A 128,917-nucleotide genomic window follows, 5' to 3' on the forward strand; every position below is an offset into this window, starting at 1 on the left:
ATATTCTTATGTTCTGCTGCCGACACAGCTTTAAAATTGCAGTTCTTTGCTAAATTTTCTAAATGGTGCCGGAACTTATGTAAGGTTTGATCTGAGTGCTGCTTTGCAGATGCCAGCACATGTCGCGCATATATTTCGTTTGGTTTCTTGATATAAATTTGTTCCAAAAGCTGCATGGCTCCTTCATAAGTCTCGCACTCATCAATGTATTCAAAACTTGGGGCGAAATCATGCTGATCAATGCTCTTAATTTAAGACTTAAACGGTTGGCTTCGCCTGCTTCGTTTTCGGCAGGTCCCTGTTGTAAGTGCTCCTGAATATAGCTCTCAAAGACTTGTCGCCAGTGTCTAAATTCTCTGGCCGCTTGTACATTGCCAGGCTCAATGTCTAATCGCTGAGGTTTTAACAACCTCTCCATCTTTTGCGAATTTTAGTTGAAAATTTTAAGTTGGTTAAACTGTCATGAAACTGAAAACGATTTATTCATAAGGTTTTAACCAACTTAAAATGCGGCCACCCCAACTCAAAACATACCAAGAATGAAGGCAGGTAGCTCACAACAACAAGCAACACAAAATAGAGAACAGCCAGAAGGACAAAACACGTCAACGAAGTAATCAATAGAACAAAGAGCAGTACAGAAACAAAGTACGTAGAAATAACGTAAAACAATATATTATAACATGAACATTGTCTTGTTTTTCTTTTTTTATTTATCTAAATTGTTAAAAATGAAAAATTCACTTGCATTTTTTTTTTCTCTTTCTTTTTCTTGTAAATTTTTTAAAATTCTATGAAGGTGTTGCGACTGTACCATATTTTAAACTGATTGTTCTGCTTTGGTATCATGCACGTTATAACGTTCGCGTTTTGTCGCTTCTACCTTTTTCTAGACCTCTGCTATGTTTAGCATAATTGTTTTTTGTTGTGATGGTCAGAAATAAAAACAAACTGAACTGAACTGATGTGCTACAGACTGAAATGTTTTCTTTGTGCCTGCTACAAGTGTTGCTATGCTGGTCTTTTATGGTTTGTTCAAAATAAGCTAAATTACAAAGTTATTAGTCACCGTAGTTATTCTGATGCAGGCTTTATAGCATATACTGGTTTGGTTTTTGATTCTGTGTCTTCAGACTAACAAAGCCTTGATAGGTTATTCCTGCTAGTTTCACATATTTGTAGGGGCTCTTGACTCAGGTCCGGTTACCTAGATTCAAACAGTGAAGTTTTCCGATTGTTGAAATATTGTTGCCATGAAAGTACTCCATTCACTAGGTGTCGCTGAATGGAGAGCAGTCCTGAAATGCGTTGCTCAAGCGCACACCCAGGGAGTCGAACTAGCGCCGAGTGATCTTGAGCCAGGCGCGTATCCACTGAGCTAACGAGGCAGAAAACTCAAAATTTGTTGCCCAGTGTTATATAACCTAAGTTATGTTAGGGTTAGATAGCTTTTTGTAAATAAATATTACCACAAGAAAACTTGATCATTTTACTTCAATCTTAGCCAGCTTTAAGTTCAAGTTCTCATCCATCGCACTATTGTAAGTTATATTCAGTGCAGACAAAAGATGAACAATCAATTATGGGTTTTATTTCTCTAATATGTGAAAAGTTCTGTTGCTATTTGCAGAGGTGGGCAATGGGCATCCTCTACTTTGATAGTAGCGTGATAGTGCTACAGCTACTTGGACTAAAAGTAGCGCGCGCTCCTGCTACTTGGACCATTCCTATTCCCACCTCTTACTTTATTAGGCTCATTTCAACTATTGCACATCACAAAAATTAAAAGTCATACATAATTTCTATCCAAACAAGTTGGTACTACTGGTACCGCTATGCTACGGGTTTGAAAAGAACTGTTTTTTAGTAACATTTAATAAATATAAATAATGTGAAGAAGTGGCGTTCTTCCCGGCGATCAGCACAAGGTTGAGCACTCGCTAGCACAGCGAGCAATTGCGATTCGCTAACCATGACGGTGTAGCTTCCATGCTAGCATTCTTTCTGCAAAAATAAGAGGTAAACTGACTGGTAAAGCGGCGGTCGATTACCCTTGTGGCAAGAATAAGGTGCGATTCGGATGATCCCAGCCTCATGGGCGAAACACGTGTCTATCGCTGTCAATTCTTGCTACAAATCGGCTGCCGAAAAACTTAAAAATATGAATAATGTTAACAAATCTAAAATCAAGAGATAACCAGAAAAACCAAATGCTTACAGTTTAATTTTTACCGCCTTGCATTCTTTTCTTGTTATTGTGCATTCGATAAAATGCTATCACTAGAAACAGGTTCTATCTTCAGCTTTCATCATGACAACTTTTCACAAAATCTGAGATCATTCCAATATTCCTCTCAGCGCTGCGTCACCGACTGGAAAGTTCTCAAGGAGATCACGAAACTGTCTGAAGGAGCCAACCAGCGGTCAGTTTTCTGGAGCTATTCTATCTTTTGTTTGTTACATTTCAATATGTGGAAGATAAACCAATGTTTTCTACAGCTTCTATGAAACATAAATAGATGTTTGTCTTTTTGTAAATCCAAACCCGTACAATCAGTAGGCTACAGATGAGATACCAGACTACAAATCGAGAAACAACGTTCTTGTTAATATAGGCCTACCATATTTTCATCGCCTAAAAAGAGGACACGTTTCGCCAGCAAGTACATTGAAGAAACTTTTACATGCTTTTAAATCATTACAGTATAGCCCTACGCAGCAAAAGTTATCAAAATAAAACAAGAAAACAGATTGACTGAACGTTCAATTTATTTTTTCTCATTTCTAGTGCTTCCTTAAGACAACAAATGATTTTATTTTTAAGAGTAAGCAAAAAGTGAAAAAATTACCTAATTTTTGGACAGTTTCAGTCAAACAGCAATGATCGCAAAAACCTGCAAAATGTGACAAATCAGGCACGACCTCCAGGTCAAGCCTTAACCTTTTTCAACAAGAAATGGTCACTGGTCAGCTATAACGAAATTGTTAAATTATTCGCAAGAAATATGACTAAAACAGTAGGCTGCACATAATCGTTAAGATGCTAAAAACGGCGTGAACTAAAAATTTGTTCCTTTCCTTGCAAAGCTCTATTGGCCTATCCATGCCACGATTTCTTTTGCTGGAGGTTAGGTGTTACACACATTGCACTTTTAAACATTCGTTTCGATTTGTTCAAGTACCAAACTGAGTTGGTAATCAACAACGTCTACCAGCGTGGTATGGTATCAAAATAAAACATATGTAGGTAAAAGAATAATTTTTTGTGAAAGTGTGAGCAATGAGCATGGCCTTTCAAATGCCATTTAATATCTTAAAGTGAACCAGGCAATGAACGTTCAACAACGGTTCCATAAAATGTGCCAATTTCTTGTAGAATTTATAAATCAGCATGTTACATTGGTATACAAATTGTTTAGAAAACAAATAGCCTACAAGCCGTCGTTGAAACGTCATCAAGCAATATAATCCCGTTGAAAATATTAGCATGAAAACCCAAATTGTCAAAAAAGAGGACATTTGAGCATTTTTTTAGTGTCCTCGGAGGACAATTCATTTTTCTTGAAAAAAGAGGACAAATCCTCTTAAAAGAGGACGTATGGTAGCCCTAGTTAATAGCATAACAATGAAGAAGTGACGTAACAACTGTCAATGATTCTTTTTCGGCTATTGACTGCACTCAGCCTCTTGTTTAACTAACTAGCCTACTTGGTGTGTGAATGCGATACGATGATATAAAAATTTAGGAGCACAGAGCATTATATTGAAGCAAGAAATCAATTTTCTTAAAAAACTAGGAAATCTTGCGAAACCCATTTAAACTCACAAAACATGAAACACGAAGCACGAATAGTCCGGGAGCCCGCTACGTCCACCTTAGGTGAAAAAGTTACCAATTTATATCCATACGACAATGTGCGGTGGTATGTGGGTAGGCCTACTCATAATCTGGAAGTCTGCCGGGCCGCAAGTGGTGGGTGTGGGAATGAGGGGCATTTTTCATGTTCCCAAAAATGTGCTAGGTCAGTTGAAAAAGTTACCGCTTGAAACTTAGTTGGTTGTAAAGTAAATTGTTTCTAGATGATTGTCTGATATGTGACAGACATTTTCGGTGGTGAGGGGCTCTGACAGACAAGCTTTATACCCCTCAAAACTTGCGCTTGGTCAGCTGAAAAAGTTACCGGATAAAATCAACTGATTATTATTAATCTGTGGGTGCTAAGCTTTACAAAAATATATGTGACAGACAAATTTGATGGTGGGTATCTCCTGTCAGACGACCTGAAGTAGGCCGAGGTAACCCCCAGGGTTGCACTACAAGTCAATTGATAGGAGCTATTTGTTAGCTGTGCGTTTGAAGTATGGTATACAAAACTAAGTAACACAACGTGATTTATTTACTTCATTTGTCCACACAAATAAAAATAGTTTCAATGCAAGGAACTATATCAAGCGTTTTTGCTTCTGCTTGTCTCACTACAATTTTAGCTAGTAAATTAACCGTTTTCTACATTGATTTAACTTCTGCAGACGTTGAATCAATTTAAAAAAGGCTAGATTTGCTGTTTGGAACATAGAGAAATCCAGTTGTCTTGCTTTTAGCGAGTTTGGTGATTGCAACGTCAGGCCTTAGTGCAAGCTTTTAAATTAGTTTGAAAGGGATCATTTGCTGTTGTGCCACAGTAGAGACACATTATTAACAATTCACTCCTTAAAGCGCTTGATCATCTGACTACCCCAACTATTAACTATGTGATAACAGTTTTTTCGAAACTTCCTACAACAGGCCACTATTTGACATCACGATGATAAATAATCATGCACTGTACGTTTTTTATTCCTTTAAACCGTTATTGCAATGAACAATACTTTTCAAAAAGGCAGTCAGTGACAATTCAGTTTAGGCTACGCAACAAATCAGCGAGCTATCGAGTATGGATAATAATTAGCAGGCTAAGTTGAAGACTATATGTTACAAAAAAAGTTAGTGAAAAGCATCATTTCTAAAAAACAGTGGCAACAAATCAACCGTTTTTTACATCAATTCAACGTCTGCAGACGTTCAATCAATTTAAAAACTGTTGATTTGCTGTCTGGGTTAGTGTTCGTTATTGGTCTATGGATACAACAGCCACTTTTTTAGTTTTGATTTACGTACTGGTAATGCAATACGTACTCATAACTTTGCAAGAGTTATCAGGTGGCTACCTTATTATTTTCAAGCCAGTAATATTTCGCCTATCACATCAAGGTTTTATTTATCCAAGTGATTTTTTGGAGTTAGCTTAATCAAAAGATAGGCAAGGTTTTTTGTAACAAGCATGTGTGAAAAGCAGCAGTAACTTAACTGGACAGACTTCAAAAGAGTGTCCGAATTTCGGATATTTTACAGACAAACAACTACCAAATGTAAGAGGATGTCATTGATCAGTTGCCTACAATCATCGTAACTCCGCCAACCGATGAGGATGCGGCTAAAGCAGTGGTTCTCAACCAGGGTGCCGCGGCACCACTAGGGTGACGTTTACATTTAGCAAGGGTGCCGCGAGCTATTGCATATTATTCACTAGTCCAGTAGTTTCTTTACGAAGATGCGAACAAGAACTAAGAACAAGCCGAAGATGCGCGAAACAGTTACGCAACCAAAGAATTGATAAGGATAACCAGCAAATGTCACTACTCAATAGCCTACAAAAGTTGATGAAGCTTGCAATTCATTCTCCGATGAATCTGTGAACGCTATAGTGACCTGTTAAATATTGTCACTGGTAGAGCGGCATCAGCTGAGACTGCAAATACCTATTAACAACACTGAGCAGAGGAAAACACGGTCAAGAAAAGTTTGAGTTGAGTGGAAAGAAAGCCCAGAACGTTTTCAAGAAAGGCTGAAACGAACACATGTAGAGAATTTTGCAGCTGAAAATATTAAAAAAAGCAGACTATCATCATCACAAATGGGTAAGAGAAGTGCTGAAAGCTTACGAGACACATTTATACGCATAATAGTTATATCGTAGCAGAGAAAACATCATTTGATTTAAAACACATTTTAAGCTATATGATAACTCAGTATCCACTTTCACTTGCTCACTAAGATGTGAATCATGGTATCATGATGACAACAAACAAAGCACTGCTACCACACAAATTGGAAACATTCCAGGGAGATACCACGCCACATAGACCGCTGTTACAAATCGATGAGGAAATATTTGATGGTGGACATCTCATTCATTCTGTGTTGTCTCAAGTTAATCCCGGCGCTACTTATTCGTCCATTTCCAGAGTCATTTTTCAGAACGCCTGCATTCCTTGCATTGAAACTATTTTTATTTGTGTGGACAAATGAAGTAAATAAATCACGTTGTATTACTTAGTTTTGTATACCGTACTTCAAAAGCATAGCTAACAAATAGCTCCTATCAATTGACTTAGTACAAACCTGGGGGTTACCTTGGCCTACTTCAGGTCGTCTATCAGGGGACCTCTCCCCTTGCGGTAACAGGCGTGATATATATTTGTGGTGGTTGATGAAGTTGCCATTTGAAATAGCGCATTCAATGTGAATAAGCTACGGACATGGTCCCACGATTCACATCAAACCTCTAGTGAAGTTTGCAGAACTTGTCTCCCAAAGTCAGTGAGTTGCTGGGTTGTCTAGTGGTCGTTCTCGCATAATCCCCGACACCACTATCAAACATCTTGTCCCTAAACTGCATACCATGAGCTTGGCGAGTACGTGGGTTCCTTGCGAGCTTTACACTGAGAAAATATTGACCTTTCATTAGGAGCTCATTGTCTTCGGTGCAAGAATTTTTACTTGTTAGCATTTAGCTTTCTGGACTTCATTGTAGGAAATACTTTCAATAGAGCTTCATTTTAGTTGCTGTATTAAAATTGACTTTACAAAATGCTTGACTGTATTTATCACTACACAAATTTGAAGCAACGAAATTATTTGTCAATGCGCTTCTATCCTTCAATAGAAAACTTTTCCTATTCGGAATGACGAAGTTGTCTCATACGTCATGTTGTCCGGAAATATCTTCCAGTATGAACCAAACTTCCCAATCATCCTCATCTGGTTTCTTACCAGTGATGTCGGTTTTACGAAGCTTCGTTCATTTAACAGACCGAAAATCATAATTGCTGACAGACGCAAATGTTCTTTCAAAATATACGTTCAATTGCAAATATATTGTGTGTAGGTTCATAACCAGGCGAAGAAACTGATATTTTGAAGCGTGATCTTACGCTGTGGACGTCGGTCATTGAAGGTAGTTCAAGTTTATTTGGTGTTTTCGATCATGTGCAATTTATAAGTGCGTTTAAATAAAAGAAACGTCTCATTTACCTCTAGAAAGTTGTCGTAGATTCCTTTGTAATTGAAAGAGTCTGTATCGGGCGAAGTAGCCTCATCAAATGAGCATAGTTTACATCCATTATAGCAACATCTAGTCCAACGTTATTATAGATGCAATGACAGATGAAAGGAATTCATGACACCAAGCAGTCCTCCAGTCAATTGCTCACATGTTTGCCATTTCGACACAGTCGCGTGTTATTGAAAGGTGTTTATGAGATTGTTATACTTTATCTCTGGTAGAAACGACTTGAGGCATTTGGAAATAGGCTAGTGCTTACCAATTGGCTATTGACCTTCACTTTTATGATGTGCGACTGATAGGTTGCGGATAATGTAATGCATTTATGTAAAACCTAGATAGGTTTATTATAACACCTGCGGCTGTGGATTTTTCACTGATAGATCCGGCATGCAGAAAGTGTTTTCGGGCCTGAAAAAAACTGCACGCTGCCGCATGCGGCCCGAAAATCACGGCTTGGACCGGCCTGAGTTAGATTATGCAAATGCAAGCATTTAATGAATGCAAATAGTAGTAGCCTAATCGTAATTGGATGTTATTAATTGCACATTTTTATGTCAGCTAATTCTAACAATAATTGTAACTGAGATTTGTGTTGATGTGTAATTGTGATTTTACAAAATTTTGCACCAGATTACAGTTACATTTAATAAGTTGAACGCATGGTATCAATACTTTTGTTGAGCCGCTAGTTAGGGTTCAAAAAGGACTTCTACATTTGCAACCTACTCTTCAATCAAACTATTGATGAAAACAAATTGTGAAAAATCATCGATGACAATAAATATTGAAACATTTAAATTTTACAATTGAAACGTGTAGTTTATAACATTTGGAAGTAATTGTAATTTATTACATTTCGAAGTGATTGTAATTTGAAAATTTCTGAACAATGGGATTGACATAGTAATGTAATTAAACACTTTGTTAGTGCAATTGTAATTTAATTGAATTAAAAACAGTGTAATTCCTCAAAATTTTTCACCTATATGGGCTGCGTATATGTGAAACCCACTGTTGGACGGCACCATAAGGCGGAATTGACCAATCACAAAGCAGCAAACGATTCGCACTTCTCACAGGAGGAAAAAATTTCTCATTAGGAGAGTCCTGTAATTATATATTAATCACCTCTCTTTTAGTTCTATTTGTGTTTGACATATTCCTCCAAACTCAATCAAAGAAGCGTCTACATCAGCGCTTCTCAAAGTGGGCGAAATCTCCCCCCTGGGGGCGATTTTGAACGCTAGGAAGGCGAAAAAATCAAAAGGGGCGATCGGGGGGCGAAAGCACTCTAAAGGGGCGAATTTATCAAACCACCAATAACAGTCCAACGCGCTAACAACAGTCCAACGCGCCAACCATTTACTGCAAATAGATGATTCCACCTTGACCGACAATGTATCGGTGCTGCTTGGATATGTGCGTTTTGTTCATAATATGACAACAAGAAGAAATAATTTTTGCGCTCAGACTTCCTACAGATATTCGGGCATCAAGCATTTTTAATGCAGTGGAAAACTTCTGCGATGAGAAGGGGATTCCACTGAAGAATATTCTACAATGCGCAACTGATGATGCTCTGGCAATGGTTGGAAAGCATCGAGGGTTCATTGCACTGATGAAAAGAGCAATTCCTGGACTTATTGCAATACATTGTGTAATTCACCGTCAGCATTTGGTTGCCCGTAATCTCAGTCCTGAACTGCATGAATCACTAAATATTATAATAAAATGCGTCAACATAAGATAAAAGCGCAGGTCAAAATGTCTTAACTCAGTTTCCCAATCGAGAATGTTATTACAGAAGAACAACGTCAAAAATACTGCTCACATTTAGACATGCTTTATAAAGACATGAAACTTCGCTTTCCAGATTTCGTGGACCTCCATGTCCCAAACTGGGTTCAGTTCATTTTTGTTTTGTTGGCGAAAAAGAAAGAAAAAAGAAAAAATATACACAAACACAATAAACACAAATAATTCGCACAACAAGGATGGCAGCGAAAGACCAAAAGGTCACCAAAGTCAGCTGCCACCCAAACCTGGATGGTACACTCTGGGTGGTACAACCATTTTCTACCGAACCTACAGACATACCGTAGAAGTGGAATTTCAAGAGCAGTTCATTGATACGCAAACAGATGATGAGTCAAGAGTGAAATTCAGAAATGATCGATCCGATTTGTTTTGGTGCCAGGCTGCTAGCAAATATGAGCTTCTCTGGAAAGAAGCTAGAATGTGGATTTTGTCGTTTCCTACTTCATGTATGGTTGAAAAGGGGTTTTCTGTGGCATTGATGCTTTCAAAGCAAAGAAATCGCTTGCTAGTTCGTAAACGGGATGATCTTCGACTCTATCTTACGAAGATGTCGCCAAACATTTAAAAACTTTGTAAAAGTCACCAAAGCTCATCCATCCCATTGAACATTGAACATTATCATGTATTCATGTTACTGTCAATTTCGTTGATTAAATTACCAAAACTATAAATTTGTTTATCACTCTATTATGAATGTTTATCTTACTTGACAGAATTAGGGGGCGAAATTTTATTTTAATAACGAAAAGAAGGCGATAGACTAAAAAAGTTTGAGAAACACTGGTCTACATCAATGGCGCTCAAATGAGATATGCTTCTCATTCAACGACTTCATCTGCTGGAGGAAGGAAACTAGTTCTTGGACAAACTCACAATTAAAAATGGAGGTGGCTTTTTGCAAAGAACAGCTTTTGGTACAGAAGTATTTAACCTAATCGTGATCAAGGAGTTTTATTTTTAACAAAAATTACTTCTAAACTTTAACGTTTTTACAAGGGAAACATGACAAACTTCATGATTTGGCCACGTGTTCTTACTGGACAAGAAATCAGCAACATCGCGCGCAACTGCGATTGTCCGAGTGACTTCGCTATAGCGATGACGTTGGACAGAGTGGAGCATTTTGGTGAAGCGTACTACAGTATCCCGGATGTATGTCCGACAGTGTGAAGGAAGATGGATGAAGATTCATAAAAACTAAAACTTGTTTATTTTAAACAGATTGTTGTGATTTGTGTTTTGTGGTTTTAATCATTCATCATGAAATTGTAAAGTTGTACATTTTGATAAGTAAATTGACATTGCGATGTAGACAAAGTTGCTTGGTAACTGTAGTTTCATTTAATAACAGCCACTGGATTGTTTCTTGCAATTGAGGTGACAATCGGGAAGTAGGTTCAACCTCAAATTTATCAAACAATATTGTGACATGCCCGGCTGCAGCAAGGCCGTTGAGAAGATAATTTAGGGTCTGAGACCAATAAGGTTCTCGGTCCCCAATCCAAGAAACTTCTAATGAAGATACACTCCATCTGATTGGTTTGTTTGGAATCTTCATCCTCGGACTGACAAAGCCTTGATAGGTTATTCCTGGTAGTTTCGCATACTTGTAGAGGCTGTTGACGCAAGGCCGGTCACCGAGATCGACAGAGTGAAGTTTCCGATTGTTGAAGTCTTGTTGCCGGGGAATTATTCCATTCATTAGGTGCCGCTGGATGGGGAGCAGTCCTAAAATGCGTTTCTCAAGCGCACACCTCGAGAGTCGAACTTGCTCCGGGTGATCTTGAGCTGGGTGCGTAACCACTGAGCTAACGGGGCAGCTATACTTAACAGAACTTACGTTTAAAAATGAAAATCAGGTTTTCAAAGATTTTCATGGTTTTCGATTTCAGTTGAAGAATTTTGATGTGTTTTTGTGGTCGCACATTGTTCATTTGGAGTAAATTCTAGAAAAAAACACTTATTGCGGCTTGCTCCGTTGATATAATCATCCGCCAGTGGGCGATAAGCTTCTATACTGCTAGGCTCGACAGTTGCTTAAATATGCACGTCACGTATATGCTCTGGTTGGTTTGGTTTGGTTTTAAATCTTTATCTTCGGACTGACAAAGCCTTGATTGGTTATTCCTAATAGTTTCGCATACTTGTAGAGGCTCTTGATACAGGGCCGGTTACCGAGATTGGCAGGGTGAAGTTTTCGGATTGGTGAATTGTTATTGCCAGGGAATTATTCCATCCATTAAGTGCCGCTGAATGGAGAGCAGTCCTGAAATGCGTTGCTCAAGCGCATACCAAGAGACTCAAGATTATCAACCAATATTCAGTTCAGTTCAGTTCAGTTGTTTTTTTATTTCTGACCATCATATCAAAACAATACACATCAACATAGCAAAGGTCAAGAAAAAGGTAGAAGCGACAAAACGCAAACGTTAAAACGTGCTTGTGACCGAAGTAAGTTATTGAGTTGAAAAAAATTTGGCACGGTCGCAACACCTTCAGAAAAATTTAAGATATAAAGGGAAAATAAAAAAAAATGTTACAAAACAAATAAACATATATAGGCTATAACTTTATTAGCCTACATAACTGTGATATAATATTGTGACTATAATATTGTGACATGGCGGCAGCATCAAGGGCCGTTGAGATGATAATTTGGGCCAGGTACTAATAAGATCAAGACACTTCTAAAGAAGATGCACTCCATCTAAAAATTACGAGGTATAGTTTCTCGTTCTCTTGCCTCTTGGGAATGTTACAGACCCTTGAAATCATCTCTGGCCGGTTCGAAGACAGAGATATCTATAACTACGGGATTGGAAACTCTGTGAAACTGAAACCACCTTTATATACACCAGTAGGGTCATTGTTGTTTGCAGCAGCTGTGATAAAGGTTTACATAAAAGGACCTCAAAGGATAGCAAGTAGTAAGCGGACAAGAAAAAGTGTAACAATAACTTCACCTGCCGTAAACTGTAGAGTCTACGCTTGTCTTGTTTGTTTATTTTGTTAGTAATCCATTTGTGCAGTCTTGTGGTGGCCTATTTGGTTTGCTGCCAAAAAAAGTGCAAAAACAACTATTGATTTTAGTTCTGATGATATCTTAAACATATTGAATTTTTACTGGGTTGGTTTTTGAACAAGTTCATCATGATACAACAGCACATTTTACTGATTGTTGAACACTCATCGTTTACTTTTGATCCAGCTTGCAATACGCAAAATGCTACAGAACAACAGCAGTCGATTTTAGTATTCTTTGCCTAAATTCACTCTTTGATCCTTTGGATTCGTCGTTTTAAACCTTTACAGGCCACATCAAATAGCTTTGGATGTGAGTATAAATTTTATATTGTTACTGTTCTGTAAAGTTGACTTTTATGCATTCTTTAGTTGATACAAACTGTAGTCTATATTGTTAACCTATAGATGGTCATTGTAATGTGATGACCCTACTGATGTATAACACTGAAAAGAGTTTCTAATCCGGTAGTTGCAGATATCACTGGTTCAAGAGTACACCCTGGATCTCCCTTTGCCAACGGCACTGGCTATACTGTAGTGTAGGCTTATACCTTGTTTGTGTGGATCACGATCTCTTAAACTGTGTTGTCAGACAGGTTTGTCTAACGTTACTTCAATACATTCATCATTTCAGAAAGCTATAAAAGAAAACTATATTTGAATGGTATAAAGTTTAATTGCGACACTTTAACAAGCCGGCATGACATCAGCATTATTACAATGTTCTTAGACAAAGTAATTATTGTTTTTACGACCAAAATACGTATCTGGACGCTTTCTCAATGTAGGATTAACAAAAGGAGGAAAGTAAAAACTTTAAATTCAGAACGTAGGTGTCTTGAGGAAGTGAGAAAAAGAGGAGGTGCACCTACTAACATCTGTCGGATGTGGCCTGTGATGTCAGAGTTGTTTGTTTGATGTAGGTTGCCTTAAAAGTTTATGCCTTCTAAGTCCTAAATAACAACCGGAAAATATCTGGAAAGCACCAATGTAGAGCTGTTGTGTAGAAGTAGAGATGTGCTGTGAGAGTTTTGTTGCAGTGTTTACCAAGTCAATTGGTAAAAGTACTTGCGATGTTATAGTGATCTCAAGTGAATACAAATGTTCATATGATATGAATACCCAAAAGCGCAAGCAGTTTTGTTGATAAATAATTTCTTTGCAGTTGTAAATAGCAGCTACAAAAGTTGTTGTTTTATGTTCATTGTTCATGTCAAAGTTAAAACAGCCTTACAGACCAAACAGTACAGCAGCATACTTTACTATTTAAAAATTAAGTCATTCGAGCCCAGCATCATTTTAAAATGTGTCTTGGTAATGAGAGACACAAAGTTTTGTATATTATCTATAAATTTATTGTTCGCTTGCAAAATGAATGTAGCTTAATAATAAAGGGGGGAGGAGAGAGTTTTTATCGGATTTTTAAATTCAACTTTATCCCTTACAACAATAATATACAACAGGACATTTTAAGGCCTCTAGAAAAAAAAAAAGAAATTTCCTTCCAAATCTCCTCTCCCCCTACCCCGAAAATTACTTTTTACATTTATTCGTTTAATATTGTAAGGGACGCCACTTTTTATTTATGGCATTTAAAGTTCAAGTATTATTTGTTATTGTACTATAACACATTAAACATCAGCAGTAAACATTTTTCTAGTCTTGGTTTCATCAGAAAACACGGGAAAGTAATCATTTTGACTTGTGCGCATGACTACGCGCATGCACAAAAGCGTGACATTCATACAAACAGCTTGTATGAAACTGTTTGTAGTTGAGCCGCTGTAAATTGAACAAAATCGATCTCCAAAAACTGCTTTTTAAAAAATGAAGTCGACTTCAGCTTTTTTTATTATGTGAACTGATAAAATGTCTTTGGCTTTTGTCTGCAACAATTTACTTTGACTTGCTAGGGGTGGGTTAAATTCCCATTCGACTCCTTCCTGTCGAAGATAATGGTCAATTTGTTTTTTGTTCCAATTTGAAGTTCTCTTTTCAGCGTTCTGTGGCAACCGACGAAGTTACTTACATTGTCGGAAAAGATCTTGGTAATTGGTCCGCGGCGAGCAATGAATCGTCGCAAAGCGTTCATGAATGAGTTTGTAGTTAAGTCTGGCGCCAACTCTAGATATATATATAGCTCTAGTAGTTAAGCAAATAAACAGGCAGCCGTATCTTTTCACGTCACTTCTCCTTTGGCGGACGACTATTGGTCCAAAGTAGTCAACGCCAGTACTGCTGCGAAATGGAGGCTCTGAAATTTGAAGACGTGCTTCCGGATGTTCCGCCATCAACTACACTCCTGGCTTTGCAGCTTTGCAGAACACCTGTTCAGTATTTTTCAAACAGCAACTTGTCCATTCAGAAACCAGTATTTATGAGCCAGCAGGTTGATTGTGTGAGATGCACCAAAATGTTTCGACTTTTCAGCGTGGAAGTAGTCGATGATCAAATCGATTAGATGTCGACCCGGAGCAAGGATTGCTGGGTGTTTCGTTTCATAAGGGAGGTTTGCTTTGTCGAGCCTACCTCCGACTCGAAGAGAGTTACCGTCCAGGATTGACTTTAACTTCTCCATCGGCGCGAGCTGAGTCTTTGTTTGTTTTGGTCGTTGACCTTTTGGCAGTGACAAGAACCATGTCGGAAAGGCTTGGCGTTGTTCGTAACGCACCAACTCGTTTTCAGCGAACTAGAGTTCAGACACTTGGATCGGATTTTGGATGAGGTTTGAAGTGATTTCGTCGCCACGTATTCGAGCAAGCAGGTAGGCCTAAGCCTTGACTCGTAGTAACCACGCTGTAGCAAGCTTTAGGTGGTGCAGTGACGAAAAGTAGGACATCAGTGCATCAGTTCCTGTTGAAGATTTGTTATTTGTACCAATAGTGAACGAAGTTACCTTCTGGCGCCGTTCAGGTTGAAACTTGGTGTAGATATCGTCGTGTTGGGGCTTAACGGATTGTTGAGGCCAATCGGTTGGCGGCTTCTTTAAAAAGTCTGGCCCATTAAGCCAATGACCAGATTGCAGTAGAGCTTCAGCGTCATACCTCGAGATGCCTGATCTGCTGGATTGACCTAGAATTTTCGGCAAGCGATTGTGACTGAAGGTTGGAAAACGTTTCGTGTCAGAGTACAAGCTTTGCAGGACAATCATGGAATCTGTTCAAAAAATGCATGGACAATCACTTAGCTCGAGCTCTTGTTTAAACGTCCGATCCAGATTGACAGTGTCCAAAGCACCTTCTAATTTTAAGCACGGGATCGTGTGTCTTCCAGCGCCGGGTAGAAGAGATTTTCTTGTAACAAGACTGCTAAAAAACGGTTGAATTAGGTAATATTGAACGTAGATAGCACACGGAACCCCTAGCTAATGTTGAAGCGTCTGAGAAGAAGTGAAGTTGAACTTCCGGGGTCGCAGTGGTGGACTTCAGCTTGTAGCAGCGAGCTATACAAATCTCTTTTAGACGTTCTAAAGTGTTTTCCCATGATCTCCACCTTTTCATAGTGTTTGGTTCAGCAAAGTCGTCCCACCCTACCTTTACTAGACAAAGTTCACTGTATATGAATCTAGCTTTAAGAACTACTGGCGCTACTAATCTCAATAGATCAAACAATGCATTTGTAACTGATAGCACTTGTGTTTTAGTCAATGGTTTTGTAGACGGCTCTACGTTGAATCGAAATTCGTCGGTTGGTACGTTTCATTCCATGCCCAGGACGCGTTGCTTTGGTCCTTCTCGAGGCAGCTGGTTCTTTATCGATTTGGATTTTTCGTTAACAGGGAAAGAATTCATTACCTTATCGCTGGTGATTAACCATTTTGTTAGCTTGAAACCAGACATGCCAAGGATTGCTCGTATGTATTTCACGAGCTTACATGCACTCTCATCGTTTTCAGCTGTAAATAGTGCATCGTCGACATAGAATGACGTTAGTAACGTTTGAGCGACATGTAGTTCAAACAACTTTCCGTGCTCTCGAGCAGTTTCACGCAAGCAGAATGTTGCTACAGAAGGCGAGCATTTTGCTCCAAACAAGTGTACCTTTGTTCTGCACAAGGTAGGTTTAATTGCTTCTCACGTGCTTCTTGTTCCAGCTCAAATTGCCTCTCAGGGTCTTCTTCATGACGACGCTGCTCATTATGTTGCACCGCTAGTCGTGCAAATTCTAATTTAGCTTGCAGCGCTTTCTGTTTAGAACTTCTGTTGGAGCTTGTTGTCGTCGTTCTGCGGCTTCCAACTTTGGAGCCTGTTTTCGAATGATGGGAGACATTAAGAAAGTGCAAGGAGTGAGACTGACTACTCTCGGGGTCGTCCTGTTCTTTTAGCCAGCTGTCGACTTGGGTCATGAACTCGTCTTTACCTTGAATGTACAGCCTTTGTAAGAGTGGAAGATTCGAGCAAGGGCGTGTCATCAGGCATGTCAGTGCAGAGATCCATAAGGGCTCCGAATAGCTTGTCTAGGTCACGAAGCCGGGCACGCACTGTTGTTGCACAATTAGCACAGTTGGACAATTAGTTACCGGGACTCACCACGAGGAGGTTGACAACATGAGTCCCTCGTCTATGCTGTCACAAGTAAACAAACGTTCGCTTTGCTAAACTATTATGCTGATGTAGCAAAACATAGAGAAGGTGCGTTATGTAAAGACAAAGTGAAGAAAAAATGAGTTCAAATAATAATCCTTGGTAGCGCTACACCAAATATTTACAGTAACATACAGACAAATGTCATTTAAACGTTGAATTAACGTTGGCCATGCTATGCCAACGTTTAAATGGATGATAAAAAACGCCGATTAATTTTCAACCCACAAGATGACATAAAATTGTTTTTTATAGAAGTAAAAGTTGAAAATAGCGTTTCTGAAGCAACAAACTACAGATTCTGGCGCCATATTATGAGTCAGGCCTTTGCAAACCCAGTTTCTTATCTAACAACTGATAGCAATTATTTTAACATGTTTTAGGAAAGAATGAAGAATTGCTACAACGTAATTGTTCTTTTACAATGTGATAGACCACCAAAGAGGGATATGAATTCAAATAAACGCAAGCTTTGTGTCTGTAAAAGTAACGTAATAATCTATCAACGCGAAGACACGTTTGACATGTTAGAGGTTTTCTTAGAACAACAAGCATTGCTTGCTCGGCTGATACTTGACATGATATTCAAGGCGATTATAAAATTAACACACTTCATTAATTTTGTTTGATTTTATTTATCAAGGTTAAAAGTCGATGCTTACAGTTGCAAAGAGTTGACAAAGTAATTTTACGCTTGTCCCAATCCAATCTGATTCTTTAGTCTTTTCATGATGTCTCAAAATCACTTTCAAGCTTTTTTGGAAGAGAACTTTGGCTTGCCTCAAGATGTTGTTGATAAATTATGGAATGGTAAGATTGTACATTTTCAGTACTTTTATAAATTGTGTGTGTGTCGTATCAAGGCTTACGATGTTGGTTGAAAATTTAGATTAAGTAAACAGGAAGGCAAGGAAGCCAATCTTTGTGTCCATTTTCAGACATGTCTTAAAGTGTCCTGCCAGACGAAGCTGCATGCTCTTGAGCAGTGCCGAACCGGCGCACTTTCGATTGCCGCACCAGGGCTCTCACCATTCGGCTTTGCAGTCGACACTTTTATAAGTTGATTAATATCAGCAGATTATGGTTGATCAGTGGCACAATCTTATGCTTGCGTCAGAAAGGGTTGGTATTAAAAGGCCCGTTCACTACACATTGCCGCCACAGTCTAGTGGGTAAGGTTTTGCGCTCTGGGACACCGACGTTGCTTGTAACTCAGTGAGAAGTGTGAGTGATTAAGTATGATGCTTTACTGGAAACTTTGATTTTGGAACAATCGACTTGTTGTGCTGTACTACTTCACTTGGGAAGCTTCTCAGCTTCTTTCTCTTAGCCACTCCATTGACTGGGTCAAAAATAGGCCTCCTTTGCTCTCCTATTTGTGTGCCAACAACGCCCCTGAGTTTGGCCTCAGTTTAGGGCCGAACAATAAGCTTCTTACAATTGTGACCACAGATGGAGGACCCAAAATACAAGTCACGTGGGTAGCACAACAAAACACAAATAAGTGTTTACAATTAATCAATGAATGACTTTGTGGCTAGCACTACGTTTAGAGTTGGGCAATTGTAGCTTAATTTCAAATCAAATGTCTGGAGAAGCAAACATTACCTTTTGTTCGTATTACCGTACTAGTGTAGCTTAGATATAACAACTATGTTTTTCAAGGAAATATTCGTTCGATAAAAGACTTCGCATCTGCAAAAGCATCAACGGTTCATGGACTTTCAGACCACCCAATCCTCAATCTCATTATGCCTCGTTTGCAAAAGGTTAGTTTCATGCTTTGATGAAATATTGTTCTTTTGTATTACGCAACCCTTTTTTAGGCTATAGTACCTCAGTGAATTTTGCATAGGACTCATAAAAGAGGTTTATCCAGTGTAGGCTTATTACTGCACTGATGGGATGTAAATGCCGAATCACTGTCTGTAAATGGTATCAGAGCTACGTATGTAAATTTGTTGCATACAACTTGTTTAGTTCGAATAACAAACACCCGTTTACTGGTATTGCAGCCAGAGAGGTGAAAACAATAAGTCGTGCAGCCACTCTCGCGTATATCGCTTCCTCAACACCTTTCATTGTAACATATTGCTTTTTTATTACGTAACATAACTGAATTATCATGTCACAATTGGAGTTGAGAATAATACTATACTATAGTTTATGACAGTACAGTAATCCTCGCTTAAGCCCATCTCTGGATCGTATAGTTTTGGGCTTATTAAGCGGGTGGGCCTATTAAACGAGAAACGATTCTCTAACACTCTTATACATTCAGTAATTCAGGACTGGACCAAATTGGGCTTAATAAGGGAGTGGGCCTATAAATCGTAGGCTTAATAAACGGGGACTACGGTTTAATATATTGCTATGTTATAGGTTAGTTTATTTCCCCAAATCTAAAACTTGATCTTTTTCATGGTGCATCTCATCATCCATATGGGCACATCCAGTCACCATTAAACGTAGCACTTCAAGACATCTCTGTTCCTTGTCAAACTCGGCATTTCACATTCCTTCATTTCAGTGTCCAGTTCTTATTAGTGGAGAAATGTTTACGCTTGTCCACCAGTTATCCTAATGCCATAGTTTGGATCCAATATTCACAAAAATTAGTAGATGTTTGTTTTTTTCATTGAATGAAAGAATTATTTAATTTCAGCATTCAGTTGAAATATCATTAGCAGAGGATCCGAACAAGCGGGCATTAGAGCTGTTGCAAAGTCAGGCCAATGATGAAGAGACAGAAAAATTGAATTCTCCCAGCACAATTAGTAGTGATAGGACGCCATTTGTGGATGTTTAATCAAATGCAAGGTTTAAATCCTATTATTAAGTTGAAATACATACTTTGCGTAAAATGCATGCAGACAAGTTACAACAGGCACCACTGCTGCATGCTAAGTTTCAGTGGAAATATATTCAAAAACAAAACAAAAAATGCAATTTTTACGAAAACTAAATTAAAATTTAATCTGGTCTCTAATGTAAGCAACAGGAAGGTTAACCTATTTGGTAGTTTTATTCTTGTTAATTGCAAAGTCTACTCTGAGTCAGCATCCATGTCTTCCGTAACGTGCAATGGCACTTTATTATGTCCTTACTTCATCTCTTTGTAAAACTGATCTTTCTTATCACAGCCTTTCAACGTGTGGGAATAATATACAGCAGCTTGGCAAAACCATAACAGCGAACATAAAAGGATCAACTTTAAACCAACCAAACATAGCAGGAACAACAAACATCTACTACCAATACTTTCCAAGTGAGATTGTAATTGCAAAGATGCAAAAGGATTGCAAACCTTTCGATCCAAAAGCGATGCTTTATTATGTTTTCGTGACATCACAATGCAACAAGATATGTAGTAACTTATCAACTTTATTAGAAATTGCATCTGCAATGTGTTTCAGGCCATGTTAGAACGATTTGCAACATATTCCGCGTATCTTTATTAACTACTTGATATGTTTGGTTGGTTTTGAAGCTTTATCTTCAGACTGACAAAGCCTTGATAAGTTATTCCTGGTAGTTTCGCATTCTTGTAGAGGCTTTTGACGCAAGGCAGGTTACCGAAAATAACAAAGTGAATTTTTCCGATTGTTGAATTGTTGTTGCCGGGAAAATATTTCATTATTTAAGTGCTGCTGAATGGAGAGCAGTTTTGAAATGCATTGCTCAACCGCACACCCTGAGTGCCAAACTTGCGCCGCGTGATCTTTGTCGAGTGCTTTAACCACTGAGCTAACGAGGCGTAAAATTCTTATGTTTTTAAGTTTGAAATCATGTTTCAATTCTGTTTTTTAAAATGTTTTTTTTTGTATTTGGCTTTACTGTAGGCTATAATTACAGTAGGTCGAAGTTTGATTTTAAAAACCTAAAATTATATTTAACAATGAAACAGTGGGAGCTTTTAAACATCCGGCGAATGATATGAGTGAAATAGTCACGTGTCCGGCATGCCACAACACACTGCGCAATCCGATCCGCATTCTAAAATGTGGTCACAATTTGTGCCATGTGTGCCTGGAGCAAATATGTAGGGCCCACCGGAATAAAAGGTAAGAGGAAAATTTTATAAACGCTTATTCCGTATATTGATATGGACCATTGTCTCATTTTTACTCTAAAATTAACACGACATATACACGGAGGATTGCAACAGCATGAAGAATGAATCTACCATCACACAACAGAATGCGTAGAAGAAAGGCGTTGCCAGATGCTTTTCAAATTTTCATCGGTATGTTACTTTGTGGTTTGCCTGATCGGTTGGACTCTGGCTGTGTTTGTCTTCTTTGTACCATCGGTTTGTGTTCTCCACATCCCAGTCAGAAAAACTGTCTTTTTTACATCAATTCAGCGTTTGCAAATGTTGCATTAAAGGGTGTTGTAAAAAGACCAACTTGCAGTCGGAGATAGTGATGATGATACTCTAAAGCAGTGGTTCCCAACCTTTTTGTTGTCACGGACCCCTTTAGACAAATTAATAATTCTGCGGACCCTACCTAAATTTTGGCTGAAACTCAATTAACATACTATTAACTATTGTAATAATTATGCTACTCAACTACTGTACTGTGTCATATTGCATTGCACTATGACTCCTGCGGCAAATATCAGGTTAAACAGTAACTGCTCAAATAGGAAAATGAATGAATTGTTCAAGAAATGTCAGCAGTATTTGAATATTAAGGTGATCCAAAGTGCCATGTCGAAACTTTTTCAACGTAAGCAAATTTAATGAGAGGGCTGTTGTTGCATTTCCTGATCTAAACGATTGAACTGTGGTTGAGTTTTTGACAATGCAACACACATGTCATCTTCGACGTCCAGGCGATTTCGATGTTTAGTTTTTATTGTAGGCTAACAAGATCTGAGAATCCTGCCTCGCAAAGGTAGCCTAAGTGGTTATAAAAGGTAACAAAACAATAATTGCTTGCTTTGCCAAGAATGGGTAGGTTTGCAGTTGTGAGCACCAAAATTCTTCCACAGTGTTTGAATGAAATTCAATGCGTAATAACTCTTTTGATCTCAAATCATTTAAGTCATCTTTGCTGAGATCGTCATCGCTAATATTGTTCAAGTCAAAAAGAAAAGGATTTCGAATCCATGTTTTAACTCCGTTCGGCAGGTGTTCTAAATTAAAATAACGTTGAAATGAGATTTGCAGGGTTTCAATGTGTGGGCAAAATTTTTCTTTCATAGAGATTAAAAGAGTACATTATTTTTGAGTTTCATCCATCAAGATAAGATCTTCTAACATTGGAAAGTTAGCGTAATTACCTGCTTCCATTCTGCGTTTCCAAACCAGCAACTTGGCTAAAAACGCTTTCAGTTTTTCAGCTGCATCAATTATTGTCACACCTGGTCCTTGAATGCCACGATTAACATTGTTAATATGACCGAAAATATCGGCTAAGGCGGCCATGCCGTATAGAAAACTTTTACTCTCAAACAATTTTGAGAGGGGACTTTCTTTTACTTTCAAAAGAGTTGATACCGTACCTCATTTTTAGCTGCTGCAGTCGTTTTAAAACTTCTCTAGATAACCAACGTACCTCAGAATGTGAAGAAGGGGTGTTCTTCCCGGCCATCAGCACAAGGCTGATCACTCGCTAGTACAGCGAGCAGCAGTAACGCTTCGCTAACCAGAACGGTGTAGCTTCCACGCTAGCCATAAAGACCTCCAATAAACGGTTAAGTTTTCTGGGCAGCCGATTGTAGCATCGAATAGACAGCGATAGACACGTGTTTCGCCCATGAGCCTGGGCTCATCAGTATCGCACCGTATTCTTGCCACTTGGGTAATCGACCGCCGCTTTACCAGTCAGTTGTACTAGCGAGTGATCAGCCTTGTGCTGATGGCCTGGAAGAACACCCCTTCTTCACATGTCCTACCCCTGGCACCTGTTGGTTTTGTTGGCTCTTTTCTTTCTACAAGGATAAGAGTTAAACTGACTGGTAAAGCGGCGGTCGATTACCCAAGTGGCAAGAATACGGTGCGATACTGATGAGCCCAGCCTCATGGGCGAAACACGTGTCTATCGCTGTCTATTCGATGCTACAATCGGCTGCCCAGAAAACTTGTACCTCAGAATGATACAAAAGTACTTCGTAATCTGACCCTACTTCTTGACAGAGCGCTTTAAAAGTACGGTGGTTTACAGCTCTGCTTTTGATGAAATTAACGACTTTCACGCAATTTGTCAGAATTTCTTTGAGACTTGCTGGTAAAGTTTTTGCAGCTAAGGCGTACCTGTGCAAGAAGCAATGGGTAACAACCACGAGAGGAGCTTCGTCTTTTACTAAAGCAGCAAATCCAGATTTGTTCCCAAGCATAGCTGGTGCTCCATCCGTGCATATAGAACAAAGTTTTTTTCCAAATTCATCAAGGTAATCACAGATCCCCAAATGCTTTCTCACGGATCCCCAAGGGGTCCGCGAACTCCAGGTTGGGAACCACTGCTCTAAAGACACTGATGATAAAAATTTCAACGTTGTTGCAGCTGTCCAACATGTAAACAAACCATTGTGGTGCCTGGCAATGAAGCTAAACACATGCCAAGAAACCTTAGTCTTGAGGACTTGATTGGAAACATGAGGAAGGTAGGCTAAAACATATGAAGCTGAAATTGTAAAAGCGACAAAGTATGATGTCGTTTCAACATCTAAAAGTTTATAAATTAATAAAATTAATCTAAATATCATTTTGTGCATTTGCTCAGGTAGGAAATGAACATAAAATCATTGCAACAAGAACACTTCTTGCTTAACACAATAAAACGCGATGCATCATTATGACGATATAAATGTTTCGATTCCAGCCAACTCCTGGAACATCTAAAGAAGGAGATTATGCGTCATCCTCCATTCAACGAATGAAAAGTAAGCACAACTACTGTTTTTGTAATTTCAAACGAGGCAACACTGGGTTGGCTGTGTATGACACGTGCATGAACGGGCGTGGTATGTGACTGAATGCATCAGGCACGGGTTCACTTCTAGGTTTAGCTATGACACTGATTTAATGTTTATCACCGACCAGTGTTATTAGACGTGGATTTCAGCATTGTAAGTGGCAAAATACTCTACAACTTCAATTGTTGTTCTACTTAAAAGATCATTAAATTGTTTTTCTTTATTCTTGTCGTTCGGATGTCTTCTCTTCATTGCACAAGTCTACAAAACATTTTTTTTCTGCCTATTGGTTTTTGACAACTGATTTAGGGTAATTTTGGGGTGCTAAATCCGAATCTGAACTCAGAATTTTACTTTCTCATCCGATTTTTGAGATATGGTAGCAAATTTATTTCATTTTTGCCAAAAGTGGAAGATTTGGTGTTGCGTTTACATCCAACATATGTACTACGCAGTGCTGTGGTGAAAGGTTACTGTCAGACAGGCCAAAATAGCTTAAATAAGGTTACTAGACAAGAGTTGCTCTAGGCCTGCTTAAATCGTTATGGTTTTATTCAAAACATTAACAAGTCAAGAGAGGTCATCCTTTTCAAGTAACCAACTGACCGATGTTCTACATAAATTGAAATTACAAAACTACACTAAAATAAAATAAAAAAAGAAACGCAAAAGAATGAAACGGCAAAGCAGAGGAGAGGCAATATCACGTGACGCTTAATTGCACAAGAAAAAAAAAACATATGAACGACGTAAAATTACATGAAGACAATTAGCAGATAGGAGGCGCCTGCGGCAAACAGCTGTTTATTGAGGCGAGGGTTGCAGGATTTTATGAGCAAAGCCTCGTGAATTTAGTATCGAATTCGATGAAGCATTTACGTACAATTCTAAAAGACTCCAGGGATGGTTTATTGTTTAAACAAGTTTGGCAATCGAGCATATTATCTTTGATGGCACTTGTTATGTTGAGAGCAGTTCAATCTAAATGCTCCCTCACTCTTGTGGCCAAATGTGTCGTGGACATGCCAATGTATGTACAGTTTGCGAAATGCGAATCAATTAATATGTATGTCTTGTAATAGAATGATTTTAGCAGCTTTTGTATCTGTTTAATTTTTGTACTCAGTTTCTTAGTATTGCAAGTGGTATTTATCGGTAATAATCATTTACAGGGGCGTAGCCAGGACAAAATTTTGTGGGGGGGGGGTAAATCAGTAATATTGCTCATGTCAGTTGAGCCAGATAACAAGTCACCGAATGCGGAACACTCATAGCGGAGTCTGGGAGGCCTTCCCAAGATAGTTTTAAAATAACGTACCTAAAATTGAGCATTTTGAGAATATTTTCAGCATAAATCTACAGTTAACTCTGTCAAATGATGCATAGAAGGTGAAATGTTGACTAAAAATATATACTTTAGGGGAGGGCAATTTCCCCTTTGCTCCACCTGACTACGCCCCTGGTCATTTAATATTGTTATTTCCAGTCATCTTTGTTTTTAACCCTTTACACGCCAACGTTCCCAAAATGGGAACATCGGGTTGAAGTCGCCCACAGCTTTACACAGACCTCATTTAATTTTTTTTTGTTTTGGATATTGTTGTTGAATGCTTATTGTTTCAGGTGCATTTGTTGAAAAAATAATATTTGCAAAATTTTTCCTTTATGAAAGCGATGGATTTAGTCAAAAATCATATTTTTCATCTTTCGAAAAAAAGTGCTTCTCGAAAACACAAATCAAACTTTTTTTCAAAATATTTGCGTTTTTTATGTGAGATTATTACTAATAATTTGTTTCCCCTACCATTTGTTTCGAAATATTTAACATTTTTCTTCACATAATTAAATTTATACGTTGTTCCCAAAATGGGAACGTTGGCAACATGTGATACACAAATAACGGAGTTTATCTCAAAAAAGTTCTCACTACTTTTACCAAGAGAACATTTTCACAGCTTGATGCTGTCACAGCTTGATGTTTTCACAGCTTGATCTTAAGCAGAAAAGACTTCCATGACTTCTATCGAAGGAACGGAAAGAGCTTGCAGATGGCAAAAAAAAATACAAAGCATCACTAAGCGACCCGAAAGAACTGCATCCATCCGATAAAATTCAAGCTCATGGAGGGAAAAGCATACTTGAGATATTTTCTCTGTTCTTTACTGATGACATGTTCTCTTTACTCGTAGAGCAAACAAGCTTATATACAAGGAGAGACAAGAATAGGATAAACTTCAAAGTTGATGAGGTTGATATGAGAAAACTTATTGGCTTACTAATTACTGTCAGTGGTTACCACAATACCACAGTCTTCTATCAGAAAATGACTATTGGTGCACAGCAGATGGCATGGAGGCACCAATATTTTCTAAGACCATAAGCAGAGACCGTTTCCGCAATATAAAAACGTACTTGCACCTGGCTGGCAATCACAATCTAGCTCAGTCTAAAATGGCCAAGGTAGGTGACTGCCACTGTTTGATCTGCTAAGGTCAAATTGTCAATGATTTGGTACATTTTACCAGTTACTAACCATTGACGAATCGATGGTTCCTTATCGAGGACTACACAGTGCAAAACAATATATAAAAGGAAAGCCAGTAAAGTTTGGTTATAAGTTACGGATGTTGTGTAGCTCCGATGGTTATCCCTACAACTTCGAAATCTACTGCGGTAAAGACGAAAGAGGACCTGAACCTTTGGGAGCATACGTAGTTGAGACAATGCTGTCATGTGTTGCCGACAAAGACCAAGATATTATTCTCTTTGACAATTTTTTTACAAGCCATCAACTACTTACTGATCTTGCTGGAGAAAACATCAGAGCATGTGGTACAATTAGAGACAACAGGTCCGGTTCCTGTCCTCTCTCCAGCAATAACACCTTCCAAAAAAAGCCTAGAGGGGAATTTGATTACTGATCAGACGGCATTGTAATTTGTGCCAGATGGAACGATAATTGTGCTGTCGCTGTTGCAAGCAATTACTGCGGTGTAGCATCAACTCAAACAGTTCAACGAAAAGTAAAACATAAGGGAAAATCAGTGACACAACCATTTATGATTGCTATGTACAATCAGGGAATGGGGGGTGTGGATGTATGTGACAGGTTGCTATCTTCTTATCTTCTTACGACTTCGATTGAAAAAATGGTGATGGAATCTTTTTGCCCATATTGTCAACCTTTCAATTGTAGCTGCCTTTCGTTTTTATTATCACGGAAAACAATGTTCTGAAAACCACCTTCAGTTCAGGCGCGAGATTGCTCGGTCATTGGTGAAAGTGGAGAAACCAAGCCGTCGACTTAGGGAACCTACTGCACCTCCGTTTGCAACAGTGCGATTCGACTCGTTGAATCATTATCTTGTATCATCGTCACAAGGAAGATGTGTATTGTACAAAACAATACAAGGTTGCAATGCACAAAATGCGAAAAACGGATGGTTACGGTATGCAGTGACGTATACCACCAAAAATAAAGTTAGTGACAGGGTAGTTGTAGAAAGTACAGTTACATGGTAGAAAGTACAGTGGTAGAAAGTACATTTGTTGTTTGTGGATCTCTTAAATGTGTGTACTTTTGTTTATTGTCTTTTTCAATGCTATTGTATCGAATAAAGTAGGCTACCCAAGTTTACGTCGTATTCAAATAAAAAACACGTTACGATATGTTTTGGTACCTTTACATGCCAACGTTCCCATTTTGGGAACATAATAAAAAACAAACAAAGAAATAAAAATTTTAATTTTTTTTCATAAAATATTCTTAGTTGGACTAAAAACTACAATATACAAAAAAATCACTAACAAATAACGAGAGATAGTCTTCGCCGCCTGTAAAGGGTTAAATGCATTAGACTATTCTCCGGATTAGCGTCCATAATATTGTCGGAAATGTCATGCAATCCTATTGGGCTAATTTGCTGTCAATTTGCTAGTCTGTGGTATTGCAAAATTAATTCGCTTCCAAAACTATAAAATTTAGGAAAATCAAATTAAAAAAAAGTAACTGTTCCCATTCGACTGCACGAAGAGTGATTTAACATTATAATTGTTCGACAGATGCAGCCGCTAGAGATCAGGAACAGCATAAGTTTAAAGAAGCGGTGGAAACCCTGCAAATAATCATCGACCATGTCGAAGGATGGGACAAGTTACAACCAAGCATCGACCAAGCGGAATGCTTCTTGAGTTTGAAAAAGATTCCAGAAGCTGAAGTTGTTGGTGTTTCGATTGCATCCATTGTTGATACAAATCAATCGTCACGCTTGACCGATCAATCACGTGACATTTATGATAAGAATATTAAAAAATTAGTTTTGAAATTTGTGAATGTGAAAGAATGCGATTGCGCAATCTCATTGGCTCGATGTAGATTTCAATTTGTTAAGAATCACTACAACGGTGAAAGCATGTTAGATAAACTTAAAAATGTTGGTTGGTTGATGACGCAAATATCCAAAGAAATGTCAAAACAAAACAAACAAGAACAAATTAAACAACAATATTCATTTATGGATGAAATTCTTAATCTAATGCAAAATACTAAAGACGTTGATTGGAAAGTTAAATGCAAAGAAATTAGTCGGTTTTTGGAAAGCTTTGGTTTCTGCTGCAACGAAGCAGCTGATCGGTACAAAGCAATCGCAAGATACGAATCCGCAATCACATTAATGAAAACAGCATTCAATGTTGAAGCAAATCGATATCAGAATTTTGGACATTGCCACAATAATATTGGATGGGCGCTTGAAAACACCAACCAACTGTTTGACGCTAAAGCTGCCTACACAAAAGCAATTGAAATCTACAACACAGCCAGTGATTGGGCGAATGATGAAGATAAGTCGTCATGTATTTCTAGATGTAAGAACAGGTTGGAAAGAGTTGAAAAAAAAATTTCGCAAAATTAATTTTTTTTTTAGGATTGCAATTGGGAAAAAATTTGTTTGAAATGATTCTCAATAAAAGTTTTCGTCTTAAAATAAATTCATGGACTTGATCGGTTGCTGAGGAATTGATTATTGTGACTTGTGACGCAATAAAATATTTTTAATGTTTATTGTTCACAAATAACATTGATTGCGTCATATTTGACGATTTCATAAACACACGTTTATGAAATCGTTTCAGAAATAATTTAACTTAATTTTGTTAAAAGCTTGGCAAGAAAACAATAGTCCAGTATTGAGTTTTTCGGAATATTTAAAACGAGAAAATTAAGCAAAAAGTACAGAAGAAAATTAAAGCAAAAGCTTGTTGCACTGTGAGCTGGAGACTGCCCAATACTCTCTACAAAGTAATAATGCGACAAAACATGCTGGGAGTCGCTAAATTAAATGCGCACACTAACTCGAGTGGCAAAAAATTAATTACCCACCGAGTTAACTCGAGAGAAGAACCAAAAATGTAAAGATATCCCAGTAAAATCTCCAGTTTTTGTTGTTATGTTGTTTACTGTGTGTATTGCTGAACATTGCCTTGTTTTTCTTTTTTGCTTATCTACATTGTTAAAAATGAAAAATTCACTTGCAGTTTTTTGATCTTTCTTTTTCTTCTAAATTCTTTAAAATTCTATTTAGGTATTGCGACTGTACCATATTTTAAACTGATTGTCCTGCTTTGGTATCATGCACGTTATAACGTCCGCGTTTTGTCGCTTCTACCTTTTTCTAGACCTCTGCTATGTTTGTCATGTATTGTTTTGTTTCGTTGTGATGGTCAGAAATAAAAACAAACTGAACTGAAATGATGTGCTACAGACCGAAATGTTTGCTTTGTGCCTGCTACAAGTGTTGCTATGCTGGTCTATAATGGTTTGTTCAAATTAAAGTGAATTACAAAGTTATTAGTCACCGTAGTTATGCTGATGTAAATAACATATACTGGTTTGGGTTATGATTCTTTATCCTCAGACTGACAAAGCCTTGATATGTTATTCCTGGTATTTTCGCATATTTGTAAAGGCTCTGACTCATGTCCGGTTACCGAGCTTCAAACAGTGAAGTTTTCCGATTGTTGAAATATTGTTGCCGCGAAAGTATTCCATTCACTAGGTGCCGCTGAATGGAGAGCAGTCCTGAAATGCGTTGCTCGAGCGCACACCCAGGGAGTCGAACTAGCGCCGCGTGATCTTGAGCCAGGCGCGTATCCACTGAGCTAACCAGGCGGAAAACTCAAAATTTGTTGCCCAGTGTTATATAACCTTAGTTATGTTTTATAAATTTGATCTGTTCTTGATGTTTGATCTGCAAAAAATGTTTCAGTTTTTGTTTTCGTTTTCGTTTATTAGCTAATTCTTTCTTTTCGTAGCTAATACTACAACAACAAAACTTGATCATTTCATTTGAAACTTGGCCAGCTCTAATTTGAAGTTCTCATCCATCGCACTATTGTATATTCATTACACCAAAAAGGTGGACGTTTATTTATGGATTTTATTTCTCTAATATTTGAAAAGTTCTGTTGCTATTTGCAGGGGTGGGCATCCGTTACTTTGAGAGTAGCGCGATATTGCCACCGCTACTGGGACCAAAAGTAGCTTGCGGTACCGCCATTGGACCATTCCTATTCCCACCTCTAACTTTATTAGGCTCATTTGAACTATTGCACATCACAAAAATTGAAATTCATACATGATTCCTATCCGCACAAGTGGGTACTAGAGGTACCGCTATGCTACGGGTTGAAAAGAACTGTTTTTTAGTGACATTCAATAAATATGAATAATGCTAAAAAATCTAAAACAAGAGTCAACCAGCAAAACCAAGTGTTTACAGTATATTGTGTAACGTCATTCCGAAGGCAGAAACAGTTTCTGCCTTCAGATTTCATCTTGACTACTTTTCACAAAATCTTGGAGCATTCCAATATTCCACTCAGCGATGACGTCACCGACTTGAAATTTCTCAATGAGATCTCGAAACTGTCTGAAGAATCATACATAATTATGTTGCAGCAAGAAATAATTTTTCTTAAAAACAAGGAAATCTTACGAGATCATTTAATCTCACGAAACATGAAACAAGAAACACGAATCCCGATTAGACTGCTGGGAGCCGCGACGTCCATCCGAGATGAAAAAGTTACCAATTTCTATTCATACGGCGATGTCCGGTGGTATGTGGGGCGCCGGTGGTGGGTGTGGGAATGGGGGGGGGGCATTTTTCATGGCCCAAAAATTGCGCTAGGTCAGCTGAAAAAGTTACGGCTTGAAACTTAGTTGGTTGTAAAGTAAATTGTTTCTAGATGATTGTCTGGTAGCCTATGTGACAGACATTTTCGGCGATTGGGGAGCTCTGACAGACAAGTTTTATACCCCCAAAATTTGTGCTAGGTTAGCTGAAAACTGATTACACTGGTCTACAAATTTCAACTTTTTTTTTCAGGTTTGGGTTTTGACAACTGCTTTTGGCTAACTTTGGGGCGCTGAATCCGAAAATGAACTCAGATTTTCTCTATCACATCAAGTTTTCTTTCTATCGTTGCCATTATTAATGAAATTGACCAATTTTTACCCTTTTTAGTGCAGTAAAATGTAAAATATAATTATTTTCTGACAGCTATAAACTTTCAAACATAGAGACATTTTTACACTAAATTCATAAATTGGTTCAGATTTCCTTTAAAATAAAAAAAATTCCTGTTATGATAATAATCGTAATAGGACATAGTGGAGATTGGTAGCGTTGAGTTTTTCCATGCTGGCTTGAACTCCCTGTCTTGGCTTCTCAGGCGTTATCTGTGGGTCAGCTGCTATCTCTGTGCAGCAGGGTTACCAGATGTAAATTTGGCAAGGAGCCAACTGCACGTTCAAAAAGGGCCAAAAAAGAGCCAATTTTTTAAACAAGGGGCCCAGTTTCGTTTATTGCAACAATATAGAAGGGCTTCTTCTAGAAATGGGATTACCACAGTATGATGCAGACGAATGGAGACTTTTCATTGATAGCTCCAAACGAAGTTTGAAGTGTGTTCTACTTCACAATGGTAACGTGTACGGTTCTATTCCGATAGGACATTCGGTGACAATGAAAGAAGAGTATCAGAACATCAAAACCTTTCTTGAAAAGTTAAAGTACCATGAGCATGGTTGGCTCATCTGTGTAGATTTAAAAATGGTGAACTTTTTGCTGGGGCAACAAAGTGGCTACACCAAATACCCATGTTTCCTATGCTACTGGGACAGCAGGGCCAAGGATCAGCACTGGAACAAAGAAGAGTGGCCTCCAAGGCTCACCTTGACACCTGGAAACAAAAATATCATACGTGATCAGTTAGTTGATATCAAAAAGATCCTCTTGCCTCCTCTTCACATCAAATTTGGTCTCATGAAACAATATGTAAAAGCTTTGGATCATGAAGGAGAGTGTTTTAAGTATATATGTTATGCTTTTCCTGGTCTTAGTGAAGAGAAAAAAAGAGCTGGGATTTTTAATGGACCACAAATCAGGCAATTGTTAAAGGATGAAAATTTTGTAAAATCAATGTTGCCATTCGAGGCTAGAGCTTGGAATGCTTTCGGTGCTGTTGTGAGAAATTTTTTGGGAAACAGAAAAGCAGAAAATTATAAAGATCTTTTAAGGGAGCTACTGCTTAGTTTTGAAGATTTGGGATGCAGGATGAGCATCAAAGTTCACTATTTGAAAAGCCATGCGGATGAGTTTCCAGAAAACCTTGAGAAAGTTAGTGAAGAACAGGGTGAACGTTTCCACCAGGATATTAAAATTATGCAGGAACGTTATCAAGGTCGGTGGGATTGTCATGATGGCCGACTATTGTTGTAGTTTTAAAAAAGAAATTCCAGATGCTGCTCATAAAAGAAAGTCCCTCAAAAGAGCCTTTTTAAGCTTATAAGTGAAGAGTTCATATTTATGAAAGCTCTTTTTTTGGCTGTTTCTTAACTCGCCCTGCCCAAGTCCCTTTGAGTCAATCTTTATTTTGGCACTTTGCTATTTCTGTGTGTGTCTTCAGAATTTCTGCACTCCATTGGAATGTCTATGTGCATATTGTGTGAACTGTAGGCTATAATTCAGAAAATACCTTGTCACTGTCCTATCGACATGTTCGTCAGCATAATGTAGCGTTTGATGTTATTATGGTTGCTCTTTTGCATGCCTATTTTTTATTCCAAGGCATGAAATTTTAATAAAGACAACGCAAATTTGTGTGAATATAATATAGAATGCTTGTTTGTTCATTAAAGCTAGATTATTGCAGGTAAAACAGTGTTTATTGCATCAGAATTCCTTGTTTTGACAACAGAGGGGGGGGCAAAAATTGATTTTTTTCAAAAATTAGGGATATTTCATATCTCAAAAACGTGATGTGATAGAGAAAATCTGAGTTCATTTTCGGATTTAGCGCCCCAAAATTAGCTAAAATAGGTTGTCAAAACCCAAACCTGAAATTTTGTGTAGACCAGTGTTATTAATCTGTGGGTGTTAAGTTTCACAAAAATATATGTGACAAGACAAATTTAATGGTGGGTATCCCCTGACAGACGACCTAAAGTAGGTGACCACCCTAACTTGAGCTAAATAATTGCCTTTCGGAACTCAAAAAGTGCCGAAAATGGATGGAAAGTCACGGTTACACAGAGAGCTGCTTTTGTAACAAAGTTAAAATATCTTGCAGGCTTAGAACATGCCGAAGATGCCGCGAAACAGTTACGCAACCACAGAATTATTAAGGATAACCAGCAAATGTCACTACTCAGTAGCCTACAAAAGTTGATGAAGCTTGCAATTCATTCTCCGATGAATCCGTGAACGCTAGTGGCCTTTTAAATATTGCCACTGGTAGAGCTGAGATCTCTGCATCAGCTGAGATTGAAAATACCTATTAACATCACTGAGCATAGGAAAACACGGTCAAGACAAGTTTGAGTTGAGTGGAAAGAAAGCCCAGAACGTCTTCAAAAAAGGGTGAAGCGAACACGTGTAGAGAATTTTGCTGCTGAAAATGTTTCATCATCGCAAAGACTATCATCATCACAAATGAGTAAGAGAAGTGTAGAAAGTTTACCAGACACATTTATACGCATGATAGTTATCATAGCAGAGAAAACATCATTTGATTTAAAACACATTTTAAGCTATCCGATAACTCAGTAAAACTTTCACTTGCTCAATGTGAGTGTGCAATGGTGACAACAAAGCACTGCTACTACACAAATTGGAAACATACCAGACAGATATCATCACGCCACATACACCGCTACCACAAATCAATGCGGAAATATTTGATAGTGAACATCTCATTCATTCTGTGTTGTCTCAAATTAATCCCGGCGCTACATATTCGTTCATTTCCAGAGTCATTCTTCTGAACGCCTGCATTCCTTGCATTGAAACTATTTTTATTTGTGTGGACAAATGAAGTAAATAAATCACGTTGTATTACTTAGTTTTGTATACCGTACTTCAAAACCGCAGCTAACAAATAGCTCCTACCGATTGACTTAGTGCAAACCTTGAGGTTACCTTGGCCTACTTCAGGTCGTCTGTTAGGGGACTTCCCTCCATGCGGTAACAGGCGTGATATATATTTGTGGTGGTTGATGAGGTTGCCAATTAAAATAGCGCATTCAATGTGAGCAAGCTACGAACATGGTCCCACGATTCACATCAAAACTGTAGTGAAGTTTGCAGAACTTGTCTCCCGAAGGCAGTGAGTTGCTGGGTTGTCTGTTGCTCGTAATCGCATAATCCCTGATACCACTATACAACATCTTGCCCTTACACAGTATGCCATGAGTTTGGCCAGTAGCCTATTTGTGGGTTCCTTGCGAGCTTTATACTGAGAAAATATTGACCTTTCATTAGAAGCTCAATGTCTTCGGTGCAAGAATTTTTGAGTTGACACCTGACAGACGACCTGAAGTAGGCCTGAGGTGACCCCCAGGTTTGTACTAAATCAATTGATTTTGATCAATTGATTTAGTGCAAACCTGGGGGTCACCTCGGCCTACTTCAGGTCGTCTGTCAGGGGACACCCACAATAAAATTTGTCTGTCACATACATTTTTATAAACGCTTTTTATTCTCGCGACCCGGTAACAACCTTTTAGCGATCCAGTACTTGGTCACGACCCGGTGGTTGAGGATATAAATTATCTGGATTTTCATCACAATTTTAACACATATCATCATAAAGCGAGAAAAAAAATTAAATGTTTGCGGCTGTTTAGAAACATGTTGTTGTGGTCGACAGTTGGGGATAAAGTTCAAATTAAAACTAACATCTCCTTACATAAAAGCTACACAAATTCATTTTTTTGTTTTTTGTTCACAGAGCAATACGCTATATTATTCTACAGGAAAGGAAACTAACATGCTGCTGCTATATCAAATAAACCACGCTGGCAATAATTAACAAAGCAACCCTGGTACTGGCACTCAGACAAGTGGTTATTTCATTCAACTTTGGCAGAAAACTATTTAGGGTTTTAAATTTAAAAAGCATTTCTGCAAACACTGATTCAATAAATCGCTGGACATTGTTCAGACAAGTTTGTTTGATGAGCAAAATTGAATATCAGATGAAATTATTTCACAAAACTGACATCAGTTGACCATAAATTCCTCCATATTTCCATGATGGGGCGTTTTTACAAAAGCCATAAAAATTATTTACAACCACAAACCAAATAACAAAATTCGTTCTTCGTCGTTTGCTTTGGAGTACGGTATGTTTAACTGTGCTGTGAGTGGAAAATGCTATGTTGGTAAAGAGTTGACTATGGATTGGAGTGATGTCCAGGCGTGTGCAAACCCTGGCCCTCGGGCCAAATGTGACCCATGTGCTTGAACATTTTGGCCCCCAGAAAGTTCCAGATTTTAAATAATAAGCGATTTTCATTTAAGTCTCGAATTTGCAACTTTTAGTAAACATTATTTTTTATCTAGCAACCCGACAAGTTCAACCAGTGTGAAATCAAGCAAACAAATCTTCACCTCCATCCCTTGTATAATTACATCTTTTGATTGCGGTCATGTTTCATATGTGGTAGCACGACGAAAACCAGACAAAAAATCCGTTGATGTTTTTTGAAGGCGACCTTCGGCTAGCTAGGCGTGAGGTAGCGCGTATTCATTTGTTGCGTGCACATTCGTCATAATATAGTGAACAATAAATACTTCCACTTGTGGCCGCGCACCAAGCTGGTTATGTGTATTTGGCCATGCATTGCTGTAAGTTTGCACTCCCCTGAACTAAGCAATATACTTGCTCGGTTAGTTTTGAATGATATCCGGTACAAATAAATCATATCTTTTGTTCCACGCTGTAATTATTAGGTTTATTTTGAGTGTTTGAACCAGTGTTCAAGAATGGGCATTCGGTAGGGTTTAGGGTTCTGCAACATCAGTGATTCAAATATATCATAAGTCTGATGCAATCCGCTATTGCATCAGACGCAATCCACATTAACAGCGCATGCGCAATGTACTTGTTCTTTTGTGACCGATGCGCTGTTGCAACTCGACGCTCAAATCTTCTTCAAGAATCTGAACCAGGTTTAGCACAACACAGTCGGTGAAACTTACACCAGTTCGAGGTTGCGTTTACTTAAGAAACGTTTACTTAAGAAACTAAATAAATTAAGTGTTTTATTATACACTGTATTAGTGCATCTGTTATCGACGCGCTGTTGCTACACGACGCTCAAATCTTCTTCAAGAATCTGAACCAGGTTTAACACAACACAGTCGGTGAAGCTTGTACCAGTTCGTGGTTGTAGTGATGTTATTGATGTTTAGGTTGATAATGCTTACGTCACTATGCCAAGTTGTCTACAACCAAGCCGAGTATTACTTTATAAATAATTATTTGCTTGAGATATGCATGCAGTTGTATGAAAAACATATGCACATACATAAGCATGGATGGTGTAAAAGAATATTGCTGGACGATGACACTTTACTACTATGGGAAGTGTGGGACTTATGGAACGTTTTTTTAATTGGTTCCAATGTTTACAAATTAAAATAAAACTTCTTAGTTTTTTTCTACATCGTTGTGGGACTAACCAACTTAATTTTAATTTTCAATGTTTTTATTTTAGTAGTGTAAGACAAAAACTTTTAAAAAGTTGTCAATGGTTCCAAAGGTCCCATGCATGTGTCACCAATGGAACACCCAATAGGACATTTAGAACAGTATTTAAACACTCCTGTAAAACATCCAATCTGGCATTTTAAGTTCTTGTATCATTCACAAACACATAATTAGCAAACGAAACACCACAGGAGAGCCGCATATCAAGCCTTATTTTTGAAAATTTTAAATAAAAATAAAAAGTAAAACACCAATAAATAACAGAAGTACAAAAAGAAATAAACAAACGCACGATGCAGACGTCGGCTCATTGTATTAGAAAAGACATCAGTTAACGTTTTCTGCAGTTGTTGTTCAGAAAAGAACTTTTTGATTTATTTGGCTAAAAGTAGCACAACCTAAAAGACAAGGGTTCGATAAACGTTTTGAAATAGAAGGTTCCATTGGTCCAACATAATCAAACAATGAAAAACAACACTTCAACTTGTGGAATGTCAGCTTGAGTAGGCTGAACTTATTTTAAAACTTAATACTTTAACTTTACAATGCGCCACAACTTATGGGATAATATACCATATAATAATTATATTTACTCGGACTAAAGTAAATTCCTCACATACAGGGAGCAAAAAACTTGCTTTCACCTATGAAATTTGACAAATGCTATTCACTGTAAAAAAAAAATCTTCTATTCTGGTTTTGATTTGAGATAGTTATAGAATTGACGTTACCTAATCGATTTTTTTTACATTCTAGAGAGGACAAAATAATCTGATCTTCTATCTATTGGTACCACTGTATCCATAGGTCCCACATCTTCCCTACTATGGCTAATGGGTATATTTCATTCTTCCTTGTCCAACAATTTACAAGTCGCATGACCCATATTTTATTAACCGCAAGGTGATGTTGGTGTTCACTAACTTGTATCATTCGACAGAAGAAAAGATTCGTCGTCGTAGTGTGAGCCTCTGGGGCCGAGGGTCTATCCTTTTACCACCCCAGATTCACGATGTTCCCAGACTACACTGGAAGGCTGCTAGAGAGCAGCCAGTCTTTGGTTTCATTATCCATGACACACAGACCTTCCACTCCGTTAGGTTACTTGAAGATGGAACAGTCATTGATGATGTGGTCTGCGGTCTGTTCCTCGGTACCACATTCACAAGAGGAGGAAAAGGCCATTCCCCTTTGGCGCATGGTTGAGCGAAAAAGCCCGACGCCCGTTCGGAGACGGTTGAGACGCACCCATGTCTTTGTAGTGTCAGGCCGATGGGGCGCGTGTCGGCGTCGGAGATGAACGAACAGAGTCTGGTGGCGCTTGACTTCCATTTAGAACTCCATTTATGGTCCGCCCAAGTAGCCGCAGAGATGTCTTGTTCATCAGCTTCGTTGATCAGAAGACGAGCGGCTGGCACGAATGAGTGTCTTGATTTCAGTCGATGGGGTGCTCGCTTGGGAGAGCATAGATCTTGTGGTGGAGAAGGTGGTTAGGCTCCAGTGCCCATCGACCGAGGAACAGGGTGGCTTCTTCGCGACGAAGCTCAGCAGGTTGGATGCCAGCGAGAATGGGGAGATTGTCCAATGGTGTGGGACGCAGGCATCCGGTCACTGTGCGCAGGGCGCTGTTTATGGCAGTGTCGATGTCATGGCAATGAGCACTGCGGCACCAGACAGGTGCACAGTACTCTGCTGAAGAGTAGACAAGGGCTAAGGCTGCTATACGCAAAGTATCGGCCCTCGCCCCCCAGCTAGAGCCTGCCAGTCGCTTGAGTAGCAAAGCGCGGGATGTGAGTTTCTTGCGCAGTGACACCAAATGGTGGCGGTATGGGAACGATCTTTCCCGTGTCACCCCAAGATATTTTGGTTCTGGGCAGAAGGACAGAGATTTTCCGTTGTTCTGGACGTGTAGCTCACGATCAGCTTCCCGATTGTGGAGGTGGAAAGCTGCTGCCACAGTTTTGGTTTTGCTGAGTTTCAGTCGCCAGTTCTGGAGATAAGCTGAGAGAGTTTTCATGTCCTCGCTCAAAGTGTCTTCTAGATTTTCTCACGACTTTGTGGAGTGGAGAATTGCCAGGTCGTCCGCATAAGCGTAAGCACGCGATGCATCTTGCAAGTAAGGCCGCGATGCCATACGGTGTCATAGGCAGCTGTGAGATCTAGAAAATCAGCGCCGGCCTTCTTTTTTGCCTCAAAGCAATCCTCGATGTCTTGGGTTAAGAGTGTGACCTGATCTACGGTGGATTTTCCGCGCCGATCCCAGCTCGCTCTTTTGGAAGGAGCGGGTCGATTATTGGGTTGACGCGGGCATAGATCAGTCTTTCGAGGATCTTGAAAGGAACACAGAAGAAAGATATCGGACGATAACTCCTTGGGTCCTCTGGTGGCTTGTGAGGCTTAGGGATCGCAACAAATAAAGCTCTTCTCCAGATTTTTGGGATTGTGAGGTGGTTTAAGCAGGAAGAGAGGAATTTACGTAACCAAGACTTTAAGGCATGGCCAGCATGGAGTACAAGCTCACGGCAGATCTTATCCGGCCCTGGAGACTTGTGTGGTTTCACTAGGCGGAGGGCGGTGGCGAATTCCTCTGGAGTGAAGTCTCCAGAGATTGTTTCTTCTTGTGATGCTTCCACACGCCACAGGGCAGATACTTCCTTGGAAACAAGGCGGGATGCCTTGCGGTCCTTTGTCTTATATACCCCGTTCTGCACTAGCTGGGAAGCGATGGCATTAGCAGAAACGGGGCACTGACGAGGGGAGTTTGCTGAGCGCCCAGTGAGGTTGTTGATGATGCTCCATGCTTTGCGGCTTGAGTGTGAAAAGTCGATGGTTTGGACAGCTTCGTTCCATCGCTCAAGCTTCTTTGTGTCCTGCCGCTTGATCGTCGATTTGAAATCAGAAACTTGAAGCAAGCCAACTGTGATTTATAATTGCGAATCTCCGTTCATTACAGTAGTTCAAATTGCTGGCACTTGCGTAACAATCCATATACAAATACACACATACCAACATACTTGTTGCCTATAAGAATCTTGAAATTTTCGCAACGCAAGGATGGTTTAGGTAGTCGCTACATATTCTTGTCAAAGAAGCACTTTGAATCTTCTACTTTGCTAAGAATGATATCTAAGTTACTAATGACGTCACATACGGTTCATTAATAAACTTGAATTTATCAGTTTGTGTTGCCTGCTCTTGGTTTGTTTAATATAAACTATCTGGATTTTTCTTTTAACGTGTTTTATGATAAAGTGAGACGAGAAAAGTGTTTGCCATTATTTGCAACATGTTGTTGTGGTCGAAAATTCCTTTCATAGAAGATGCACAAAATCATTCTTTTCTTTGTTGACAGAGCAATACGCTTTTGTCGCTTTATTGTATCACAAGAAAGGAACCAACATGTTGTTGCTATATCAAATAAACCAGGCTGGTAATATAATAAAGCAGCCCCGGAACTTGCACTGAGATAAGTGGTTTCTTAATTCAACTTACAGAAAACTATTTACCGTTTAAAGAGCATTTCTGCAAACACTGATTCAATAAATCGTTGGACATTGTTCAGACAAGTTTGTGGGATGAATGGAATTGAACATCAGATGAAATTATTTCACAAAACTGACATCAGTTGACCATAAATTCCTCCATATTTCCATGATGGGACTCTCACAAAAGCAATAAAAATTATTTGCAACCACAAACCAAAAAACAAAGTTCTTTCATCGTCGTTTGCTTCGAGTATAAGTTCAACTGTGCTGTGAGTGGAAAATGTTATACAGGTTGAGTGTAGACTATGGAGTATGGATTGAAGTGACGTGTAGGCAATATATTTGCTATGTTGGTTTTGTATGCTTCTATTCTGGGATTCTACAGAAAGCTTCACAATTCATCATTGCAAGCTAAGCAGCATCATAAGCTTTATGTGATGACTTAGTGTGAATGTATCTCCACAAATCAAAAAGTCAGGGTTTAGGGTAGGCTACGAAATGGACTGATACACTGATTGATTGATTGGCATTTTATTTGTTGCGAGTATAAACACACATATTCAACAAAATCGCCCAAAACAAACGATAACGTAGAATATATTATGTGTGGATACTGCAACGGGTGGCTGCGAAGTGACCTGGAAGGTCTTCTATTCGAGCAGCCACCCTCAGCAAAAGAAAAAGTAACAAATTAAACATCAATAAAGCGAGGTAAAAGAATCTAAAACATAAATTTACGTTATAATTGCTTGAATGAACACAAAATACATCATCTAATAAAAGTTCTACAAAGTCCTGAAGCCATCATCATTGGTAAAATGATCCTAGTAGTAAATTTTTATAATTTTTTTTAAATGAGTTAGGTGATTTTTTTCTTATTTCCAATGGGATTGAATTCCAAATTTCCACTCCTGTGTACTTAAAACTACGTTGAAGTTTTGAAGATGAATATTGAGGAACATAAAAATTATCCTTGTCAATTGCATTTCTGGTATTGCGAGAATGAATATTTTTTGCTTTTTTTTAATAATTAGAAAAAGTACATGGTAGTGAATTGTTTTCATATTTATGCATTAATTTTGAAGCTTCGAGTTTGAACAAATCTTTTTTTTTAAGAACATTTAGTTGTTTGAAATATGGAGTCACGTGATCCGACCATCTACCTCCCGAGACTATTTTTATTGCTTTGTTTTGGAATGTTTGGAGTTTGTCGACATGTGTCTTAAAAGTGGAACCCCATATTGTTATCGCGTATTGTATATGGGGATGCCCAAGCGAGTGATATAACTGAAGTCTGGTTTTCGAAGGAATGAAAGATTTTAATTTAGACAAGATGCCGACTGCCGAGCAAGTTTCAATTTTAGATCATCGATGTGGGGTTTAAACGAAAGTTGATTGTCAATAGTTATACCAAGATATTTAGCGTGGTCAACTATTTCTAATTTATCACCGTTGTAGAGAACATTGATTTTATCAAGATTACTGTAGTTTGTTTTGGCGGAATTACTAATGAATTTGATTTGGAAGCATTGATAGTTAACTTGTTGGCATTTATCCAGCTACTGATTTCAACTAGATCCGAGTTGAGCTTGTTTTCTAACAGACGTAAGTTTTCAGCTTTGACAATGAGACACGTGTCATCAGCAAACAATCTTGGTATTGATGATATGCTATTGGACAAATCATTTATATATAACAAGAAGAGCAGTGGGCCTAGTGTGGATCCCTGCGGAACGCCGTACTCAATAAGCTGATGAGTGGAAGAGTAATTGTTAATCTCAACATATTGTTGACGGCCATTCAAATAGGATACGACTGTTGGGTTAGTCTCGAATGACCACAAAAACCTCAGTCATCGCTCACGTAGCAGTCCTTGCGTCGCCCAACGGCAGGTACGCGCAGTGCTGCGTAATTACCATTGCGTGGCGTCTCAGGGCATAACATGTGTTATGCCTTTACACTACATCTCCGCCCAAGCATCGAGGTACTGTAAAGACATCATACAGAAACAGGTGTATAACCACACATTGCAAATACAGTACAATAAACAGAATAAGTTTTCACACGGTTCATGGGAAGATAATAGGGTACGGTATTAAATTAGATCAGTTAAGCTTTTGTGAGCAAGTCTCATCTATGCTAGTTAAACAATCATGAAACTTCGCGGAACGTTGTCAACTTTCCTATCGTAAGACACTTTCAAGGAAATATGGTAAATCAAAACAATATGCACTAGTAAGACACAACTATAGTCCTACATTATCTCCCCCCCAAAAAAACACAAGACGTAAGCAGTTAATATGCCAAGCGTTCAGGTGGTTTTGAAATCCTGCCGGATCTTGTTCTTGTAGATTGGACGTCGCTGGTCTCCGTATTTGCTTCGTTGTTAACTAAGTGATTGTCAATAGAATGAGAGATTTCACATTTCACGCTAGGGGTACTACTTATATCAAATTCACCAGCCTGTGGTATTTTTACCAATGCTCTGCGGTTTCTACGAACTGATGTTCCTTGATTGGTGTCTATGATGTATGACCGTTTGGCGTCATACTCGTTTCTCACGACCCCCTTCTGCGTGTCACTGCTGTCTCTAACAAACACCTCATCACCTGGATGGAGGGTGGGTAGCGGTCTCGCTCCATGGTGACGGTCAAAGTCTTTTTTTTGTTTGATTTGATCCTCAAGGTCAAGTTTACGGACAAGTGCAAAATCTGGCCAATTTGGCAGCGAGTTGTCGGGAAAACATGGAAGTTTTGTCCAGAGCTTGCGGCCCATCATCAACTCTGATGGAGAAAATCCATTCCTCAATGGCGTCGAACGATAAGCCAACATTGCCAAGTACGGATCTTTACATTTGTCAAGAAATGTTTTCATGGTTCTGACGGCTCTTTCGGCTTCGCCATTAGATTGTGGATATCTAGGACTAGACATAACATGAGTTATGCTAAAATCTTTTACAAAGTTTGAAAAGTCTCGGCTCTTATACTGCGGGCCGTTGTCAGAAACTAGTATCTCGGGAATGCCATAACGAGAAAACTTAGACTTCATGTGATTAATGATGGAAGGAGATGTTGTACTCGATAACAAGGATAATTCGATCCATCTCGAAAAATAGTCTATCAGCAAAAGATACTTCTTACCTTTGAACTCAAATAGATCACTCGCTATTTTTTGCCATGGTCTGCTCGGTCTCTCCACGGGCAGCATTGGTTCACACCGATTGCGGGAATGTTCCGCGCAACAAACACAACTCCTCACCATTTCCTCGACTTGTTTACTCATTCCTGGCCACCAAATTGAATCGCGAGCTCGTTGGCGACACTTGACGATTCCCATGTGGCCTTCGTGGATTTTCTCCAGGATATCCAATCGTAATGAAACGGGAATCACTAGTCTTGTTCCTCGAAGTAGCGATCCATCGTGTACGGACAATTCGCTTCTAAAGGGATAAAAGACTTTTAGTTTTGGGTCTAACTTACTTAAGGTCGGCCATTCATTTGTGCAATAATGCATAATCTCACAGCACACTGAGTCATCAGCCAGACGTTCTTTGATTTGTTGTAGACGACTCTCCGTAGCTGGCAGCGATTCAACAAGAGAACAGACGAAAGCGTGGAGCTGCTGACAGTCATCTTCGTCTGTTTTGGAAGGTGGCTCTACCGGAGCTCTGGAGAGTGCGTCTGCAAGGATTAGGTCTTTTCCTGGAATGTGCAAAACAGAATAAAAAAAACGCATTAGGCGAATCCGAAACCGTTGCAGTCGTGGCGTCAATTCTGCTAACGACTTTGCTCCTAAGATTGCAACTAATGGCTTGTGATCAGTTTGGACAACAAACTTCAGTCCTATGACGTAATCAGAAAACCTCTCACATGCCCAAGTGACACCTAGGGCCTCCTTTTCGATTTGAGCATAGTTCTGTTCTGTGGTACTCAAAGAACGCGAAGCAAAGCATACAGGGCGCCAATCACCATTCTGTTGTTTCTGAAGCAAAACTGCCCCTAATCCAAATGAACTAGCATCTGCTGAAACAATTGTTTCTCTTGTTGGATCGTAAAAACACAATACTTTTGTGGAACAGCACAACTGCTTCACTTTAACAAAGGACTTCTCTTGCTCCTCTGTCCAAGCCCACACAGAATTCTTGGTGAGTAATTCTCTCAGCGGCTTAGCTGCTTCTGCAATTTCTGAGGAAAACTTCCCTAATTGATTGACCATACCGAGGAATCTTCGAACTTCGCTTACGTTCTTTGGAGCACCCATATCGCGTATGGCTTTCACCTTGTCTGGATCGGCACGGATTCCTTCGCTGTCGATGACGTGACCTAGAAACTTTATCGACGTTTTACAAAACTCGCATTTTTCGTTTAATGTCAATCCACACTTTTGTATTCTACTCATTATTTTGCGCAGCCTGTCGTCATGTTCGTTCTTGGTGGTTCCAAAAACTAAAATATCGTCCATTTTACAAACCACTCCCTCAATATCTCCAACGATTTGAGACATTCGTCGTTGGAAATACTCTGGGGCACTTGATATCCCGAATGGCAAACGATTAAAGCAGAATCGTCCAAACGGTGTAATAAACGTTGTCAACAGTTTTGACTGCGTTGATAGTTTGATTTGCCAGAAACCCGATTTTGTATCTAACTTAGAAAAATATTTTGCACCTGCCAGTTGGCCTAAAACTTGATCTACATAGGGTAACGGGTGTTTTTCACGTTTCACACATTTGTTGAGTTGAGTGTAATCGACACATATGCGTAGTTTGCCGTTTTTCTTTGGGACGACGACCATCCCTGAACACCAATCCGTCGACAAGGTCGTTTGCTACTCCCCGAATGCCATAGTGGTCAAGTTTGCGTAAGAGTCGTTTATGGCAAACAGTATCGAAAGCCTTTTTTAGATCCAAGAAAGCAAGCCCTGTAAAATCGTTGGTTTTCGTTTGATCGTAGGAAGTGCTGATGATATCGAGAGCGGCATGTGTTGTAGAGCGAATAGTACGGAATCCATATTGCGTAGGAATGAGTACAGAATTTTTACCAATAAAACAGGAAATCCGTTTAAATATTATCTTTTCGAATACTTTTGAGAAGCACGATAACAACGAGATAGGTGGATAGTTGGATACATCTTGTTTGTTACCAGACTTATAAACTGGTATAACTTTGGCAATTTTTAACTTGTCCGGAAAAATGCCATATGAGAATGAATAGTTGATCAAAGCTGTCAAAGGAGGTGCGATAATGCTTGTTACAGCTTTATTAATATCTAAAAGACGTAATTCATTGTCTACTTCAGTTTCATCCGTTGGTTCAAAGTAAATGGAGGATTTGACTCGATTATTCAGGTACCTGAGATAATCATAATCATTACTGGGTTCAACATTATCGGCCAAGTGTTTTCCAATTTTACAAAAATGATTATTGAATTTATCAGCTATAATGTTTGGCTGGGAGATCTGTGTTCCTTCTACATTAAGAGAACCAACAGTGGCTTGGGATGATTTTTTATTTGGTAAAAGTGAGTTAATAGTTTGCCATAAAAGACAAGTAGCTAGCTAGACACTAGCTAGACAAGCAACTTCATAGCACATGACTAGAGAACTGTGTTCCGAAAGCTACTGCAATACGCTATTACCAAAGCGAACTTCCAGCATCAGGCTAAAACAGGTCGTTAATATCTAAATTGTGAAGAAAGCAATGATCATGCTGCTGCAAGTGAAACTCAATCTATTGCCTGGACAATTTATTTCTGCGTCAGTTTTGATTGCGTCACCTAAGCCAAGAATGTGGCAACCAAGGATAAACTCATAAAAGAGCAAATTACATGAAAACCGCCAACAGTCCTATCTGAAAGTATCTAATATGGTTTAATTCATCTTTGAACAGTCGGTAAATGGCAAACGAAAGTAAAAGGGTTAGAACAATCTGTATTGATCTATTGATCATTGTCGTTGTAAGACGTTAAATCAATGTATAAATACCGATTTGCTTCCTAGAAGGTGGCATTGTACAACGCAGCGAGAATGTCAAGATACAACTGTAATAGACTTTAATATACAACTGTAATATACAAGCAATAGGCTTCCATTCTCAACTACATACCTAACAAAACTATGATGTCATAAGTAGAATAATGATCGCCTCAAGAGATCAATGTAATGAGGTTGACCATGGTTAGAGTCAAACTGCAATTACAAGAAGTAACATTGACGTCAGAAGTTGTAGTTCGATCAAGAACAAATGCATCATTGAAAAAGTGAAGGATCCAAACCACAAATACGAAACAACACTCACTAACATTCGTAACGTTGTGGGTTTTAAGATAATGGCGAGATTTCTGAAAAGTAATGAATAGAATAACTATGTAATATCTTGTGAAAATTAATGTCATTGTTTTTTAGAGATTTAAGCAAACGATAACAGAATATTTTGCAAGAATAAAGCAAAATGGCAAGAAACCTAACAGAAGAAATCCAATGTCACATATGCATCGAGACGTTTCAGAGGCCCATTTGTATTTTGGCGTGTGGACATAATTTCTGCAGCAGATGTCTAGCTAGATTCTGTGAGAACAATCAAGATAAAAGGTAATTAGAAAATTGCTGATAAATTTTTATATTTTACTTCCCATATCAATGCAAAAAAAAGTTTAATGGGTTTTCTTGCACCTTCCAAATCATCATCATCTGTCTGCCTGCAACTTGTGGTAAATGCAAATAGATCTAACATTTCAAAACACAAAAGTTATAGGATCATTTTTATCATTGCAGATGCCCAACTTGCAGAAGTCCCATTGCGTTGCCTGGCAATGGAGTGAATGGAGTGTCCCGCAACATCGTTTTAGAAAACGTCATTGAGAGATTGGGAAAGGTGAGTGGCTGAACATTTCAAAGTAGAAATGTTCGAGACAATGTTTTAGTCTAAACCAGGAGTGCTCAAAGTACGCCCCGTGAGAACAATATCTGCAACTCTGCGCCCCAACACCTCCCCCTCTATTACATCATATGATGAAAGAAACTTGATAATTGTGAACATCTTTCCAGGCATTTTTTAATTTTTGTTGTTGAAGCGGCGAAAGTTCAAAAACTTGTAGCCTAAGTAGTTTTTTAACCTGCAAGACCAACAAGTGAGAATAACGTAGACAAGCTTATGTGCTTGACTTTTGGTGGGTAATCATTCTGTTAAGCAATAATGATATATCATTTTATCATTTATTAGGCAGTTGGACTCGCACAATGCACATACAGTCCAATCAAACCCCTCCCTTACAAGGTTGGGCTCCTGGAGTCTTGCTCAGTTTGGGGGGGGGGGGGCTGTCGATTCTTCTTATGCTTTAGGAGTGATATCTCTGTTATTTTTTAAGATACGGTTTCAAACTTTGGGATTCACTTTGTAAAATTATTCACGCTGAGCATATCCGAAAATTAAAACTATGTGAATTTTAGAACTGCTCATAGACGTTGAAATGTTGAGGTGACTTATGACTTTTGGATTATTTTGCGATTAAAGCAATTGTAGCGTGAGTTTACCCATTATTTTTTGGTAGAGTAATGAAGAACATGCATTGCAATGTTGTGATTAAAATTTGTTTACATAATCTCAATTTGAATCTATATTTTTTATGCAAAATAATAACTTTTCTCACGCTCAAAATAAACCTCGCTCATTGACTAAAAGAACAATGCTTCATCAATTACATGCTGTAATGAGATTTCTGAACGCGTGTCACACCAATTTTGATTATGATCTTGTGACCTCGGTTCCAAGAACAGCAACTCCTACGCTTTATTAACAAATGTAGACCAGCTGAAGAAGCAGGGTGGCGTTTATCAAATACTATTATGTAATCCACGAAACGAATGAAAAATCATGCGACAAAAAACGCGGTTTAAATGCAATGTATTGTAGTTGCAACAGCGTCTCTCAATGTAAGTTCAATGTGAACTCGGCTACATACAAGGCTAGTACTAGGAGTAAGATTACCCAATAAAGTCGATGATGCTCTACGTCAGGGGTCACCAACGGGCCGCATGCGGCCCGCCACGCTGTATGGCTGCGGCCCGCGGAAGGTATCAGCGTACAAGTATAACCAAAAATACTTTTCTTGAGGAATTAAACAGCACGAAGGCAAAAAACTTTCCGGGAAGCATATTTTCGCTTTGCATACGATTCCACCGACCGACCAATCAGATTATAGTTCTAGGTGGGGGTTGCTTAAAGTTATTCCAATGCGATGTCCAGCCACACCGTCCCAGTAGTTGATTAAAACGTCTGTTTTCGAAATTGTCTGTGAGCATAAGGTTGCTTATTTTAAGTTTGCAAATGTCATGTAAACACTAGTGTGCGTTTCACAGTTATTGTGTTTCTCGAGCAATGTTCTCTTTATGCAAGTTTTTGTTGGCAAAATATAGGTCGGTGTGCCAACTCAATTTATAATAAATTGCCAAAATGAAAATATTATATATAAATTTAAAGACTTTTTCTGATTGTATAGTATAATGAAAATATTTAGCTTAGTACTGCAAAAATTTTTTTGTTTTTAAAGACATATGGAACGCTTCACGATTTTGCGTGTCATCCTTGCGCAGGGGCCGTACTAATCTTCTTTGTATCGCTCCAATTTTAGCATATGTACTGCCGAAGCAACTACTGCAAAATGTTGTTAATCAACAAATTCTTGCCATGCTGATAAGCACCGCAAGCGACAGCTGTCTATAATAAAAGAAAGACGGTTTTATAGACTCTCACAAAAAGGATGAAAAACCAACTCATTGCTTTTTTAGAGGGAACACTGTTCATGAATTACGATAGAATTACGATTTTTCGATAATTTTCACAAGCGTTTGTTTCATGGTGCCTAGTTTCTTTTTCCCTGTTATTGGAGCCTATTTTTTGCTATTATGTTTGCAGGTCACTATTGTTGCCTGTATTGCAATGTGTCAAACATTTCCTTGTTTACTGAAATTGTTAATTGCAAGATATCTTTTGTGAAGCGAAGTGACAACACCACTCTTGCTTGGCGATGAATAATCTGATGAAACCGCTCGCCTCGCTATAAGTGCGCAAAACAAGTGGCCTCGTAGGCTCGTTTATTATGCATTGTTAAAAAAGTCAAAAGTGTGGTAAACGGAGCTTGGCCTGGCAGTAGCGTTGTTCAATTAATTTTGTTAATGCGGTATTCTAACATAAATATGAACAATTGAACATTATGTAACGCTGGATACTGGGTACGAAATGCGTTCTTTTCTGGCATAAGAGTCAACCTACCTAAAATTTTATTAGTGCGGCCCGCCACAGCTCTCCTTAGTGCCAAAATGGCCCGCATGCAAAAAAGGTTGGTGACCCCTGCTCTACGTAAACAGAAGTCAGAAAGAAATTCAAAATAAAACAGTTACGGTTCATTAATTAACAGAACGTCACAACGCTTTTCGTCAAAAGGACAATCTGTAATGCCTCGGGTCATTTTCTTGTGGATTCAATAAGCTCTCTAAGATTCATATGCCACACACTAAAATCCAAACAATATTTAGATTTATTTAAAGTAGTATTTATTATGCGTCAAATCATTGTGAACCTGGAGAAATACTTTACAAAGAATTAGCTGCCTAATAGGCGTTTGTGCGATAAAAATGTCAGTTTGGCAGCAAAATATTGATAAGTATTTTGATTTAGTTACGGTAATACCGGACTGCAGCAATTGGCACAAGGCTCTTGCAGCAACGTGTTTCAACTAGATCCAATGGTAAAGCAACCTGTGTTCTGTCAGGTTATGTACACACAAGTTCAAAAATATTTAGGAATATGCAGTGAGGCACATTGAAATTACAAGTGACTGCACATTTACAGTTCGATAATACGAGGAATTGAATACAACGCTAATACAATCATTTCGACGTGGATTCAACATTGCAAGACGATGTAAACATGCGCGGGTTTGCAATTAGATTACTTCTCTTCTGTCCTTGTTTGTATAAAAGTCATAAAATCAGTCGTTGTATCCGTGCTAAAATTCAGCTATGTTCAAACCGCATTACATTGATATTTTCTAAATAGAAAATGGATTTATAAAATATGAATACAATTTACAATACTGTTTCAGCATATAAAAATGCTGAATTTTACATCGAGTATTACGATTAATTTTATGACCCACTTTTTATACAAAAAAGGATAGATGATTTTGATAAGCAATCTAATTGCAAAACCGCGCATGTTTACAAGTATTCAACGTCTTGATATGTTGAATCAACGTAAAAATAGCTATCTGTCTAATGAAAGGAAAAAAGGAAAATCTTTTATTGAGCTCCGCGTTTTATTTAGGCTGTGGTTGAAGCCAGTGTTTATAGAACCGCAATCATTCAAATAGTTTATTCTGCGCAAAAGCAAGCTTGACATACTCGTATGGAATCTGCAGGACATTGGTCATTCTTCCGGTCATTCTTCCTACGCAGAAACCGGTCATTCTTCCAACGTTGCGGCCTAGTATTTTGGTCGTCGAACGAAATGTTCGAAATTAAAATTTAAAGCGGTTCTTGCTCATTGTTGCACTAAGCACGGGATGCCCTTGCAGTTGATTGAACAATACATCCGTGGAATGACCAGCCTGTCCTAAAAGCCCCCGAAAATACCCTTATCCAACAAAGTCCAGCATCTCCTCGTTATTGGTTGGGCCAAAATAGCAGTACCTGCTGTCATCTAAAATTCTCTCTGGCAATTGAGAAATGAATGTGGCAGTTTTTCTATTTCTTTCTTGAACAATAGGCTAATGTTCAAAATGTTAAAAAAAAATAAAATAGTTCCCATGCTTGCCGAGGAGTCTTGGCTTCTTTGGCTTTTCCTCTAACACCAGTCGGGCCAGATATAATGTTAGCCCGGCCCCTTCTCCCATTGTGCACCGGTCTCGCATTAGACCAAGTAATGCTGACACCGCTCTCTTGTCTGTTCTTTGGCTTTTCTACAAAAGTTGATAAGATTTCAGTGTGTCGGGAAACTCAGCATCATCGTAGTTGTTCATGTCGAGAGAGGAATCTATGCTGTTCACCAGTCTTTTCGATGTTATAATCCGTCGTGGTGGCGCAAACTCCGGTTGAGCATCGCCCATGGAAGGTAACTGGTCGTCAATCTCGATCGGAATTGCTGTTGCGGAAGTTGACGGAGAAGAATCCGCTTCTTCATCTGCATCGGAGTGCCATGAATCCTCCAAATCATCCGCCTGGCTTTCGTCGTCAGAATCCAGTAAAACATGTTGCAATATTTCTTCAGCACTGAATCCTTGCCTTGCCATGTTTTATTTAAAAGTGAAAAGGAAGTAATTTTTTTAATAATGGCGTTGAAATACTAAAGAAAATGTATAATGAAACAAATTGTTAGTCACATACAAACTACTTAGAAAAAAACTGTTATACAGAATTATAGAAGTCAAGAATAAACCAAAACTTTGCAATATAATAAATTGTCAGACCGTTGTCAAAAATTGTGAAGTGCACTTTACATATTTACTGATGATGAAACTATTTGAATATTATGGTTATCTACGGTGATTCAGATTAGCTTCTTGAGCAATGCTTTCACGTTTATGATAAACTACACGTAGAAGAGAAATCCAACAGGCGTTTGCACAATTTCGTCGTTTATCGACTTAGATTCGACGAAAGCAGCATAATAATTAGTAGGCCTACCTGGTATCAATATTGGCTGCTTCTGCAATGTTGCGTTATGACCACCATGAACGCCACGTAGCTTGAAAAACAACATTGTAACGCTGAATAAAACCATGTGCATGAAACTGATAATCATCTAATAAAATAATTTCTGATGTAAATTCCAACGATTGGGCAATGGTATGTCTCAACAAAATTACCAAATATTCCATCATTTTGACGCTAGAATGCATTGTTGAACCTAAGCCAAAAAATATAGATGCGCTGATCATCCATAATTTTTTTTATTTGTTTATATGTTTAGTGAAAATAAGCTGTCATTCTTGTTATTATATTGAAAATGAAAAGAGCAGTTTGCAAAACGTCTATATTACCATGAATGCCGTTTCATCTATTTTGATTGTCCCTTGCTGTAGGCCTACTTAGGCAAGTTGTAATTATCACAATCTAACTTTTCCCAACTATGAGCACTATATCTCGATGCGCATTTGTGTATTGTGTCAAAATTTTGATGGTGTCCAAAAATCAAATATTATTTACAAAGTAACTCGGTCTCTTAGAATATCCTCATATGTCACATCAACAAATATTTTCCTGACTTACCAATAGGCCTAACCATGGCTACCTAAAGATACGGCCTAATTTGTCACATTTTGCAGAAATTTCCAGTTTTTGCTAACTTTTGGCAAATGTTTAAATAAATTTTTCTAAAAATCATATTTTTACGCTTTCTTTACTGTTTTCCCCAGATGACACAATAGATTTTAACATCCTCACATGTTGAAAAACGAAGAAAATTTGAATTCGAAGATTTTAGTCAGACTGATAATTTTTCAATAACAGTCTGATTCAACGTTTATCAACTCACTTTTTCTCATTTGCTATTGCTTCCCCAAGGCAACAAAAAGCTTTTATATCATTAGGAGACAACAAAAAGTAAAAAAATCTCAGAAAATGCCTGTCAAACACTAGCAGTAGCTGTAATCAAAATCTGCAAAATGTGACAAATCAGGCCGCATCTCCAGGTGGCCATGGCCTAACTAAGGTAATAAAGAAACATTCTACTAACGGACAGTTCAGTGATAAAAAAAATCCAAAAGTTTGATATTTCTTGCAAATGCAAATCATATAAGTTTTTCATAACAAGATGAAGTTCAATAGCATTACAAGAATTCCATCACCATAATTCAAAAACAACGTTTCTATTACTTGTGTTGACCCTAGCGATTACTCCACATATGCGTTATGTTATGTACCACTATAGTTCACTGTACTGCCGATTGCCTAACCCTAAACGATGAAAAAAGTTGCATCTGTCAGCGGTTATAAGTTATATTTTTTTCTAAATTCAACTAAAACAGCTATTCGCATTATGAAACAGTTGGATAAGTGCCATAAATCAAACTATCGAATAAGTTTGTTTCCCTATAAAAAGCCTGCCTGCAAAATGATACCATGTTTATAAAAATTACTAGATGTACATAACGCAATATACTTTATGATGTTATATTTTCTGATTATACATTTCCAGTCCTTGTCACAGACTGCATAATGCTTACTCATTCACTTTCAATGTAACTGAAAGTAGTTGTTACCTAAAACCTATATATCACACGCGCTATCAAGTAAAAGCGTTCTATTTTACATTGATTCGATTGGCTCAATATGAGATGGCTACTTCTAAACTACACTTATGAAGGCAGAGTCTGCAATTACTTGAATTTTTGCAGGTGTTACCTACAATAAATGATGCGATTAATTGAATACAATTCTCACACAACTCGGCAAAATCGTGAATATGTCTAGTCAATCAGTGCTGACATAATGCTGGATGCATTATTGTTTATTGAATAATTGAGTAAATATGCGTAACTTCATCTGTTTGTTATTGTGAGACGAAACTAGGAAGAATGGAAATAGAAATGGATAAAATAAAGGTATTTTTATTCAATGTAAACGCGCTGCCGCGTGTCATTATCTAACTAAAATATCTCTCGCCGCTAGCCTATGTCGATACATCGTTTTCTGACGTCACGTCCATTCGACAATAAACGATTTCTTTCATGCATTCTCAGTTCAGGTTGGCAGTTACCCGCCTTTCCGTCGATTCAACGTTGCAAGACGTCGCATAAGTTCATATCTTTAGTTTGGTAAACGGAGATAACATTTCATTGTGACATTGCTATGTAAACTTATATTTCACATGAGACAACTTGACAAGTAAATACACAAGTTTTCACAATTTATGACGAGTTATAGCACATGGAAATGTTACGCTACAATTGCTTTGCGAGGTAGGCTACTGCATTGCGGTTTAGCTTATCAGTGACAGTGAATCTGGTACAAGAAGCATCGAATATATTGATTCAACTCAGCTGCATCACGTATAAACGTGGTAGAACGATCGTCCTTTTCACAAAAGCGTGATGTTCTGGTTTATCCTACACTAATGAGAAGCGTATTGCATTTCAAATCTTTACATGTCGACTTGGAAATAAATGTTTACAAGTATATGTGAGAAGCTTTGGGAACATCGACGCCTTTTCTGCTTTTGATAGTGTGTCGGACAAAAGGAAAGATTTGAAACCAAATAATATGTTACAGCGCAGCTTCTACAGTAGGTAAATTTCAAATTATTCAAAAAAGTGTTGTGGGCCAAACAGAACAATCTAAAAACAGTCCACAACGTTGAATATGTCACGAGAAATGAGAGTGAAACAAAACAAGTCGATCACTTTCAATACTTATCTCACATTTTACATCAAATCTACTCCAAATGACGCTGAGTCATTGCAATAACGTTGTAGCCTATGCATTGTTGGATTGAAAGGACATCATTGTCTGCGAAAAACAATTGTCGCTTTAGATGCATTGGCACCAAGTATTATGTTTAATTTTACACAATTTCTACTGCAAGCGACGGTAACTCATCGTATCAAAATTGAAGCTTTTCTTGTATCGACGTCGCTTATAAGCCGTGGTGAGAACAAAAGGTCCACGCATACTGCCAATTTCCTTCACGCTGTGAAGCCTTGTTCACACTGACAGGCTTGTGCTGTGCCTTGTATTGAGCGGAGCTTTGAGCGTTGTGAAAGTAGGTTTACATTGTATGTACCAGACAAGGCTCCAGGTCCGGACAAGCGGGTGTTGCTAGTGGAAACCATCACGCTTGACTTTTTTTTCTTTTATTATATCATAGGCTACTAATAATATCTCAACACAAAACTTCAGTAATGGACATCGGCAGCTAACATATTCAGTTATATTCATAACCAGTCACAAAACTTAGGAGTGCCGGTATATCATTTTAAATGATTAGCCTACATGTTTAAAAAAGCCTGCTGATGAATTTAAAATTTCAAAGCAGCTTTTCTTCTACGATGTAAATGTACATAAAATGTTAGTTACCCTACACTTAACTTAATTCTGTATTAGCAAAAGCCTAGGTTTATTTTATCTCTCCACTCTGCTGTTCTAAGCCTCATCATGGAGCTTGTATGCCTGGAGGGCAGACACTAGAGAAGCACTGCACTTGCAAGGAAGGTTAAATAAAATGACATATTTTGCCTCATATCTCAAGTCAAAACCTTTTATGGAAGTAATTTTCATTTAAAGCAGTTTATGTGATGTCACAGCACCCACGAAGGTCCTGCTTGCCTTTCAACTTCTGTTTACAAATCTTGCCTTCTCGCTTGTGACTTGAGCTGAAATCACTCCGTTGCAATTTTCGCTCAAGCGTACAAAGAACGTCTCAAGCGACCACGGCACAGGCCGCGCAGTGTGAACAGCAGCAATGAAAACCATTGGAGCGAAAACGTTTCAGAGAACATCACGAGACATGGCACAACAGTGTGAACAGCGCTTAAGGATTAACGAGACATGGGCCAAATTAATTACTTTCATCCAGCTGGTGGGAAAATTTTGAACAATAGAATATGAAATATTTCAGAGGATGTGCTGAGAAATGCCTTATATCTCTCAATTTATAACCTTTATTCGCTCAAAATTTCAGCTCAATAGAGGTGAATGAAAGTTAGGAAAAGTCAAGAAATCTCGTAGTCGCAGCCTCAGTGGTTTTAGAGATACAACTGTTGATGCAAAAAAGTTGAATTGACAGCCCCCCCCCCCAACCTTCAAACAGTTAAACTGGACAAAGCTAAGCTTGTCCGATTAAGCGGGGGTAACAAATTTGACTATTTTTGAGTGTTATAATGTCTTCGTTTTGCGATCATTCCTTCTTATAGTACACCTTGAGCTCCATTACGTGTTTCTCAGTAGTTAGAGATGTAAGTCGTTTATTGTTCTCGTTTTTTTTTTTTTTTTTTTAAACAAAAACATTTTGCATCTAACAATCTGTCAAAAATTGAAATGTTGAAACAAATTTTGTACTTTTACTTTTCTGAAACATTTGTTCTGAAATAATCAAGACGTCGATAAGTTACCAAAGTATAACTTTGTCACCAAGCGTTTTATGAAAAACCTTCCTTTGACTTCACCAATGACCCAAAAGGATGTGCAGTGTGATCAAGTTATCAAAACAACATCACACTAAAATTGGCAAATTCGAGTTTATGAAATTGTATTTGAAAGAACTTGGATTTGTCAATTTAGTGTGATGCTGTCTATTTTTTTAAAGTTATATTACACAAGCCAACACACTTTTTGTGTCAGCATAGTAAATGTCATTCTAGGGTATATTTTGGGTGCTGAATTCAAAAATCACATCAGATTTTTTGTACCACATCTGGATTGTATGATATCTGAATGCTGTTTTGGTAAAAATGGGTAAAATCAACTCCTGATCTATATTGGTAGACTACGGCGTTTCATGGAATTTGAACTCTTTTTTGTCCACAAGGTCAGTGATAAAGTCTAAATTCGTCACGATAAAGTCTAAAGTCTACACAAGAGATACAAACATAATATTAATGAAAACATTGAGGTATTTCAAGACCTGTTTTATTTTTTTTAATTTTATTTATATTGAAGTCTGGTAACTTGAACCCAATTCTTCAAAGTTTATCTGCTAACACTAAACGTTCAACGTCATTTTTTTTACAAGAGTAGGCTACATTGTTATTTTTTTCTTGCTAAGAAGTAGGTTTGGTGGCTTTGCAAATCCCCAATACATATTTTAAACCTTTTGGTTTTGCCATCTTTTCCTTTTGTTGGTGCTACAGTTGTGTGTTTGTAATGTCATTCGCTATTATGTTCGCGCCAGCAAAGAAAAATAAAATTGAAGAAATTGAATAGAATAGACACTTAAAAATAGGTTCAATTCTATAGAAAAAAGGAAATTCACATGCACATTTGGGAAACGTTACTCTGGACAAACCTTTGCTTGCATGATTTTTGTGAATGTTGTGAGTGGATTTAGGATTTCCATTGATCTATCCTCTTAGGTTTTCCACACAAGCTTTACATGCAGCATGTGTAGAGCCCATGATTTGTCCTGATCACCCAGGTGAATTTTAAAGTATGTAAAATATGCTTGTTTCACAAAACTTGTTATGGTATTGCCTTTGGTTAGGAAAAGTAACCTACAAATGCCACATATGTAACAACGAACATCAGGGTCATTTTCACACTTTTTTGAAGATGTCATTCTGCTACTTAGGCTATTCACACCACAAACAGAATTAACACCTTGCTAATATGAAAAAATCTTAATACATGAAAATTCAAATAAGAATGAGTCACAGACAAGTTTCACATAAGCTTAAATCTCCACGTTCAGCGAAAAAGATAAAACCGATGTTAGGAGTTATATCAAAAAGTAGAATGGCACTAAACATTCAGGCGAAAGTGAATGTAACCCTGCCTGTAAGGGGTGGTTTATGGACAGTTCTCAGAAGGTACATAAGTTGGATGGTCTACCATAGACAGATGGTCCACTAGCCAGATGGTCAAGGTGACTCTTTTGACCAGTGGACCATCTAGCTAGGGTGGCTTCTGACTAGTGTACCTTCTGAAGGTAGGTCGGTCACTCCAATGGTCATGGTGTCATTATACATCTCCAACTGTTACAAAATAAAATCATTTTCATGAATATGACAAATTTTCAAACACTATTGGGTCATTAGGTCTTTATAAAACGGTAACAGTAAGAGAAAATTCGGCCAAAAAGCCAATATTATAAGAAAAAATATCATGCAAAAATCTCAAAAACCTGATGTGATGGGCAAAATCTGATGTGATTTTTGAAATCAGCAGCCTCAATATACCCCAAATCACATCTTACATTGCCGACAAAATTTTTTTTATTTTTTTTGTTGGCCTGTGTTATCGATAACCTGTATCAGTCGACAAGACTGTGGATTCACCAATGAGACTTTAAAGAACATGATAATAGTTCACATGACACATATAATATTCATCATAATTAATAAACTATGCAATGAAAGAAATGACAGAAATAAACAAACTAATAGAATAAGACAAGCAACAAATGAGGTTGACAGTTTCTATAGTCGCCGCTGGGATTGAACAGTCTCATCCTCATCCTTATTATTGGTTAGCACTTGAAGTTGGATGGTTCATTGGGAGGCTACCACTTGCTGAGCATGCGACTACACTTCTGACTTCCAGAACTTAGTCAAAACTGCACCTAAGTAATTTATAAGAAGTTATTCACCAACTATAACACTGCGTCAAAACAAAATATGGCATGTCGGTAACTGAGATACCAATATCCATTCTAGACGTAGTTTTGGACGCTGATTCCGAGTCTGAACTCGGTTTTGCTCTATCACGTCAGCTTTTTGAGTTATTCACAATTTTTATTTTCTCAAAATTGGCTTATAGTTGATTATATTGGCAATTGCTAATGTGCCTCTATATCTCTTTATTGCCTGCAAAGTTGCTTTTATTGATTAAAAAACATGACGAAATAAATCGATCGAAGATACTAGGCTACAAACAAAAAACATATATTACGGTATATGTATGGTGAAATTACCTCATTAGCATCAGTTATAAGAAGACAGAACTTTATTTGTTTGAAAAAAAAAATTGATTCTGAATCCGAAACAAGCACTGATGTGGGAATAAGTAGTGCGTCTGAATTTGAAGAATCCACAACTGAAGAAACTTTCCATTCCCACACATTTTATCGCAAGGAGATTTGCAAGATTTGGTTAGAGATTTAAATTTGTCAGAACAAAAGTCTGAGTTACTTGGGTCACGACTGAAGCAATGGACTTTATTTTAAAAAGGCATGCAGACTTGGCTCCTTATTTTTGTCTTGAAGAAGACATTTGCTACTGTTCGGATATCAATGGCCTTATGCATTGGATGGAAGATATGAAGCCATTGAATGGAGACTTTTTATAGATTCCAATAAAACTAGTTTAAAAGCTGTTCTACTACACAATGGAAATAAAAAACCGTCAGTTCCAGTGGTCTTATAACGTAGCCTTTATGCTAAAAGACGACTTTTTAAGTTAACAAAAGTTAGTTAATTGTGATATTTGTCAAGTGTTTTAATTAGCTCGTATATGCTGCATATCAATTAACAACAAGCTTGAAAATAGCTGTCAATTAATGCAAATATTTGCAATGTTACGCTCCTTATTACGGCATATTATTTTTCATGTTGAATTGAATTTTTGATTGGCAGTGATTAAAAGCAATTTCCAGACTCTTTCATGAATTTTAAAATGACTTTTTTGACTGTGGCAAAAAAGAGACATTATAACAAAATTGACCCAATTTTCAAAAATTTAAAAACAAAAATTGTGAATAACTCAAAAACCTGACGTGATAGAGCAAAACCGAGTTCAGATTCGGAATCAGCGTCCAAAACTACGTTTGGAATGGATATTGGTATCTCAATTACCGACATGCCATACTTTTTTGTGATGCAGTGTAATTCAACACTTTCTTTTGCAATTCTTTGTCATGACAAATAAAAACAGTTGTTACTTGAAAAGCTGCTTGAAATCATTGGAAATAGTGTAAAAACTGAAAACAAAATAAAACGAATAAACAACAAAAAAACGATTGTTTCTAGCACTTGTTGCAACGTTCATCTTATGAAATTGAAAGTAAAAGTAACAATAAACAGGATGAATAATTGCTTAACTGACGTTTCGCGCACCATGACAATGCGCATACTCAGAGCGAATAACACACAAAATAAATTTCACAAGGTTGTGTACTGCAGTACGATTGAAGGCAAGAAAAAGTAAAACTCACAATATTTTAAAGATTGGTCAATGATGTGTGAGCGGTCACTTTCCACGTGAAATTACGTAAAAACTTCCAACTTCTGTATTAAAAAAACGATTAAAAACACGACGACTAAAAAAGTTTTTAACCATACCTAAATGTAATGGTTATCCACACAAAACAAAGTAAAACACCGATACACCAAATTAAATTTAAAAACTTTTGCCAGTCGGAAAATTTTAACAGTCACGTGATGTGTGGTGGTTGATTTTGTTTCAGTTCATTTCAAACTGAGTTTCACAAAATACTTCATTCTGGCTGAAATGTCGTTTTTACCTTTAATTTGGGAAAACGTTCATGTTGTAGGCTCGTTTTGGCTTTGTTTCATCTTGTAAATGGATTAGGATACTTTTGGACTACCTTTCACTTGCAATTGGGCTGGAAATATAAAAACTATCTGACAACCTTGCCACTAACACCTTTGCGAAAACAAAGCAGAATGCCAACAGCAACTCTAGACTTGAAAGAGCCTAAAACTGTCAACCATAAAACTTATTTCTGGTAGGAGGGTGGTGCGTTTAAATGAGCTAGCTTCCCAAACAACCACTTTATCTGGTTGAGATCTCTACCAGGTCGGGTAACGATCTGATCAGATCTTTACCAGATGTGGACCAGATAAACTGGCTGTCTGGGTTAGTAGTTCAATTAAGTTGGGAAAGTTGTAAAGGAAAATGGATTTGCATTGGGGATCATTTAACTCGACCTGTTATCAGCCGGGATCTGATGGTCCCGCCCTTCACTAGTTTTGAAATTTTATATAGAAGGAATTCTCCTAAAGCGCTGATATTTCTTGACTTTTACTTTTTATCATTTGAGCATCGTTTAAACCTAATTTGGTTATTTTTGGAACATTATGTGGTTCATAATAAGCATTTTGTCACAGGTTGTTCAGAAATTTTGTCTAAATTCCTATATTTTGGCAATCGGCCTCGAAATGACTCATCGCTTCTGCTATTGTGTACACAGTGGCCGCAGTCAACCGCGAGTCAAGTCATCAATCACACATTTAAACTTAGAACTAAACGCAATGGAACTCATAGTGTAATTTATCGTTTTATCTAAATCCCAGGCAGTTTTGTTGCGTCATTGCACAATCTCGGCAAGTGAAGTTGACCAGTTTTTACGAAGATTCGACGTGTTCAAAACATGAAAAGCAAACTTTGGCTACTAGGAATAATCCGTTACTTTAGTTTAGTATTTACGTTTTGCTACTTCTGAAAAGAAAAACAGGGCTAATCACAACCGAATCATCAACCACAGTTATCCACAAAGCGTTGTACCATTATGTGTAGACGACATCAGAGGAACGGGTTATTCCAAAAAAAGAAATAATCTCGGCAAAGTTTCTGATCGTCGCTCCAAATGCAATATGCCTTTTTGCACAAAGCACATATTGAAACTATGTATGTCATGCCATTCATGACATGTAGGCTACAGTTGAGAAGGAGCGATCTTCCCGGCGTAAGCAGTACCTGACTACTCACAACAGAACAGCGAGCATTGTGTTTCTCTAAATGCTTGTAAACTGAATTTTTCATAACTCCACGATCATTTGTGTGTTGAACCAGAATTGTGGTACATTTCATTTTTAATTATGTAAAAGTAAAATTAACTATTCTTACAATGTCTCGACATTGCCAGACTCAAGTTAAACAACCCAGACAGAAAAACCAGTCATTTTTACATTGATTCAACGTCTGAAAAATGACGGGTTTTGCTGTCTGAGAAATTTAGCTAAAAGCAGCAGCCCAGGCAGAAAAGTTGGCTTTTATATCGTTTCAACGTTTAGCTACATTGAAAAGTATCAAAAAGAAGCTTTTTTTCTGATTCTAAAACATTTTGGCAGGTTGAAATGAAAGCTACACTCTATGTTATGAAATGAAACGCCTGAAAAAACAGCTGACTGGAAATCGTGTTACCTATACTTCTAGCCCAGCCAGTAAATCAACCACTTTCAACAATGATTCGACGTCTGCAGACGTTAAATAAATGTAAAAAGGACCAATTTTGCTGGCTGGGAAAGAATGTGATAACCTAGAGTTCTTTCAACCAGAAAATCAATCTGCGAAGGTTGAATCAATGTAAAAAAATGATTTGCTGGCTGGGACGCGACAACTATTTTATGCTTTCATTCATCTTGATTTGTCATGAGAGATACTGCGATGCTAAGCAGCCATGACCACATGTGGAGAACCTATCAGTGCAATTCATCACAATAAACTCAAAATCGCTTGATGTAGTATGAATATGAAAAATACTGTATTTATTGTAGGAAAAAATAATTTGTTTCAAAGTATTTTTTTGAATGGTCACAAAATCATCAAAATTAAAATTCGAACGAAGAAAATCGGACATAAAATGACTAAATGCCAGCAAAATTCGCGTTTTTAGAGCTTTTTTGCAACATATGTCTTCAGAATACACAAACTAAGCATTTATTTCGAAAACAAATAATTACAATATAAAATAAAAGCATTTGACTATGTGCATGCCAATTTTCTCAAATGTACGATATTTAGCGGCTGAGTTATAACCCATTAATCAGGGCGTGGCCAAATGGTCCCGTCTCGTGCTTTTTACGTGTCTTTGACACGAATACCAGAAAGGGTTAAAAAATGTTCGAATAAGCTGATGATCCGATTAAACGTGATCCAAATCAGCAGGGGTGGATTGTATAACAATGTATAACAGCTATTGATTGTATAACAAAAACACGTTTCGCGATTGGTTATTCAACAATATACTGTACAATCTTAAAGCTTGGCTGAATTTTAAGGACAAGAATGAGTGAAAAATTTAATGCGGCTTTCCAAGACTTGCAAATAGCAAGATGCTGCCCATGGTGACTGTCACGATTTTTTTCTATCTCTTACCAGAAAAGAGACTTAGAAAGGTTCAATGACGTAGTTTAATGGGATATAACCTAGTGTTCTACTAGTGAAATGATATACAGTATATGAAAACGCTTGAAAGACTCCAACGAATGGTCCACCACTTCCAGCAATTAATCAAAGTAACAGTAAACAGCAATAGATTCCAATGCTTGCGACTATTGATCGAGTTTAACGTAATCCACTCACAGCTTCTCATACGATTCTAATTTCAATCAGAAATTATATTAGCATCAACTTTGCTTTACTCGTATTCAATACTTCAACTCTCGATCAACAATAATCTTTGCGTCTATTAACAGCTGCTACTACTACAACAATAATCTCTCACAATCAACTCACAATAATAAAGATTACGCAAATTACACCACTAATTATAGAAAGTTTGTTCGGTCTAGTAGCTTCGAGAAGGTTACGTAATGATACATCATAGGACTCATTGTTCTGTCAAGTTGCATTAAATCGTAAACAAGCCGAAGTTTCTAGATTGTCACGTAGGAAAAACGATTCTAGAAAATACATTGCATAATAATGATTTCGCAATCTGAGATCCATTGGTTAACATCCTTGTGACATCATGACAAACGATATTTGGTGATTGTGGAAAACCACAGAATGTTCGAGATTCTCATCTTACAGAATGATGTAGAATTACGTTACATAACAACGATTTCATAATCAAAGGTTACTACTGGTCATTGACCGATAATAACATACCGCTCAAGAATTCCATAATTAAAACAGCGCGTTCGGTCAAGATACAAAGCAACCCATCGCGAGGCATTGCACTTTGATTGTGACAGTAACAAAACTTTGGGCACCCCTGGTCTAAACCAAACGAAATTTGTGACCGAAACAAACAGAAAGTAAAGAAAAGCGTTTTAAGATAATAAAAAAACGTTAAAACAATGATTTCAAACAAATCAAAAGAATCGATGAAGGTTGATCCTCTATCTTCGAATTGAATTGCTACCCTTGCAGTCGCAATTGCATTTAATTTGGAAAACGCTGCAATAATTGAATCAATCCTTCAACTCATGTTTGGGACTTCGTTTAATTTTGAGACATGAAGTTTCCAAATTGAAATAAACTTTATATTTTTAGATGAACGTTATTTCGCAGACTGTAAAGAAAGAAGTTTTCATTCCCTCAACCATCAAACAATTACGAGGTCAGTAACATGAATACTTGTTATGGAATGCAATTGTCCTTACTTTCGCTGGAGTAAATTGTGCACAAACCGGTACTGGTAAAAAAAATATTCGGATTACGCAAATAGTTGAGGATATTGTATATCTCACAACGTTTATTTATTTAAAAAAAATGAGACCTCTCTACATGAAAGCGGATATTCCAATCGTATAGCCAATGTATATTAGCCCACGTTTCTTAACCTATATCATCCAAAAGTCTTTTTTTTCGATATCTTGTTTGCACCTTAGTTTTAGGGTAAGTTGAACAGATTCGGTCGAATTCTTGCACACCTTTGTGTTTAACCGGAAATAAGGCCAGTTTTATGTGTGTCAGTTTAAACTGACGCTAGGAAGATATAGTTATAGTTTATTTTCTTAGAAGATTGTAGTCACGGATTTTTTTCTGCGTGACACGTTATTCATCAAAATGCAAAAGTATTAGAAAGAACATGAAGTCAAAAATCAAACACATTACACTCGAAGTCAGTGCTAATTTGCAACAAATCTATGCTATCCAAGCACCAGTTCATGTTCAATGACTATTCAAAATGGTAGGCTTTGAAGCATTGCGGATGAAGAGCAACATTGCAAATTTCACAGTAAAATAAAGATATCCCAGTGCATCCTCGTTTTGCACAACGACGCTGTTTCCCCTTCACTATCCAAACACAGCTTTGTTTCACATGCTTTCGAGGAGTTGCTCGTGCTTCAGGACATAGTGGAAGTTCTTTCCTATTAACCGTACCTTTCACTGGTGTAGACCCTATGGTCTCGCCTTCTGCTAATTCAACAATTTCACATAGAAGCAGTGACGCTAGAATCCTGAGATTTATTGACTTTTACGGTTTTTCTTGCCCCAACGTTTAATCCCGATTATGTTGGTTTCGGATAATTGTGAAGTGCACAATAAACCTTTTATCACAGCCAGTTATAAAATGCAAGAAATTTGCTGATTGTACAATAGCTTAATTGACAGTTTACTATTAGCGTGCGGTTTCATTTTGACGGCGCTAAGATTCCATTCATTACCCAGACAGCAATAATCCGTCATTTTTACATTGATTCAACGTCGATTTTGCTGTCTGGGTAGGGAGTCAGTCTCTGACGCGATATGAGTTATTCTTTGCTGGCAGACAATAATTAGGAAGGTAATTTGATACTTGCGCAAATTGCTTTGTAGTGCAAAAAGTGCATGGAATACTGTTTGCACAGAAACGGAAATACAAAATTGATGAAATTCTGTGTTCAATGAAAGAAGACTTTCAAAATAAAATGTCAACTGAGAAATTTTACCAAGAAATGGCGAAAATAGGTCAAAAACCGAGTCTTTGTCACCTTTTCTACCTAAAATACACAATCACGAATATATTTGGCAAAATAAATTGATTGAAGTGATAGATAAGGCTTTTGACCAACGGCATACTTTTTCCCGTTGTTATTTGGTATAAGCCGACGGAGTAATTAGCAATAAAAGAGACGCAGACCTGATGGTCTCGGCCAGTAACTCTTGCCGCCAAAAGGAAGCAGTGACAGAAACGGTTAAGGTGATAATACGCTTCCACAATTGCTCTTCTAAAGCCAAGTGCATCCATCCGACTCTTTCCACAGTCCAACTTGCAAAGCCGGTATAAGTGAAACGCATTGTTAACTGCGATATCAACACAAAAACGGAACAGAGGCCACCACCATTACTTGCTTCGTAAATTGATCATGTAGCATGATATATTTTGATCCATTCGATCAAATCCACCCATGTATCGATTGTAAACCCAACAGCATTTGGCTGGGGAATAGTTATACTTTTTTCTCTTTCTGACTGTAGCATTTTGCTGTATTCAGGGATTCCTTTCCTACAAACGTTGAAAGAACATTCACAACTTTGTTGTCTTTCCACGGAACTGCTGCAGTATTGGATGACGTTTGAACAGCAACGTCTGATGCACCTCTTTCTAGCTTGTTGACTTTTTCAACAGTTTTAAAGGAGGGTTTTCCATTCGACAGATTCTTGCAGTCCCTGTTCCAGCAATTGAATTTTCTTTGAGGTAACGTAGTAGTCCTGGAGATGTAAAAAAATTATCCATTACAATATGATAATTTGATCCAGACTGAGGAGGCAAAGACTGTGATCAGTGGGCAACCACTGCAGCACCAAGACCTAAGCCAATGTCTGCATATTCATTCAGCTGCGAATCTTTTTCTGCCATCTGTTTACAGAACTGCCAGTAGAAGTACCTGTAGGCCTACTGTTCAATTGGTTATAATAATGTTAGTTTGCCAGACCTATCAGCTAGCAAGAACAAATAGCATAGTGGTATTGGAAACCTACGCATAGAAAAACCAGGGCATGATGTCATGATTAGGCCTATCTGACAGCTGATCAGTTTGTTTTGGCACAGGTACTACTGCCAGTATCACATTCAATACCAGCATGACTAGATTATACCTAGCCTGCTAGTTACTTACAGAAGTCATTATAGCCTACTTTGCTACTTCAGGCTCATAATTAACTTAAATCTTTACCTGAATTCTTTCAAAACCGGGAATTTGGAAACTCTATGCTCACTGCCACAACATCGACAATGCCATAAACAGCACCCTGCGTCACACCCCATTGGACAATCTCTTCATTCTTGCTGGCATCCAACCTGTTGACCTTCATCACGAAGAAGCCACTCTGTCTCTTGACAGACGGGCATTGGAGTCCAACAATCTTTTTCACTCTAACGTCTCTGCTCTTTCCAACGAGCAACTTCGTCGACTGAAGTTAAGACATCAACGAAGCAAATAGAGAAGACATCTCTGCGGCTAATTGGGCGGACCATAAATGGAATTTTGAATGGAAGTCAAGCACCACCAGACTCCATTCGGTCATCTCTGACGCCGACACTACTACAAAAACAGACGTGGGTGCGACTCAACCGTCTTCGCACGAGCGTCAGGCTTTTCAGATCAACCGTGCACCAATGGGGAATGGCTTCTTCCTCCTCCTGTGAATGTGGTGCCAAGGAACATACCGCAGACCACATCATCAATGACTGTACCATCTTCAATCCAATTAACCGAGTGGAAGGTCTGCGCATCTTGGATGATAAAACCAAAGACTGATTGCTAGTAAATAAGCTAAACCAAAAACGAGGCTACTGCTCTCTACTAGCCTTCCTGTGTAGTCCGGGAACATTTTGAATCTGGCTTGATTAAAGGATTACCCCTCGGCCACTGTTTCGGAGGATACTTTGGGCTTAGTTTTAAACCAACAAAAAGGCTGTCATCAAAACGCATCATTTTTGAAATACAAAAATTAAAAACAGAGAAAAAGAAAAATGGCATATTGTTTGTCTGAATAAAATAAGATGCTGGGATGAATGCAAAATACTTTAGTATAACAAGGTATGACATAAACTCTAAAGTTTTTGCTCGAAGTCAGACTTTATACAATCGACGACTAGCTATCTCCCACACAGCATTACAATTTCATTTTACACTGTATTTGTTGCAGAACCGGTTTTCGTTCATAGAGAACTCATCAGTACAACTATTAATAAATTATAATAAACATTTAATCAAAGTAGAGATGAAATTATCAGTTTTAACAATATCGTCCAACATTGAATGATTAATCTCCAATTCCAGCAAGATCATAAAGTTTCCATTTCTTTATTCCATATTCATATTCCATTTCTTTTAATTTTCTTCTGTTTAATAGCAGTTACGCAGTAGCTTCAGATTGTAAAAGTTGAATTGAATTTTACAAAAGCTGCAGTGCTGTATATCGAAAACGAACAACTGTTAACAATCTCAAATGAATTACTGAAATGGCAAAACACATTCAATGATGCATGAAAACAGCTCAACAGAGCGAACGATCGAAAGAAGCCAAATAAGCTAATGCTATGTGAGAGATTTTAATAAAAGCTAGCTTTTACAAGTACTAATCTATCAACTGTTAAATGACATTTTCCAAAAAAAACGAGAAGGTATAATATTATTTCTTTTGTTATAAATTCTAACCAAATGGCATTGATTGACTGGTCTTGATTTTATAGTTTCGGGAGAGAGTTAGCTTTTTTATACCAAAGACAGGCAAGACATAAACCTGTGGTATTGTTGTGTCTTGCCTGTCTTTGGTCTTGATTTGGAATGGTCATTCCAAATGATGACTGACAATACAAAACCCCATTAATGTAAACTAGAGTATTAACCATCAAGCATATGTAGCAGTATTTTTACATTTTTCTATGTCAAATAGCTGCAAAATGATCAACCAACTGAACACGAGTGGCCCTTTACACAAGTGTGTCGGGAGTGGCAAATACGGCCTTACGTGATTTAAGCTATTGATTGAATATTCAGCTTTGGTAGCTATTTTTACATCTATTTATTTTCTCACCTCGCCAATCAATATCAGACAAACTAAAATTAATAGCTCCCGAAACAGCTTTAAAAAACATCAGCAGAAAGACAGGAGGGTAACCCAGCCTTAAGCATCGACCACAATGATGCGCAGAAGAGTTGACCGAATACATTTTAATCGTTTACCGCCATCATCATTATGTTCCTTCTTCGTATGAAGGGTTGGATACAATGCGCCATTGTTCTCGAGCATGAGCTGTTCGTACTGCATTTTCATGGTTTAATTTTATCCATTTTGTGATGTTCGTTGTCCAAATCATACTTACTTAGTTTACCGCCACCTGGCGGGAAATTCCAGCGTTACCTGAGATCCAAATACACTTCGGTTGAATCCGTAACATCCATGCAGAGGTTAATCAATTAAAACCACATTTAGGATTTATTAATCCAAATAATTAAAAGTTCAAAAATTATCACAAAGTTTATTTCCATTCCAAGCCATTCCAAGTTTCATTTCCATTTCATTTTGTCGACTGCGTAGCCGAGTGGTGAGAACGTCTGCACGACGTTCGAATGGGTTCGACACCGCTCCAGAGCATGCGGCTGTGTCTCGGCGAAAGACACTCGAAATGGCAAGCCAAAATAAGGGGAGTAGGTGACTCGAAGACTATTTTAACATTTATTTTTAACATTTACATTAATAAAACATTTCGTATGTCACTTCGCTGCTTCCTGTCGTCTGTTGTATCGCATCTGTGATCGCAGTGTAGCCTACTGCATGTTATCGCAATGGTTATCGCAAGCGCAAATACAAACACGATTATTATTAACATAAACTTCCAAACGTTTGGATGACATGCAGTAATGTTAGCTTGAAGGTGGATATGCCATATCTTTCCAACGAATTGTTGTCGCAATGGGTTCAAACTACAGCATGGTAATTATTATTCCAGTGCCCAAATCTCATAAAATTTAATGATTTAAAAGGTTCAGCAGCGACTTATCAGAAACAAAACAACTTCCAGAAAGCGATGGAAACCCTGCAAATAATCATCGACCATGTCGAAGGATGGGATAAGTTACAACCAAGCATCGACCAAGCGGAATGCTTCCTGAGTTTGAAAAAGATTCCTGCAGCTGAAGTTGTTTGTGTTTCGATTGCATCCATTGTTGGTGCAAATCAATCGTCACGCTTGACCGATCAATCACGTGACGTTTATGATGAGAATATTAAGAAATTAGTTTTGAAATTTGTGAATGTGAAAGAATGCGATTGCGCTATCTCATTGGCTCGTTGTAGATTTCAATTTGTTAAGAATCACTACGACGGTGAAAGCAGGTTAGATAAACTTGGAGATGTTCGCTTGGTGCTTGGTGATCATTCGCTTGGTGTAGCCGATAAAAAATTTCGTAGTTTAATCATGAAACTTATCGATGTGAAAGAATGCAATTGCGCAATCTCAGTAGTTCGATCTAAATTCCGCCTTGTTAAGTCTTTCTATGTTGGGGAGGAAAGACTAAAAAAAGTATCAAATATCGGTTGGTATATGACGGAAATATCCAAACAAATGAAAAGGCAACAAATACATAAACAGTTTAAAGAAAATTATGCATTTATGGAAGAAGTCCTTGATTTCCTTCAAAATGTGAATGACAGCAATTTGGAATCACGCTGCCGACAAATTGCCAACTTTTTGTATCACTTTGGCAGTTGTTGTAACGAGGTGGGCTCAACTGACCGGTACAAAGCGATAACAATGTTCAATAGCGCTATCACTTTGATGAAAACAGTATTCCAGGTTAAAGCCAGCCGATACCATGTGCTTGGTCTCTATCACAGTAACATGGCAGTTGCGCTACGAAAAACCAACCAACTCGCCGAAGCAAAAACCGCTTACACAAAGGCAATTGAAATTTATAACGGTGCCAGCGATTGGTCTAGCGAGGAAGAGAAGTCGTCAAATATTTCGAATTGCAAGAGCAAAATAAAAATTATTGAAAGACAATTAAAGTAAAGCCAGGGGCACCGGAATGATTTTTGACTGGGGGAGACAGGATTATGAAAAAAGGGCACTTTTGTTGCTGAAAGCAGGGGCGCAGGAACGGTTTTTGACTGGAGGGCAGGATTATGAAAAAAAGGCACTTTTGTTGCTAAAAGGCCAATTTTATTTGAAGTTTTAAGATAAGATATAGCCTAGCAATAATACTCACCCATCATCTCATCATCGAGTAATGATACAAGTTTCCTTTATACGAAGAACATTGGCACGGGAGGGCATCATGCTATGTTATGATGATGTAGGCTAATTACCTACGGTAATGGGATGCAGAATTTTGTGTCGTAAATATTATTTTGTAGCAGAAATGAAAGATTATAGTTAGGCTAAAAGCTGAAGTTGTTATATCGCACTGTAAAATGTGCAGTAGCTTACATGACCTTAAAAGGGCACCATTGCCCCCATCCACAGAAAAGTGAGGGCAGAGGAGCATCCGCCCCCCGCTTCCGATGGCCTTGGCTGAAAGGCCCATTTTCTTTAACTTTTAAAATAACATATAGCGATAATGCTCATCTTTCAGCTCATTATCGAGTAATGATACACGTGTCCGGTATACAAAGAACAATGGCACGGAAGGGCATCATGCTATGTTATAATGATGTAACCTACTGTGATACAGAATTTTGTGTCGTGAATATTATGTTGAGGCGAAAATAAAAGATTATAATTAGGCTAAAAGCGAAAAGCAGAAATTGTTAACTTATATTTCAAAATGTGCAGTAGCTTACATGATTTTAAAAGGGAACCATTGCCCCCCCTGCCCCCCAGCCACAGAAAAATTGAGGGCAAGGGGAAATCCGCCCTCTGCTCCTCCCCGGGCTTCCGGCGCCCCTGAGTAAAGCCAAATTAACTTTTTACGAATTGTTAAAAGATTAATTTTCCACAATCTTTGATTGTCTTACAGAACAATGTTGTGTATCGCTACGGGTCATTGCTTTTAGATTCGACATATAGCAACGCCACCTAGAGGAAGAAGGCCATTTCATGAAATACGGCAAACTTTGTGACGTCATCACGAGTAGTTCACATTATCAAAGAAACGCGTATGGTGAATAGAGTTTTGCAATGACTTTTAAGCTTGCTTCATTATGTTCTTGTGTTTTGTTGTAGTAAACCAGCAATCTGTGTCTTAATGTCACACGAATGTAAGAAATCATTGTGACCCCTGTGTTTGTAAGCAACTGTAGGTACAACAAATCAACAAATTTTTATTTTAAATATTCAAGACCATAGTTCCACGCACGCAAACAAATACACTAGATCAAGTGATAGCATACACAATGCTATTGTATTGATACATGAATCACGATTACAAATGAAAGTCACAGATCTCATTTAAAATTTAATCAACGTGTTGTCAAAAATCATGCAACAATAAACACATAATTGTTATATGCAATCACAAAATGCCACAGTGCTGTAACAAAACTTGATATGCACGATTGATACACATTACAATTTTTTTATAAACTACTATTTGAGAAAAGAGTAGCCTATTATCACACATTAAATGTTGTACTGGTACAATTCTATCACAGTTGGCGATCAACATCATACACATGATTAGAATGCTATTGTGAGTGATTCTTAAATTCATATAACAACATCAAATAATTTATCTATTCAAAGGTAGCATTGTAACTCAGACCAAAGTAGGCCTACATAAATTGCACAATTTCCAAATACCATAGAAGTGACAGCAGATTACGAATTTACAGTTTGCAGTGTTTCTTTGTCAGTCTTTGTTGAATAATTTCATCATTTTTCTTGCGACAAAAATTATTGAGTAAAGAATTTGTGGATGCCCAGCAAGTCATTTTTGTGATTGATGACATGCTGTGACCATTTTCACAAATGTTTGTTGACAAGTAATCAACATCGCAATCCAAAATAGCACATAACGTTGTTTGTAAAACCAGCTGCCGTTGGTTCTTTGAAAATATAAATTGTTTAGTTGCAGATGCAATAAGATAATTTATTTAAACAATCTTTATAATCTTATAATCAGGATATAATAATCCTCCTTTACTGATTACACTAATGCAGCATTTACTTGTACTACAGTATTTACATTCCACATTGCACAAGTCATGCGCTCTTTGCATTCCTCACATTTCATTTGTTTACTAAGGGTATAACAACAATATCCAGCAAGGTAGGTAATGACAGGTAACACAGTTTCACATTTAGCAAAATCTTCTGCAGTAATGGTCTCAAACGAAAATAATGTTTGTTTTTTTTCTTCTTTAAAAAAAGAGGAAGAAAAAAAAGAAATGAAAAAGAATAAAGCAAGGATATGAAGGTTTTGGACATTCAGTGACTTTTATTTTTTTATTTATTTAATATGTAAATTTGCGTTTTTTTGGGCTAGTTGTGCTGGTAGTAATCTTCGGTAATTTTTTCGTTTCGATCCAGTTTTGCTGATGACCCCTATTGGAAGAAAACTGGTTCCACAACATAAATTATATTAAGTTTTTTTTTGAAATGCTATTGTGAGTGTTAACCTGGTCAAATGGTTTAAGGTTTAGACTTGTAAAAAAAACTATTGATTTATTTTCTACATTTCATTTTGATACAGCTTTTTCATTTAAATCAAAGTGCATTTAAGTCAAAGTGCCTCTTTCTCTCAAGAAACAAGTCTACGATCAATGCATCCTTCCAACCGCTACATATGGTGCAGAAACTTGGAACCTTACAAAGAAATTAACACTTAAACAAAGAACTATGCAGAGAGCACATGAACGAATCATGATGGGTTTAACATGGCGAGATAAAAAGACTGCCGAATGGATCAGAAATCAAACGAAATTACGAGATATATTAAGCACAATCAAGAAACTGAAATGGTCCTGGGCAGGTCATATAGCAAGATATCAGGACAATAGATGGACTAAAATATTAACAACATGGACACCACGAGAAACCAAAAGAAAAAAGAAAACCAAAAGTAAGATGGAGGGACGACATTGACAAACAATGCAATACAACCAATTGGTACCAACTAGCACATAATCATGTAAATTGGCATGAAAAGGGGAAGGCTTACGCTCTGCAGTGGGCTCTCACAGGCTGAAAATGATGATGATGATGATTTCATTTTGAATCTTGAAAAGTAAAATTAACTACTTTAACATTGTCTATTTTCATATGTTTTCAGAATAAACAAACTAAGCATTTGTTTTGAAAACAAATAATTACAAAATAAAATCAAAGGATTCGACCATGTACATGTCAATTTTCTCTAATGTGCGATATTTAGCGGCTGAGTTATAAGCTATTGATCAGAGCTGGCTTAAATGGTCCTGTCTCGTGCTTTTCGCGCGTCCTTGAAACGAGTGACAAATAGGGTTTAACCGTATCTGTCACTGCTTCCTTTTGGCGTCAAGAGTTACTGGCCGAGACCATCAGGTCTACGTCTCTCTTATTGCTAATTACTCCGTCGGTTTATATTAAATAACAACGGGAGAGAGTATGCCGTTGGTCAAAAGCCTTATCTATCACTACAATCAATTTATTTCGCAAAATATATTCGTGATTGTGTATTTTAGGTGAAAAGGTGATAAAGACTCGGTTTTTGACCTATTTTTACCATTTCTTGGTCAAATTTCTCAGTTCACATTTTATTTTGAAAGTCTTCTGGCATTGAACACAAAATTTCATCAATTTTGTTTTTCCGTTTCTGTGCAAACAGTATTCCATGCACTTTTTGCACTACAAAGCAATTTGCGCAAATAACAAATTACCTTCCTAATTATTGTCTGCCAGCAAAGAATGACTCATATCGCGTCAGAGACCGACTCCCTAACCAGACAGCAAAATCGACGTTGAATCAATGTAAAAATGATGGATTTTGCTGCCTGGGTAAAGAATGGAATTTTAGTGTCGTCGCGTTATGAGTGACGGACACAAAATGAAACCGCACGCTAATAGTAAACTGTCAATCAAGCTATTGAATATCAGCAAATTTCTTGCATTTTATAACTGGCTGTGACAAAAGGTTTATTGTGAACTTTACAATTGTCCGATACCAACAGAATCGGGATTAAAAGTTGGGGCAAGAAAAAAAAGTAAAAGTCAAGAAATCTCAGGTTTCCAGCGTCACTGCTTCTATGTGAAATTGCTGAATTAGCAGAGGGCGAGACCATAGGGTCTACTCCAGTATCAGGTACGGTTAAACAAGCGGTTCTCAACTGTTTAAACCAGCGGTTTTCAACCGGAAGTGGCGAATCAGCGCGGTTTGATCTTGAAACTTCTTTGTTCACGAAACCACGCGCTAACCAACGAGCTATCGGGGCGGACAATTATTGCGTTTTTTATTTATAGAATTCCACTCCAATAGCGTAGTTTCAGATCATGTAGTCTTACACCACTTTGTTCAAAACTACCTCAGAAGGAATGGGTGAAGCTTAATCGCTTGCAAACTGAGGTGGGCCGTTTCAATAGTGATATGTTCTAATGGGGCAACGGCGACTCACCATCTCGCGCATGTGGCTCAGATTTTCAGACTGCATACCATATTATCTACCAATGTCGTGTATTGGCCTACCGATCCCAAGATAGATAATATGTAGATCTGACAACACTTGATGCACACAATCCATTGGCTGCTGTCCCTTGATATAACCACGTGACCTGTGGCGACCTCAGACGCAAGAAGATGTAGCCTTCTTCTGGAAGTCCCTACTCTACAATCAGGCGCGGATTTATGGGGGGGGGGGGGGCCCAGGGGGCCCGGGCCCACCCCGAAATTTTGTGAAAAATTATAGAAATTGTATGTTTCCGCATCAAATGGTTTGATATGCTTCTAAACAGCTGATATTAGTCCCTCGGCATCACAATTGATGAAAATGGTTGTTTTAATGTCTATTTTATAGCATATCGTATATGTCGTAGTATCATTGTTCATATATGTTTAGCTTTTTCTTTCTTTTTAATTGATTTTCAAATTTTCTGCCCCCCCCCCCCCCCCCCCGAAAAAAAACTCTTAGATTCGCGCCTGTCTACAAGTCTACGAAGCTTCCAAAGCAAGGATTCCAACGAAGCTTGAGAAAAAAGATTCCCACACTCGATTATACCACTCCAGCTGACAAATAACATCTAGAAGCAGATGAAAGGCATTATCAAATTTTAATCTCAAGCTTAACGCTTGCGTCATTAGTTTGCCTACCAGCAACAGAAGTGTATTAATATTGATCTTGTCATTCAAAGCAAAATAGAATTCGCCAAGTATCAATTTATTTACAAAGAACTTGCCAAAGCATCTTCAATTGATTTAAAAAAAGTTCACTCTTTTCACCCAATCCTCAGTTACTGATTAACTGCATACACAAACAATACCTTGCACCGTTTCGATAAAACTCAATACATTTATTACCTTTAAACAGTTCAATGTCAACACAAGTACTGTCCGCTAGAAATTGCTGAAGAAAATCATAGTGAAGTCAGGCACAGACAGTTACTTTATGTTGGTCTCTATTGCTGTGTTCAGACGATGGCATGACTGTAGGAGAGAAGCAATTTTGTTGTAGCCTACCATGAACAGACGATTGACAAAAGAAATTGCTGAAGAAAATCATAGTGAAGTCAGGCACAGACAGTTACTTTATGTTGGTCTCTATTGCTGTGTTCAGACGATGGCATGACTGTAGGAGAGAAGCAATTTTGTTGTAGCCTACCATGAACAGACGATTGACAAAAGGTTGGTCTGATTCAATGACATTGTTCTGTTATTAGTTCTGTTACTTAAATCTACTTAGCATTGTGCATGACACGAATATTGCCATATTTGTTTTGTGGCAATGGAAGGATTTCTATCATTCTGCAAGCTATCACTGCAGGTTACTACAAATGTAATACCTGTAGAGCTGTCTGAACATGTTTGTCTGATGAGTGATGACAGCACAATGCCATGCCGTAATCATTCGAATTTGTTCAGTTTTGTTGACCCTCAATAGTTTGAATACTGTTCTTCAATCGTATGGTTTTGTTATCAATCATCTATTTATGGTAGCCTACAGTTAAATTCTTAATCTGTTTAATTTGCCTTTTGTTAATTCTGGTCTAAGGAACTTTATAATGAATTGATGGATTTGCATGGGTTCTAGGTATTTTTATTTTTAAATAATTCTATGTTGAAAACAATGAACTTTCATCACGGGTCCCTACAGACTTTATATAGTAGACTGTGTTTCGCTTTTAGCAGCATCATCTTGACTTATCTTCCAACTGTACAGTAGGTAGGCTACAAACGATCTGCTTCATTCTCATACTGCAAGTTCACAGTTGGAAACAGCGGACACAGTTCTTTAGCCATGTTGTTTCGAAAGCGAGTAATAAACCGCCATTGCCACAGCGAATCTGCAGCATTAGACTGAAACAGATCGTTTGTATATACTACAGGTAGACTTGTGAAGTAAGTCAACTTTTGTCATCATGTGAGTAATATTGTGATTCTGATGTCTTTGCTTTCGTTGTGGCTTCTAGCCCTTTGCGGTCGTTAGAAAATTTCCTTATGTGCGTCTGTTAGTCGTTTTCGAAATAACTCAATTATTGCATGTTTGAAGTACAAAAGTAAGCTACGTATTCGTAATGATTGTAAGCAAATGATATCAGTTTATATATAAAATGATGTTTATATATATATATAATAAATGATATCAAATGATATTTGTTTAGATGAATTAAGACATTTTCCTGAAGAGGGCAGAAAGTTTGCCGAAAACGTTTGAAATAATGTATCTATTTCATTTCTGTATTAATTTTGAATTATGCAATTCAATGTTATTAAGTTGTTATCGATTGTCTGTCTATGATATCAGAAACATATCGAAAACTTTTGTAATTTATTGATCAAGTTTTCACCACAATAAAAACGGCTTCTTCAGTTTCTTATTCAAATAGAATTTATTAATTCCAAAGTTAGTGATTTGTATTTTTTCTGTGTGATATTTCTTGAAACATTTTCCGGATGTAGCCCAGGGTGTCACGAACACGTTTCTCAGTGGTAGAGACGGTCTGAATTCGTTTTGTCTTCCTATCACTGCACAATCCTTTGCTCTTCCATTGGGAAGTTTCGCAATAAAATGCCGCCCAGACAGTCGTTCAGTTTCGTGCTCGTCACAATGCTTTCCGTGTCTTCTTGAATTCTTGTTTCGGACACTTTACATCAGCTGTGTAACAAGGTTGTTATGAAAAGTTTTGTGACTTGCAGCATTCAAACCTTGCCGCTCTCTGTTGATGTTGTACAGCAAAAAGCTATTGTTTATTGACAATACCCAGAGTGAAGTTTTCCGATTGTTGAAGTCTTGTTGCTGGGGAATTATTCCATTCACTAGGTGCCGCTGATTAGAGAGCAGTCCTGAAATGCGTTGCTCAAGCGTACACCCCGAGAGTCGAACCAGCGCCGGATGATCTTGAGCCGGGCGCGGAACCACTGAGCTAACGGGGCGAAGAAGGTCAGAGTTCACTTTCAAGTTTCAACACAACTCGGTTTTCTGACAACTAGATTTGCTTGGCTGACCAACCACAACTACTTTTATGTTTGATCGTCTGAGAGACGAAACAACAACATTAGACGTAATATTTTCATACAACTATGCTTGTTTGCCGACAATTTACGTTTGGCAAGAAACGATCGCCTTAAGAGTGTGCAAAGTGTACTTTTAGGAAAAGGCGAGCTCGTCTTTCGACTAAATCAGTAATTTTATTTTTTGAAGTGAGCCAGACTCGCCTGTTAACCACAAAGGTCTAGAATAGATGTTGGGAGATTTGCAGATCATAAATTTTACTAGGATCCATGTATAGTAAGATGCAATGAAACGAATAAACTCGGCACATGAAAGCAATCAGGTTGCCAACTTAATTGTTTGATTTACTGACTTGCCACCCAGACAATTTTTTACATTGATTTGTAATATAATGAATTCGAATTGAATGTAACTAAAAAGCGGTTGATTATTAAACTACTCACTTGATTTGCTGTCTGGAGTAGACAGTTTTAACGTCGAGGAAAGATGTTGAGCAATGTTTGTTGAAGAGATGAAGAGTTGTAAACGCCAATTAATCTCAGAAATAATTGAAAACATAATTTTCTACGATTGTCCTGTTTATATGTTTTGACTACTACACTACATATTGCCAATATTGTACTATAATGTTTGGGCAATGATCATTGTCCATTTTTTCGTCACAGTTATTGAAAACCAGGACATTTAAACCTAACTAATTAAAATCTCACCAAACTAAAGGTATTGTCTTTGAATTGTTATATCACCAAGATGGGTAACCACAATCCCTGAAACATCTTTGACCAAGCATCTCAAATAAATTCCGCTTTGGAAAATTGCTTTGAAGTTAAAGAAATCCTTCAAAATCGAATGAAGATGGCGGATGAAAGTTTTTGGAATACAGACGACTTCAGTTCCTCTACCGTCACACGCTTGCTGAGTAAATAAATTTTATCAAATATATGTAATATCAAGTAAATGTAATGTAAATTAATTTGTTTTTACTGCATTTACTTGTTTGGTGAATTGAAACTTTGAACCAGAATAGAATGTTCAGTGGTCCGGTGTGCGGGACCAAATTAAGGTCTGAAATTGAGTTTTAATATTTGACTTTTTATAATAACGCAACCAACTCAGAAGTAGTGGAGTCGCCATCTTCTTCTTTGAATTAAGATTTACGACTTTTGAGATGAAGTAAGTTAATTTCTTTCAACGATGTTTAATATTTTATTTCTATGCAAACACCAGCATGTAGGCCTATCACAGTGAAACTAAGTCGCTTTTTAAATCAAACTTTGCCTCTGTAAATGCGTTGACCATCAAACGCTTCTAAATACAGAATGAGACTTTTCACCAGGCATTTAATCATATGCTAAAACAATGTCTTGCTTTGTTCATGATTTTACCTGTTTCAGCCCCCTTGAAGGTCAGTTGTGCTAAAAGACGAAACGACAAAAATAAAGCTGGATATTATTTTCAAGGTCTTGTAGTAGCCTAGTCACCGAAAGAAAGTATGAATCATTTTTTGCCTGTAGACGTTTGTTACTTCTTGCAGATTCAGCGTCGACCTATGAGCAACAAAACAACTTCCAAAAAGCGGTGGAAACCCTGCAAATAATCATCGACCATGTCGAAGGGTGGGAGAAGTTACAACTGTACATTACACAAGGAGAATGCTTGCTGGACTCGGGAAAGACATCAGAGGCAAAGCGTATTTGTGACCGGGTTGTGTCTCTGCTCGATGAAAATCAGTCGTCACGCGTGGCCGATCAATCGATTGTTGTGTGTGATCAACATCTTGAAATGTTTGCTTTAAAACTCGTCAAGGTGAAAGCATTCGATTACGCGATCTTATTGGTTCAATGTAGATTTCAATTAATTAAGAAGTTTAGCTTTAAAGAATTTAGTTTTGTTAGGCTCCCTAGCCTTGGTTGGTTGATGATGGTAATATCGGGAGACATGGTAGAAGAGAATAAAGAAGATCAATTTAAAAGACACTATTTGCTTATCCCATATCCTCCTGAATCAAAATTTTTTTGCAATCTTTTGTATGTATATTATTTTTAAGGTATCTTAACCAAATTGAACAATATTTTTGAAAAAAAAATTTGGGGGGGACAATTATCAACAATTTTTGGCCTGTCAGTTTAAACTGACGTTAGGAGCAGGAGGGGGCATATAAAATAAATACAAAAACGTTTTCTCAGTCAGTGTTTAGTCTAATACGTATTCAACCAAAGCAGTAATGGAAAAGGACAAAAAAGTCAAGAAATCACTACATGTTAAGGAATCAAATAAATGTCGCAGTATCAAAAGATAGGAATGTTCTTGGTTGATTCAACGTCTGGCGATATTGATTTATCGTAAAAATGTACTTTATATTGGCTTGAAACTATTTCGTCTCACATGTTCACCCAGCTTGAGTTCAGCTGAAAGAGCCCAATTCTGACATCATCTATTTCTTGTGGTACTCCATAAAACACTGAGGATGTAGGCCAACATTGCAGGTTTCACAAAAATAAAGGGATGTTCCAGAACATCCCGGTTTGGCGCAGCGGCGTTGCTTCCCTTTTATGATCCAGTGTTGGGCAGTGCTGTATTTTATATGGGGTTGCGGAGATGCCCTGGGTCCGGAAACAGTATATCTGAAACATCTTTTCGATAAAGCTGGTGGTAACTTTCAACAACTGCTCTTCTGATGCCCAGAGCATCTAAACGAATTTCACCAGCATTGGTCTTGCGATGGCAATATATTTGAAAAGCATTGTTGACTGCCATATCAATACAAAAACGAAATAATGGCCACCACCATTTTTTGCTTCTTCTCAAGTTGATCATATGCTTTGAAACATGTTGATCAAAACGGTCAACACCACCCATGTGTTGGTTGTAAACGTGTATTACATTTGGCTGCTGAATATCAATCTTTTTTCTCTCTTGCTTACTATATCATATCGCTTCGCTTTTTGCAGTGGGTCTTTTCCTGCAAAGGTTGACAGAACATTTACTACTTTTCTGTCTTTCCATCGGATAGCAGCAATGTTATATTGTGATGTCTCCACAGCAACATCCGAGGCACCTCTGTGTAACTTGTCAACTTCATTAACACGCTTGAGGGGAGGATTTTCTATGCGGTTAACTCTGGCTGTTCCTGTAGCTGCAATAGACTTTTCACGAAGGTATCGCAGAAGTCCCGGACTTGTGAAAAAGTTGTCCATAACCACATGATAGTTGGAACTGGACTCGCTTTGTGGAGGTAGATGTTGCATCAAATGAGATTTTTTTTGTCGTATCCAGACTTACACCCGGTGGTTGAAGATTGAGATTAAGTGGACGGGAAGGCAAGGAAGCCAATCTTCGTGTCCACCTTCAGGCATGTCTTTAAGTGTCTTGCCAAAGACACAGCTACATGCTCTTGAGCGGTGTCGAACCGGCACCTCGTACTCTTCCAGCTGGGAGTCTTTTCCTGCATGAGGGCGGAATTGTACGCAGTATCCTAACGGCTTCGCTAGCACCCACAGCTTATAGCTAAACTTTATAGGCTTCCCATGAATGTATTGTTTTGCGCCATATTTCCCAAAGTATGGTACCATGCTTTCATCCACACTCACATGTTGTTCAGGTTTGTAGTTTGCAAGGCATTGTTTGTTCACTGCATCAAAGAATGGCCGGAGTTTGGAAAATTTGTCACTTTTGTCTAATTGCTGGTTGTCAGAGAGATGAAGAAATTGCTTACATTCTTCAAATGCATTTTTTGTCATCAGTTCAGTTACCATTTGGTTGTTGGAATCCTTTCGCCTCTGCCAATACATCTCTTGTCATGACATTTGATTATATCCGCTTAACAGAAGGATCGCTATAAATGATTTCAACTTTTTAACGTCATTGTAAATGTGTGATTGCCTTTTTGCCTGGCATACTTATTTGATTCCATCTGGAAGAGTACGCGATCCAATTCAGCATTAGCCAACAACTGTCTACCACATAGATTGTTTGGAAAACAATCCATTTCACCACCATCATCTTCATCTGTATCCATGCCATCATCTTCAGGAGGAAATATAACTAAATTTGCTTTAGACACGACTTCTGATATTGATTCTTCATCAGTTTCTAACCTTTCAAAAGCTTCCAATGCTTCAAAAACTGTCAATTTGTTGCTATCATGCATATGTTTTGCCATTGCTATGCTGTATGAAATCAAAAGATGTATGATATATCACTACTTTTAACTTCAAAATGAAACAGTTATACCATATTATGTTCACCAATTGACCTAGATTAAGTTTTCATTTGCTAATATATCAACGTTTTGCTTGAGAATCAAAATGTTTGCAAAATATATAACCCCTAAACTCAACTATTCTGCACATAATTTCTAAAATCATTTACTATTTACATGCTCCCTTCTGCCCCTAGCGTCAGTTTAAACTGACGGAAGCGGAAATGGTACAAAACTTAAACAAACAATTAATTTCTTCTAAGTATGCAAAATATGGATACAGCAATGTTAGCTCTAAGTAATTTCGTGGTTTATGTCATTATAACGCAATCCAGTAAAAATTGACACCGCTATAATTTCGAACAACAAAAAATATCCATTTTGGAAATTTGATCCGTTATATCCAGTCGAAGGATAAACGGAATTTTACTAAATGTGCTATAGTGTTAGGTACAGACCTTACGAACCTCATAACATACTAACTGGGTTTCGACAAAACGATTTGTAATCTAGAAACCATCTAAATGTGCTGTCAGTTTAAACTGACGGTAGGAGGATATGGGTTATGGAGGAAATTTTCGAATTTATGGAAAATATTGACAATGTTCATGTGGGAATCAAAAGTCGACGAATCGCTCGATTTTTATGTTACTTTGGCTCATGTTGCGCCCGAATGAAAGATTGCCACAAGGCGATAACAATTTACAAAAAAGCAATCGCTTTATTGAAAAAAACTTTCCGCATCAGAGCAAAGCAATTGAGTCTATTTGGAATTTGCCACCATAATATGGGAATTGCTTTTCAAAACACCAACCAGTCATCTGCAGCAAAAATAGTTTCCAAGGAAGCCATTAAAGTCTATAATACAGCCAGTGATTGGTTTAGTGAGTGGAGAAAAAGATCGAAAATTGCTGGCTGCTCCACGTCCTCCAAACTTGTTGAGATGAAATCGGATGGGAAATCAAAATTAAAATTTCTTTGGTATATTTTAATCACTGTCTTGGTTGCGTTTGCTGCTCGTTACGTATTTGAAAACTTAATATAGACCATAGACAGACAATCGATAACAACTTAATAACATTGAATTGCATAATTCAAAATTAATACAGAAATGAAATAGATACATAATTTCAAACGTTTTCGGCAAAACTTTCTGCCCTCTTTAGGAAAATATCTTAATTCATCTAAACCAGGGGTCACCAACTGGCGGCCCGCGGGCCGCATGCGGCCCGCCACGCTGTATCGTTGCGGCCCACGGAAGGTATCAGCGTACAAGTATAACCAAAAATACTTTTCTTGGGGAGTTAAAGAGCACAAAGGCAAGAAATACTCTCCGGGAAGCATATTTTCGCTTTGCATACGATTCCACCGACCGACCAATCAGATTATAGTTTTAGGTGGGGGATTGGTTAAAGCTATACAAATGCGATGTCCATTGAATGTCCAGTCACACTGTCCCAGGGGTTGATTAAAACGTCTGTTTTCGAAATTCGAAAATGTCTGTGAGCATAGGGTTGCTTATTTTAAGTTTGCAAATGTCATGTAAACACTAGTGTGGGTTTCATCGTTATGGTGTTTCACGAGCAGTGTCCTCTTTATGCAAGTTTTTGTTGGCATAATAGATCGGTGTGCCAACTCAATTATAATTATTATTATTATTTATTTGCAATCAGACTCAAAGTCCATAGAATTCAAATTTTTAACAGTCATCACACAAAATATCAGACTAACACAACATCAAGCAGGCTACATCAAACAACGTACAAAATACTGTTGTAGTGAATATAAAATGTAGAATTAAAGTAGTAATCAGAAGACGTAACATTGCGCAAAAGTGGATTAATTGATCTTTTGCAACGTTCTACAAATGCATAGCAATTTTTTCTTAATAGAGCATCAAATGTTAACACGTCGTTCTGTACCTGATACACTCCAGCACTGTCGCATCTCGACAAATTGTGGATAATTCTGTACGAGTCGTTGTAAGCAACTCGTATGCGATTTAAAGTAGAAGTTTTATAGTTACACCATAGTTGCGAACCATACATTGGCATACAATATGATTGGTACATTACATTTTTAACTTCGGTAGAGCAATTTCCAAACTTGGACCTAAGCTGATTGGCAGCGACATAAAGAGATCGCACTTGCCTTTTAATATCTGCGTCATCACTGATGGTATCATCAATCAGTATACCTAAATATTTCACTTGTCCAACAAATTTAATTTGTGTATTGTACAGCCGCATGCATGAAGAAGTCAAAACTTTAAATTTCTGACATTGATGGACCAATCCAACAGTTAAGTTACAATTGAAAATAATGTCATGTCTAGAAGCATAGGATTCACACACATCAATGAGTGTTTGGGTACCTTTAGCACTTGGACTAAGTACCCACAAGTCATCTGCAAACATTAGGTGATTCAAGTGAGATGAACCAGTATTACATCCGACATCTAGGGAATTCAATTCAGTCGATAAGTCATCTATATACAAAGAAAACAGGTAAGGACTTAAAACCCCTCCCTGCCTTACTCCGTTGGTGACATGGAAAAATATTGTATATAAATTTAAAGACTTTTTCTGATTGTATTATGAAAATGTTTAGCTTAGTAGGCTACTGCAAAATGTTTTTTTTTTTTTTTTTAAAGAAATATGAAACGCTTCACGATTTTGCGTGTCATCCTTGGGCAGGGACCATGCTAATCTTCTCTGTATCGTTCCAATTTTAGTATTGCCGAAGCATGTACTGCAAAATGTTGTTAATCAACAAATTCTTGCCACGCTGATAAGTGATAAGCACCACAAGGGACAGTTGTCTATAATAAAAGAAAGAAGGTTTTATAGACTCTCACAAAAAGGATGAAAAACCAACTCATTGCTTTTTTAGAGGGAAGACTGTTCATGAATTATGATAGAATTACGATTTTTCGATGTTTTCCACAAGCGTTTGTTTCATGGTGCCTGGTTTCTTTCTCCTTGTTATTGGAGCCTATTTTTCGCTGATATGTTTGCAGATCACTATTGTTGCCTGTATTGCAATGTGTCAAACATTTCCTTGTTTACTGAAATTGTTAATTGCAAGATATCTTTTGTGAAGCGAAGTGACAACACCACTCTTGCTTGGCGATGAGTATTCTGATGAAACTGCTCGCCTCGCTATAAGTGCGCAAAACAAGTGGCCTCGTTTATTAGGCATTGTTAAAAAAGTCAAACGTGTTGTAAAAGGAGCTTGGCCTGGCAGTAGCGTTGTTCGATTAATTTTGTTGCTGCGGTATTCTAACATAAATATGAACAACATGTAACGCTGGATACTGGGTACGAAATGCGTTCTTTTCTAGCATAAAAATCAACCTACCTAAAATTTTATTAGTGCGGCCCGCCACAGCTCCCCTTAGTGCCAAAGTGGCCCGCATGCAAAAAAAGGTTGGTGACCCCTGATCTAAACAAAACAATTATTCGTGAAAAGTTAATAATAAATGACTGAAATTCAATAAAACTGCACTGACCTTTTGTGTTTGTTCGTCAGTTGTTGCTTGTACGCAGGTCAGTGCAGTTTTCTTGAATTTCAGTCATTTATTATTAACATTTCACGAATAATTGTTTTGTTTAGATGAATTAAGATATTTTCCTGAAGTGGGCAGAAAGTTTTGCCGAAAACGTTTGAAATTATGTATCTATTTCATTTCTGTATTAATTTTGAATTATGCAATTCAATGTTATTAAGTTGTTATCGATTGTCTGTCTATGGTTTTTAAAAAGTACCTCTCTACCAAAGCTATACTAATATAGACCAGACAAATTATATCTTTCGTAAAAACAATTAAAAATCTTTTTTTAACAGTAGGCTGTTTGTTGACTAAAATGTTGATAATAAAAAAATTTTATTGATTGTTTTGTTTCAGACAACAACCTTTTGCAAGTTAAATGATTCGTTACCGTATATAATATGATCCACTTTTTGTGTAGCGGAAACTGTGCAATTATGTTTCTACTACGGTAGCTATATATTTCTCCACTATAGGCCTACACCTACAAGCCCTTTCAAGCAAAGCTTGAAGTTTTACATGAACGAACCATTTAAGGCAGAACACATATTCTTAAATTTTTTTGTTATCTATCCAATAGGCCTATTGGTGTGGGACTGCTAATTTCAGCTGTCTCGTATGGTAAAGGCAGATTTGTTGATGACGTGGGCCAGCAGCTTGATGGTAGAAGTTGTTACAAATGCTTCGGTTTGTGATAATTCAACGCTGAAGTTGGTTAATGGTGTTCTGGAGGTATATTCTTTCATATAATGAATGATGGTCCTCAATTTGCAAGCGCTGAGTTTGCGGAATTTACAAATAATTATAAACTGAAAGTGAAGCCCATTAAATCTAGTCCTTACTGTTCTCAAAGCAATGGCGAAGCAGAGAGAGTCATTCAAATAATCAAAGACTTCTTAAAGAAAAAAATGATCGCTACAACGCGATGTTTTCTTACCATCCCTTTAAGAGATGGTTACAGTCCTGCAGAACTCTTTCTGAGCAGACGACTTCAGCTAATCTCCCTCCACCCAAAACAAGGGAGCAAGTCTTTTAGGCGCTGACAGTTAGGCGCTGGTCTAATTGGCGCGCACACTGTGGCGTCTGGATATTTAGGTGCGGACCACTGTGGGGCCCGGTCATTTAGGTGCTATTCCTAGTAAAGTCTGTAGATTGTATCAGCTTGGCAGCTTGCCAGAAAATTATATCATGGCTTCAGTGAGTGAAGCTGCTTAAACCGGCAATGCTTTTCACACAAAATATTATATTGAACAGAAAAATATATGGTTGTTTTATTGATTTATTATTGTTTTATTTGTTGTTAGTCCAGGTTTGCGTTGGTGAAAGGTTTATCAATAAATTATTGAAGCCTCCGAACATTATTGAGTTCAATTTTAGTTAACTCTTTCGCGACCACGGACGTATACACACGCCTTGGGATTTTTGCCACGAGGACCAAGGAAGTATCCCTACGTCCAAGGCTAAAAGGTAGCCTATTTTAAGCAAAAAAATAATGTAAATGATGGCAGATCCATAATCTTTGCCTGTCCTTTTTTGGCTAATTAAAAAAAAATATTTTGGCGGTGCAGTTATCAGATGAGGACTTCTTAAAGATGGGGACACAGTGGATTTTTTTTTTCTTTCACTCATTGGAATTGGCAGTCAAAACTGGCTAGTCAACCCCTTACTTTGGAATTTCTCGATCAAAAAGACTGTAGGCTAAATTACGTAAACTTTTTGCTTAAAATTTTCCAAATTTCTCCATATTCATTCCGCTGTAGCCTACCTCCTAAAGCATTGCGCGCAGAAACGAAGTAAAATTTTTCTCATGTGCAGAATTGTTTTGGCATTCGATTAAACTACATATATTTTCATATTATTGTATTATGCTTGGGTAGTAAAGATTATAATGAAGTACACTTTTCTGCTAATTTTCAATTTTTTTATAAATTAGAAAAAATACCGTATAGAAAGTTGCTAGTTGTACATTGAATGTTTTAAATTTTATTGCAAAGCATTGCATCTTCGGATAGCTGAAGATGTATGCTTTCATTTGATGTCCAGATTGTGCGTCTATGTCGATCACATGAGATGTTTTACGGCGTAAATACAACAGATTTGTGTGAAAACATCTGGTTATTTAGATTAAACGTCTTGACCTCGGTGGTTGCGAAAGAGTTAAGTCAAATAATAACTACACTAAACATAAAAAAAAAATCATACCGTGGTGGTTAAAATTTTGGTGTGCAGTGCCTGACTTTGCAAGTAGCCTAGGCTACAGCAAAGAACCCACAGCAAGCTCTTTTGTTTGAGAAGGTAGGCTATACGAGATGGAAGGATGAAGATTTTTATTAAACAATTAATAAATACGGAAAATGCGCAATCAAACATTGCAAATAAATAAAAAAAACACAATGAACATAAAAAAGGTAATTTGAAATGTTAAGGTCCCATGTGGAAGTTGTGGCTCACTCCTCTAAGAAACTCCCACATTGTTTGACTGGGGCCGCCACTTCTCCCGATGAAGCGATTCACCAAAGTTTACAGCAATTTATTTAGTGGTAAAGTACTGCTTAGCTTAACATATCTTTGTTGATAAGAATCAACTTTCAGTGCCTTTTCAAGAATAATTTGTAGCGAGAAAATTGCAACATCGACAACAAGACTTTGTTTAATAACAAAGTCTTGGTTACGTAGCCCATGCCATATTACCTCGTTTGTTGTAGTATCCGTGTGAATTCGAACTTTGCATCCCTCGTTTCGACCAACACAACGCCAAAACTTCTTAGTTTTATCGACACTCGTTTTTTCAAATGTATACATGAAGCCATCAGCAGCAATTTTTTCACGATTACGTGAAGTTGAAATAGTCAAAGCTGCCATATCAATCTTTGCTTTATGATGTAGCAAAATGAAGTGCTCAGATCAGATCCAACATCGGCTTATATGCAGGGCAATTAGAGCAGTAGACCACCTGATCTCCACAGGACACATACTTTTGGAGTAGAAGTTGCCGGTTTAAAGGCGCAGCTTTGTGCAATCTGTTACCTTTAATAATTACTTCTACTTGAGACGGATAGATCATGTGGAGCTGAGGTGCGGGAAAACGCTCTACTACTCTTGATATTAGCACATCTCTACAGGACATTTGCAATGCATCCTGAACACAAGTTGCAGCCAGATGGAATTTTATTTAGTCTGTTATCTTTCGCAATTACTTCTGTTCGGGATGGATTGGCCATGTGACGAGAACGCGTAAGACGCTCTACTACTGTTCACATGAATACATTTCTACAGGGCATATAGGCTACACCTTGGCTACGAGTTGCAAGCATAATGGTGAGACTTCGCTCGTTATTAAACCTAGTCGGGGTTTTGACGGAAAACTATAAGTTACTCTTCACTCAAGCCTACCGCCCGCTTGAATACAGGCTACGGTACATTTTTTACTGATGTTTAGTGTAGTTATTATTTGACCTAACTAAAAGTGAACTCATACATGTTCGGAAACTTGAATAATTTATTGATAAAGCCTTCGCCGACGCAAACCTGGACTAACAACAAATAAATGCTGAACACGCGCATTAAAAAAACAACATATTTTTCTGTTCAATATAACATTTTATGTGAAAATCATTGCCGGTTTAAGCAGCTTCACTCACGGAAGCCATAACATATTTTTCTGTTGAATATAACATTTTGTGTGAAAAAGCATTGCCGGTTTAAGCAACTTCACTCACTGAAGCCATGACCAACAACGCACACGCATTAACAAAACAATATATTTTCCTGTTCAATATAATATTTTGTGTGAAAAGCATTGCCCTACGCCCCTACCTGCCAAGCTGATACAATCTACAGACTTTACTAGGAATAGCACTTAAATGACCGGGCGCCACAGTGCTCCGCACCTTAATATCCAGACGCCACAGTGTGCGCGCCTATTAGACCAGCGCTTAACTGTCAGCGCCTAAAAGACGTGGACCCCAAAACAACTAGTTCCACAATGGGCAGACCATGTCGCTACGAAAGGAGAAAGTTGCCTACGGATCCAGTTTTTGATCCTGGTTCGATCCGGATTTTGCTTTTTAAGATGTACATAGACAACAGATAGATCCGCATAGATCTATAACAGCTGTTGACTTTCTCACTTGCTACATAAATAATTTAGTATTTGACAGTGACGTAGCCATCCCAAAATTTTGGGGGGCCAAAAGTTTTGACTAAATATTTTGCCTATTTTAACGTAAAATGCGGATTTAGCAAACTAATTTACTAATTTAAAAGATAAGTGGCTAACTTTATTAATATAAAATTCACTTTTCAACCTTTTTTTAACTCAAACATAATAAATATTTGCAATATTATTGGCAACCACAATTAAAAGTCCATTCATCGCTTTTGCCAACTAGGCCAGTAACTTAACAACTTGATTGATCTTTCACGATGGGAATGAAGCACATGCTGCACTGAAAAGACCTCTCGACCTCAACAGTCGGTTGCAGGTAACGCCACGATGACATAGGCCTAGATTGTGCTGCGCGTTTGTTTGTTCAATGCTCAAGTGACCTATCATTGTTGGTGTGTGCAGGCTGCCATAGCCTTGCCTGACAACTTTTTGGAAATACACTTGAGAGATTGGCTAAAATATTTAAGAAAATTGATTTTGCTGAAACAAATCCGATTCTACTAATCCTGTGAAGCTTTTATGCACTGCTGCTTTTCATGCACCTCAAAACAATGCTTAGTTGTCCTTTGCCAGAAATATCTCGCGACTCGCCGTTCTGTTACAGATACTAACGATTCGTTAGCCTCGATGGCGATTTCTTGCACTAGCACAGCGTGGTCCAACTACTTTTAACTTACGGGCCACTTTACAAAAACGTGACAACATGCGGGCCATTTCCAATAAAATGATAGTGAGTGCGTAATCAAAATTGTTAAAGTTGTTAAAAATCGAAATTATTAAATTTAATAGCAAATTGAAATTTATTTCAAAGCTCTATCAGTGAGATGCCTGTGGTCGAGGTTTCTCTGATACTATCGTTTCTACATCAATTTCAATGTTAGTGGTAGCAAGTCGGAGACGATCTTCCAGTGTTTCGTCTATCGTTCGATTTCTATTTTTAGACTTGACTTGCTGAATTCTAGAAAATGTACTCTCACACATGTATGTGCTTCCAAACATTGAGTGCATTTTTAATGCAAAAATTTTCAGTTTGAAAAATCTATCCTTGCTGACTAATTTCCAGAAGCGCTCTGAGGTTTCATTTTGCCCCTGCAAATTTAGGTTTAACACATTCATGTGCATTCTCATGTCTGTAAGGAAAGCAAGATTGCACAGGAAGTTTAGGTACATAAGGTACATATCAGCCTTTAACACTAGGTAGGCCTATATATCAGCCTTTAAGAAGCCCAGTTGTACTGACGAGACCTGATAGGTTGAAACAGTATAGGCCCTGCTGTCTACAACTTTGAATTAAATTTTTGACACTTTTTGTCCAAATGCTATACTTGTTCTAATTAAAATTACTTTCTGTAACATAAATACAATTTAAATCAATACTGTGAAAGCTCGCGGGCCGCAAAAATTATATCCGCGGGCCGCATGCGGCCCGCGGGCCTGTAGTTGGACCACGCTGCACTAGCATATTGCTGGTTTGTGTTTCATTAGGTTATAAAGTCCCTACATTGGGTTTAGTCTACACTACATAGTGAGCTTTTCGGCCATTCGAGAAAAATGTTTTTTTAAATCTTTATCTCCGGCGTCAGTGCAAAACTGAACAAGCTTGAGAAATTCCCCTTATTTCAAAATGTCCGCGCAAAAATATGTGAGGCCTACTTGAAGCACAGAACATCACATCTTTACAATGGAAGTCTTTATGTTCCTGTTTTCGTTCGTTTGCATAGCGGACTTTGCCTCCAAAGTCGAGCACACATTTTGACTAGTTTCCATGTTTTGGACAAAAATTTTGCTTCTTTGAGGTAATTAACCAGCACCTCGGTCCTCGGTGTTAACAACTTTTGGGAGTTCCGGACCACTTTTTAGAAATCTTGAGATTTTAAAGAAAAAAGAAAACTATCTCATGTTAGCCTACTTGTTTAGGTGATGACTTCATAAGAAACTTGGAGCAATATTAACATAAGCTAGATAAACGTTTGAAATTCGAAATCGCAGAGTGAAAATCCCGGCAAGCCCGCAACCAGGGGGGGGCATTGGGGGCATTTGCCCCCCCCGAAATTTTTGAAAATTTTTTAAGCGTTCTATGCACATAGGCGTAGCCAGAAAAAAAATTTTGGGGTGGGCCAAACATTTGATGAATTGAAGAAAACGACAAAGTGTTTGATTTAAGCCATCGCCACCTGATGTGCAGTGGCGTATCCTGGTGGGTTGAGCAAGGAAAGCAATAAAACTGGTGGGGTGTAAGAGCGTGCCGAAGGCACGCGTATTCTAGGGGGGTCCGGGGGCATGCTCCCCCGAAAATTTTTTGCAAAATTACACTCAAATAATGGATTATATCGCTTTCTGGAATCACTTTTAGGGTAATATTTGTATGAAATTTATTAAGTTAGCAGATAAACAGCTATTAACTTACTAAAGGTAGCTCTTACACACGAAAGGGCAAAACCTGCGGCTAAAATTAGAAAACACCAAGAACTCAGCTACACAAAAACTCAAAAACTTTACAAAAACATAACAGAGTAAGCGATTCTGAAATTGCTTCCACAAATTAGTTAAAAGAAACGTAAATCGCGTAAATTTTGCCCGATTTACGATTTGCAAAATTTATTGGTGTCTTTCTGTGTGTCTAAAACAAGTCCTTGGGGTGTTAATAGCCAGATGACTTGGAAAACGTTATAAGTTTCTACAAATTTTATTATATTTTCAACAAAGGGCTCAACTTCGGAATCCAAACTTTGAAAATTTGGGGGGGGCCATGGCCCCTTTCGCCCCCCCCCCTAGAAATGTCGCTTCAACGAGGTATAGTGACATTGACAGTACAGTACAATTTTACAAAGGAGACATTGACTGCAAAGCCATGATAGATGAACTTGCCAGGTGGAAAATTAAGTGGGAACGAATTCTTGAAGGTGAAAGGCCAGCAAGAGCAATTGATGCGGTCTCAGCAATAGAATACCAAAAAGAGTTTTATCCAAACATTTACAAACTCTTGATAATTTTAGCTACACTTCCAGTCACAACTGCTTCTGCAGAAAGAACATTTAGCTGTCTACGACGCTTGAAAAGTTACCTTAGAAGCACTATGGGGCACGACAGGCTTTCTGGACTAGCTCTCATGCAAATCCATTGTAGGCCTACTCAAATTCCAAGCGCGGAATTGGTGTTAAACGAACTTGCCAAATCAAGTAGAAAGTTAGACATTATGCTCTAAATTAAAATGTCATTTTGCATTTGCAAAGTCAACTTCTTTGGGCCTACAAACATAAAAACTTGTTGAGCCAACAAAATGTTTCAGGATTGTAATTTGTAATTACCGTGTTGAGTTTAGTCATATGTATCTGTTTGTTTATGTTGATGTAAATATATGTTATTGATTAATTTATGACTCCAGTCGTGCCAATGCAGTTCGTAGCCTACAGATATTGTATTTTATTTGTAATCGACTGAACACATTAGCCTACTGTATTATCGTAATTTTCTTCCTTGGGTAGTCATAGCTAAATGAGAAACGGTTACAAAGGCTAGTTTCCTTTAATGCTGTACTAAACAAAAACGTGATTGACATAAGTTATGACCACTGAACCGTAACATGGTAGTGCCACGCACTCTTGTCCCTTAACAATGGTCGTGGACATAACTTATAAAAATGTCACAATGCATCATTTTAATGCATCAATGCATCATCTTAAATGTCACAATGCATCATTTTAATGTTTGTTCTTTGATAAAAATTAAATGCCCCCCCCCGAAAATACTTGCTGGTTGCGGGCCTGAATCCCGGCCTAGCTAAAACTGACTGCAAATAAGACTCAATGCTTTTTAATGGCGAAAATCATAGTCGAGTAGTAAAACCATGATAGGTGGTCTGGAATGTGGGCTAACACTGTAGGCTAGAACAGGCGTAAGTAAGGCCGGCCTAATGACCGATCGTCTGCTCATAAAATGCTTGAAATAAACTTACAATTATTGACAGATAAAATTTTAGAAATTTGAGGAGGCTGTAGCGGACGTCGAGTAGTCCAAAGCATCCGCTCATACCTAGCTGTAATTATTGCAGCAATATCGCGGGCACGTCGGTGGTGGGGACGAGAATGGTGTCTGGATGTCTATATGTATAAGTTTATTGCAAAAAACAAATTTTCAAACCATCAGGACGCATTAACTCAAAAGGTTACAAGTACAACCGAAAAATGGCTAACTATAACAGAGCGTGGTAAATAAAACTGACACCACAACTGAACTGGTATCCTAACTGCAAACAGGCGCAGATCTAGGAGTTTATTTCCGGGGAGGGGGGAGCAGAACAATTGAAAATCAATTAAAAAGAAAGAAAAAGATAAAACAGATATGAACAATGATACTACATATACAATATGCTACAAAATTGACATTAAAACAGCCATTTTCATCAATTGTGAATGTTTAAAAAATAAACTTTGGTTTGAATAAAAATTGCTAAGCCTGAAATCTGGTTTAAAACCCTGCGTAGCCTATACAGTGTCCATGACCAATTGGATATTTGTATGTTTGCAGGCATATAGGCTACCGTAATTGATTGAAATTATAATGAAGACTAAAAACTATAAAACAGCCATTCAAGGTTTCAGATTGTTTCAACTTTCATCTGACGTCATTTGGTTCAGCGTTGGTTTCAGCTGAGTTAGCTCCAACAAATGTTGCTATGAAAATGTATTTGAAGTTGTACTGTATGAAAGAAAATAACGGAGTCTGATCGATGGATAATTTCAACCATAATAACAAAAAAATATTCCCCCCTTGTGATAAGGGTCCGATGTGGGACTAATATCAGCTGTTTAGAAGCATATCAAACCGTTTGATGCGGTAACATACAATTTCAACAACTCCTCACAAAATTTCGGAGGGCCCAGGCCCCCCATAAATCCGCGCCTGACTGCAAACAAATTGTGGTGAACTGACTGAAAGATGCTACGACTCAAATGACTGAAAAAAACGGCACTTAATCACCACATACAAACGCACTGTGGCATGCAGCAGATGCACAAAGCTAAAAGGACGTAAAGCTACGTGTATATTATGTATCAAGCTACCGATTGCAAGAATGTGCTCAAATTATTAGTTGGCGTTCCGAATTCCTAAGAAGCACACAAATACCTAGCTAGCGTTCAAATGTCTAATCATATGCCACACTTGACATGTAGCAAAACTACAGGGACTAAAGCCTCCAGGTTTTCACAACATCTATAAGACACAAGGGAACACAATAATGCCGCAAAGAAACATCTGCAGGAGCTACAGACACCCCCCGCAAGAAGGCAAACGGGGCAAGCCGTTTGACTCCTGATGAAGATGTCTTAGCAAAACATGATGCAAAAAAAGGTATAGCCTACAAAGACGCAGTATATATATATATATAGCGCTGCAATGCTTTAAATAAAACGGTAAGCATGGTGAGCAGAAAGGCGGGGTCGAAATCCCTTCCGCACGGCGCGAAAGCTAATAGTTCCTCTGTTCCCAGGGAGGGCTGATCAGCTCCGACAGTCGGGTAAGGCAGAGGTCTCGTGCAGCAGACATCCGGCCAGCAAGAAGGATATTCTACATAACAAAAAATATGTAAGGGTACAAATGATGGAAACGAAATGCAATTCAATATACACTAAGCCTATGTTTGGGCCAGGATGAATACGGACCATGATATTAAAGATGCAATAAATGAAATGTTAAATCGGACACTATGATAATCGCAAATTGAAGGATGTAGCCTAACATCGACTAGAAAACGCTATGCACGCTATACCAACTAGAGTAGGCCTGCGCCTATGTACATTCGACTAGACTAGACTAGACGAAATACGAAAATGAAGGCATGTAAGACACATGTCGATTACTAAAAGGAACAAGGCAGTGTTGTAAATTTACGTTTATTTTATGTATGTTTCGACATGAAAGCAATCATGGTTTCTCTGCTCAACGCACTTTACCTTGATTGCTTTCTCTGTTCGCGCCTCTCCGCTCACTCAGTCTCAGCAAGCCCATTTTCATAAGAGCTTTTCTTGCAATGTTCAGTCAATGGGACTTTCTATTGCTTTATGTTCTGATCGTGTGACGCTGACTTACTTTGTTCGTTTTATATTTATGGCTTGTGTTTTGCAGATGTACGTACTTCGTTTCTTAGTTCATTAAAACCTGTTAAATGGTCGCTTCGGGCAGCAGGTTAAGAGCGACAAGACAAGCGATAAGAGCGACATGACTCGTTATTAATCAAGGAAGTGGCTATTTTTCCACAATCAGGTGTTGCCAGAGTTAGGATTAAAGTTAGGAAGGGTTAAGGTAAGGGTTAGAGTTAGGAATAAGATTAGGGTTGTGATCTTTCCAGGACTAAAAAAATCCAAAATACAAGTTTTTGTTTTCAACAGTTTTAAACTTTTCTGAAATTAGGGCAGAATTCCTTATCTGGCAACACTATTGAGGCTATTATTACACTATGTGGTGTAAATATAGACACGGCCATTAATCAATTAACGTTTTAACTGAGCAAGGCTAAGCTACCAGTAGCTGATGCTGATGGAGTAGTATTGTTTTATTTTTCATACTTGATGATGTTACAACTTTTCTAAATATCACGGTGTTACCATTACTGGCATGCCACAATTTTCAAAGCTGATGTGGCATAAGAATAGCGAACGATAATTGTATTGTTTTCTTACAAGTTTGTGCTGGGACCGCTTGAAACGAGGTTAAAAAATATATGTAGGCCATGTTACTTGGCGGCTAATTTCAACTTTCAGTAGGCGACCATTCCGTAACAATATATCAATCTTTTAAAGCTGCCACGGTTTCTATTTCAGTGTTATAAATGTTAACGCCATCTCGATTGAAAACAATAGTAGCTACTATAATGACGTCACCATCAGCCTTCAGTCTCAACAATCCCATTGTAATAGATCGAGTTCCGCTTTTAGCCACATGATCGTTGCGTACTTCACAATGTAGACATCAACGGTCTGTTTTAGCCTGACGTTGCGAGTTCGCTGTGGTAATAGCGGATTGTACTAGCTGTCAGAACACGGTTCCCCTAGTCATGTGCTACGGCGAATGGTGTTGAAGTCAGTGAGTCGTTGTTTTGCGAGGCCTTTTTGTTTGGCTTGAGGCTGCTGGCTGTTGAGTTTCTGGTTCTGTGTTGTTAGGCTTTATTGCTGAGAAATTCTGTTGAATCAACTGCCAGATTAGGTGACGTAGTTCTTCTTATTCGCTTTCGGCACGGTTGTTGATTTTTGGATTCTGTCCGCTGCGTTTCAAAAGCTAGTGTAATTCGCTATTATCGCAGCGAACTCGCAGCTTCAGGCTATCTACATTGTGAAATCCCATTGTATGTTGTCTTGACCTCTAGGTAGTAAATCATTAATGTGTAACTTACTCGAGCGAAATTTATGCTCTGATCAACTAACTACTTTATTTTTGGTAAGCCTTATCCTCATAGAAAACGTTTTAGGCTTCAGTTTGACTTTTTCAAGTTCGGACAAGTTGTGGTCTTGAAACAATTTGAACGTAAAAAGGTGTCTGTTTTGAATCTTCAGAGAAAATCAAAGCAGAGACACGCTTGGGTGTGATGTTGCATCATCAAATCTCAAACCTCAGTTTAATTTATGTTTTCTTATCAGACTAGGAAAACTATCACTAGTGAAAGGAGATTTCAGTGTAGCCTACAAACTTTTTGTCGAACAAGTTTAGTCGAGACAAGAAGAGTCGCAATTTGCGTCGGAAACTAATAAATAAATTGATATTTTCTACATTTGGTGAGACTTCTTCTACACTAGAAAAGAGTGGTTTAAAACAACCTAACATGGCTACAAACATCAGTGAAGAAATGCTATGCCCCATTTGTAGGGATACTTTGAAGAAGCCCATCCGCATGTTGGCGTGCGGACATAATTTTTGCCACCAATGTCTGGAGAATCTATTCCAGAATAACTCAAATGAAAGGTAAGCAGAAAATATTTTTTGCTAAAAACTGTGAGGTTTTTAGCAATGTTTTGTAAGTTTTGTAGTTTTGTAATTACTTCTTCAAGGTTACCAGTATACGTGTTTGCTATTTTTGACGTTTCTTTTGTGTTATACTGTTATACGTGGCTACTTGGCGGATGAATATGTTAACTCTGCCTTACGTTTTGCGACTTTGAAAAAAAAACAATAGCAGTTTTGCCCGACTTCCTTACAGGGCTTGATTTCTGAAATAAATTTTAAAACTGGAACGTTTTTCCAATTTCAAACCTTGTCCCCAACGATCTTGATATTTAACATCTAGCAAAACGCATTTAAAAGGGGTTAATTATTGATGTTTTGTTACACAATAAAGCTTTGTGCCCATCATTCACGAGCATCGTGTTCAAATGATTCTGGGTGCAAAAGAGTTAACACACAATAGCATCAAATCAACTTTTGCCCTCAGATCCTCGATAAACGTAGCTTTATGTCTTTGTATAGAACCTTATTGGTCTGTATATTCCTAACCATAGCCTACTTTAATTTAAACAACAGTGGAATGAGCCTTGTTGTTTTAAAAGTTGACCCCCAGTTTAGCTTCAATGAAACCTTCAAACAATTACATAAAATTGTAAGGAAAAGAGATGGTTGCACTTTGAGAGTTGCTGATCTTTTTGTTTTTACTTTTTAAATAATAGTCTATGAAGATGGATTTTATCTGATGCAGTCGTGTTCGATGCTAAAATACGAAACTCCTGCAGATTCCCGACGTGCCCAACCTGCAGGCAAGACATAATGATTCCGGGAAATATGTTGGAAAGCATTTCAAGAAATTTTGCTTTGGAAAATTTGGTGATGGAGAGATTGCAGAAGGTAAAGTCTGTGCAAAACATATCAATTTGTTTTTTATGTTAAATGTACTGTAGTGTTGTTGCTGAGTTATGTCTGTTTACGGTTAAAAAACATATCAACTTGTTAATTTTCATCATTTTTTTTTCATCATATCTGTATTCTGGTGGTATTGCGACTGTGCCAAATTTTCAATTTAATAACTTATTTAACTTGTTTCTGACTCGAACATGTTTTAATGTTCGCGTTTTGTCGCTTTTACCTTATTCAATACCTTGATATAGGCCTATTGACATTGTCTTCGATGCGATTATTATCAGATATAAATACAATTAAACTAATTATTTGTTTTCAACATTTTTTGGATAATTGCCACAAATCTATATAGTATTGGTTGGCTTTAAGGCGGTGCACAGAACCATTCTTCTTCTTGCTTATGAGACAGCAATTTAATAGTTGTTGGAGTGTATGGTTCATGATTTTTCTCCTTGCTTATTTTACACTCATTCAACGAGTCACCAGGCCCGGATTTAGGGGGGGGGGCAGAGGGGGCAGTTGCCCCGGGCCCCCCGACTTTTGAAGGGCCCCCCTATGTGGAAAAAATGTGATTTTGTGTTATTTTTTTCCTTTTGGCCTTTAAAGTTTCTTCAAAATGCTGTGCAGTACTGGACTGATGCTACTGTAGACGTAGAGATGGTTTTTCGCGAAAAATGTTTTTGCACGGGGGCCCCCCGATCTAAAAGTGCCCCGGGCCCCCCATCAGCTAAATCCGGCCCTGCGAGTCACTGTTCTATTTTATTATAAAAAATGTAATCTAATACAACAAAGATATAGCGTGAAACCTCTAAGTAAACACAAAACGAGAAGCGCTGAATAACAAAGCATGCGAATGAATACAACGCAAAGAGAAGACCTAAGAAGAACGAAAGTAAGGTATATAAATTCAACGTATATTAACCAAAATGCACAACACCTCCCTAATAAACTTTTATGACCACCCATAACGAAGGGGTGGTTGGCGTCTTCTCTGTGACCGCCTCAATGTAAGTTCTTGGTGCGAGACCGAATTTGATGGATGTTCAGTTGCAATCGGAGTCGATGGATCAAATCATATTTCGATGGAAAAAAGCAACCTCTCCACCTAAATTGTACTACAAAATATCTGGCAAGATAGCCTATTTTTTCTCTCTTACTTGTAATGTTCTATGAAACTTCTTTGTTGCGCTCAAGCTTGATAATATTGCCTTTTAATGTCACAATCAATACCCGAAGCTTGGAGGACAGGCCGCATTCTTGTTCTAAGGGTGAACTATTTAATTGTGTAATTAATTATGTAATCTTTTATAGCAAAACTTGCTTCCAGAAGATTTTAGAGTTGTGTATTATGGGAATTAGAAGTTGTAATGAAAAGCATATTGAAGACGATTACAGAGTTCCAGCCGATATTGAATAGTTTGTAAAAGTGGAAGTTATTGCCAATTGTAAAGTAAATGTTGCATACTTTATTGCTTATTTATTTGATACCGACGAAGACGTTTGCTGTTCACAATTCTTTCTAATTCTTACACGTAAAGAGAATTGGGAAATATTGATGACGTAATTTATTGGTATAATTAAACGTAAAACTCGCAGATAAATGGTCGAATAGTTCTAGGCTACTTCTGAGATGATTGATAGATCAAACTTCTTAAACTTGGTTCAACCAAGGTTCTTAAATGGTAACATAAAGAAATCAAATCCTGAACAGCAAACGTCTTCATCGATTTCAAAATAAATCTACAGTTACTTGCAACAGCTATTTTACAGTTGGCAATAACTTTCACTTTTACAATATATTCAATATCGGCTGGAACTCTACAATCGTCTTCAATATACTTTTCGTTACAACTTCTTCCCATAATACACAACTCTAAAAAATCATACTCAACTCTTGCGGCTATTTATAACAGGTATGCTTTGACCAGAAGCTTCCACAGACTATGGTAATATTACACCATCAGAACTCATTCGTTTGGTCAACAATTAAGTCAAAGACGTTTCTAGAATCTCACGAACGCAAAATCTTTTAGAAGCAAGTTTCACAATTAAAGATTACGTAGTTAGAGATTACTATAGAACTGTAATCGACGAAACACCACCACAAGATTACACAATCAACTCTAGAACAAGAATGTAACCTGCCGTCCAAGCTACGCATATTGATTGTGACAAGTGGTCGTGATGCTGCTAAAAAGCTATACCTTTGTGAAAATTAATGAACAAATGATGAAAGTTTTAACTTGATCAGTCGAAGTGCCACGCTGTGTTGCAGTTAATGAAATCATGTTTAGGTAAAGATAGCTAAAGTAGCTGATGAAAAACAGAAACCAATTACCTTTGCTGACATCAAGATATTGCAGGGTAAGAAATGTAATGTTTGTATAGCGTGTCAACGTTTGGTCGGTGAACACCGAGTAATGAAGGCAGCGTTTGTGTTAAGAGGATTGTCAGCACCGTTAGCTGAGCGATTTAGCTCCCGACTTAAGATCAAGCAGCGCTGGTTTAACTCTCTTGGTATAGCCTACGTTTGAGCAACGCACAGTAAGGATTGCTTTCCATTCAGCGGCATCTAATGGATGGAATAATTTCCCAGCAACAAGCGGAAGCATCACTCTTTCAACCTCGCTTACCGGGCCGCAAATTTTTTTTCCACGAACTTTTTGTCTTATTTGCATATTTCTGTAAATGTAGCCATTACTGGTTACCGCGCGGAGCGCGTAACTGTTTTTACCAATTTTTGCCCTCCAAGTCCAAATCTAAACAGTAAACTTTAAAAAACGTAGCCTGGAGATACACCTAGTCTAGTCAAGTTTAAAAAAGTTGAGAAAAGAAATTGATTCTGGTCACTAGACTAAAAGTAAGATTTTCCGAATTGATTAAGAATTAACCCTAACCCATTAATCCTAACCTTACTGTTTTTGAAAAGCTTTTGTGCACCGCAAAAATTAATGTAATGGAAAAAAATGACTTCGATGGGCGTCGAACTGATGTCCTCACGAACATAAGGCAAAAAACGAAACCACTGAACCAAACAAGCCAACGAAAAACTTTTGCATTCACACGATATAAATACAAACTCTATGCGAAGTAACAAAAAGTTTGTGAGAAAAATAATTTCGCGATCGGGCCTGCGTCAGTGGTTCAAAGCCTCTAGAACAGTGGTTCCCAACCTGGGGTTCGCGGACCCCTTGGAGGTCCGTGAGAAAGCATTTGGGGCCCGTGATTACTTTGATGAATTTTGGAGAAAAAAAAACTTTGTTCTATATGCACGGATGGAGCACCAGCTATGCTCGGGAACAATTCGGATTTGCTGCTTTAGTAAAAAACGAAGCTCTTCGTGTGGTTGTTACCCATTGCTTCTTGCACAGGTAGGAGAGAGTGTCCAACAGTGCCCCGCTTTTTGGAAAATTGAGGTTTAGACATCAAAAAAAAAAAAAATTTCAAATTTTTTTTTCTATTATGAAAATTCCTCCTTTTCTTTAGTATTTCCACATAAAAAAAAGTTTAAAAGTTGTACACACTTTTCATAATCAGGCTTTAAAAATCACCTGTCAAAGTGGGGCACTGTTGGATATGGTATCCAACAGTGCCCCTATCAAAGTAATTGGTGTCTTTAGTTGCAATGTTGAGCCACTCTCTTTGCAATGATTCCCCTAGGTATGAAACTTGTGTTAGTACCGGTATTGCTTTACATGATGGATGTCACTGAGCTGGTCAGGTCAAGACAAAACCTTTTAAAAGTGGTACATATGCTACACAATTATCACAGACACAAACTATAGGCCTAACAGCAACAATTATCATAACATGTAGGACACGTTATCTGCACGTCGTGGTGACTGTGCTTGAACGAAAGAATGCGAATAGGTTCCAAGGAACCATGCGAACACACTGAGCTGTAGTTTATAGAACAGCCCAAGTTGATTTAATTAGAGCTGTAATTACCTTTTTAAAAGCTTTGGTGTTATGACCTAACTACCAATTGCAATGACAAGGAAGGTGTTTATTCAACAGTCAATCAGTGAAAGAACATGCAATGCAGGAGATTAAAGACATCATTGCTTTGGCCGACATGGAAGGTATGATTAACACAAGATACAGACACAACACACTTTAGTAGGCCTATAATGACATGTGGTTCACAAGAAATCGCTTTGTTTATGGAGCAAAATAACCAAATTTGACAGACAAAATTACTAAACAATAGGCTCACATATAGTTCAGGCACGAAGCTTCTTCCACAGCCGAAACGTAGGCTACCAAAAACTCCCCAACACCTATAATATTGTTGATATAACATAGTTCAGTTCAATTGTTTTTATTTCTGTTTTTATTGTTATTTTTATTTCATAAAATGTTGATAATCATTTTGGCACTGCATATTGATTAATAAAATCTCATGGCTTCCAACAGTGCTCCACCGGGGCACTGTAGGAGACCTCTGGGTGGGGCACTGTTGGAACCACGGGCCTACAAGATAAAATGGCGTCAGTTTTTTTTACCGAGGCCTACAATCTGAAACGTTATTACTGAAACCTAGTCTAGTGACCGACAAAGCATGAAAAACTTGTGAAGCATCCCTGAAGCCACCGTAAAAACTGCAACAAAAAAAGTTATAAAGTACTGAAAATTTACTTTTTACCCCCTAAAACAAACTTTCATTTCTGCCAACAACAAGCAATGACATATTTCTGCCTAACTTAGCTTCTACGGACCACGTGACCATGGTAATGTACGGTTGAGTGAATAATTTGTCACCTATTGCGAAAAACGATGGGAGAGGCACTGAAGGCACCCGGGGCACTGTTGGGCACTCTCCCCTACGCCTTAGCAGCAAAACCTTTACTAGCAAGTCTCAAAGAAATTCTGACGAATTGCGTGAAAGTTGTAAATTCATCAAAAGCAGAGCTGTAAACCACTGTACTTTTAAAGCGCTCTATCAAGAAGTAGGGTCAGATGACGGAGTACTTTTATATCATTCTGAGGTAGGCTACGTTGGTTATCTTAAGAAGTTTTAAAACGACCGCAGCAGCTAAAAATGAGGTACCGGTATCAACTCTTCTGAAAGCAAAAGGAAGTCCTATCTCAAAATTGTTCGAGATTAAAAGTTTTCTATACGGCATGGCCTACTTAGCCGATATTTTCGGTCATATTAACAATGTTAATCGTGGCATTCAAGGACCAGGTGTGACAATAATTGATGCAGCCCAAAAACTGAAAGCGTTTTTTGCCAAGTTGCCGGTTTGGAAACACAGATTGGAAGCAGGTAATTACGCTAACTTTCCAATGTTAGAAGATCTTATCTTGATGGATGAAACTCAAAGAAAATGTAGCCTACTCTTTCAATCTCTATGAGAGACAATTTTGCGCACACTTGAAACCCTGCAAATCTCATTTCAACGTTATTTTAATTTAGAACACCTGCCCAACGAAGTTGAAACATAGATTCGAAATCCTTTTTTTTTGACTTGAACAACATTAGCGATGACGATCTCAGCAAAGATGACCTAGTTGATTTGAGATCAAAAGAGTTATTATGCATTGAGTTTCATTCAAAAACTGTGGAAGAATTTTGGTGCTCACAACTGCAAACCTACCCATTCTTGGCAAAAAGCAAACGATTATTGTTTTGTTACCATTCATAACCACATAACCTTTGCGAGGCAGGATTCTCAGCTCTTGCTACAATAAAAACGACATCGAAATCGCCTGGACAGTGGATGTTGAAGATGACATGTGTGTTGCATTGTCAAAAACTCAACCGCAGTTCAGTCGTTTAGTTCAGGAAAGGCAACAACAACCATCTCATTAAATTTGCTTACGTTGAAAAAGTTTTGGCATGGCACTGTGGGTCACCTTAATATTCAAATACTGCTGACATTTCTTGAACAATCCATTCATTTTCTTATTTGAGCAACTGTTCAACCTGATATTTGCCGCAGCAGTCACAGCGGCAATGCAATATGACACCATACAGTAGTTGAGTAACATAATTATTACAATAGTCAATAGTATGTTAATTGAGTTTCAGGCAAAATGTAGGTAGGGGTCCGCAGAATTAATAATTTGTCTAAAGGGGTCCGTGACAACAAAAAGGTTGGGAACCACTGCTCTAGAAGTATGCGAAACTGCCAGAATTAAGCTCTGCAAGAAGCTTTCCCAGTCCGAGGATAAAGATTCAATCAATCAGCAGTAGCCTGTGCTAACTGGTGCGTAAAATCGCAATGGTAACTCTTACATTCTGATCAAATCTGAAAGAACTTCTTTTCTGTTGAATAAATTTACAATCACTACGTTTCCTTTTTATTCTGACGAACCTAACTGCTAACGAAGCGTTGCGTTTGTCCTCCTACAACTCCGCAAAACCAATCCGCCATCGCTTCAATAACATAATTGTTTAACAGAATCAGCATCGACGTACCTACACCAAAACGACTTCCAAAAAGCGGTGGAAACCCTGCAAATAATCATCGACCATGTCGAAGGATGGGACAAGTTACAACCAAGCATCTACCAAGCGGAATGCTGGCTGCGTTTGGGAAAGATTTCAAAAGCGCAAGCAAGTTGTGTATTGATTGCATCTATTGTTGATGCAAATCAATCGTCACGCTTGACCGACCCATTATGTAATGTTTTTGGTGGGAGTATTGACAGCTTGATTACGAAGTTTTCAAATGTGACAGAATGTGATTGCTCAATCTCATTGGTTCGCTGCAGATTTCAATTTGTTACTAACCACTGCGTGGGAGAAATTAGGTTGGCCGAGCTTATCAATATTGGTGAGTTGATGGGCAATATATCTGAGAAAATGAAAGACCAAGGGAAACAAGAACAATTTAAAGAACAATATTTATTCATGGAGGAAGTCCTTGAGTTTATGCAGCACACTAACGATGCAGATTTACAATTTAAATGTAAATCAATCGCCTGGGTTTTACATCGGTTTGGATTCTGTTGCAACAATGTAGAGGATTGGTCGAATTCGATAATATTGCACCAATGTGCAATCGCATTAATGAAGACAGTGTTCCATGTTGAAGCAAAGCTGTTTGGTGTATATGGTCATTGCCACAATAGTTTGGGATACGCCTTTGAAATGACCAACCAAGTGTATCAAGCAAGAGCCGCTTACTACAAAGCCTGTCAAATTTATTACACGGTTTGTGATTGGTCGAGCAATGAGGAAGAATTTGAAAATTGTTTTATTGCCTGGAAAAATTTGGTGAACATGGAAAAGATAATCGAGGAGTATTGAGAAGCTAAACCGCTTAATAAAAATTTAGCTTAGCCTACTTGGATAAAAACAGTTGCTTCAAATGTTTTTTTGGAAAAATCATGAATTAACTTTTTAATACGTAAATGGCTACTATGTAATGTGCAGTCTGACCATAGAAAGAGCTCAACACCTGCTCTCCTGGGCCACATCGAAACGGGCTTTTGCCTGAGGACGGGTTTCTTTTATGTCCGGTTTTGTTCTCCATCCTATTATTATTATTATGACTTCTCATCCACATCAATATTGGAACTGGAAAATTCAATCCACAACACTTTTCATTAGGCTGTCATTCATTACTACATGTGTGCTTCTCTCTGTTTTTTTTTTGTTATTTGTTTTTTGGGTTTTGTGGCCGTGCTAACTACAGACATATGGCCTACTACATGATTCACCATTCAGGCACGTTTTAAACCTCTCAAGGTTTTGGCACCTTTTCCCGTTCATTAACGTGCTGGTAGGTCTATATCGATTTTTGTAGTTAGTATTATTTTCGTCCCGGACGCGTTAATGACAAAAAATAAAATGATTGATTGATTGATTTTAAACGGGAAGAAGATACGCTTTATGCCTGCGCCATTTGATTTTTAATTTTGCACTTACTTTAACTTGTAATCTAACTGAAGATTGAGCAGCAAATGCTGCTAATTCTACAAGTGCTCAAGGCCAAGCAGAGCGAATGACACAAATTACAGTTATTATTCACTAAAAACCTTAACAAGCTGTTGCATTCTTAGTGGAATCATCAGAAGGTTATTATTCAAATAGAATTATATTTGAGTAATAACCTTCTGATGATTCCACTAAAGGTCAAACAGCTTGAACATGAGTGAATAGTAACTACATTTAATGTAACACAAGATTGAAGTATTTTAGTAAAGTGTTTTGGTTTGTATTATGTCATTGTCTGTCATTCGATATATTTTTGTGAGTGATTTTCGCCCACAAAGCTTTGTTTCTAACTTGTAAAATCTTAAACGTCATCTGCTGGCAAGTTATTGTAGTTAGTTGACACTGATTAAACTTTGCAACATCGCACTGACACTGCAAGTTTCATAGAAAGTTGCTGTGAAAAAGAAATTTATTATTCATATTTCGCTGTAAACGGTCGCTATTGTACATCGCGTTGTTAGAGAAATTTTCTCGAACTATTTTCGTCGCGACTAGTTATTGAACTAGAATAGTTGCTGAACTAGTGATACATTTATAAGAGCAAATCAACCAAGACGTATACCAGGCATTACAACAAAACATGCTCACCAATTAGACTTCAAATTATACAACGCATACCGTACTTAGGCTACAATGGTTAACAATTTTTACTAAATCTTTTTAAATGAGAAATCCACGTCAATTTTCTTGGAATGATTTGCGCTGATTCCAATTGACATGAATTGACCCAAATTTTGTTTCCTGTTAGTTTTTGAAAGTACTCCATTAATTCTTATTTTGTAGCTGCACAATATTTTTGCGTTTTCCTTTGTACCAATGTTTTGATAAAAAATGCTACAGTTCTTCTTGAACTGTAGCCTAGTATTTTTTCGACACCGAAAGAGTTTACCAAAGCGTTAATGTTTTAAAACTTGTTGAGTTTATGAGGAGCCAACAAATTTTTTTTTTCCTTGCGATTATCTTTAAGAACTTAAAAATGATGATAATTTTTGACACCAGCAGCAACAATACGTGTAGGAACACAAAAAGCCATTTCTGTTAAAGTTTGCAGTTGTTCAGTATTATGTTTTAGTGCATAGAAATATAAAAACAAAATAATAATAATAATGGACCAATGGCCATCCTTAACATCAGGAGGTAACCTAGTAGGCTATAGTCACCAGAAAAATGCAAGTCATTTTATTTATCAAAATACAATGGTAAACAATCTCTCTGTTTAAAATATTGGACAAGGGGTTTGAATCGTCTCTATGTGGTGCACTTACTTAGTTCGCGGCTTATACGTAGCTTTTCATTTCTATGTGATTTTTGCTGATATTGCTAACATAATATGATGATGTATTTAAGATGTCTTGAATTATCATTTTGTACTTTGTGAAAAGCACTTACAATCAAGATGGTGTTTATTGACATTTGCTGAATGGGTTACTTTAGTGATGTAGTCAAAACGGGAGAAGCTTTTCCTGGTGGAAACATTTTTTTTAAACGTAGCCTTTCGGCTAAGCAAGTTGCAATTTTTTCACCAATCTTTTTGGCCGTCAACGATTTAAAAATTTAAAAAGTTGCATTGGAGTTCTGTTTTTATTGACTGGTGTAAAGTAGCAATTTTTCTTGGCCTTAAAATCTGACCTATTCACATAGCCTACTTACATTATTTTTGTAAAAGTCACTTAGAGTAGAGCTGTATAATTAAGCTGTAGATTATTAAAAATGTGCATTATTTTCGTAATTGTTTTTGATTGTTTTGTGCATTTTCAACTTCAAAGCTTGTAAGATGTTGCGATAATAGTGATCTTTTGAGTTAGCATCTGGATTGACTTGAAATTTTTAGTCGTGCCAAACCTTACTTCACCGTGATTCGATGTTTAATGCAAAACTTTGTGTATTAAATAACATTTAACAAGAGAGCTGATAGCCGTCTTGAATTCGTTCACAGCCCTGTAGGTGCAACGCTTTTTGTGGTAAACCGCTTGACAATATTGGCTTAGTTTGCTTGCTAACTAACACCGACATTGCCAGACAAGATTACAACTTACGAAATCATTTTCAAGAGAGCGGATATAAAAATGTTACCGTAGTAACGTACATACAGTTGGCAGAGGGTGCTTTGAGATTCGGGATGATTTTAAAGGCTAACCCCTTTCCAGGAGGCCCGTAAAGTTGAAGAAAACATAAAGCATTTGTACCTAAACCCTTTTAGAACAGCTTTTGCTTTTTTAGAGAAACATGACTTCTCAATTAAATTACTGGTACTTTTTCCCCATGGTTAGTTCTTCTATTTGAGAGGTGTCTCATTTTTAGAGATGTCTTGCGTTACGGGCCTTAACGACCTCATTACTATCTGGCTTCAAGCTCTACCGATGCAACTTCAGGTTGGGAAGGCGATCGCGCTACTAGAGCAACTTTCATGAATATGAAGCAACGGTTGCAATGTGCACGATCAGGACAAACGACTTGTCGTTACCTTTGTGATGCTTTTTATTACATAAAACGTTCCAACATGAGTTGCAATAAAATAGCAGCTTATAAACTGCTAGATAAGTCAGGACGTCAGGCTTGCTGTTTTTATAACGGATCATACGCATGATGCATTGCAACAAAAAATTTGATCTTAGGTAGGCTACAGGCTCATTTTGAAGCAAGACGAGCAGAAACATTCATGCGAAGGTTTGATCTCTTACAAAGCACAGCCGCAAGAACTGAGACAATTGGCTGAAAATGACCAATTATGCAGAATTTTTATCGACTCTATTTTACACCCAACTGGTGTGAAATAAATTAATATTGTTATTATAAGCTATTCTAAAAAAGTAACGTTGGTAAACACTAAGCTAATCATGTTATGTTTTGCGCCCATTGTGACACAATACGCAACACCGCGATCACAGATGCAACGCAATTCCACCGACACCACAGTGGTCAAGCTTCCGCACAAGTCGTTAATCTCATTTACTTTGTTGCGTCTCAAGTCCGATGTTTAATTTTTTATTGACATCTAACTTGTTATACTAATACAGTAGTTACCGTACTCAAGGTTTCCTTCGTAATTTGTTATTGTCCTGTAACGTTTTTTTGAGTGAAGCATTGTTGTCAATTACACTTTTACTACATGAATTAACTGAGAGAATTTACCATTCAGACTGTCAGTTAACATACTTGAAAGCAGAGCGGACGCAATGCTATCTTGCACGCACCTAGGCAAGGTACAATTTCTGTGCCCCGTTGTTTTACATTTTACTGTGCTGTAAAAAGTGAATAATAAAAGTTAATGAACTTGTCGTTTTTCTAACTTAAATTGTTATTGGTGAAATTATTTTACAGTAGTAAGCTGCAGTTCAAAATTAAATGATAATCAAAATTTACACAATCCTATTGCATTGATACAGCTTACGTCAAAATCTCACTTTTCATGCTTAGGCTACTTTTTTACTTGCAAGTTTCGTTACTAATTCTTGCCATGTATATCGTAGGGACTAGCGTTGACATGGTTGGTGGCAGTGGCGTAGCCAGGAAAAAAATTTGGGGGGGGCCAAATATTTGATGAATTGAAGAGAACGACAAAGTGTTTGATTTAAGACATCGCCATCTGATGTGCAGTGGCGTATCCTGGTGGCTTGAGCAAGGGAAAACAATGAAACTGGTGGGGGTTAGAGCGTGCCGAAGGCACGCGTATTCTAGGGGGGTCCGGGGGCATGCTCCCCCGGAAAATTTTTGCAAAATTACACTTAAATAAATGGATTATAGCGCTTTCTGGAAACACTTTTAGAGTAATATTTGTATGAAATTTATTAGCAGATAAACAGCTATTAACTTATTAAAGGTAGCTCTTACACACGAACGGTCAAAATCTGCGGCTAAAACTAGAGAACACCAAAAACTCAGCTACAGAAAAACCCAACAGAGTAAGCCATTCTGAAATTGCTTCCACAAATTAGTTAAAAGAAACTTAAATCCAGAAAATTTTGCGTGATTTACGATTTGCAATGTTTATTGGTGTCTTTCTGTGTGTCTAAAACAAGTCCTTGGGGTGTTAATAGCCAGATGTCTTGGAAAACGTTATAAATTTCTGCAAATTTTATTATATTTTCAACAAAGGGCTCAACTTCGGAATCCAAACTTCGAAAATTTTGGGGGGGCCATGGCCCCTTTCGCCCCCCCCTGGCTACGCCTATGGTTGGTGGTCCAGTAATCACTGGAATCAGTAACCATAGCCATTAGCCAACCAACAGCATTAGGCTGAAACAGGTCGTTTGTATCTACAGTTGTGACCTAGTTATTGGAGAGGGAAGATCACTTCGGATTAAACACATAGATATTAAAATCTCCCAGAAAGATATTACTTTTATTTTGCTGTTCAGTTTATTCAAAGTAGCGTCGAGAGCTTCAGCAAACTCAATTTGATTTGATTGAGGTTTCCGACAAACAGCACCAATCGTTGCGCGTTTACATCGAAAATTAATCACAAAAATGCAAGGCCATAAGTTTCCACAGTCGCCACCGTCCATTGAATCGTTTACAACTTTAAGTTTACGGTTGATTGAAATGTAAAGCAAAACTCCTCCTGCTCAAGTAGAAATAATTTTATATGCGTAATCAAAACCCTGTAACGAGATATAACATGTCAGTGGAGTCGGGCAAAAATTGTACAACTCCGATTCCTCAATTTATATCTGGTCGACTCTGGCTTTAGTGTTGCCAGATTTTAAACGGATGCAAAGTTTTTCTAAATTTTTGTCCTTTTTCATTTTTCAAAAATAAATTTCATTCCATTTGTATTCAAAATTGAAACCTCGAGTTTCACTAAACTGACAAGAACTAACACTTCTTTGTCTGCCCTGTTAGCTCAGTTGTTACCCGTCCGGATCAAGATCACGCGGCACTGGTTCGGCCCTCGGGGAGTGCGCTTGAGCAACGCATTTCAGGACTGCTCTCCATTCAGTGGCACCTAGTGAATGGAATGATTCCCCGACAACAACACTTCAACAATCGGAAAACCTCACTCTGTCAATCTTGGTAACCGGCCATGCGTCAAGAGCCTCTACAGTCTACAAGTATGCGAAACTACCAGGAATAAGTCATCAAGGCTTTGTCTGTCCGAGGATAAAGATTTAAAACCAAATCCCAAACCCATTGACAAAACTGAAACTGAACAACACAAAACTCACAAGAACCAACACAGCAACATCACCAACATTTTCTGGTAAAGATTTGGGGTGAAATAATATTTTAAAAATATAGATTGCAAACAAACATTTTATTCTTCATCGTTTTTTATAAAGTCGCAGTCTTTTAACATTTTTTTTATCGATTCCAACTCCGGACACGCCAAAATCCCACCGACTCCGACTTCACAGCCCTCGATATTAATGGAAGCTTCTCTTATAATACGCGTTTCGGTGGCATAGAGTCAGAAATATTCTCAGTTTTAAGGAATTCGTGTAAGAAAATCAAACTTTCCATGTATGGACGTAATAGTTATATGCAGTAGCCTACAAATATCCATTTATTCAGATTACCCCTGTGGACTAAACATTTCGAATAATAATAATTATACAAGCGAATATTTGAGGATAAAAAGAATGTAAGAATTCCATTGAGACCGGATTTATCATCTGGATGATGGACGACAGCTTGACTCGTTCGCACAGATTTCATAACAATGGTAAGCTACTATAATAAGATGAGACAAAGTGGGCTGCGTTCAAATTTGTATCATCCCAGACAACCAACCAGTCGTTTTCTACATCGTTTCAACGTCTGGAGACGAATAGAACAAGCAAAACGTTTCTCAAAATGAAGCCATGCACGAAGTGAGAGTCCAGGGCTTGACCTAGTTTTCTAATTGCAGCTCGATTCAGGCCAATGAGCTTTTCTTCAACGAGGAATAGAAAGTAATCTACCATATGTCTTCAATGAAGAATTATTTCCAGTGAGACTTCAATTATAACAAACGTGTCCTGCCCATCTGGATAAATTAGTCGTTCTAATACCAGCTCAACATCATCAGCAGATGTTTCAGCGATATTTTATTTTACAAAAGCGTCTTCACAACGCACAGCTGCTGCCCATGGACTGCCAACAGTTGCATAAAAACTGTCACTCGTGAAAGGAGGTTTCATTTTCGAGAGGTTGTCGTTGAATAAGTTTAGTAAAGATGCGAAGAGTTGCAATCAGTCTTCTTGTTCCTGTTTATGAGGCAACAATTCGGGCAACGTCTTCCAATTGCTGCAACCAGTGCACTGTCTCAGCGTTAGGTTCGTGGAAATCTGGTATCGTTATATCTGATATTCTGAGGTCGTTATAAATATCAGTGGCGGCTGGTGCTGTTTGTGAGCAGTGGGGCTGCAAACGATTTCGCGGGGGTCTCTCTCCAGTAAAATTTGAAAAGTCGCATTAAATTTGTTGCGTTTTGAGCATGTTTTAGCTACCCCAAATTTTGAAAAATTGCATTCAAACTTTGTTGAAAAGTTGATGTATTCCAAAGCTGTATTTAAAAAAAAAAGCTAACAATATTGCTTTGGAGACAAACTTTACTAGTACAGTATTGAGCTTAGTCTTGACTAGCCTAGCCGTTGCATACAATTATAGGCGATTATTGATATGCTGTACGATAACATGTTCATTTTGTGCAATACCGGTACTGTAGGCCTACTGCTCAAAACAAACCATTTTGCCCCAAGAAAATTGTGAGGAAAAACCTGGTTAATTTTCAACAGTATTTCTTCGGAAAAGATTCATTTTCTGGTTGAAAAGCAAATTTAGGAATGACAATAAACTTTTAGTGCTTGGTGTGAATGGTGTCGAATACTTAAACACAAAACTGTTGAGATATAGAGCGATCAAAGTACCGTAAGCTTAATCGTTTCGTAACAAACTAAACGTTTGTTTTTGGCCGCAACTTTATGTATGAACTGTGAATTGTTTGTCAGCTTCACACGATAAAAACAGAATCATATTCATAGGAGTATAGGCCATTAATCAAAAATGAAACTGCAATCTGGTACGCGGCACCGGTAGTCATTTTGTTTGCTGCCATAGAAAATTGTTCATATCAACCCAAAATTGACGCTTTCTTGCTTTTCTCGTGGCAAAATCGCTTATCAATATTCTTCAACATTCAATGAATCCAAAATATCGTGTTCAATGCTTAGAAGCGTAAGATTTGAAACTCGCTCTTGCCTCGAAGAATTTCGAACTTCGTTTTTGATTCTCTTTAATTTTAAAAAAGATCTTTCTCCACTGCAGTTTGAGACCATCATACACAAATACATTCGCAGAGCAACGAAGACATTGCTGCAGGCGAAGGGGGGGCTAGGCCTATTGCCTACTGGCACATCTGATAAAGCGTACCCTGCTGCCGAGTGGCGTAGCCAGGAATTTAGAAAGGGGGGGGGGGGGGGGTTGACAGCGTGTTCGCCTAAGTATAGACCGACTGACGAGTTAGTGGACGGCAAAGGCACGAATGGATGAGCAAAGAAATGATTGGAGGAACCATACACAAAAACATCAGTGAGAAATAGAAGCCTAGACAGTAGCATTGATAGTGGAGTTTATGGTGATTGTAAAATCCGGACAATAAAACCCTAGGGGCTCGGAATCCTCTTATGGAGCCACGGAGAAAACATCACATGTGCTTCTGAGTAGGCTAATAATGTTTTTTTCAAAAATATCTTTTGTAGGAGACCCGGGCCTCATATTGACAGATTCATTCTCTCAATGCTCTGAGCCCTCGGATGACTAGCAAGACTTGCATGGTGCATTGAGAGACGTCGAATCGACATTGAGAGACGTCGAAAGCACACGACAGTGTCTTCGCAAGACAAATAGGGCTAATGATACATTACAATGAGAGCAGATGATTCTATAGTCTCGCTGCTTCCAACCATTTGTTGTTTTGCATCATGCTGTGTGTTCTCACAATGAACGCGAAATAGAAAGATTCTCAACGCAGTAGGCCTACAAGGCCACTATGACTAGTTATGTTAGTTGGAAAGACAATAAGCGTTTTTAGGAAATGTTATTATTTAAATTATTATGGAGATAAAAATGGAAGGATAAAACTATGATTGAAACTTTTATATGAATTATATATTCAGGGAGTACGTAGTTACCGTATAAGCTGACATTGAACTCTTAATAGCTATCATATTTGTGGATAGAAAATTTTGTGATAAAAACTTTCATTTTTGCTGTGGAAACTTTGCGTAAATTCAGCAACAACTTTCCGCTTACCTTTTATCTTGATTACCTTGAAAGACTCTAACAAGGCATGCGTGGCAGAAATTATGCCCGCACGTGAGCATACGAATGGGCTTCTGCAGGGTTTCGATGCATATCGGGCATTGAAGCTCCTCGATTATATTTGCTGACATGTTACGCTATGCTTTTGATTAAAACCCTAAAATTATGAAACAAATCGATTAGTTTTGTGCGTCCATTTTCATAAGATGAGACCAATCAACAATCAACATCCTTCAAATAATCACACAAAGTAGCCTGGCACGTCTTTTTGTGGCTGTTGTTGCACATATTAACTTGTTGATAATTCTTATTAGTAGATTTTACATATCTCATTACATAACTGCCTTTTGTAAGAGATTGACCTTGTTCAGACTTCAGAGCGTTAGAAATTTATCTGTTCTAACATAGTTCTATTTGAATAAGCCATTGAACAATCCTTCTTTACTCTAGAAATAACTGACTGATTATAAATCATGGAAGTTACTGAACTATAAGGACGACTTATTTTTAATCGTTTTTATTTTTTAATCGTTCATCTATTTCAGGGCTTCCCGATTGGGGGTGCTCGCACCCCCAGGGGGTGCGAGAAGCTGTTGCTGGGGGTGCGAGAATCCACCGAGCAAGAAGAGCTATTCCATATATAGAGATGGATTTTGTTTGACGACGGAGGTGGTGATTATCTCTCAGAGCATTCTATGTTGGCCCATACAGCACACTGCACAACAAGAAAATACCACCTGACAAGTAATTGATAACAAAAAGGCTGTGGTTCGATCGTCACGTGATTGTTGGAGGGATAATGCGATAATATTGTGTCAGCAATTTGCTCATTGTTGGCAATTGTTCGCTCATTATTGGCAATTTAATGCGTTTTAAACGAGAACGAAGTTTTTCACGTTGTTGAGTTGTAGACTGTGGACTGACTTACGAAAAGGAAAGTGTTAGCTACTAGACAGGCTAAAAACAGAACTGATATTGGCCTGACTAGCAACTGTTTGTTGTTGATAATGTTTGTTGTTGATAATGGGCATTGTTTCTATAGTTTTTACAATTGGCATGTAGTAAGTAGGCCTAAATGGTGTTTTGTGGCCAGCTTTTGGCAGGGCAGCGGGCAGGTAGTGCAAGCAAACCAAGGATTGGTCATTAGTGCAACTCTTACTAACTAATTACTAATGGCTGTAACCTTTAGGATAGCCTTATGGTAGCTTATCCCTAAGTAACTGTGTTTCACTAGCAGCCTAACTAATTTCATCATGACTACTAAAAAAGTTCGAAAATGGAAAGAAGATTACACCGAGTATGGTTTTACTAAAACAATCATGGATGGCATGGACAGACCACAGTGCATGTTCTGCGATGCTGTATTTTCCAATTGCAATCTGAAGCCATCAAAACTTGGCCAACATTTCCAAGTTAAACACGGTGGAAACAAAAGAGCAGGCAACGATCTTAATTCCTTGAAGGCTAAAAGGGCACGCTATGACAACAAAGGAACACTTCCAAGGTTAGGGTTTGCTCCCGTGGACAAGCCTCTACTTTTTGCATCGTACAAAGTTGCATACGAAGTGGCAAAAACGAAAAAGCCACACATTATTGCGGAGACTCTTGTCAAGCCCTGTGCTTTGGAAATGGTGAAGGCTGTCCTGGGTGAGGAGGCCGCTAAAAAACTACAACAGATTCCTCTGTCAAACAATGTTATCCGGAGTAGAATTGGTGATATTGGCGCTGATATTCTTGATCAAGTTGTGTCAGATATCAAAGCTTCTTCCGCCAAGATCTCAGTTCAGTTGGATGAATCGATAGATGTCAGTAATTGCAGCCAACTTTTGGTTTTTGTTCGTTATGTAAAGGGGGATGCCGTCGAGGAACATTTCCTTTTTGGTAAACCACTCGAAACAACTACAACAGCAAGGGATGTTTTCGATTTTCGATGTTTTCGAAGCTTTTTTAACACTAACGACATTCCGCTGCAAGCTATCGGATCTATTTGTACAGACGGTGCTCCAGCTATGCTAGGAAACCGGTCCGGATTTGTTACTCTCATGCGAAATGACATTCCAGAGGTGATGAATACTCATTGTATTCTTCATCGTCAAGCTCTTGTATCAAAGACTTTGCCCGTTACTCTGAAAAATGTGATGGATTCGTGTGTTAAAATTGTTAATTATATTCGAGGAAGAGCTTTGAATCACAGGTTGTTTAAAGCATTTTGCAGTGATCTTGATGACGGTGCTTCTGTGCTGCTATTTCATACAGACGTCAGGTGGCTCTCCAGAGGTAAGGTTTTGCAAAGGTTTTTTGAGCGCAGACTGGAAATTGAACAATTTCTACAGGAACGAAAAAGTGCTCTTGTGCATACTTTTGAATCTACTAACTTTGCTCCTATGTTGGCATACCTGGCGGACGTTTTCCAACATCTAAATGACCTAAATCGTTCGATACAGGGAAAGAATGTGAATATTGTGACCGCTTGTGGCTTGTTGCGTGCTTTCAGACAGAAACTGCCGTTGTGGAGTCGGCGTATCCTGCAGCAGAATTTCGCTAATTTTTCCTTGCTAGAGAAAGTCATACTGGAACACAGCAACTTGGACTTGGAAGAAAGTGTCAAGGCAGAAATTAGTAAGCATTTGGAAAGCCTGAGAGAGTCATTTGACGGATATTTCTCCCCAGGAGATCTGGAAGAACCGGAAGCTTGGATCATCAACCCCTTTGCCTTCAAATTAGAGAAGATGGGAGATGAGGATGAAGATAAGGAACATCTGATAGACATGCAAGCATGCCAATCGACAAAGCTGCTTTATGAGTCCAGCTCACTCGAAACTTTCTGGTGCAGTGTTCAAACTGGGTATCCAACTCTGGCGAAGAAAGCACTGCAAGTTTTGGTTCCGTTTGCTACCACTTGGCTGTGTGAATCGGGATTTTCATCTCTACTTTACATAAAGAATAAATACCGCAACGCCCTGGACCCCGAAAATGATCTGCGCATTGCATTGTCCCACAAGGTTCCACGTTTCGAACAGATAATTTCAAAGAAGAGGCAAGAGAAAGCTCAAAGATCTTGATTAACGCCATTATGTTCTCAGTTTGTGTTATTTCTTTATTCGCTTTTGCATTTTTGTGTGATTACGTTGTTGAAGGCTGCCCCTTTTCCTATTCGTTAGCCATGTAAAGGCCGGTGAGCTGCTTTTCTGCGTTGTTTTCGTACGTATTTTGAATTTTTTCCCAGAACTACTCTGCTTCAAAACAGGGGGTGCGAGATTGGCTTCATCAATCCCATGGGGTGCGGGGTGATAAACGAATCGGGAAGCCCTGGTCTATAGCTTCTTCACCTATCCGCTAAGTTCATATCGTTATTTACATAACTTTTTCATGAGCTTGTCGTGAATAATCTGAATATGTTACAACCGCAATAAACTCATTGCAGATGTCCAACTTGCAGAAGTCCTGTTACGTTGCCTAGCAACGGAGTTGATGGGATTTCCCGAAACATCACCTTGGAAAACGTCATTGAAAGCTTAGAAAAGGTGAAGCTTGTGTTAAAATAATAAAATCAACGACCAATCCTTTACAAATGTAGAAACATTGCTTCATGTGCCCACAACCTCAAACAAACCACATCCATCTCTATAAAGATTTTAGTTCGGAAGATAGAAACAAATGAGGAGCCGATCCGTCTTGAGTGTATTGTTATTTGAGTCAAACCATATCTCCGTGAATAAGTATGGAATGTTGTAACAGAGGCCATTAATTTTAATTACAGTTCCCTAATGTGATGTTTTTTGATTGTTGAAATGTTGTTGCCGGGGAATTATTCCATTGCTCAGGTGCCACTTAACGGAGAGCAGTCCTTCGAGTGCGTCGCTCAAGCGCACACCCCGAGAGTTGAACCAGCGCCGCGTGATCTTAAGCCGGGCGTGTAAACACATAGCTAACGGGAATGATAAAACCAAAGACTGGTTGCTCTCTAGTAGCCTTCTAGCTTAGTCCGGGAACATTGTGAATCTGGGGTGGTAAAAAGATAGACCTTCGGCCCAGAGGTTCAAACGAAGAAAAAAAAGAAGCCTACACTACAAGTAAGCCCATGTGAAACTGACCAACATATTCATAAAAAGTATCAGTCCAAGGATAAACATTCTCACAATCAATGAGGCGTGACGAAGGTTGATCAGAGATCACCATGTTGTTCTTAATTGATGCTCGCTGTGGCACTGCAAATATTCTATTTCAATCTGCAACACTTTTTTACTTGCTAAACCCTTTTCCAGATGACAGGTAACCACCATGCTGATGAAGAAGATCCCATAACTCCCCAAGCCATCGCTCAATTGCGAGGTAAATAATAAGTCACTCAAACATTTTTGCCCTCATGGCTTCATGAAGGTGAAATAACAACCATCGGGTTGATTACAAGCAAAATGCAACAGTTATGAATAGGGCTGCAAACCGACAAGTCTGTCCAATCCATTAAAGGGAATTCAGGATGGTCTAGCACAAGGTTGGATATTAATTTAGATAGCAAAATGGTAGTCAGAGCAAACCAGACCAGGCCTACAAGTTTGAGACAATTCGTGGCAGTAAGTGTGCTTTATATAGCAACGATGTGCCATTAAAGACTCATGTAGGCCTAAGATTAGGCTACTTGTTTCCATTCCAAATATATCCACAGTCATTTTATCAAGGTATTGTTTGACAGATTCAGCAGCGGCCAATCAGCAACGAAACAAGTTCCATAATGCAGTGGCAATCCTTCAAATAATCATCGACCATGTGGAGGGATGGGAGAAGTTACAACCAAGCATTGACCAAGCGGAATGCTTCTTGAGTTTGGAGAAGATTTTAGAGGCGAAAGTTGTTTGTGTTACAATTTCATCCATTGTTGATGCAAATCAATCGTCACGCTTGACTGATCAATCACGTGACGTTTACAATCAGCAAATCAAAAACCTAGTCTTAAAATTTGTAAATTCAAATGAATGCGATTGCGCAATCTTATTGGCTCGTTGTAGATTTCAATTTGTTAAGAATCTCTACGAAGGAGAAAGTAGATTGGATAAGCTTGAAAATATTGGTTGGGTCATGGGGTCAATATGTGAAGAATTGTCAAAACATAGCAGAGAAGAACAAATTAAAGAACTATTTCCATTTATGGAAGAAATTATCGATTTCATGGAAAATATTAATGATGTAGACTTGACAGTTAAATGTAAACAAATTAGTTGGTTATTGTACCGATTTGGCTTTTGCTGCAATAAAGTCAAAGATTGGTACAAATCCATTACAATGTACAAATGTGCAATTACATTAATGAAGACAGTGTTCCATGCTGAGGCCAACCAGTATCGTCTGTTTGGACATTGCTACAATAACATGGGAGTTGCTCTTGAAAATACCAACCAACTTGTTGAAGCCAAAACCGCCTACACAAAAGCCATTGAAGTCCACAACACAGCCAGTGATTGGTCGAGTGAAGAAAACAAATCGTCGAAAATTTCAAATTCTCTGAACAATTTGCAAAATGTTGTACGAAAAATTTCACAAAATACAAATTAACTTTTAACCGTACTTTTCGATAAAGATTCTGCATTGTACTCAACAATACCGCCGCAAATTGTTCAACCAATGTTTGTTGAAGCAATCACAACATGAAACCTGAGTTTCTTTAATTATTTTAACTTCATTGCATTTTCATTGGAAGAACCCATCAGAGGGTTTGCCACTCCGAGGATAAAGATTCAAATCTAACCAAAACCCTGAGGGTTTAGCTTAAAAGTGTTTTCCAGACTTGCAGAGTGTTCATGGATTTTTATTCAGAAGCTAGAAATATCACAAGCATCTGTTGTTATGAAGATTTTTTAGTTACAATTAATAAACTTTCTGTAATTTAATATTTCTAGAGTTTGGGGGACTTTTTAGAAATGTCAGAGTTACCTGAACACCGTTCAAAGTAGCCTATCATCGACTCATTGTGTTGCCAGCTTTCTCATATTTAGTATCGTTATTAGACATAGTTCGGCCGGCAAAACATCGTTTACAAAGCTTGCAAAAATTTTAAATTCCGTTTTATTGCATTTTCCCTCAAACTTAGCTCACCTATGTTTTAACTAAACCAATTTCTCATCCTAAAGAGCCATCTTTCTAATTAACTTAGATTGGGAGAAATATGTTGGCTAGATAACCAATCAACTCGGTAACAAGCAACCAAGCAATGTTCGACTAGACAGGTAGCATGTCAATATAAGCAAGACTGCTATCCTTGGCCAATCTTCTATTGTCGAAAATGATGGACAAAAACTACTTGCTGAAATGCTCTCTCTGGACGATGATGGCGGCTTTGTCTCGCCTGAGAAAAAGCAAAAATGTTGGCTGGAAATGGCCTAGTTTAAAAGATGTATTTAGCTAAGTTGGTAAATGTTGTTTAATATAAAACTGAGACCATTCTAGTGAACAATCGTGACTACTTCCGATTCTCTGATTTGTAGGAGGAAAGAGGAGAGTAGGCCTCAGTTAAACCACTGGTGGTATCAAACAACTATAGGCCTACTATGTTTTTTGTTCGCTAGATTCAGGGATTACTATGAATCTCTGGCTAGATCTTGAATAAAACGGGTTAAGAATAAAAAGTTTTGTTTGTATTGACACCTCCATCGGATGAAAACTGATCGCAATATAAAATATGTACCTGTTCAAAGCAACTCCAAAAATGCGGTGTTACTTTGAACTACAAAATAGTAAAAAACAATATAATTTATGATGCCACAAATTTGATTTCACTTATTTCGAAAGATCTACATTACGCCCCAATTATCTCAAAAATTTGGTTTGATTGCATCAGAATTCGAAAAGTTCACGGTTTACAATATGCACAATTGCGCATTGTGAGGCGTGCAACGCAACATATTAGTAATTTAAGTATTTTTTTACTCTTTGCCAGCATAAGCAAGCTATAGCAAGCTAGTCGTAAAGGTTTTTTTCCATAGTAGGCTAATTGAGAGATTTGTTTGAATTTCAAAAGTTTTTTAGCTGCTCTCCAAAAGTTCTTGAACGACTTGGAGCCATTTAATTCAAATTTATTGGTCGATATTCTCTATATTTTCTTGGTCAAAGAAAATGTAGCGTGAAGTGTTCGTATACTTATCATAATTATGATGTGATTCAACAAAGGCACTTGCTTTGTTTGAACAACAAATCCTTTCGCTTTCAGCAAGTGAACTAGGCTACTTGAAATCTATGCTTATACATTACTGTGACAAAACCTTTTATATGCCTTAATATCCAGTGATTGAGGAAATATTTTTTGTAGATTAAGAAGGGTTTAACGTTGCACTTTCCACTTGTCGTAAGAGCAGAGTACCAGCTGAACTGATCTAGATTCTCTTTATTTGGCTGAGCACTACAGCACGTATACATCAATTAATTTATAACTGCAGACAGTATCACACCGTTTCGGCCTTCCGGCCTCCTCAGTGCATAGTAGGTACACTGGGTATGGCCATTACTTGTCTGTGTTGGATTTACAATTTGGTAGATAAAGTTTCTGTCTAATTTTCTGTCGAGCGTTGCGGTGATGAACTTCATTTAGGTTTTTAAAATATTTGCAGATTTCATCTGACAACATAGGCTATTGTGAGCAGATTTATATATAAAAACCGCGCTTGATTTATATCTGCAGAATACTTGAATTAGCTCTGCTCAGCATTACGCATGGAATTGAGAACTATCTTGTGTGAAATTATGTATTAATACCATTTATCGTACTATATATAAAACATGGATATGCAAGATATGCAAGAAGAACTAGAGGGAGACCAAAAAGAAGATGGCGAGATGACATAGAAGAAAAGATTGGCATCACCTGGATGAGAACAGCAAAAGACAGAATGGTGTGGAAACATATGTGGAGGCCATCTGCCAGCAGTGGCATGACCGGCTGATGATTATGATGATATAAAAAACTGATTTTTGTCTTCGCGGCTACCCTAAAGCAAATAGTGTTCCCCAGCAGTAGCCTACTACAACTATGCTACTGCCCGATTTGACTTCATTAGAGCATAACCAAGTTTTTACCAAGTTTTATATTGCACTTTTTGCTACAGCATTGTGTACAATACACTGAGATGACAGACAGTTGGAAACAGCGAAGGGAAGTAGTCATCGAATCGGCTGCTTTCATTATTTTGACGTCACACTGCCAAGACACGGCCGCATGCTCTGGAGCGGTGTCGAACCCACGTCCTTTCAAGCGTCGTGCCAGCGTTCTCACCACTCGGCCACGCAGCCGGTATAAATCAGGTGAGTTCTTAACTTCCAAACGTAAAGACAGTGGGATACCATTTTAAAAAGGGCAACGTCTTAACAAACTGGCAACATATTATGTAAGATGCAACAAAAGTTATTGTGAAAATGTAACGACCCAAAACAATCTCGCATTGTCCGTTAAATAGTGAACAGCAATGTATTGTGTACGCTGCTTGCTCCACCGGTACACAATTGTGCTGTAGCTTCACAAAAACCAGGACAAAAACATTCAACAACCGATTTCAAATCAAGAGTATCAAAGAAGAAGAAGAAGTTCTTTTCTTTTTGCATGATCAGCACATGTGAAAAAACAAAAACAATACAAGATTATAATGGGAGCTAGGTTGTTTGCTGATGATGATGGGAGTGGCAGAAGGACCGAACTGGTCAAAATTCAACAGAGGGTTGATCATTGATGTGATATTAAAATTTTGTAGCATGGCATCACACGATGTTGTACAATGTAAGTTTGTCACTATAACATTGTTTTATTGGATCACAAACACTGATAACCAAATAACACTGTGGCTGATTTCATTTTTGAATCCAAGCATCGAGGGATGAGAAGATAAGGTTCTCATAGTACTAAGTCGTCAGCACTAACGAGGGTAGGGTGGCCAGTTCCTCTCTCTCGGTCGCCTTTTCTTCAGCAGCTACGCCCAATCAATTTATTACACTCTGGGTAGAAGTGAGTGGTGTTTGTCAACAACCAGCTTAAGCCGGGAGTCGAACCAGGATTGCGTGATTGGAAAGAGAGCGCCTTATCCGCTGCGCCATCCCACCGCTTTACACGTAGGCTATGTCTAAAAACTCTTTATTGCAACAAACATTATAACTTGAAACAAGTTCCGGTTCTTTTATTCCGCATCATCAGCACATGTGAAAAAACAATACAAGATTACAATGTGAACTAAGTTGTTGGCTGATGATGATGGGAGTGGCAGAAGGACCGAACTGGTCATCAAGTCTGCCACACCCGTGTGGTGTCATAGCTTATTTGACATGGAACGGTACCAGAGTTGAACGGTGATGCCAGAGAACGATGATAAAACATCATCACTTGGTTTTCGTGCTCTCAAACTTCGACCTTGTTAAGACAAGTTTGTTTGGTCAACAAACTTAAGGACACAGTTCACAATTTTTTCATTAAACTGACGTCGCCTGACCGTAAAATCTTCCGTATTGCAATGATAGGAAGTTATACAAGCGATGAAATATTTGCCAAGTTGCAATCCAAACAAAGAGCTTTTGCTTTATGGTTGTTACCAAATTTGTTTGAATGATAATTGTGTTTCGCTCTATGATTGTGATGAAACACTGCACTATTGTTACTTAGTCAGTCGTGTTGCAATTAAACTGTTGTTCTGTGAAGCCAAGCAGGATTCTTTATAATGTTCATCAAAGGCCAACCTGATTATATTGATGTTGTTGTAAAGGAAATAAGCAAAAACATTTTCAAACTTTACTTCATTTTGTTCCTCATTCTGACGAGACAGAGCAAGCAGTAATTTTTATGTTTTAAGTAAAGTGATTACAGATCAAGACCATTTGCAACCTAAACTAGCTATTTGTAGTCTATTATCAAACAGAGCATTTATTTTGAAAGGTAAAGAATATTGTGAGAATTCTGAGGCTATGGCTCGAGTAGTCAATTTACCTCTAGCACTTGACGCTGATGACGTATTCGTGACGTAATGGTGACGGTGACGTAATGGTTTAACGACATGACCTTGTGTTAAATACAATTATACTTTAGGTTAAGGTGTGATCTAGTGATGGATTCAGGGGGGGATTGCCCCCTTAAAACACAAAAAAGCAACTTTATTCACAGTGAAGCCTATTTGCAAGGTCGGATTAATGTTAATCGATACATCATTGCGTTTTGTTGAAATCTCACCCCTTGAAACTATTTTCTGGATCCGCCCCTGGTTTGATCATTGTAGATGGAGTGCAATGTGAAAAATGACAGAAAATTGTGTGAAAGAAGCTGGTAGATTTAAACAGATAGGAACATCCATGTCTCATTTTGTTGTTCCTATGTCAACTTTTTTGACCCTGAACGTGAAAATGGAAGCAGGTTACTTTCTTGCAAATCGTACAATTGGCACATAGGCTACATTGTTCTTTGTACAATAGAAAAACATAAATTGAAGAGCAGAATTATTGGCCTATTTAGATTTCATTTTAAAATCAATATTATTTTACCTTCTGTAGTTGCATTGTTTCATTGAAGTGAAACCACTACATTATCATTTGAACAATAAGATTTTATAGGAACAAATAATAAGTTTCATTTTTAATCATTCAACTCCGCACATTGAAATGTCCAAAGAGGCTTTCCAGACGTTTTTGGGAGATAACTTCGATATTCCTCAAGAAGTTGTTGATAAATTGTGGGATGGTAAGTTTATAAGTACAAGCACCTAAAATAATTGTGTTGTTAATTTTGTTGTTGTGTTATGCGACTGCAATGTCATGGAACTACTTTGATACGCAAAGCTATTTTCAATATTTAATGATAGCCTATCAATCTTCATGTGGCCTGTGGGTGTTAAACCTTGGATTGAAGTTGCTTGTAGACAAGCTCTACCAGAATAAACCACTATTTTTACGAAAATCATGTCATAAAATGTTGAAAATCCAAAGCAAATAAAATGCAGAATTAAATCATATTGCTACTAAGTAAGATGCAGTAATGCAACAGAACAAGGTCATCAAGGTATTTCGGCCAAGGAATAGCTTTCTTGTGCTGTTATAATACAATCAATATCGCGGTGCTGGTTCGACTCTCGGGGTATGCGCTTGAGCAACGCACTTTCAGGACTGCTCTCCATTCAGCGGCACCTAATGAATGGAATAATTTCCCGGCAACAACACTTCAACAATCGGAAAACTTCACTCTGCCAATCTCGGTAACTTGCCCTGCGTCAAGAGCCTCTACAAGAGTGCAAACTACCAGGAATAACCAATCAAGGCTTTGTCAGTCCGAGTATAAAGATTCAAAACCAACCAACCAATATAACACAGTTCCCTACCAACCAGGTTGTTGGTAGATTAACAGCACCTGGTTACCCAAGAAACGCTTCAAAGACACTGTAAAAAGTCAATGAATTTGTGCAACTGAAGCACTCATCACAACAGTAGATGAATTTTGCTGAAGATGGAGATTCGTGGAGACCCATTGTGCATGAGGCCGTTTTCTCTTCAAGTATGAGGAAACGCGTGTTACCAATAAAAAGGAAAAGTATCGCAATAAACAAAATCGTCGAAATTTTCCATCATCACCGGTGGCAGGCTTTACATGTTATTGTTGCGGCCACGCTTGCCAGTCACGCATCGGACTTTATAGCCACAGGAGAGCTTTCAAATAACGTGACTCAATCTAAAGTCTAAAGATAATCTTCGTTTTGAAGTGCTGCCATATATGACTCTAACCAGGCACTCTTAGAAGTGTATAGCTGTATGGCAACGTTTAATCACTCAAAAGAGTACATGCAGTGGTTAAGTTTTGGTTACCATTTCAAATTTGGCAATGTTTGATTAGTTGATCACAGGCTACTATTGATCAATAAATGACATTCCGCTATCACACACAGCAAACAACTGAAAGTAGCAAAAGACCACACAGCTGCTCTATAAGTTTAACATACCTTCAGTGTCTCGCCAAAACACAGCAGCATGCTTTCGAACGGTGTCGAAATGACGACCTTTCGAGCGCTGTGCCTGTGCTTTCACCAATCTAGTGTGCTTCCAATGGCTGAGAAGGACAAATTGTCGTGATTGGTCAATAGCATACTTGTGCGATGATATCTGATTGGACTCAATGTTTTAAGGAGAGCTTGAATTGTGCACACACTTTAGGTTCAAAGGCGGCCCCGGTACCACCTACGTCCTACAGCCAATCTCATCGATACCAAACTCGTATACCAAGTTGTTGCCTATTGTAGAATATTAGGTCGTGATTGTTTTTGCTTCATTTTTTTACAATTCACCAAGCTCTTGTTAATCATTGCGCTACGAAGAGGTTCAACTATCATTTCATCTTGAATATTTGTTCCAGGAAACGTTTGTTCAATGAACAATCTTGCATCTTCTTCAACGTCTGCGATTCTTGAGCTGGTTGATCATCCCGTTCTCACCAAGATTTTACCAATTTTGCAAGGAGTTAGTTTCTGCGTATTGTATAATGGTGTCATGAGTTTGACTTCGACATTTGCAAAATGTTTTGTGTTTTATAAAACGACACAAGGCATATTGTTTACCATTGCATAGAACAGTAGACACAGATAACACGAATAGGTTAAATGGTAAAAGCATTGTTTTGCAAAGATAATTCGGTCACAAAATTTATCACAAAAGGCGCAGGTTGAAAATACTATCATGCAGTAGTGGTAGAGCTATAAGCTATATCAATCTGCAAACCTAATAATATCGTAGCCTCCTGTCTTTTGGAAATTTTAGACAAAGCTTGAAAGTATCGCCACCTAAGACACAATGCTTCGCAGATTGATGTTAAAACTTGCTGATGGTAATTATGTACAAAGAAATAACCCAATGTGTGACCATAGCTTTGACAATCAGACGATGAAGCACATCCTCACCAATTGCTCCTTGCCCTTCATGTGACGACAATGATCTAAAAACATCACAAACAATGATCTTATCTAGCTCTGACACTGCCGTGATAAGCTATGATTGAATGAATGAATGAATGAATACACATAAAAGCAATATTTTTAGACGTTGTTGTACGACCCAACAACAATTTACCACACAACATTTATTACGTCAAATGTTGTCAAAAGTTGTATTTATTAATACTGGAAAAAATTTAGCATTCTGATGAAATTTTATCTGCTGATGACCCGAACAAACTTGCAATGGATTTTCTGCAACTGTATGCCGGCTTTGATACCGAAGAGGCGACACCCTCGAGGAGCACAGTAGATGACAATCCTCATGTGGAAGAAACAGTGAACACAAGGTTTGAAAAAATACTGTAACTTACCCAGACAGTCACTTTATCTGGTCCAGATCTTCACCAGATCTGAGCCAGATAAAGTGGCTGTCTGGGTATCTACGTTAACGCAATTACAAGCATTTGATTGATTGGGAGAATCTTTATTCACAAACCTTCTTTGAGATCTCATCCCTGGTAGTCTTGCATGCTGTCAGAAGCTTTGAACTACTGACGCAGGTCACTGGGTTGTGACAGAGTGAAGTTTCCGGTTGCTATCTGTGAATTATTTCATCTACCAGGTGCAGCAGAATTAAGAGCTGTCCTTGAAGTGAGTTGCTCAAGCGCACACCCTGAGAGCCGATCCAACGTCACTTGATCTTGGTTTTTTGTGAAGTCAGGCGCTTAACCAACTGAGCAAACTGAGCTATCAAACAGAGCAAGTTCTTTTGTTTGTGAAGTCAGGCGCTTAACCAACTGAGCAAACTGAACTGACATACATTGCCATGTTTTGTGCTTAGTGTCTTTAA

At 38.0% G+C, this 128,917-nt stretch overlaps 4 protein-coding genes and 2 non-coding genes across 6 annotated transcripts in view; 4 read left to right on the top strand and 2 right to left on the bottom strand.

Annotated features, from left to right (window-relative positions):
* Nucleotides 1-20,767: 20,767 nt before the first annotated feature.
* On the top strand, nucleotides 20,768-29,407 carry LOC145785818 (uncharacterized). Its single transcript, XM_082597529.1, has 4 exons — nucleotides 20,768-20,877; nucleotides 23,326-23,425; nucleotides 23,644-23,704; nucleotides 27,800-29,407. The coding sequence occupies exons 2-4, from the start codon at nucleotides 23,378-23,380 to the stop codon at nucleotides 28,648-28,650; spliced, it is 960 nt and encodes a 319-aa protein (XP_082453655.1). The 5' UTR covers nucleotides 20,768-20,877; nucleotides 23,326-23,377; the 3' UTR covers nucleotides 28,651-29,407.
* A 17,452-nt stretch (nucleotides 29,408-46,859) lies between these two features.
* LOC145785312 (uncharacterized) lies at nucleotides 46,860-120,685 on the top strand. Its single transcript, XM_082596978.1, has 4 exons — nucleotides 46,860-46,867; nucleotides 118,560-118,659; nucleotides 119,401-119,467; nucleotides 119,829-120,685. The coding sequence occupies exons 3-4, from the start codon at nucleotides 119,401-119,403 to the stop codon at nucleotides 120,683-120,685; spliced, it is 924 nt and encodes a 307-aa protein (XP_082453104.1). The 5' UTR covers nucleotides 46,860-46,867; nucleotides 118,560-118,659.
* Nucleotides 48,824-48,930, bottom strand: LOC145786035 (U6 spliceosomal RNA). Its single transcript, XR_014291256.1, has one exon. It is a non-coding gene; the product is annotated as a U6 spliceosomal RNA (small nuclear RNA).
* On the bottom strand, nucleotides 85,039-85,141 carry LOC145786024 (U6 spliceosomal RNA). The gene has a single exon (XR_014291252.1). It is a non-coding gene; the product is annotated as a U6 spliceosomal RNA (small nuclear RNA).
* LOC145785844 (uncharacterized) lies at nucleotides 98,020-110,109 on the top strand. Its single transcript, XM_082597552.1, has 4 exons — nucleotides 98,020-98,061; nucleotides 98,823-98,934; nucleotides 101,241-101,310; nucleotides 105,354-110,109. Exons 2-4 carry the CDS (start codon nucleotides 98,857-98,859, stop codon nucleotides 106,202-106,204), a joined length of 999 nt encoding a protein of 332 aa, XP_082453678.1. The 5' UTR covers nucleotides 98,020-98,061; nucleotides 98,823-98,856; the 3' UTR covers nucleotides 106,205-110,109.
* A 7,282-nt stretch (nucleotides 120,686-127,967) lies between the features above and the next one.
* The window catches only part of LOC145785495 (uncharacterized), a 7,525-nt gene continuing 6,575 nt past the window's right edge, over nucleotides 127,968-128,917 (top strand). Inside the window, exon 1 of the mRNA XM_082597146.1 lies at nucleotides 127,968-128,414. Within this exon, the coding sequence (XP_082453272.1) occupies nucleotides 128,311-128,414 (104 nt within the window). The 5' untranslated portion in view covers nucleotides 127,968-128,310. The remainder of the gene's footprint in view (nucleotides 128,415-128,917) is intronic.

The sequence above is a fragment of the Aplidium turbinatum genome, chromosome 16, assembly GCF_918807975.1.
Source record: "Aplidium turbinatum chromosome 16, kaAplTurb1.1, whole genome shotgun sequence".
In the NCBI taxonomy this organism is placed as follows: domain Eukaryota; kingdom Metazoa; phylum Chordata; class Ascidiacea; order Aplousobranchia; family Polyclinidae; genus Aplidium; species Aplidium turbinatum.

Excerpts from the sequence above, each read along its gene's own strand:
- LOC145785844 (XM_082597552.1), top strand. The coding sequence starts at position 98,857 with ATGATTCCGGGAAATATGTTGGAAAGCATTTCAAGAAATTTTGCTTTG. Across the intron at positions 98,935-101,240 it reads TGATGGAGAGATTGCAGAAG|GTAAAGATAGCTAAAGTAGC; the intron begins GTAAAGTCTGTG and ends AATCATGTTTAG. Across the intron at positions 101,311-105,353 it reads TGACATCAAGATATTGCAGG|AATCAGCATCGACGTACCTA; the intron begins GTAAGAAATGTA and ends ATTGTTTAACAG.
- LOC145785312 (XM_082596978.1), top strand. The coding sequence starts at position 119,401 with ATGACAGGTAACCACCATGCTGATGAAGAAGATCCCATAACTCCCCAA. Across the intron at positions 119,468-119,828 it reads AGCCATCGCTCAATTGCGAG|ATTCAGCAGCGGCCAATCAG; the intron begins GTAAATAATAAG and ends ATTGTTTGACAG.
- LOC145785818 (XM_082597529.1), top strand. The coding sequence starts at position 23,378 with ATGCCAAGAAACCTTAGTCTTGAGGACTTGATTGGAAACATGAGGAAG. Across the intron at positions 23,426-23,643 it reads TGATTGGAAACATGAGGAAG|CCAACTCCTGGAACATCTAA; the intron begins GTAGGCTAAAAC and ends TTTCGATTCCAG. Across the intron at positions 23,705-27,799 it reads CTCCATTCAACGAATGAAAA|ATGCAGCCGCTAGAGATCAG; the intron begins GTAAGCACAACT and ends ATTGTTCGACAG.